Below are 144,179 nucleotides of genomic sequence, written 5' to 3' on the forward strand. Positions count from 1 at the left end.
CCTCGAGGTCCTCTGACCCTCAAACCTCTGTGGAGGAATCCGGTTCTGGAGACTGGAGCGATGACGAAGAAGAGGAGGGGGGGGGCAGGGATCACACAGAGCCTTGGGAGGACTGGTCGCAGAGACGAAGACTAATTCCAGAGGAGAGGGTGCCTCCTCGTGCAGAGTCCGCCTCCCCGCCTCCGTCTTCCCATAGCAGTGGGAGATCCAGAATGCCTGATGGTCAGTGTACAGTGACTGAAGTGTGAATCCATTCAATTTAATTTATGCTTTTGTTTGCTCAGACCCAGATCTGAGGTGGTTTAGGGTTGTTTGGTACAAGAGAAATAAGGCGTGTCACGCTCATACATAAAGAGCACCGCATTTCATTTTTAATGCTTGGCCCTTGGTTTGCAAGGATTTGGATTTGTCTTCTCAGCGTCTTTATAGGTGCACCCAGCCAGGCAGCAGCCGTTTGCTGTCCTGCTCTTAAACTGAGTGTTTTGGTACCCAATTAAAAACATGCGGTCAGGCTCTGCACAGTCTCAGAAGTTTATATTTAACGCATCCTGTGAGAGAGGTTTAACAGACTTCCTGTAATGTCAGTTGTCTGCATACTTTAAATGCATATAGATTGTATTGTTTTTAGGTTTTAAAAAAAGTCTAAGCTACACTGTGAACTTTACCCGCCAACCAGTTTCTCCCAAATCCAAGCCTTGTTTACATTGGTTGTCCAGAACCCTGAAGGCGTCTGTCGATCCAAGTCACATTATTTGACACTGAGTGAAAAAAGCATGGTGGTAATGAAACAGTCCTTATGATTGGCAGCATTGTGATAATTAATGCAGAAATGTCCTCCTGACTAGTCCTCCATTGCACTGAATTAGATCAACAACTTGATCCTAGTTTCTCATCCAATCAACTGCTCTCTCTGGGAAAACAATTAAATATTTAATTCAAAATTATCAGTTAACTGAGCTAGTGTTATTTTAAGTGTTATTTTTTTAAACTTAAAAAAAAACAACTCCATGTTTCTAAAGCTACCTTGATGTTTAAATTACATGCTTCATATCTAGCAACATGCTCATTTAGAACCCCGCTAAATATGTGGCTGCTTGCAGTTGATTTTATTTCAGATTAGTTTATTGAAACCTAAGTTATCGTAGAGATTTATAACTGTATTTGAAATGAATGTAAGCTTTAGAATTCCATGTGATTTATTTTATTGGTGCCCAGCCTTAAGGAATTGGCATTTTAATGTGAATATTGGTGTTTTTCTTTTTTATTGTAAAGCAGCTTCATTATTATTCATAATGTCCCTGACTGAACAGTTGCCCAAAGTTTTGTTATTTGTCCTTATATGAAGGGAGATTTATTCAAACATTACTGTCTGGTTGGGATGTGGAGAATAATTTTCTTATTTTATGTTTATTTCTCCTATGGCATTTAAATGTATGATATCTAAGGCTGTAAAAAAAAAAAAAAAAGTTCTTGCTGTTGGCCATCCTGGAGAAATTTCTGTCATTTTTCTATTAAATCTTTTTTTTTTTTTTTTACTTTCCATTCTTAAGAATAAAGTTTGTGTAACTGTTTCGGCTTCAACCTTTTGTTTCATGGTTTGTAATTTAAGAATAAATTATTTCATGCTAGAATATATTTGTGATAATTTCTCAAGTATCTAATTAGAAGCAGTATGAATCTATGTAGAGACCACAGCAGTCCTGATATGACACTTCACCCACATTTCACCCCCTTGACCAGGATCTTGACCATGACTTTAGATTGAGTTTAAAATAAACTCTTATACTTCAGTTGATGTTCAAAATAGGCTACGTTTGTATGACCCTGAAGTGTTCTGAGATCATTTAACATGTCATAGTGCCCTTTAAGGGAATCATCTTATTCTTCTCGTTTAGCTCAGTAAGCCTTTGAAATGATTCATAACTAATGGATGATTAAAGTGCCTGTGATACTTTTCCCTCAAATGCAGATATTGAAAGGAAATATCTCAAAATGTAAGAAATTGGGGAGCAACTGAGATCATATTACCATTAAAGACAATTGTGTGACAAAATAGGCATATTTCGTTGTAAAATTTTGCAAGTCCAAAGTTGCCAAGTAGTGACATCTCCGGTCATTCACTGTGTGAAGAAAACTGTTCAGATAGAAGCCAGTTGTGTTAAAAACAGCGTTAATATGGTGAAACAGTGCATTGCTGGTGGTTGCAGTAACGCTCGACAGCAGCCATTAGTCTGCACTTCCTGAAATTGAAGAGGATCAGAGCCGCCTGGATCAAAGCTGGAAAACTGATGAGGGACAGATGGGCTGGTCCCACCAAACACAGCCAGTTGTGATTGGAGGACTTTTCGTCAAACTGCTTTAAACACAAAACCTCTGAATTCACAAGATAAATGATGTCAGAGTTTGGGATATCTTCTAGATGAAGGAGAATGTTGAAGCAGAGCCTATAGCCACGCTGTTCAGAGCATCTGATGGGAAAAGATCGCTAAAGAAAAGGTCTGTGTTGTTGCTAAATGGATCAAGGCTCAGCAGGTAAGAACACTACTTTGTTGCAAAAGTACATTTAGATATTGGCAGTTATTGTTAATATTTGAGAATCTGAAATTCTTATTTTTATTAATAATGTGAAATTATATAATAATATAAATTACACACGCATATGTTATATTTAAATAAATATTTCTCTGAAGAATCTAATATAAAGTTAAAAAATGACCCACCAGGTAGTGTCTATAGATCTTGAATCATCCCTTGCTGCTGCTGCTCATTTCCCCTCTGGTTGTTTCACTCAGTGCCGTATATACAGGTCCTTCTCAAAATATTAGCATATTGTGATAAAGTTCATTATTTTCCATAATGTCATGATGAAAATTTAACATTCATATATTTTAGATTCATTGCACACTAACTGAAATATTGCAGGTCTTTTATTGTCTTAATACGGATGATTGTGGCATACAGCTCATGAAAACCCAAAATTCCTATCTCACAAAATTAGCATATCATTTAAAGGGTCTCTAAACGAGCTATGAACCTAATCATCTGAATCAACGAGTTAACTCTAAACACCTGCAAAAGATTCCTGAGGCCTTTAAAACTCCCAGCCTGGTTCATCACTCAAAACCCCAATCATGGGTAAGACTGCCGACCTGACTGCTGTCCAGAAGGCCACTATTGACACCCTCAAGCAAGAGGGTAAGACACAGAAAGAAATTTCTGAACGAATAGGCTGTTCCCAGAGTGCTGTATCAAGGCACCTCAGTGGGAAGTCTGTGGGAAGGAAAAAGTGTGGCAGAAAACGCTGCACAATGAGAAGAGGTGACCGGACCCTGAGGAAGATTGGGGAGAAGGGCCGATTCCAGACCTTGGGGGACCTGCGGAAGCAGTGGACTGAGTCTGGAGTAGAAACATCCAGAGCCACCGTGTACAGGCGTGTGCAGGAAATGGGCTACAGGTGCCGCATTCCCCAGGACAAGCCACTTTTGAACCAGAAACAGCGGCAGAAGCGCCTGACCTGGGCTACAGAGAAGCAGCACTGGACTGTTGCTCAGTGGTCCAAAGTACTTTTTTCGAATGAAAGCAAATTCTGCATGTCATTCGGAAATCAAGGTGCCAGAGTCTGGAGGAAGACTGGGGAGAAGGAAATGCCAAAATGCCAGAAGTCCAGTGTCAAGTACCCACAGTCAGTGATGGTCTGGGGTACCGTGTCAGCTGCTGGTGTTGGTCCACTGTGTTTTATCAAGGGCAGGGTCAATGCAGCTAGCTATCAGGAGATTTTGGAGCACTTCATGCTTCCATCTGCTGAAAAGCTTTATGGAGATGAAGATTTCATTTTTCAGCACGACCTGGCACCTGCTCACAGTGTCAAAACCACTGGTAAATGGTTTACTGACCATGGTATCACTGTGCTCAATTGGCCTGCCAACTCTCCTGACCTGAACCCCATAGAGAATCTGTGGGATATTGTGAAGAGAACGTTGAGAGACTCAAGACCCAACACTCTGGATGAGCTAAAGGCCGCTATCGAAGCATCCTGGGCCTCCATAAGACCTCAGCAGTGCCACAGGCTGATTGCCTCCATGTCACGCCGCATTGAAGCAGTCATTTCTGCCAAAGGATTCCCGACCAAGTATTGAGGGCATAACTGTACATGATTATTTGAAGGTTGATGTTGTTTGTATTAAAAACACTTTTCTTTTATTGGTCGGATGAAATATGCTAATTTTGTGAGATAGGAATTTTGGGTTTTCATGAGCTGTATGCCAAAATCATCCGTATTAAGACAATAAAAGACCTGAAATATTTCAGTTAGTGTGCAATGAATCTAAAATATATGAATGTTAAATTTTCATCATTACATTATAGAAAATAATGAACTTTATCACAATATGCTAATATTTTGAGAAGGACCTGTATCAGTGGTGATTGCTCTAAGACTGCAAGGGAAGCTCAGCTTCCCCTAAAATGTCAAAAAAGAAGTGATCAAATATATACTGTTGTGTGTACATGTCATTGACTAAACTTTTGTTCTGAATCAGCTTCTTATCTCTGGTAACAACGCAGATTTCCTCTCACTCATTCCCGCAGCTTCACATTACTTTAAACTGATTCAATAGCGAAGCAAAGATGCAGCGAAACGAGACGAGTCATTGGATAAATGCTGAGCTTTGTCCCGCCCATCGGACGCTCAGCTTCTGCGTGATGATTGGATGATCTGTCTGAGGCCGAATCCCTTTTTGATTGACAGCGAAATGAGCGAATCAGCGATCTTGAAATTGAGCTTCCCCTCCTTGAAAGACCAGCATCCGCCACTGATACGCGTGTATAAATATATGGGTGCATTTATTAATATAGCGAGATCCGTATAGTGAATTATTTTCAAAATCCGGATGTTGTGCTTGTTCCGTTTCCTGGGGGTGCGGTATGATCCATGCATATTGGCTCCGGCATCCAGTAGACTGGTTGAATTAGATGGCTGTCCTATCTGATGACAGATGGATTTCTTCTCCTAACTCTGCTGCATTTCTCTGTGATATTTACTCAAATATATCTAAAGAAACATCCGATTCATCGTGTTACACGCGGGGTTCCCCTTTGACGTCATAAAAGAGTGAAACAAAATCGCAAAGGAGTGGTCTGGAAATGCCTTTTTAGTGAAATTTATGACCATATATCTTAACCGTTCATTTCAGTGGCATGAATTTACTTTTTAAAATATTGTATCAATGTTTCCTTTCCATAAATGTAATTGGATTTATCATGAAAATTTGATGTCACAGGCACTTTAAATAGAGAATACTGTGTTCAACACTAAAATGCAAACTTGACCCGTCAGTTGTGAAAAATAGTTTTGCTACTTTAATCTTTAAATGAATAGCTCCAGCCAGGTTTCCTCTTTTCCTTGATGTCTTGACATGCTTGCTCAACAACCCTCACCAAGTTTACCCCTTAAGCTCTTGGCAACTTGAATCCAAATTCAATAAGAGGAACCACCAAACATCCAACAAACCGAATACCAAACAAGAAGCTTCCAGGATCAGGGATGCCTCAGGGCAGTCAGAACAACTGCTGAGGCTGAAAATCCTTGTAGCTGAAAGATGAACAGAGCTGATGGTATTCAAAGCAGAAAACCAAGCTGGTTCTGAGGAAATTAACAGTGTTCTACCCAAGTAGGCCCTCCTAAACTTTCCACTCTGGTCTAAATCTGCCCATTATACTTTAGATGGATTGATCGACTCTTGATGAAGTGGGACTTAATCATGCAGCTGTCCAGCCTCTGATTAAGAAACCCAATCTTGAACCCTCTGTTCTCGCTGATTACAGACCAATTTCTAAACTGGCATTTCTTTTGAAAATCCTTGAGAAGATAGTCCACAACAAATTAAACGCATACTTGACAGAACAGCACCTTTTAGAAGTTTTACAGATTGGTGTTAAGTACAGTACAAAATCCAAATGTAAAAGTTTTTAACGATATATTTGTAGCAACTGACTCAGGTGGTTGTGTTTTCCTTGTGCATCAGTGGTAAAGGTCTAGACTGGTTTAGGTCCTACTTGGCTGACAACAACTTCCTCATAAAGCCCAAAATTGTAACTTCTTTAGGCAAAGTTAGGAGCTTCACCAGTCCAGACAGCAGTGTCTCTTCTCACTGATTCTCCTGCCACAACCTCCTCACATCAAAACTGTTGGAATAATTGAATATAGACTTATCTTATATTTTCTCCTATTCTTTAACTTGACTATTTGATTTTATAACCTTTCATGATGTTTGTGTGAGTAAAGGATGTATGAGTTTGTCTGCAGGCAACCATCAAAAGTGGAGCTGAGGAGGAAGCAGTCCGCAGTTGAGGAGGTCATAAAAGATGAAGGCTGATTGTGCTGAACGGACAACACACTGATCTTAGGATTGGAGGAGACTGTGGAAGTGTGTTGTTAAAAGATAATGGTGTTTATGACCTGTTTACGATGCAGCTGTTTTTCCCATCCCTAGAGAGTAACGTTCTTTGTAACTAGGGACCCCCGAAAAGATAATAAAAAGAGAGAGTCGGACAGATGGTTTTCAGAGCGGTAGAGAGATTTGTAACTGAAAACACATCTCTGTCCGTGCTCCTCGCTGCGAGTGAAATAACTAATTCTTTGTCTTTCTCTTCTTTTTGTGATGTTATAAGTATTGTAGGTTGTTTAAACCTGACAAAAACCCCTATGTTTTGTTTCTTTCTTTTATTAGAAAATTTAAATAAAGCATTATGCTAACTAATAAGTTATCTCTGTGTTTAGCAACAAACTCAATCATTCAGTTTCGGTTTAAGTGTAAATACAGTAATTTTTAATACAACCATGTTTTGATAAATGAATCAAACTCAACAGCTTCTTTATGTTTCGCATAACGATACGATGGATTTGTTATAGCTAATAAGACTGATTAATGTTAGTCATGATACTGAACATTTCTTCATACACTGCCTGGCCAAAAAAAAAGTCACCACCAAAAAAAAGTGTCACATACTAATATTTCGTTGAAGCGACTTTAGCTCTGATTACGGCACACTTTCGCTGTGGCATTGTTTCGATACGCTTCTATAATGTCACAAGATTTATTTCCACCCAGTGTTGCATTCATTTTTCACCAAGATCTTGCATTGATGATGGTAGAGTCTAACCGCTGCGCAAAGCCTTCTCCAATACATCCCAAAGATTCTCAACGGGGTTAAGGTCTGGACTCTGTGATGGCCAATCCATGTGTGAGAATGATGTCTCATGATACCTGAACCACTCTTTCACAATTCGAGCCCAATGAATCCTGGCATTGTCATCTTGGAGTATGCCCGTGCCATCAGGGAAGAAAAAAATCCATTGATGGAATAACCTGGTAATTCAGTATATTCAGGTAGTCAGCTGACCTCATTCTTTGAACACATACTGTTGCTGAACCCAGACCTGAACAACTGCAGCAACCCCAGATCATAGCACTGCCCCCACAGGCATGTACAGTAGGTACTAGGCATGATCAGTTCACCTGCTTTTCTTCTTACCCTGATGCGCCCGTCACTCTGGAACAGGTTAAATCTGGACTCATCAGACCATATGACCTTCTTCCATTGCTCCAGAGTCCAATCTTTATGATCCCTAGCAAATTGAAGCCTTTTTTTCCAGTTAGGCTCACTGATTAGTGGTTTTCTTAAGGCTACACAGCTGATCAGTCCCAATTCCTTGAGTTTCCTTTACATTGTGTGTGTGGAAATGCTCTTACTTTCACTATTAGACATAGCCCTACTGTTGTTTTTCTTCGATTTGATTTCACCAAACGTTTAAGTGATCACTGATTACGATCATTCAGGATTTTTTCTCAGCCACATTTCTTCCTCAAAGACAACGGGTCCCCACTATCCTTCCAGTTTTTAATAATGTGTTGGTCAGTTCTTAACCCAATTTTGGTAGTTTCTACAATCTCCTTAGATGTTTTCTCTGCTTGATGCATGCCAATGATTTGACCCTTCTGAAACAGACTGACATCTTTTCCATGACCAGGATATGTCTTTCGACATGGTTGTTTAAGATATGAGAAGCAACTCATTGCACCAGTTGGGGTTAAATAACTTGTTGCCAGCTAAAAAATAATCGCCCATGCAGTAATTATCCAATAGGAGGCTCGTACCTATTTGCTTAGTTAAATCCAGGTGGCGACTTTTTTTTTTTGGCCAGACAGTGTGCATTTCTAATACTGTAGCCTTTATCATTGCTACTTAATTTTGCATTTCTGATGAATAGCAGAGATCTCCTAACGTAGCCCAAAAATTATTAGCAAGGACTCCAAGCTGAAGAGTGGTTCAGCTCGCTGCTGAGAGCGACTGAGTGAGGAGACAACAGAATTTCCTGTTTTAGTGAGGAGGTGTGGTTGACCCCATTGCTAGGTGTAACTTTTTATTTTTTGAAAGCATTTTACAGTCTGTAAACATTTAAATATGTACTATGTTGTTTGTAATTTTGTTCACTTTTTATTCATGTTTATTTATTATTGTTTCTATTATTAATTTATCTTCCCTAATATTACCTTAGTAGAGCTGCACCTTTAATCTGTCCTGCTGCTGAAACTATTTACTTCGCCCTATGAGGGGATGATAAGGTTAATCTTATCTCTATGTTAATAATTGTATGATTGTTAAGGAAGTTTATGCGTTCATTTACTTCACTATCCCTGTGCAATCGAGCAGGAAGAGTTTTATTAATTCTCTGTCATTCATTGTACAGAAAATATCTCTCCTTTCTCTTTGTCTTTCTGTCATCTTCTCTGCTAAAGACACCTCCAGGCTCACGTAAAGTCCTCCTCTCTACTCTTAACATTTCCTCACTTTAGGAGCTCTCTTAGGGCCTAAGGTGCTTCGTGAATCACTTTTATCTTACTGAGGGAAAATTCTAAGAAAAATCCCAGAATTCGAGAAATTCCAAGATTTTTCTTAGATTGACGTCACAGGAGCTAGGATCAAGATTCTTTATAAATACTGGCCCAGGTGTTTATGTTTACCTTGTAGCTGTTTGGTATTCTGCTCACAGCAGGTTTAACATGACCTCTGGAACAATAACATGAGATAAAGTGTCTGCCAGCTTCCAGGGTCCTGTCCTGTTACTGCAGTTTGAGCACATTTGTAGTTTTTGAACACTGCTTGGATAGATCCGCAAATAAAATGATTTCCAGACCACATCTTATATTTGTATTTGAGTTTGGCTCATTGCAGGCTCCCAACTCTGAATATTGGAAATCAGGTGATGCTCTTAGCATTAAGAATGTCCCAATCCACCTTAAACCCAGTAAGTTAAAGCTTGTGCTGGTCAAATACATGTAGGAGGAGCTACATGCAGATGTCTGTGCTCCTGGTTGTTTCCCCACAGTGTGTAATCTTCAGTTTAACTCAGCCTGGAGTGATTAAATCAGCACCATTATAGGTTCTATAGGTACATTGTTGGGACAGAAGCGTCACTGTTGTTTACTGATGGGTGTATCTCTCTCTCAGTCACAGACAGCTAATAATCATAACTGCTAGATTATGTGACGGCAAATGATTATTTTACCCTCTGTGATGCGGGTACACCAACAGAAAAAGCAAACTTATAAAAAAAAACAGAAAAAGTCCACACTTGTCATTCTATTATCTATTTAAACATGAAAACAGTGGTTTCAGACCACCAAAGTTTAGAAATATAAAACCTCAGTCAGGCTCTCTTCTAACTAAAGACAGTACTTCTGTGTATAATCTCACCAATTCTGACCCAGGACAGCACATCTCTCAGCTAATATTTGCTTAACTGAAAAAAATCTCACGACACTGGGGCCAAGTCATTTATGTTTGGACTTGCTGGCCAGGGCTTGCAGATTAGCTGGAGCACCCCACACTGTTCCAAACACTTCCTTTTCTGTCCTCAGAGCCTCAGACAGGGGGAGCTCTCTTCCTGCCAGCACTACTTTTTTTACCGCGTGGATCACAGGGACAGGTCCTTTGGTGTAGCGACTTAACCAGTTTTCAGCCTGCTGCAGGGCAGTGGCCGCACCCTGGTCGGCCTCCAGGACCTCATCTGCAAGTCCAATGTCCAGGCCGAGTTCAGGGTCCACTTTCAAAGCGCCGCCAAGCAGCTTTAATGCCTTCTGGCTTCCAACAATGCGGACGAGTCGCGCAGCACCACCCCAGCCAGGAACCAGGCCCATGTGTTTATGGACAAACTGGATCACACTGCCTGATGTCATTAATCTGTTAGAGAGAGATGGTTGTCACAACGTTGGGTAAAGCTATTAGAGAACATGTTGGGATACATTTCCATGAAAAAAAAAACAAATTTTTTAAACTGATCAGAAACATTCAAATTTCAGGTGAGTGAACTAAATTTAATCAATCAAAAACTGAAAAAATTAAACAGCTGTTTGCAAATAATGATTTAATTTATTAAGGGATAAAAGCTGTCCAAACCAACCTGGCCCTATGTGAACAATGTTATTAACCACTATTTTTTTTAATTCATCAGCCAAATCCAGGTCCAATTACCGCCAAACCTGTGGAACCAAGAAATCATATAAACAGAACCTGCCCGACCACATGAAATAGGCCTTAAGATTTAAAAAACCAGAACATCATCCCCTGTCCTAACTACATGCAAGAACAGATGAGAAGTGAAGTCACTGGTATCTATCAATCTGGGAAAGGTTAGAAAACTATTTCTAATGCTGTGGGACTCCAGTGAACCACAGTGAGAGACATTATCCACAAATGCACAAAACATGAAACAGTGGTGAACCTTCACAGAAGTGACCGACCAACCAAAATGACTCCAAGAACACATTACTGGAAACTGGAAACCTCTGGACCTGGAGATCTTTCTGTAGCTGATGGAACAACCTCTTAATTGCTATAAAGGGTAAGGGTTTTGGAGTGGTCTAGTCAAAGTCTGGACTTCAAACTGAGATGCTGTGGCATGACCTTAAAAAACCTGTTCAGGATTTCAGGTCAAACTTCCTTCACAGCGATTCAAAAGACTCAAAGCCAGCTATCACACACAAAGCAAAGGATGAGCACAAAATAGCTTCAGGAGGCAGTTACTTTTTCACATAGTGACAGTTTAGTATGGGTAGCTTCTTTCCCTTAATAAATAAAAACCATCATTTAAAAACTGTATTACGTATTTACTCAGGTCATCTTGGAATGTTATTCGAATATGTTTGATGATCTGAAATATTTAAAATTGTGAAAAAACAGAAGAAATCTGTTAGAGGACGCATTATTTACACAAGAATTTAATATCTCTAATGTAATTAATACGCATGTTTATTTTATTTATTTGTCTATTCATGTCCATTCAAGTGAGAATGTATTTTCTCTAATATGCCCTGCGATGGACTGGCGACCTGTCCAGGGTGTACCCCGCCTCCCGCCCATAGACTGCTGGAGATAGGCACCAGCTCCCCCCGTGACCCACTATGGAATAAACGGTAGAAAATGACTGACTGACTGACTGTCTGAAATGAACAAAGTAAAACCTCATTACCTAAAATCACAGGCAGTGGTGAGTTCTGCACCTCCTCCCAGTGCCCTCCCCTCAACGAGAGCAACGGAGATCAGAGGCAGCCTGCATTGAGAACACCACTCTGTCAGCGCACAAATTATTTAGTGCCTTGCAAAAAGTATTCATTTCCCTTGAACCTTTTTCACATTTTGTCACTTCACCTTTTAATGTATTTTACAGGATTTTATGCCACAGACCAACACAAGGCTTTACATCATGGTGATGTGGAAGTATAAACATTCAAGGTTTGCAATTTATACAAATAAAAACATGAAAGATCTGGCCTGGTATTCAGTGCTGTGTCAGGATTGTCCTGTATTTAGCTCCATCCACATTCCCATGAATCCTGACCAGCCTCCCTGTGCCTGCTGAAGAAATGCATCGCCACAGCATGATGCACCACAATGTATCGATGTTTGAGGTTGTAATGTGACGAAATGTTTAGAAACTTGACGGGTATAAATGCTTTTGCAAGGCACTGTAATACTGTAAAACGTATATTTGCCTGTACCTCCTTGAGATGCTTATGGCTTCATTTGAAGTTTGCCAAACATCTAAGAGGAAAACGTGAGCGTTTACCTGAGCAGTCTTGTCAGAGCGTCCTGCATGAACATACACATTTTCATCCCATCCTAAGAGAAAAGAAACGGCTCATTTAGATACGTCCAGTGAGCCCAAACAGAGAAGCCGGTGAAGACCAGAATGACACAGGCAGCCAGCTGTCAAAAATACCTGAGGGTTGGATATTGCTCGGACTGCGTTGAGGTCAGATCCAGAGCAGAATGTCTCAGCAGCACCATGAACAATGAGGCCTTTGCCTTCTGACCAGTTCTCCAACTGGCTCACCCTCTCTTTTAGATCCACCATCATGCTGCCTGGCAGGAGGGGAAACAAACTCATAAACACCAGACTGGACTGTAAGACTACAATTTGCACCAGTGCACAAAACATCCAGTGATCATACCAGAGAAAGCGTTCATGCGAGTCGGGTTGTTGATGGTCAGCACAGCGATACCAGAGTCGTGCTTCAGCAGATCGACGGAGCCTCCAGGAAAGGCCTGCAGCTTCTCTCTGATCTCCTCGTGGCTGAAGCCATGGATGCTGGAGTAAACACAGCCACGGCTCTGTCTCTGCAGCCTGCAAGGATACGGCAGCATATTTTAAACCCTTATTTTTTCCTACTAGAAAGATACTTTAAAGCTACGGTTAATGACGCAAACTAATATGACATGAGTTATGATACGCATAACAGTTTTCAGAATCACTAAATTGCAGCTTTTTCTGCAGTCTCTAAAGAAACAGGCTGAATGCATGCCTAATGGAACCCTGTGTTGCTTGAGAAGGGAAGAGCTTGCACTCAGACCAGAGACAGGTGAAGACTTTAATGCACTCAGTTTCTTCACTTTAAATTAGAATGAGGGCTGCCTCTCCCAGTTATTGTCCTAGTGGGCTTTCCAACTAAACTTATACGACATTTTCACATCCTGATTATGTGTTTATCCTCAGAAACAAACTTTAGCCCCTCAGGAAGCATTTGGTTTCTGGGCTGTGTACAAATGTGGGTAATTAGGATGAATTGCTGAATTTGTTTATTTCATTACTACTGCAATGATAAGTCATGTTGTCTGGAGATCATTACCTGCCCATGAAAGCACAGCCGCTGCTCCTCAGGAGCCGTCTCTTCAGGACACAGAGGACCATCCTGCTGCTGCATGATAGTCGAGGGGGGGAAAAAAAAAAAAGCTATTTACCTCCGGCTCATCGCCTTGATAACACGAGTAGAGAGAAAAAACATGTTGATACAAAACACGTTAGTTTTATTTCGGTTCTATATTACAATTTTTTCCAATGTAGAGTATATAGGTCTGTGTTGCCCTGCAATGGACTGGCGACCTGTCCAGGGTGTACCCCGTCTCCTGCCCATAGACTGCTGGGACCAGCTTCCCTGCGAGCCACTATGGAAGAAGCGGTAGAAAATGACTGACTGACTGACTGACTGACTGACTGACTGTATATAGGTTGTACATGCAGCAACTTGCAACACGTTTGTTTTATTTTTTTATTACTAATGAAATCTGAAGAGTGGAATGCATTTGTAATCAGCCCCTTTTACTGTGATACACTACATAAAATCCAGAACCACGAAGAACAATGGACAAAGTAGGACAGGATAAAGTGTTGGAGGAGCCTAGAGCAAGAAAATGGAAACAGTAGGGTACAACAACAAAACTAATTAGACGTGCCTGTCTACCTAAACTGACAGGCTGGAAAGATAGAGAAGCAGCTAAGGACTCTTCAGCAAGGACTGAGAATCTGGTTTGTGTTGATGGTAAGATGGAAGAAGTTAAACACAGACCTCTCCTGAAGGAATACCTGTTAGAGGTTGCAAAATACTAAGACTGTGACACAACAGCCCAACACATACAGCCAGAGCTACGACAGAAAGGTTTTGACCAAAGCATAGTCATGTGTTAAAAGGGCCTAATCAAGGTTCAGACCTAAATCCAGTGGAGAATCTGTCAAGATATTCACAGACAATCTTCATCTAATCTGAGTGAATTTAAACTATTTTGAAAAAAAAACAGGCAAAACTTTAGTCTCTAGATGTGTAAAGCTGGTAGAGTAACACCACAGAAGACTTGCAGTGAGACATGACACTATTTAAATTATACATTTTTTAAAATGTTACAAACCGTCCTCACTTTTCTTTACACTTCATATATTACGCCATTTTCATTCACATTAAATACCCACATATATTTTTTATCTAAATCTAATAAATTCATCGCATAGAGATCCACAACTTTTTTCAAACTGAAACGATGAGCAGAGCTGAAAACACATGCCACGCAAATAACAATTACGTACATTTTGTTCACCTTGCTTATTGACAGCAGTGCGGTGTCGCCGCTAAATCTGCTCCACTAGGAACTACCAGCTGAAGAGAAAAGGGCCCGCTGAGGCATCGAGCTATGTAGTTTCTAAACACTGCCGCACGATGGCGCCAAACACAAGGGATTTTAAATTACCCTTGAGGAAGACATTGTAGGGCTGTGCACGCACAGATCTGCTTTATGTCTGACACCAAGGGCGTAACTTTAGGTCTAGCATTGAACCATTTACTTTTGTAAAAGGAGTAAGGCTAATTTTGCGGCATCTGGCGGCATCTAGAGGCTAAACAGAGTAATCAGCAGGCAAAAAACACAAAGCAAAATCCCAGGCTCTGACACTAATGGGGTGGGCATTGAGAAAGTTATATTTCTCTCTCTTTCTCTCTCTCTATCTTGTGGTGCCCTTGTCAGTCAGAAGCCCTTGGAATTGTCCAAATGTTTCCCCCCATACGGCGCCCCTGATTAATGGAATTCTTCTACCGCAGCAATGCGGCTATGGGGGGCAAGTAAAGCAGTGGTCTTTTGGCCATTGTAAACATAAATATTCAAAATGCCTATAAATCATAGGAAACAAAAATCATAGGTAACAAAAAAACACATGACGAATGACAGACCAGTAGAATCGAATTTAAACGTTACACATCAAAGCCAAGCACGTCATAATGAGGTTTTATGACGTCCACACATATATAAGCCACGTCTTTAAGATTTCTGCATTTCAGGGACTATTCTTTTGCTTTGCAATTTCATATCTTGAAAAATGTCTCAACAGGAACAGAGCCATATGAACCATCTCAAAGAGATTTTGAAGGTAAAGACGCATGAAATACTAAGGACTCCTGAGAAACAAGATGTTTACATTCTTCGTTTTCTAGCATGTGGCAAGTCAAGCCTTGTAGCTAAGTGCAAACAAATCAAGTGTAATGATGACAGAAAATTTGCTGTCAAAATCAGGTGACCAATTAAAAATTGTGAACAGACTGATACTCTGGAATCTATCAACAGATCAGGCTCACAAAGATTTCACGTCTTAGAAATGGGCAGTCATTTCATCGATTTACATAGAAAGGGCCTTGTTTTTGAGAGACTTGAAGTCGATTTAAAACTTATTTGAATGGGAAAACGATGGATCTGCCGAGAATCATGGGAAGACAAGTTCTCAATGCGCTGTATTTTCTTAAGAGAAAGACTTTTGTCCATACAAATGTCAATCCCAGCAATATAATGTTTGTAAACCGCAAATATTGGCCATATTACGTTAAATTAGTTGGGTTTGGCAAAACTGTGGGGAAATCCTATCTCATGACATGTTACCAGGACCGATCATATGAGAAGTATGAATACAGAGCCCCAGAAATCATTTTGGGATTGGAGTTAGACTCAAAGCTGGATATTTGGTCATTTGGATGTACTCTCTTTCACTTATATACGGGGAAGGACCTATTTTAACTGTGACAAATGCTTTCTCAATTCTGTTTTTTGAAACTCTAAAACAGAATGACACATCTCACATCGACTTCTAAACAATGACTACATGCATACATACATTTTTTACAGAAAGCAAAACATCTGAATGCACGCTCGAAAAGCATGACTCCAGAGATGAGAACCATATGAAAATAACAAATATCAACATTTCTAAAAACATACAGTACAGACCAAAAGTTTGGACACACCTTCTCATTCAGAGAGTTGTCTTTATTTTCATGACTATGAATATTGTAGCTTCACACTGAAGGCATCAAAACTATGAATTAACACATGTGGAATTATATACTGAACAAAAAAATGTGAAACAACTGAAAATATTTCTTATATTCTAGGTTCTTCAAAGTAGCCACCATTTGCTTTGATTACTGCTCCTCACACTCTTGGCATTCTGTTGATGAGCTTCAAGAGGTAGTCACCTGAAATGGTTTTCACTTCACAGGTGTGCCCTGTCAGGTTTAATAAGTGGGATTTCAAGCCTTATAAATGGGGTTGGGACCATCAGTTGTGTTGTGCAGGAGGTGGATACAGTACACAGCTGATAGTCCTACTGAATAGACTGTTAGAATTTGTATTATGGCAAGAAAAAAGCAGCTAAGTAAAGAAAAACGAGTGGCCATCATTACTTTAAGAAAAGAAGGTCAGTCAGTCCGAACAATTGGGAAAACTTTGAAAGTGTCCCCAAGTGCAGTCGCAAAAACCATCAAGCGCTACAAAGAAACTGGCTCACATGAGGACCGCCCCAGGAAAGGAAGACCAAGAGTCACCTCTGCTGCGGACGATAAGTTCATCCGAGTCACCAGCCTCAGAAATCGCAGTTTAACAGCAGCTCAGATTAGAAAACAGGTCAATGCCACACAGAGTTCTAGCAGCAGACACATCTCTAGAACAACTGTTAAGAGGAGACTGTGTTTGGGCTAAAGAACACAAGGAATGGACATTAGACCAGTGGAAATCTGTGTTTTGGTCTGATGAGTCCAAATTTGAGATCTGTGGTTCCAACCACCGTGTCTTTGTGCGGCGCAGAAGAGGTGAACGGATGGACTCTACATGCCTGGTTCCCACCGTGAAGCATGGAGGAGGAGGTGTGATGGTGTGGGGGTGCTTTGCTGGTGACACTGTTGGGGATTTATTCAAAATTGAAGTCATACTGAACCAGCATGGCTACCACAGCATCTTGCAGCGGCATGCTATTCCTTCTGGTTTGCGTTTAGTTGCACCATCATTTATTTTTCAACAGGACAATGACCCCAAACACACCTCCAGGCTGTGTAAGGGCTATTTGACCAAGAAGGAGAGTGATGGGGTGCTGCGCCAGATGACCTGGCCTCCACAGCCACCGGACCTGAACCCATTCGAGATGGTTTGGGGTGAGCTGGACCGCAGAGTGAAGGCAAAAGGGCCAACAAGTGCTAAGCATCTCTGGGAACTCCTTCAAGACTGTTGGAAAACCATTTCAGATGACTACATCTTGAAGCTCATCAACAGAATGCCAAGAGTGTGTGGAGCAGTAATCAAAGTAAAAGGTGGCTACTTTGAAGAACCTAGAATATAAGACATATTTTCAGTTGTTTCACACTTTTTTGTTCAGTATATAATTCCACATGTTTTAATTCATAGTTTTGATGCCTTCAGTGTGGAGATACAATATTCATAGTCAAGAAATAAAGAAAACTCTTTGAATGAAAAGGTGTGTCCAAACTTTTGGTCTGAACTGTACATGTGCAACATACGTCTTGATGATCTGAAAAAATATCCTAAGCCTGCAGAAGTGATTTCTGAGAAAGCCTACATCGAAGCTTTCATTGATCTGTTGTATCAATTGCTTAAATGTAACCCTGCAAATTACTACTGAAAAAGCATTGGGTCATACTTTTTTTCCACACTAAACACCTTATTGAAGAACAAAGCCCATTTGAATCTCGGAAAAAAAATGAATGCAGTAAGCAAAGTAAATCTCCCCGTGTTTTCAACCATACTGGAATCAGGAGTTAGGCCATTGGATTCATAACTGATAAGTGATTTACATGTGAGAAGAACTGACTGAAATCTTTAAATCTTTAAAATGAAGTGGTCTCTCCCTACTCTCCTGTGTCTCTTTCTCATCTATGTCTTTCTGTCTTTCACACCTCTCTCTCTCTCTTTCTCTCCTCTCTGTCTGTCTCCTTTGTCTCTTGTCTCTCTGTCTCTGTATTTCTGCCTCCTTTATATCTTTTTCTCTTGCCCCTCTCCGTCTGCCTGTCCCTTCTGTGTCTCTTTCTCTTCTCTTTCTGTCTGTCCTTAACTCATCTCTAACTCTTCTCTGTCCAGCTGTCCTCTCTTTCTCTCCTCTAATTTTCTGCCAGTTACTTACATTTCTACAACTGTGCTTACACAGACTTCTGCCATTTTTAGGCAATTTGTAATTTGTTTTTGACAGGGTCAAAGGTTCTCCTGCCAACAGGACAATCTTAAACATAGTCAGAGCTACAAGGGTTTAACAGGATATCCAGGAGTGCCCCAGTCAAAGTCTAGCAATTTCAATTTACAGATACTCTCCATTTAGAGTTTGAACTATTTTGCAAAGAGAAAGCAAACATTTCAGTCACTAGATGTACAAATGTGGTAGAGACTCCAAAAGACTTGCAGCTGTCATTGCAATGAAAGGTGGGTCTACATTTATTGATACAATATTGAGCCAAATTTTTCAGATATTAATTTGTAAATTAAGAAAAATTAGAACCATGTATCAGTTTATTTCAAGTTCCAAGATAGAATAACTTTTTATCCAATTTGAATAAATAACTGAATCTGACTGCACTGTTCAATGGTTAGGATTAATTGGAATATATGTACCTGACTTTTGTGAAGTGCCTTGAGACAACATGTGTTGACAACATGCACTATATAAATAAACTGAAATAAAACTGAAACTGTTCTGTCTGCATCCAAGCTGACACACTCAGATGACTAACATTGTGTCACGTGTTCCACCTGTTGTCTTCTTGAGCCTGGGGAAAATAATGGGCATATTTCAAACAGGAACTCTAAACACTTCAGCGTGCTCCTGTAAAAAGCACAAGCAGCTCTGATTGATTTTAGCCTAGAGAAAAGCGTTTGAAGTCTGACAGCTCACATGAGGCATTTCTTCCACTCGCCAATCCTTTTGAATCACTAACATTTCATCTCTGACAGTTCAACTAATGTAGTCCTCCCTATTACATTCTTTTCATGAGATTCCCAAAACGGTCCTCATAATGACTCCCACAATATCTTTAGGATTAGCACGACTTTAAAGCCACGTAATTACTTAAGCGTTTCATTTCTGTGGTCTGCCAAGGCCAGTTGGTCAGCTGGCTTCTTGCAGATACCTCAGTATTTACAACACAACGGCCAGAAAACACAAGGTAAGGTAAGGGAAGTTTATTTATATAGCGCCTTTCAGCAATGAGACACTCAAAGCGCTGTACATACAATTACAATACAATCACAAAGCAAATAAACACAGATACAGACACAGAAAAAAAAATCAAATGATAAAATCAAACAACAGAGGTGATTTAAAAAAAATAAAATAAAATAAAGAAAATAGAATGATGGACAAGAAAATGAAAGGAAAATTGGACTGAAAACTCAACTAATCATGCCTAAATGGAACAGTCAAAGGCCACTCTAAACAAATAAGTTTTTTATCTTGATTTAAAGCAACTTAGGGTTTTGGCACTTTTACAGTTTTCTGGCAGTTTATTCCAGATTAGTGGAGCATAAGAACTAAAAGCTGCTTCTCCATGTTTAGTTCTGGTTCTGGTTCTGCAGAGTAGATTTGAACGAGATGACCTGAGAGATCTGGGTGGTTGATACACTGACAAGTCTGTAATGTGTTTTGGTGCTAAGCCATTCAGTGATTTATAGACTAACAGAAGTATTTTAAACTATTCTCTGAGCTACAGGGAGCCAGTGTAAGGACTTTAGAACCAGGGTGATGTGCTCCACTTTCTTAGTTCTAGTGAGGACGCGGGCAGCAGCGTTCTGGATCAACTGCAGCTGTCTGATCCACTTTTAGGCAGACCTGTGAAGACACCATTGCAGTAATCAATTCTACTAAATATGAACGCATGAATTAGTTTTTCAAGGTCCTGTTGAGACATTAGTCCTTTAATCCTGGAGATGTTCTTTAGGTGATAGAAGGCCGACCTAGTTACTACCTATATGTGCCTCTGAAGGTTCAGGTCTGAGTCCATCACTACACCCAGGTTTCGGGCCTGACTGGTGGTTTCTAGCTGTATTAAATGAAGCTGTGTGCTAACTTTAAAACGCTCTTCCTTTGGTCCAAAGATTATTACTTCAGTTTTGTTTTGATTCAGCTGAAGAAAATTTAGCCCCATCCATGCATTGATTTCTTCTAAGCATTTACCCAGCGCTTGAATGGGTTCATAGTCACCTGGTGACATGGTAACGTATAGCTGTGTGTCGTCTGCATAGTTATGATAACTTATGTTATTGTTTATTAAAATCTGAGTTAGGGGGAGCATGTAGATATTGAATAGGAGGGGCCCTAAGATGGACCCTTGGGGAACGCCACATGTGATTTTTGTGGTCTCTGATGTAAAGTTATCTACTGACACAAAAAAGTCCCTGTCCTTCAAGTAGGATTTAAACCAGTTGAGTGCTGTTCCAGAAAGGCTGACCCAGTTTTCCAGGCGCTCTAATAAAATGGAGTGATCAACAGTGTCGAATGCTGCACTAAGGTCCAATAATACCAGCACTGTGGTTCTTCCACAGTCTGCATTTATACAGATGTCATTGAACACCTTGACAAGAGCAGTCTCTGTACTGTGGTGAGCAGGAAGTCTGACTGGAAGACATTGAAGCGGTTGGTCGTTGTTAGGAAGTTGTTTAACTGCTGAAACACAGCTTTTTCAATAATCTTACTGATGAAGGGGAGGTTTGATATAGGCCTGTAGTTCTATAGTAGCAGCTTGTCCAAGTTGCTCTTTTTCAATAGAGGTTTGATAATTGCTGTTTTCAGGGCCTGGGGGAAAACACCTGACAAAAGGGATGTGTTTATTATTTGAGTTAAATCAAATGTTATTACAGGCAAAGCTTTCTTAAGGAAAGCTGTGGGTAAAAGATCGAGACAGCAGGAAGAAGAGCTTAGCTGGTGTACGATTTCTTCTAAGATTTTGCAGTTTATTTGGTGAAATTGGGAAATTCTGTCAAAGTCAGTTCTAGTTGGAGACAACATTGGTACTGGAGTTGATGTGGATGTGCTGACTGCCACTCTGATCTTTTGGGTTTTTTCAGTAAAGAATTTAGCAAATTCATTGCAGGCCCTGGTAGAGTGGAGTTCAGATGCTACAGTTACAGGAGGGTTTGTTAACCTGTCGACTGTGGCAAATAATGTACGAGCATTATTAATGTTTTTGCTGATGATCTCAGAAGAGAAGGATTCCCTTGCATTTTTCAGTTGTAGGTTATATCTGTATAGTCTCTCTTTGTAGATATTAAAGTGAACCTGGAGTCCAGTCTTTCGCCACCTGCGTTCAGCTTTTCGACACTCCTTTTTTTCACTTATGACTGGTGGAGCACTTCTCCACGGAGACATTTTCCTCCCAGAAACGACTTTCACTTTAATTGGAGCAACTGAATCAATGATGTCCGAGATTTTAGAATGAAAGTTTTCTACCAGCTCATCTACAGTGTTACAGGGCAAAGTGGAGGTAGAAGAGTAAATCTGGTTAAAGGTTTCAGCAGCACTGTCCTTAAAGATGCGTTTTCTTATCATGTCTCTTTGGCAAACTGAGTCATTGCAGATGACGCTTTCAAAAATAACAGAAAAGTGGTCAGATAGAGCAACATCAGTTATAGACACCTTGGAAATGTTTAGACCCTTAGTGATAATCAAGTCCAAAATATGTCCCTGTTTGTGCGTTTGCTGTTTAACATGTTGAGTCAAACCAAGAGTTCTAAGAGTGTCACATAGATCTATGGCACTTCTGTCTTCAGGATTGTCCATGTGAATGTTGAAGTCTCCCACAATAATTAAACAGTCATAATAAACACATATCTCAGATAAAAGCTCACTAAAATCACTGAAAAAGTTTGTTTTGGACTTAGGAGGCCTGTAAATATTCAAGAACATGGTTCGGACTGGGCTCTTTACCTGGAGAGCCAAATATTCAAAAGAGCCAAATTTGCCCAGAAATACTTTTTTACACTCTAGTAAATCTTTAAACAAAGTGGCCGCCCTCCACCTTTTCTTTGCTGTCTGCTGTCACAAAGAAAATTGCTTCTATCAGAATGGGAGCTTCTGGAAGGACTTCGAGACAAACAGCAGGCTGGTACAGGCTACTGGCCCCTGCCTAGTCCTACGTTAAACTGTCAGCTCCTCAGGAGCCTTTTAGCAACGAGGTGTTGCTACAATGATGTGTAGGAACAAAAAGCGTCGGACCATCTAAAACATGAAGTTCACATGTTTTTTTTTATATGTTTCTCACAGTATTTGAATCATGCTTCTGTTTATTATTTTCCTGGTCATGCTTTAGTTTTTGTCTTCTAGTTCATGTTTTGTCAAGTTTGGCTTTTGAATCTGGTTATGCTTTAGTTTCATGTTGTTCTAGTTTCTATTAGTTTGTGTTCAAGAGTCTGTTTTTGCTCCAGCCACGTTTTGTTCTGTCTGTCAATTACCTTTATTCGATTCACCTGCTCCAAGCTAATCTGTCTCCTTGCTCCACCTGGTTAACACTCCATATATACACACCTGTTCAGTTATTCATCGCAAAAACATTTTCAGATCATGTCACCTGTGTCCTGTTGTTTATGCCAAGCCTGTCTTGCCAGCCTGCCCATGTCTGTTTTTGCCTGTCTTGCCTGCCCGTTTATTGTTTTGGTTCCTGCCTCTTCTTTTGAGTGAGTTTATTGTTTATTAAATCATTTCTTCACTTACCGTCATGCTGCCTGCTCATCTGCATTCTGGGGTCCTCCATTTCGCAAGTCCCAACAGATTACATTCAGAAATTGTCTCCTCGCTGCAAATGAGGGCCACAGTTTAGGAGAACTTTATACATCAGAGCAACATATGGATGAAGCCGTATGGCTGGCATGGCCCAGCTCAGGGATGACCATTAAATACCTGACCTGTCAGTCAGCTCCCTTTGAAAGCTTCAGTTGAAAGGACCGCAGCATAGTGAGAAGTGAAACTGGTACTGGAGACATACGATTCCTCCTGGTTTCCCTCTGTAACACTGAGGCCAGCTACATGCAGAGCTCCAAAATAATTGCCCTGGGCAATCTAAATCGGCTGATAAGCCATGCATCATCATGTGCCAGCAGATTAATAGGATCTCTAAAAAAACGCTCCCTCCGAGCCAAAGCTCCCATCGTTCCACAATAACGCGCAACTTTACGCAGCTATTTATGGACATGTGATTGTCTACAGCTTGTCCACCTTAGGAATCCTCACCTACTGGGGTTTCTTTTTCAGAGAATGAAAGTACCCCTTAGATGATTCACATGCATTTTAAGCTCCTCGGCGCACAGATCGATGAACATTTCCATCAACAGATGACCAAAGCAGAGGAAGTTTCACAGTTTACGGCCGACTGAGGTTGTTCCCATAATTTTCTGGGATGTGATATGTCATTGTATGACGAGGAATGTGATTCAGTTTCAGCACTCTGGTTTAAACCATAAAAGCTCAAACTCATGAAAAAACAACGTCTGATGCTCTATGAATTAAATAAAACTGAATGGAGTCATATTTCAGTGTATTAAGGTGAGTTGTAGTTTTCCGTAGTTAATTATTGTCGACTGAAAAGGTTTCCGCACATTTTCACGGCAGGTCAAAAGTTTGCGTGGATTTAAGCACACTTTCACGCAACGTTCATTTAAGACATGCCAAGTTGTACCTATAACATTGTGCTGCAAGATTTTTTTTTGCATATGTACGCTTAGTACATGAGGCCCCAGATACATACCCCCGAGCATCCCGGTACCGGGATGGTTAAGCCTCTTTCACTTTTCTCCAGCCGTAAAACTGGTTAAAACACGGTTACGTTTTTATTTCTCTAAATATCTCGGAAGATGAGGCTTAAATATTGATAAATCAAGTCATCAAATTTGTTTTACACAAATTCTTTTGTTTTTACAGCACTTTAAAAACACAGGAAGATGTTTTAAGGTCCTACCGGAAGTGGTGTTTCTTTCGGGAAAATGCTTCCGTACACAGACATAGTAGGGGAGGTCCCAAGATGGCAAAGTGAGAGGTGTTGTTTTTGCAGGCTCTCGCATGCAGTTAATGTTTAGCCTATTAAATCCAATGTGTGTGCTTTAGCCCCGTTTTAAAGCGTCTTAGGCTTTTTGTTCTTAGTTTAATAACTTTTTAAAACTTTTTCAGCCTTTTTGTTCTTATTGCCATCTGGGAGTTTATCTACTGAGGCTAGCATGTCAGACCACGATTACAATCAGCTGGCTCTTCAAGAGGCTTGCGATGAAGATATTATTGAAGAAATTGAGTTGGTTGGGGTCACGTCTGATCCTTCTTGTAAAGAACACAAAGTGAACTGGGATCACACACCTATTAAGAACAAAGGCAAGAAGAAAATGAAGCTACAGGAGCCTGAATGTAAGGAGGACACAGCTAATGCCATTCTTCGTGCGATAGGAGAACTTAACACAAAGATGGATAATCAGACTGTAATTTTGAAAAGCATTGAAAAATGTATCGAAGCTAATACTGTCGCCATTGAGGTTAAAAAGATAGCCATTTCAGAGCTTCAAACTTCAGTTAAGCTTCTCAAAAAAGAAAACACAGCGCTGTACTTCCGAGCAAGAACCCTGCAAGGGTCTATTGTAATCGTAGGATTTCTTCTTTCTTTCTTTCTTTTTTCCGTTGCATTTTTGGGGGCAATTTGGGGACTTTGCCATGCACGAAAACACGATTTTACCCAAAATTGTCCCCCGCGTAAAATTCTTGTTCCTTAATGTCGTTGTCAGTGGGCGTATTCAAACGGCTCTACAGTGCCCCCTAAAGTGAGATAGGCCGAACCGTAAGTCGTAGAGATTTGAAATTTGGCTCACAGGTAGAGCTCCTCAAACCAAGAAAAAAAGTATTTTGGGGGTATGCCCTAAAACGCACGGGAAGTTGCCCATTTTGGGTCAAAGGCCAATTTTTGGCCGTTTTTCACTTTTACTCACCTTGAACTTTAACGAACTCCTCCTAGGGATTTTGAGCTATCGGCTTCATATTTGGTCAATATGCATTTAAGGCATGGAGGATTAAAAGTTATAAAAATCATGAGTTTTCGGCCATGTTTAGGGGGCGTCGCCGGGGCACGAAAATGGCGTTCGCGCCCAAAGTAAAAAAATTGCAATAACTTTCCCAAAGAAACGCCAAATCACACCAAAGTCAGCATGAAGGAGGACCTTCGGGTTCCCGACGATCCTATGTTGTCATATGCTGACATCATCAAAGCCACGCTCCCTGAGAACAGGGATCTGATCTGCACCAAATTCAACACGATTGATCCTAGTCCAGTCCCCAACAGAGATCTGATGACATATTTGATGGGCGTGGCCTAATTCGTCCACAGCGCCCCCTAGAAAATTTTAAAAAATCAGCCCCGAGCCATGCTTTGACCGAGGATTGTGAAATTTGGTACACATATGTAACTTCTCAAGACCTACAGAAAAGTCTCATGGAGCATTGGTCCAAACCCAACAGGAAGTCGGCCATTTTGGATTGAAGTTGCCATTTTGACCCTGGATTTGCTCTTTCTAGTCCGCATATCTGAGCAAACTCCTCCTAAAGCTTTTGACTTAAAGACTTGAAAATCACTCAGTATACTCTTATGGCATTGGGGATCAAAAGATATCAAAGGCTTTTTGATACATGAAAGCATGTGGGCGTGGCCACCCCTCAAAATATGACTTCTCACCATAAAACACGAAATTCATATAGCTCCTACAAGGAAAGTCATAGACATCTGAAACCTACTGAGATTGATTTGCCTCTGACCCTGAACAATATTCACTGATCAGATGCTGACATCATCAAAGTCCCGCCCCCTCAGAACAGGAAGTGCCATGTTTCCCTTTTGATGGTGCATATTTGGTGTCCTTCACCTAATCAATGTGAAACTGTCCCAATTAACAAATAACATGATGGTCTAAGACAGTCGCCAGTATTTACTGGCTCTGCCAGGGGGGTGTGGCTGTGGCGACGCAGCGAATTCTGATGTCCCGCCACGGCCATACGTTTGGCTCTAGATTACACATGCATGGTCCGATTTATTCCAAACTGAATATGGTTCATCTTTGTCAGCCCCCAAACAGCTCTATTGGATTACATTGGAATTTGGACCTACAGCCTTTGCTGTTTATAGATTGATTTTAATTAGGAGTTTTAGTTATGCTTTTGATAGTTAGAAAAAAACCTTAACAGTAGCCCCTAGTATTATAACACAATGAGTGTCCATTATTCAAGGTTAAGGCTTGCAGGTGTTTTCTGTCCGTATCGTGAGGAGCAGTGTATGTGGGGAGGCATGCTACTCCTCTTTGTGCTGGTAGGAACTTCTGATAACTATTCCACCCTGAAGCTTCCTGAAGACGTGTGGGAAACAATTCTTTGATTAAATAATGAAATGTATCTCTGTTTCTTTGATACTGTTGCTGGGGAGACATCCACAGATAGTGATTGTGTATGTAACTGAAAAAAAGGTGCTGGACAGCAACTTGGGGTATATGATGGAGTGGAGAGCAGCCCCAGTCAGACAGCACACAGACGTTTCCAGGTAGCAGTGTAAGTGTGATGTCTCCCTCTCTGAATTCAGATTGGTTTTAATAAACTTGTGGAAACGTACAACTGATCTCTGACTGAGGATTGTCCTTTGGGGTGCCAAATAAAAGAGTTGATGAGAGGTGATGAGTAATGTAAGAGTTAACGGACGGCCAGTGAAGTTTTCCTACCTGGACAGTAGCCTCACAGGACACAGCAACTGGGGGTCTAAGCAGAAATTGTATTACAAGAATAATGACAGCAAGATGAAATGCTAGCTAGAATATTGGGCACTTCTCTGTTGTTACTTGGCCAGAAATATACAGAAAACCACTAGTTTTGGCAACAATAAAAAAAAAAGAAGATCAATAAGAAATATCCAGGAAAAATAAGGCAGTGGGCTTGTCTACTCATAAAAAAAATGAACAAATCATTAGAACAAACCCACAAAGTATTTTGACATACAACAATCTTAATCCTACACTCAATGTCTTTCTTGTGTTACGTGTCCTGTTTAACATGTTTCCTGTTCTTACATTTTTATTTTGGTAACAGGTGTATTTCCATTTCCTTTGCATATGCTGCTGTTCTAACTTGTTTTCAGTTCACCGGAGAACAGAGCCGGGAAGTTCAACAATAAAATATGGCGACAATTGCCTAAAGAGAGTCCGAGTGATCCGTTTATTATCCACACGTGGAGAGCTGAAAATCTCCAATCCTTAATAGGTTGTGGGCCCAGGTGAGATGGAAATAAGTGAGTATCAGTTACTCAGAACCAGTTTAACGCGAAGAAGCAACACGATAAACTTATGCGTGGGAAATTAGCGCATCGAAGCCAATAAGCTAGTTTAGCAATGAAATAAGTATAGCAGGCTAGTGCTTCAGACAAAATGGTGAACAGAGGAACGAATATCTCTGTATCCCCGCTTTTATTCAATGGATGTGAAGAGAAATATGACTTATGGGAGACAAGATTTCTCGCCTATCTGCTCACACTGAAGCTAAAAGAAACTATTCTGCACAAACCCGTCACTGAGGAATGACGGACAGCTGGCTGAAGACAGACGAAAATATGTGGACTGTTTTGCAGAGTAGGTGAAAGTGCTGGGTGATAAAAGCCTGTCGTTAATAAAACATGAAGCCAGAGATAACGGTAGGAATGCTCTGAAAATTCTAAGAGAACATTATTGTGGGAAAAGCAAGCCCATAATAATAAATCTGTATACATCACTGACGAAGCTACACGTGGCAAGCACAGAGAGTGTTACAGACTATATTATAAGAGCTGAGAACCTCATTACAGCTTTAAGAAGCGCAGGCGAGAGCATGAGTGATGGACTGATAGTTGCTATGGTGTTAAATGAACTACCAGAATCCTTCAAATTGCTTGCTGTCCACATAACACAAGACAGGGATGATATTACATTTGCAGACTTTAAGAGAAAGCTAAGAGTTTATGAAGAAACTGAAAGAATGAAAACAGCTGAATCTACTGACAATGTCATGAAAACATGTACAAGGCAAAATAGAACTTACACTAAACAGCATACAAGCAATAAGAAAAATGAAGACACCAGCAGGACATTTTACCAATATGGAACGAAAGGACACATATCAAGAAAATGTCTACAGTGTCAGGATCTGTGCTTTGTGTGTCTGTTGGTGCTTTTACTGTGCTCACTCCCTAGATGGCGTGGAATCTGGAGGAGAGGTGACAGGTGTTCGCTATTCCCCTGAATATTCTGCAGAGGACTATTTAAGGAGGAGGCTGCCAGCAACTCACTGCCAGAGTGTTGCCCTTAGTGGTTTCCTGAACCTGATTTTGCCTTGCATTGAATCCTGCCTGGATAAACGGTCTTCTGGAAGGAAGCAATCCAGTTCCATGAACAAAGACCCAAGTCTCTCATGACTTCGTTGGATCATGCCAGCTGGCAGCCTCCTAATTCTTGCATACTTTGGACCTCCATCTGCAAACCCTGTCCACCCTCCTCCCTCCATCGCACCTTGTGGATTACAAACTTTCCTGTCTTACCATATCCACCAACTTCAGTCTCACTGGCAAACAACCACTTGGTTTCTCCACTCCCCCTCTGGCGGATCCCTCCACCATTCTTTGTAAGACAGATTGATTATTTTCATGAGTTTGCCCCAGAGTTATCCCTGCTTACCTTCTTGTTTATTTCTACAGTTTGCATCCTGGTTCCAGTTCCCTGCATTATTCACCCAGTTGTAAATAAACGCTTTACCGAACAATACCATCTCCTGAATTGCTTTCTGCATGTGGGCCAAATCCTTTAAACTCAATATGACATACAGAAGGTGTGTTGTAATTATTGCAGAAGTAACACACACAAGGAATCGCTGTGTAAGAAAAAGGGGAATCAAGTTGGAGTTAGACAAGTAGCAGAAAAACAACAAGAAGACCAAGACCATTTCACGTTTAAAACTGAGGACAGCGATATGACCACCAAAGATTTAAACAGGTTTGACATTCACGAAAGTGGAAATCTTTATTATTTACCAACTGTTGAGTTTCCCGACGATCAGTGTAAAGTGTGTCATGACACGCAAACTTAGCATGAAATATTGGGTCACTGCAACTACGAAGATGTACGAAAGCTTCAAAATGTAGTAAAAGGCATAGAGATAAAAGGAGGTGTGATACAGTCAGAAAAGCTATGTGAGGTGTGTACACAAGGAAAGTTCATACAGAATAGGAATAGGGAACCAGCCAGAAAGGCAGAGAAACCCTTAGAGCTGGTACATACTGACTTAAATGGTCCAATTAAAAATACAAGTCTAGAAGGACACAAATATGTTCAGTCTTTTACAGATGACTACTCGGGCACAATTTCTTTGTACTGTCCTAAAAACAAGAGTGATGTGATCCAAGCTACAGAAAGGTTCATAGCTGATTCAGTGCCTTATGGTGAGATCAGATGCATTTGTTCAGACAACGGCACTGAATTTACAAACCGAGATTTTCAAACACTGTTAACCAAGAATAGACATGAAACTTCAGCACCTTACTCACCTCACCAGAATGGCATAGCCAAGTGAGGGTGAACTCTTTTTGACTTGAGTAGGTATTTGGTGATAGAAAGTAACATACCTGTTAATCTATTGAACTATGCAGTACAGACTGCAGCTTATGTGAGAAACAGGTGCTATAGCAGGAACACAAAGAAGACTCCGCATGAGCTGTTCACAAGTAGACAACCTAACATATCAAAACTGCAAAAGTTTGGCTCAACTTGCTTTGGTTACGAACAAGAAAAAGGAAAACTGGATCCCAGATGTGAGCAAGGTGTTTTTGTGGGTTATGATAAAAACAGCCCTGCTTATGTGATATATTACCCAGACAAAGACAAGGTCCTAAAACACAGACTGGTAAAGTTCAAAGTCAAAACAGTTCTAGAAAAACAGACTCAAACCTCTGAATTCCAGGGAGGGTACTATGATGTTAATGTTAACACCAGAGATGATAACAAGGATGAAAATGTTGTTGATGTTGAGATACATACTCATTTTGAAGCAAGCTCCTCTCAGCAGCTTTCTGTTCAGAATGCTTTAGCTTTAGCTCGCTCATGTGCTTGCCGGAGCCTTTCCTTGTGCACTGATAACCAGTCCTGTCTGTTGTCTGACACATCATCACAACCTATGAGTGTGTCTACAGGAAGGTGGGGGTCTACACCAAAAAGCAAAAAATATGGTGAGTACCGTGTAGTCAAATGAGGCAGGTAATCTGGCCATTGCCTTTTCCTTTCTGGTGAGAGGGTTCTGAGAAAATCATAAAGGGTTCTGTTATACCTTTCGCACTGAGCATTTCCCTGTGGCCTGTAAGCATTTGTCCTTGTCTTTTTAATTCCATACAATTTGCACAGTTTGGATATAACCTCCCTTTCAAAATTCATCCCTAGGTCTGAATGCAATCTTTGAGTACCCCATATTTCATGAATCACTCTTTTAACAAATCTTTAGCTGCTGTAACTGTTTTCTGGTCTTTGGTAGGAAAACCTTGTGTAACATTTGTGAAAACGTCTGTGACCACCAGGACATTTTCACGACCATTTGATGCTGGCTCCAGAACTGTGAAATCAACCGCAATGACCTCTAGTGGTCGAGATGCCAGAAATGCCTGCACTGGAGGATTAACCTTTGGCTAAGGCATCTTAGACAAAATACACCTCCCACGGTTTTTTATCCAGTGTTCCACATCTTCATAAAGACCTGGCCAAAAACACCTCTTTCTCAACTAATTTACAGTTTGCTCTATTCCTTTGAGTCCCATGTTATTGTGAACACTCAAGAACTTGATTTTGGAGAGAAACAGGAAGTAGTAACTGCCATACTTGGTCCTGTTAGGGTTCAGAAACCACAACCCTATATGGCAAACCATCTCTCTATTGCATAAACCTCCACTGTTTTAACAGTTTTTTCACCTGCAAAGACATAGCTGTTCTTTCTCTAAAGTTTGTTTTTTTCCCCCTATACCAAAAAGTTTTAAACTGTTTAAGGAAAGGGTCACTGGTCTAAACACTTATCAACTCATCACTAGAATTGCCTCGGAGAGTAGGAGTGTTACCTTGTTCATGTGTCCCACCTGACTCTGACCCCACAGCACGGATCTGCCTCACTTTGCAACACTTGAGACCTGTAGCAACTTAATCTGGTTCCAGGGCAGTCCCCTTTGTCAACAAGTTACAAAGTCAGAATCTGGATGTGTTTCAGGCTCCCCTGAGAAAACCTTCCTTGACAGGACATCTGCTGCTGTGTTGTTACACCTGAGGCGATACTTCACTTCAAAGTCAAAAACTGAACCTTTGCACCTAAAAAAGATGGACCGGCCATCAGATGTGGACTTGGCTGCCTTGAACCTCGCCTTGGGTGCCTGCAAACTCAGTTCCGTAGGTTTATGCATTTCATTTATAGCAGTAGTTAATGCACCTATTGTCTTCCCTAATTCTGCCAGCTGCTATCCTTGATGAGAGACAGTTGCCGAATATCATTTAATGCCACATGATGAATGTTTTTGTGAGGTGCCTGGACATGAGAAGTCTGGGTTTCTAATGTTTCAGACTTAACCTGAAAGTGCTTTACAACCTTGGAACGGTGAGATATTTCACCTTCCATCTCCCACAGAAGTGCTTCATTTCTCACCTCTGGATGGAGTCTGTTTTTTCTCTTACCATTTTCTTAAGATTACGTCCCAGGTTTACATATCTCAAACCTTCAACAAATTAATCTCTTAAAATAGTTTTATCTTCTGAAATTCCACATCTGGACTGTTTCACTATGGAACTCAAAATATGGGATAATGCATGAGATAAATCATGAAGATCTTCTCCATCTGCCTGCTTACGATTGTAAAAATTCTGTAGAGGCTGAGATATACTGCGTCTTTCCCCAAATGCATTCCTTAGGAAAGAAAACTGATCATTGCGCACTGCTTGCCGATCCTTCATACATAAATTCACTTCCTCTAAGGCAGCACCACATAGCAGGGAGAGTGTGAAATCACACTGTTCCTCAACTGTTTGCTCCCTTGACCTTGCAACACTTTCAACATCTTCAATAAACTCTTCTACAGACCTTCCATCCCTAATCCCTTCTCCAGTGAAAACTTGAATCTGTCATTCTCGGGGAACATAAATATATGACCGTGTTGAAAAACTGTTTCCCCTCTGGGTTCTGGTTTCATAATTTAACCTGATGAAATCATGTCTTAGTTTGGTTAGTTCCTGTATCTGACTTCGAATGTCTTCATTTGGGTCTCTAGCACATGACACACGCATTTTCTCTCCCTCCCTGCTGATCCCTGCTTCTGTTTTTGCCTGTGTTTTTTTCAGAGCCTCGCTTTGCATATCCTCCAAACTTGTAAATTATGGATTTGGTCAGCTGGTCTCTCAACGTAATTGATCAAATTTTTTCGATGGGAAGACATGGTAAAGGAGAACTCTCTTGTCCAGACGGGATGTTCTTCTCTGGATACACAATGGATTATTGGCAGCAGTGGAAGATTGTGTGCCTAACTACGTTGTCGGTGGAGGATGTAATAGATGTGTACATATTTGGACTTTTGATAACAGGATTTCTGCATGTTGGAGTTGGTGGTTACCTGGCTTATCGAGTGATTCGCAAAACATGGGCAGCTGTTCCAAGCATTCCAAACCTGCCTGCCATGTTGGATGGAGTCTGTAGAGCGATCAACACTCAGACTGAAATGTTAACAGAGCAGAATCACAAGCTGGACACGATTCTTGAACAGAATCGCAGCCTGGCAGCGGTTGGACTCAGAGGTTAAAGGATATAATCTTGGAGAAGTTGTATGCTTGAAATCTGCGGAAAGTATCAGGAATTTGGCTATTTGGATTCGCAATTGAGACATACCTGTAAAACTCTTAAGGCAGTTGGAAATTCACAACAAATATTATTAGTATTTGAAAATTTGGACTAAAGCTGTTTTTACACCAATGACCATCGATTTTTAGATTTCTTAGAAGGATTGTATTACAACTATTTCATACCAGTTTGGACCTTTCTTCTAGCACAGGATGAATTCCTTACCATAGAGGACTTAACAATCTAACTACCTCTCTTACAAAGATTGGATTAGAACCAGCTCTTATCAGTAAACTCCCAAGGATTTTTAATGTCATTTGACTTGTTTTTCTGTGTTTGATTTTCTGTATCATTGTTATGTTTTTCCTCATGTACAGCACTTTGAGTGCCTTGTTGCTGAAAAGCGCTATATAAATAAACTTGACTTGACTTGACTACAGAAAGCCACTAGTTTTGGCAACAGTAAAAAAAAGAAGATTAATAAGAAATATCCAGGAAAAATATGGCAGTTGGCTTGGCTACACATAAAAAAACAAACAAAAAATGAACAAATCATTAAAAGAAACCTACAAAGTATTTGACATACAACAATCTTAAACTTACACTCAATGTCTTCCTTGCACTGGATATCAAAGAACACTGCGCTCGATTCTATTGGTTCTACGTGACAATGTGTCTGCATGCAACACATACATGGCTGACACCATCCACAACACACACAAAACATCTCATTAGAATACATTAATAAGATCTCATACTCGTCGTCTTCCACTTCATCTGGGACCGGGTCGCGGGGGCAGCAGACTCAATAGAGACACTCAGACCTCCCTCTCCCCAGACACCTCCTCCAGCTCCTCCAGGGGGAGCCCAAGGTGTTCCCAGGCCAGCCAAGAGACATAATCCCTCCAGCATGTCCTGGGCCGTCCCTGGACCTGCTCCTTGTGGGACGTGCCTGGAACATCTCCCGAGTAAGGCGTCCAGGACGCATTTGGTATAGATGCCCGAGCCACCTCAACTGGCTCCTCTCGACGTGGAAGAGCAGTGGCTCTGCTCCGAGCTCTCACCCTATCTCTAAGGGAGGGCCACCCTACGGAGGAAGCTCATTTCAGCCACTTGTATTCAGGATCTCATTCTTTTGGTCATGACCCAAGGTTTATTGCCATAGGTGGGGGTAGGAACGTAGACTGACCAGTAAATCGAGAGGTTCGCTTTTTGGCTCAGCTCTCTCTTCACCACAACGGAGAGGCACAGCGTCCCCATTACTGCGGCAGCTGCACCAATCCGTCTGTCAATCTCCCGCTCCATTCTCCCCTCACTTGTGAGCAAGACTCCAAGATACTTGAACTCCTCCACTTGAGGCAGGAACTCCCATCCCACCTGAAGAGGACAAGCCACCCTTTTCTGGTCAAGAACCCTGGCCTCGTACTTGGAGGAGCCGATCTTCATCCCAGCCGCTTCACACTCAGCTGCGAACTGCCCCAGTGCGTGCTGTAGGTCTTGGCTAGAGGGGGCCAGCAGGACCACGTCATCTGCAAACAGAAGAGACGAAATCCACTGATCCCAAAACCATACCCCTTCTGGCCCTTGGCTGCGCCTAGAAATCCTGTCCATAAAAGTTATGAACAGGACCCGTGACAAAGGGCAGCCCTGCCAGAGTCCATCATGCACCGGGAACAGGTCCGACTTAGTGCCATGTGGACCAAACTCCTGCTCCGCTTGTACAGAGACCAGATGGCCCCTAATAAAGGGCCCCCAACTCCTTACCCCTGGAGCACTCCCCACAGGGCACCACGAGGGACACAGTCGATTGCCTTCTTCAGGTCCACAAAACACGTGGACCGGTTTAGCAACCTCCCATGAACCCTCGAGTACCCTGCAGAGGGTGTAGAGCTGGTCCAGTGTTCCATGGCCGGGACCAAAACCACACTACTCCTCCTGAAGGCGAAGTTGGACTATCGGCCAGACTCTCCTCTCCAATACCCTGGCGTAGGCCTTACCAGGGAGGCTGAGGAGTGTGATCCCCCTGTAGTTGGAACACACCCTCCGGTCACCCTTCTTATGAAGGGGGACCACCACCCCAGTCTGCCAGTCCAGAGGCACTGTCCCCAACCGCCACGCCATATTGAAGAGGCATGTCAACCATGACAGCCCCACAACATCCAGAGACTTGAGACAATCAGGGTTGATCTGATCCACCCTCAAAGCCCCACCACCGTGGAGCTTTTTAACCACCTCATTGACTTCAGCCTGGTTGATGAGAGTCCAACCCCGAGTCCCCAAGTAAAATCTAGCAGAAAAATGTTATATTAAAATTTGACCTGCTTTATTTTCCACAGTAAAACCATTTATTGTTTTCTTTGTGAAATTGATTAATTTTACTCAGAAAATTTGTTATAGTAATTAAATCTTCTTTTATTATTCAGTCATTATTTCTAAAGTTTAATTGGAAAATTTGTAAATATAGAGTTTTACCTAAAAAACTATAAAATGTTATCTCTATGAAATTGATTTTAAGTCATTTTTACTGAACTTTTCTCTGAATCTTTTCAGATTAAAATCTACCTAATTATATTAAGTGTCACTTTGTTGCCATAATTTTATTAAGTAACCTCTATTCACAGTTTTTACAATGTATGTCTGATGCCTTACTATCTTGGGCCATGAAAGCATGTGGTGGAACATTCAGAATATGACCAGTCCACCAATGCAGGTGGAAATGGGTGATGTACCACTAAGAAGATCTGAAATGATGCTGACAGACTGGGCCAGTCTCCAGTGGCATGTGGTGATGCATCTTGCAGCTGCCATCTTAAATGACTGCTGGCAGCCTAGGAGTTGATCATTCACAATATAGCTCTAGAGCTCCACGCTCTTCCATCGCTCCCTGGGTTTTTCCACTACTACATGTAGGCTTTCATATCCGGGAACTGGAGTCAGATGATCCACTGTGGGGACCCCTTAGGGGAAAGTCAAAGAAGGAGAAGAATAGAGGACAGGTAAATCTTGAAAGTTGTGTGAAGAGTGGTCTAAAATATTTTCATGAATTTGTGCAGGAACCCTGATTCCACTTCTAAACCTTATAAAGTTGACTAAAGTGTTAAAACAATCTTTGTTCTATACCAAATAAGATCCTCGCTGATTAGGCAGTAGGCTACTGCTATAAATATTCATAACACTGTCACCATTGAACCTCTAATTTAAATGTATTTTAATATGAATTTCTTAGACAGGCCAACACAAAGTAACGCTTAATTGTAATGTGGAAAGAAAAAGATGTGTGGTCTTCAGCTGACAGGCAAGACAAGGAGGCCCAGGGTGGGAAAATCTGATGACAGGACAACCATAAGCTGTCTACTCCACAAGTCTGGCCTTGATGAAGAGTGGCAAGAAGAAAGGTAAAAGAATTATAGTTGGCAGTAAGATACAAGCTATGTAAGAGACACATATGGTACTAAACACAGAGAAATACTGAAAGAAAATGTGTTAGAGGCTGCAAAAGTCTTGATACTGGGGTAGAAGTTTACCGTTATTTCACAATTCTGATTGAACGAACCAAAAGTTTATTGTCATACGTTTTAAAATAAATACAGAAAACGCAAATGGAACTTATCATGGCTTATTGGATACGTGTCACAGTACAAAACCCTACTCAGCCAGCAGCGACTATTGTTCTGAATCGAAGTCGATACAAAGTGTATTCTGAGTTAGAATGGCTCAGTCAAAGTCCAGAAATAAATCAAATTCAGAAACACAGAATTTTCAGTGGATCAAAAAACGATGCACTGGGATTTTTAGTATTTTAAATGGTTATAAAGGAAGAGTATTGTTGTTTTTTTCTTTTTACCAAAATTGTAAGCAAAAGACAAAAATAGAATTAATTCAATAAAGATTGAGTAACACTGCATCTCACAGCAAAAATGAGTGTAACCTGCCCAGTGGCATCAACAAAGACAACACACATAAATAATATAAAAAAAATATATAAAAAAATATAAATATAGCCTGATTACAATGTATATTCAAAAATCCCAGTTTTTTTGCACGAATGTGTCATTTTCCTCCAATCTGTGGTTTGCTTGGGTCTGAACGCAGACACCACCTCCTTTTTAGACCAATCACACCTGTCTCTGCTCTCATATTATGACGTCACGAAGAAAGAAAAAGAGTTCCCACTCTTCCACTTTTCTAGAAATGTCTTTGCTTGTAAAACTGTGTAAGAGATCCTAACTTTTTTGATTAAAAACATCTTTTTTCTTGATCCGAAGCCGGCTATTCGTTTTCATTTTACTGACGACCATGGTAGTTTAACCGAAATAGGCATGACAACATGACTCCCATTTCACCTCACGAAGTGAAGGCCCCGTTTTTCATAAGACGATCTTCGTCCTTCGATTCCTCTTGCCCTCCAGCTCTCTGATAATAACAGTGATGGCGGCTGCTGCACGGCTTTTTATTCGAGGTGCCCACTCAACGCTTTCCATCTACGGTGTTGGCATCTGGAAGCAAAGTTCTTTTGGAAACGCTTTACCGAAACTGTCGGCGGGTTGCAGCTCCCGTTTAAAATCCCAACGAAGACATGCAGCTCACTTTACTTTCCAGCCCGACCCCGTTCCGACGCAATATGGTGAGTTGCTTGTTAACTGGTTAGTGTTAGCTTCGTTCGGTGATTCCAAACGGGTCAGATGTGAACAGTTTTATACTGAAAGCTTCGATATGTAAACAGTGGAAATGTGGTGTTCTAAATGTTAGCACAACCATGGCCCGTAATTCAGTCGGTCTTGTTTTAGCGCCATCAGAACTGCCCCGTTTGAAAATGAAGACATCCCTTCAAAAATTTACGAACACTTTCATCAGTTGCTTGTAGACTTGTTGAAGCAACACTTGGCATAAATATGTATTACGCCTTTGAAGTCCTCCTTGTTAAACAAGAGCTACTTTATATGAGGGTAATTTCACAGCTAAAACTGCTGCAGTCATATAACAGTTCATTTCTAAAGTTTTTAGCACATTCATCTCAGCTACTAACTGGTTCATTTTGAGACTGCATGCTGGTTTGATTCAGCTGTTTGGTGAAGGGACGATCTCAGCAAGAAATGATCTGATCTGAGATGACTTTCTGAACAATCGACCTGATCTAAGCTTTGAGGCGCATGTTTACATGAGTTAAAGCAGTACTGGATTAGGCCTTTATGATTTCAAGCATGCACTTGTAATGAAAGGCAAGCCACACAAAAATGCTTTGAAAGCATAAATTAAAACGAAAAGATCGCAAAACACACACTTGTTATTGTATGCCTTTTTAAAGTGGCTTTATCACACAACAAAATATATCAGCATGGTGTTTCTTCCACTTCTCTGACGGATGGTTTGTACGGTTTCTCTCGAATTTCCCACCTTTATGTAGTCTTATTTGTACTGTTACTCTAACAATGGAGGTCAGTTGCATTGTTTCAGGCTAAACTTTGCTGTTTGTTACTAATTTGTCTTGCTCTGACAGCTGATGAGCACCTAGATGTGTTGAACACTGACACATGTGCTTTATTTGGCTTCCAATGGTTAGGTCCCACACAGAAGATGAACTTGTTCCAGTCGGTTACAAGTGCCTTGGACAACACGCTTGCTAGTGATCCGACAGCAGGTAGGACTTGCAGTTAACCTGTTAAAATGCCCTTTGTAGGAAATTCTGATCAATTGAGTGGCTCACATCTGCACTAAAGGTCAATGCTAAAGTAGTGTTGAACTTATTTTCTACAGCTGGAGTTTTTTAGTACACACATTTTGTGTTTTGGAAACTGAGTGGCTTTAGGTTTTTGATGACAGTTCATACTGTTTTAAGAGATCAGACAAACTTTACTTCATAGCACGCAATTTCATTAGCTTTTTGTATCTCAAAGGTCGATCTGGGTTACACATGACTTGTTTGACTCTTTTATTGTTTTTGCAATGGTTAGCTCCGGTTTTTAGGCTTCATCACTTTACATCAGGAGGGCCTCACTTGTAAGGAGGTTGCTGCTAGTCATTTACACCTCAAAAAAACTGTCTTCTAATGGAGAAATTCACATTGAGAGGTTTGGTTGCAGCAGGGAGGTCTGGACAATCACATTTTCAGACTCCCAAAGACATTTGTCACAGAATTATAATGCTCAATGCCAGCAGCAGGAGGGTTGAAGCATCTGAATGAAGTATATTTATTTAGTTGTTCCTCATCTATGGGAGTGGGTTTCCTCAGAGATTTGACGAAAAACATGGCCATTAAAGGTGAGTGGGATAAAAATTCGGTGAGCATTAGAGGTTCTTGCATGAAGGGAACGGAGTTGATCAAAGGCAGTACAGAAAACCTGATAGGACATGATCTGGAACGATAGGGGATGATACCCTTCAATGGGTATGGACTATACGCGGCAGCTAAATTGTATTCACATGTTATGTCCTTTACTATAATATGTACAATATGTTGGAATTAATGTGAATTACCCTGTGCTGACCAGATAAGTTTGTGTTTACATGTTTGTTTGTTTGTTTGTTTTTGTTTGTTTTGTTTTATAAGAGAAAAAAATTATAAAAATTTGAATTCTAAATAATAAAAAAAAGGCAGTACAGATATTTGAGAAAAGGGATCTAGCTTCAGCACTTACGGTAATTAAAAGCATTAAAACAGACCGCAGACTGGTGGTGTATGACCATGCTTTGTTACTGTGTACACCCTGTCAGGGTGTGGGGAAGCCTTCACCATTGACTGCTGTAGTTGAGCAATGGAGACCTTTTTTGGGATATAGCTGATTGATACTTTTTTTGTGCCCTGCTGCCATGCAGGAAGTCATATTGCCCATATTCAAAAAATTGCACCAATATAAAAATTTGGCCCGATAACAATATCTGATATTAATATTGTTGTTATGGCCGATAACTAATATTTAGCTACAGTGGCTTGAAAAAGTATTCATGCCCTTTGAACTTTTCAACATATTGTCACATTGCAACCACAAACAAATATATTTTATTGGAATTTTATGTCACAGCCCAACACAAAGTGGTATATAATTGTGATGTGGAACGAAAATTATACAGGATTTCATTTTTGTTTTACAAATAAAAAACTGAAAAGGGCATTGTGCAAAAGTATTCAGTCCCCCTGAGACAATACTTTGTCGAAGCAAGTCCTTTAGTGTGTGTCTCTACCAGCTTTGCACATCTACTGACTGAAGTTTTTGCCCATTCTACTTTGCAAAACAGCTCAAGCTCAGTCAGATTACATGGAGAGCTTTTGTGAACAGCAGTTTTCAGATCTTGCCACAGATTCTCGACTGGGACTTTGACTGGGCCATTCTAACACATGAATATGTTTAGTTTTAAACCATTCTATTGTAGCCCTGGCTTTATGTTTAGGGTTATCCTGCTGGAAGGTGAACCTCTGCCCTAGTTTCAAGTCTTTTGCAGACTCCAACAGGTTTTCTTCCATGATTCCCCTGTATTTGGCTCCATCCATCTTCCATCAACTCTGAGCACCTTTCCTGTCCCTGCTGAAGAGAAGCACCCCCAGAGCATGATGCTGCCACCACCATATTAGACAGTGGGCATGGTGTGTTCAGAGTGATGTGCAGTGTCAGTTCTCCGCCACACATAGTGTTTTGCATTTTTGGTCTTGTCTGACCAAAGCACCTTCTTCCACAACATGGCTTCTGACAAATTGCAAACAGGACTTCTTATGGTTTTCTTTTAACAATGGCTTTCTTTTTGCCACTCTTCCATAAAGACCCAAATTTGTACAGTACACGACTAATAGTTGTCCCGTGGACAGATTCCTCCACCTGAGTTGTGGATCTCTGCAGTTCATCCAGAGTCACCATAGGCTTCTTGGCTGCATCTGTGATCAGTGCTCTCCTTGTTCGGCCTGTAAGTTTAGGTCCTTGTCTTGGTAGGTTCACAGTTAGGCCATACTCTTTCCATTTCCGGATGATGGATTGAACAGAGCTCCGTGAGATGTTCAAAGCTTGGGAAATCTTTTTATAGCCTGAGCCTGTTTTAAACTTCTCCACAACTTTATCCCTGACCTGTCTGATGTTCCTTGGATTTCATGATGCTGTTTGGTCCTCAGTATTCTCTTAACCAACCTCTGAGGCCATCACAGATCAGCTGTATTTTACTGAGATTAGATTACACACAGATGGACTCTATCTAGTCAGCAAACATCAGGCAACTTCTGGAGGCAATTGGTTGCACTAGAGTAAAGGGGGCTGAAAACCTTTGCACACCGCAATTTTCAGTTTTTTTATTTGTAAAAAATGTTTTAATTATGTATAATTTTCATTCCACTTTACAATTGTATACCACTTTGTGTAGGTCTTTCAAATAAAATTTCAATAAAATATATTTAAGTTTGTGTTGTAATGTGAGAATATGTGGAAATGTTCACGGGGTATGAATACTTTTACAAGCCACTGTATATTAAATATTTATTTCAAGATTGTTTAAAAAAAACGACCACACCGCTGATGTTGCTTCTCTGCTTCAGTTAAACGCCTCTCAACCCTGCGCTGCATCACCATTACTGTCACATCCCACACAAACCCCACATGGCCAACTCCCTTCCACCCCCGAAAACACATTATTATCGGCTCACTTTTACTTATGTGACTGACATGGTCCGAAACTGATGGCGATATATTGTGCGTCCCTTAAAGAAATGGATGCTATCATGTTGTAGATCTTACGACTGAAATTTTCCATCTTGATTCCTGTGTTAAATTTTCAAAAAGCAGTTTGATAAACGGACACCAACATATTCGGATCAACTCCAAACACTAACGGGACAAGAATGGATCACTGTGAGTCAGGGTTTGCCCCTAATGGGGCATCTACAGCATATCCAGCGAATTGCAGAATTTATGATGTTGTTGCAACAAACAGACATGGGCCTATAATGTGAGTTCCAATAAATGAAAACTGAGTGGTTCTAAATAATTTATTGCACAAAATAAAATTTTCAACTACAAAACAGTTATGTAACTTAAGCTCTGACTGTATAGCTGAAACAATTCCCCAGAGCAATTATGCGGATTAATCATGATTAATCGATAATTGAAATAATCGTCAACTAATTTAGTAATCAAATTATCGTTAATTGGAGAATACAGACTCTAAAACATGACATTTGCTGAAAGAACAACCCTCTCAGAGCAGTTTTTAGGCCAAAATTGTTCAAGAAATATACACAGCTCAAAAAAATAAAGGGAACACTTAAACAACACAATATAACTCCAAGTAAATCAAACTTCTGTGAAATCAAACTGTCCACTTAGGAAGAACACTGATTGACAATCAACTTCACATGTTGTTGTTCAAATGGAAAAGACAACAGGGGGAAATCTTTGGTGATTATCAAGACACACTCAATAAAGGAGTGGTTCTGCAGGTGGGGACCACAGACCACTTCTCAGTATCTATGCTTTCTGGCTGATGTTTTGGTCACTTTTGAATGTTGGTGGTGCTTTCACACTCGTGGTAGCATGAGACGGACTCTACAACCCACACAAGTGGCTCAGGTAGTGCAGCTCATCCAGGATGGCACATCAATGTGAGCTGTGGCAAGAAGGTTTGCTGTGTCTGTCAGCGTAGTGTCCAGAGCCTGGAGGCGCAACCAGGAGACAGGCCAGTACACCAGGAGACATGGAGGAGGCCGTAGGAGGGCAACAACCCAGCAGCAGGACCGCTACCTCCGCCTTTATGCAAGGAGGAACGGGATGAGCACTACCAGAGCCCTGCAAAATTACCTCCAGCAGGCCACAAATGTGCATGTGTCTGCACAAACGGTTAGAAACCGACTCAATGAGGATGGTATGAGGGCCTGACGTCCACAAATGGAGGTTGTGCTCACAGCCCAACACCGTGCAGGACGCTTGGCATTTGCCAGAGAACACCAGGATTGGCAAATTCACCACTGGCGCCCTGTGCTCTTCACAGATGAAAGCAGGTTCACACTGAGCACATGTGACAGATGTGAGAGTCTGGAGACACCGTGGAGAACGATCTGCTGCCTGCAACATCCTTCAGCATGACCGCTTTGGCAGTGGGTCAGTAATGATGTGGGGTGGCATTTCTTTGGAGGGACTTATGTCCCTCCATGTGCTCACCAGAGGTAGCCTGACTGCCATTGGGTACCAAAATGAGATCCTCTGACCCCTTGTGAGACCATATGCTGGTGCGGTTGGCCCTGGGTTCCTAATGCAGGACAATGCTACAGGTCCTTCTCAAAATATTAGCATATTGTGATAAAGTTCATTATTTTCCATAATGTCATGATGAAAATTTAACATTCATATATTTTAGATTCATTGCACACTAACTGAAATATTTCAGGTCTTTTATTGTCTTAATACAGATGATTTTGGCATACAGCTCATGAAAACCCAAAATTCCTATCTCACAAAATTAGCATATCATTAAAAGGGTCTCTAAACGAGCTATGAACCTAATCATCTGAATCAATGAGTTAACTCTAAACACCTGCAAAAGATTCCTGAGGCCTTTAAAACTCCCAGCCTGGTTCATCACTCAAAACCCCAATCATGGGTAAGACTGCCGACCTGACTGCTGTCCAGAAGGCCACTATTGACACCCTCAAGCAAGAGGGTAAGACACAGAAAGACATTTCTGAACGAATAGCCTGTTCCCAGAGTGCTGTATCAAGGCACCTCAGTGGGAAGTCTGTGGGAAGGAAAAAGTGTGGCAGAAAACGCTGCACAACAAGAAGAGGTGACCGGACCGGACCCTGAGGAAGATTGTGGAGAAGGGCCGATTCCAGACCTTGGGGGACCTGCGGAAGCAGTGGACTGAGTCTGGAGTAGAAACATCCAGAGCCACCGTGCACAGGCGTGTGCAGGAAATGGGCTACAGGTGCCGCATTCCCCAGGTCAAGCCACTTTTGAACCAGAAACAGCGGCAGAAGCGCCTGACCTGGGCTACAGAGAAGCAGCACTGGACTGTTGCTCAGTGGTCCAAAGTACTTTTTTTGGATGAAAGCAAATTCTGCATGTTATTCGGAAATCAAGGTGCCAGAGTCTGGAGGAAGACTGGGGAGAAGGAAATGCCAAAATGCCAGAAGTCCAGTGTCAAGTACCCACAGTCAGTGATGGTCTGGGTTGCCATGTCAGCTGCTGGTGTTGGTCCACTGTGTTTTATCAAGGGCAGGGTCAATGCAGCTAGCTATCAGGAGATTTTGGAGCACTTCATGCTTCCATCTGCTGAAAAGCTTTATGGAGATGAAGATTTCATTTTTCAGCATGACCTGGCACCTGCTCACAGTGCCAAAACCACTGGTAAATGGTTTACTGACCATGGTATCACTGTGCTCAATTGGCCTGCCAACTCTCCTGACCTGAACCCCATAGAGAATCTGTGGGATATTGTGAAGAGAACGTTGAGAGACTCAAGACCCAACACTCTGGATGAGCTAAAGGCTGCTATCGAAGCATCCTGGGCCTCCATAAGACCTCAGCAGTGCCACAGGCTGATTGCCTCCATGCCACGCCACATTGAAGCAGTCATTTCTGCAAAAGGATTCCCGACCAAGTATTGAGTGCATAACTGTACATGATTATTTGAAGGTTGACGTTTTTTGTATTAAAAACACTTTTCTTTTATTGGTTGGATGAAATATGCTAATTTTGTGAGAAAGGAATTTTGGGTTTTCATGAGCTGTATGCCAAAATCATCCATATTAAGACAATAAAAGACCTGAAATATTTCAGTTAGTGTGCAATGAATCTAAAATATATGAATGTTAAATTTTCATCATTACATTATAGAAAATAATGAACTTTATCACAATATGCAAATTTTTTGAGAAGGACCTGTAGACCTCATGTGGCTGGAGTGTGTCAGCACTTCCTGCAAGATGAAGATATTGAAGCTATGGACTGACCCGCCCGTTCCCCAGACCTGAATCTGATTGAGTACATCTGGGACATCATGTCTCGCTCCATCCACCAACATCACGTTGCACCACAGAATGTCCAGATGTTGGTGGATGCTTTAGTCCAGGTCTGGGAGGAGATCCCTCAGAAAACCATCCTGCGTCTCATCAGGAGCATGCCCAGGCGTTGTAGGGAGGTCATACAGACACGTGGAGGCCACACACAATACTGAGCCTCATTTTGACTTGTTTTAAGGACATTACATCAAAGTTGGATCAGCCTGTAGTGTGTTTTTCCACTTTAATTTTGTGTGTGACACCAAATCCAGGCCTCCATTGGTTAATAAATTTGATTTCCATTGATGATTTTTGTGTGATTTTGTTGTCAGCATTTTCAACTTTGTACAGAACAAAGTATTGAATGAGAATATTTCATTCATTCAGATCTAGGATGTGTTATTTGAGTGTTACCTTTATTTTTTTGAGCAGTGTACATGTTTTGTATTTAAGATGAAAAACCTTGTTTGTCTATAAATATGGTCTATCCAGAACTCCTCAAGTGGCATAGTTTTAACTTTACCTGGTTCAGATTCTGTAAAAAATCTCCTATTAAGCACATTTTGCTACCCGATTATTAATCGAAAAGTACTCGACAGATTAATCCATTAGCACAATAATCATTAGTTGTAGCCCCATCTTGCTGTTCTATGCCAAATGTCTCTTAAATGTCCTTACCCAGATTTATGAAAGCAAAGAGTTAAGGGTTGAAATGTCCCACACATTGCTTGTATGTTGGTGCAGAAGCAATTAAAAATGTTGTTTGATATATTATACTTTTTAAAATAAGTAAAAATCTATCAAGATAAGATATCAAGATATTTTAGTTCAGTAGCTGTTCTTTTTTTACTTGATGGCATTTGAATATAATTAATAAAACACCTCCCTCATGCTTCTGAACACTAAAAAGTGTTACTTGAAATTACTTTGAAATATTTAACCTCTTGAATCTTTTATGTTATGTATCTGCAGTCATCTTCGGGGAAGACGTTGCCTTTGGAGGAGTATTCCGATGCACAGTTGGCTTGAGAGACAAATATGGTAATATACAATACTGAGCATTTGTGAGCTGTTTGTGTAATATTGTTTAACCACTAGGTGGAAGCAGAGCATAGAATAGAAATCTAACCACTCACTGCATATGCTGGTCAGATTATCACTGTGCACCTGAGGGACCAGAAGGATCCACCTGCACATGTGTGTGTTGTTGGAGGGGAGCTGTTCACACTTGATGCAATAAACTGATGCAGTATAACCAGCTGCCCTGTGTTTTAGAAATATCCTCAATAGATTCTACCTGGTATCTTAATCCCAATTACTCCTTTCAAATGGATTTTGTGTCACAACACAGCTTCAGATTTATGTGCTGAACTATTAATAAATGAGAGCCCATCTCAATGTGAACCCTTGTTGTAGTGCTGTCTATCAGACAGCAATTATTAGTACCTTAATTTGGAGGCTTCCGACTTTGCATTGTAATGCTTAATTAGGGTGAGATCAGTGTTTTTTGGTCCGTGGAAGTAAAATCTTGGAAAAGGATGTTCGCTCTGTTTTACTTGTGATGCATAATCTTAAATCCACATTGACAGAGAGTGCTGAACCTGTTGCTGCTGTATTGTGAAAATCCTGATGAACATCTGATTTTCTGACGTGTCCAAATAAAACAAAAGAAAGATGTTTTTACTCAGATAATCAATAAAGGGGTAATAAAGACCTTTATGTCATATGCCTTTATGGGGTTTGAAAATGCCTCTTTCAAGTTTTCTACTGATAAAATGTATGGATGGAAGACGTGAACTTGAAATTGTTTTATAATATTTTATGTTTTACAGTGCCTTGCGAAAGTATTCGGCCCCCTTGAACTTTTCAACCTCTTGCCACATTTCAGGCTTCAAACATAAAAATATAAAATTCAAATTTTTTGTGAAGAATCAACAAATGGGACACAATCGTGAAGTGGAATGAAATTTAATGGATGTGCCAAACTTTTTTAACAAATAAAAAACTGAAAAGTGGGGCGTGCAATATTATTTGGCCCCCTTGAGTTAATACGTTGTAGCGCCACCCTTTGCTACAATTACAGCTGCAAGTCTCTTGGGGTTTGTCTCTATCAGTTTTGCACATCGAGAGACTGAAATTCTTGCTCATTCTTCCTTACAAAACAGCTCGAGCTCAGTGAGGTTGGATGGAGAGCGTTCGTGAACAGCAGTCTTCAGCTCTTTCCACAGATTCTCGATTGGATTCAGGTCTGGACTTTGACTTGGCCATTCCAAAACCTGGATACGTTTATTTGTGAACCATTCCATTGTAGATTTGGCTTTATGCTTTGGATCATTGTCTTGTTCGAAGATAAATCTCAGTCTCAGGTCTCTTGCAGACTCCAACAGGTTTTCTTCCAGAATGGTCCTGTATTTGGCCCCATCCATCTTCCCATCAATTTTGACCATCTTCCCTGTCCCTGCTGACGAAAAGCAGGCCCAGACCATGATGCTGCCACCACCATGTTTGACAGTGGGGATGGTGTGTTCAGGGTGATGTACAGTGTCGGTTCTCCGCCACACATAGCGTTTTGCATTTTTGGTCTCGTCTGACCAAAGCACCTTCTTCCACAACATGGCTTCTGGCAAATTGCAAACAGGATTTCTTATGGTTTTCTTTCAATAATGGCATTCTTTTTGCCACTCTTCCATAAAGACCCAAATTTGTACAATACACGACTAATAGTTGTCCTGTGGACAGATTCCCCCACCTGAGCTGCCTGGGCTCTGCTGCCAGCAGGCTGACTATCTCGGCATACCGTGACTTTACTGTCCAACGGGGAGCTACCAAAATTAGGGACAGACCCTGCTTGTGCACCCTCTCCAGTACAGCTAGTAGTACAGGGGTTGGACAATGAAACTGAAACACCTGGTTTTAGACCACAATAATTTATTAGTATGGTGTAGGGCCTCCTTTTGTGGCCAATACAGCGTCAATTCATCTTGGGAATGACATATACAAGTCCTGCTCAGTGGTCAGAGGGATTTTAAGCCATTCTTCTTGCAGGATAGTGGCCAGGTCACTATGTGATACTGGTGGAGGAAAACGTTTCCTGACTCGCTCCTCCAAAACACCCCAAAGTGGCTCAATAATATTTAGATCTGGTGACTGTGCAGGCCATGGGAGATGTTCAACTTCACTTTCATGTTCATCAAACCAATCTTTCACCAGTCTTGCTGTGTGTATTGGTGCATTGTCATCCTGATACACGGCACCGCCTTCAGGATAAAATGTTTGAACCATTGGATGCACATGGTCCTCAAGAATGGTTCGGTAGTCCTTGGCAGTGACGCGCCCATCTAGCACAAGTATTGGGCCAAGGGAATACCATGATATAGCAGCCCAAACCATCACTGATCCACCACCATGCTTCACTCTGGGCATGCAACAGTCTGGGTGGTACGCTTCTTTGGGGCTTCTGCATACCATATCTCTCCCGGATGTGGGGAAAACAGTAAAGGTGGACTCATCAGAGAACAATACATGTTTCACATTGTCCACAGCCCAAGATTTGCGCTCCTTGCACCATTGAAACCGACGTTTGGCATTGGCATGAGTGACCAAAGGTTTGGCTATAGCAGCCCGGCCGTGTATATTGACCCTGTGGAGCTCCTGACGGACAGTTCTGGTGGAAACAGGAGAGTTGAGGTGCACATTTAATCCTGCCGTGATTTGGGCAGCCGTGGTTTTATGTTTTTTGGATACAATCCGGGTTAGCACCCGAACATCCCTTTCAGACAGCTTCCTCTTGCGTCCACAGTTAATCCTGTTGGATGTGGTTCGTCCTTCTTGGTGGTATGCTGACATTACCCTGGATACCGTGGCTCTTGATACATCACAAAGACTTGCTGTCTTGGTCACAGATGCGCCAGCAAGACGTGCACCAACAATTTGTCCTCTTCTGAACTCTGGTATGTCACACATAATGTTGTGTGCATTTCAATATTTTGAGCAAAACTGTGCTCTTACCCTGCTAATTGAACCTTCACACTCTGCTCTTACTGGTGCAATGTGCAATCAATGAAGACTGGCTACCAGGCTGGTCCTATTTAGCCATGAAACCTCCCACACTAAAATGACAGGTGTTTCAATTTTCATTGTCCAACCCCTGGATATCTACATTACCATCAATATCGGCCGATGCTAATAATTGTTTTCAGCATTTCTGTATCGGCCCCATGAGAAATAACCAGTGTTTATTTCCATCCAGTTACGGTTTGTGTATGTGATCCAGGAGCTGTAGGGGGTTAGCCATGTGACATTTGTTTAGGCATATGATGGGGGTTGGATTAGGGTTGGGGGGTGTTTAACTGTCAGCAGTGTGGTTGTTTTGGCACGGTGTTGAAAGGGTAAAGAACTATAAGTAATATATAGAATATCAGTAAATATCGATTGTTGGCCATAACAGCAATATTATTATTGGATGTCATTATTGGGCCAAATGTTCATATTTACTACACGTGTTTAGTAAATATGGTATCTCAGAGTTGCTATTCGACACAATTTTGTGACATGCACAAAAATAACTGTCAGCTTAGCTTAGATGGAGATTAAATCTCGTATGCAATAATATCTGTTGTAAATAAAGCCAATGCTGGAGCATTATTTATTAAGGCATCGTATCTTCCTGTACCATTGAAACGCAAGATGTGCAATAGTGTGATGCCATTATTAAACTAATAGAAATAATGGATCAGATTGCTAATCAGCAAATCTGCATTCTTTGGACGTTTAGAAAAAAGTTCAGATGCATGCTTGTGTTTAGTTTCTTCAAAGTGAGCCCCTGCTCAGAGGCGTGTCAGTAGGCGTTTAAGACGTTATGAAACATTTTGTGGCATCATATCTTAGCTTGTTTAAGTTTCTCTCCACAAACAGATTTAAAGAGTCTTTGTTTAGTGTATGATTTTTCTTTGATCATGTCTTGAAATGGAAACATACTGGTCACAAATGTCTCGGTCCTGAACCTCAGTTGGAAACATTTCTGTTAATGTCATTTCTTTTTTTGAATTGTTGCTTATGTTTGACAAATCTGGTTATTCTGGTCTACTGTGCTCCTATAACCTAAATATATATTTCCACATTACACAACAAAGGTGACTGTGAGAAGACACAACTAAATTGGTCGTGGTAACATTCAGTTCTTTCAGTACCATCCAACTGAGTCAGGAAACAATGCCATCAAAGTTGTTAATCAGGGAAATAAATAGTCACTAGTTCCCTGGTTTAAATGTATTTTCTCTTTATTTCATTAACAGATTTAAAAGCCAGAAGTCTGAGATCCTGCTGAATGTAGCTGGCCCGTCTTTGTTTTTATTGACGTCAGAAGTGCTGACCTTTGGAGAGGGATCATTATTTTCCATCTCATCCTTGTGTACTGTGACGAGCGCAAAGCTGTTTTTATCCCTCTCACTACAGAAAGGGATGATGCACACACCTCGACCACCGGCGGTGATTACACAGAGCAGAGGTTAAGACAGGGCAGATACTATATGAATGGCTTTTTACAACAGTGCCTCACTTGTGATTAGGCTTTACAGCACCTGGTTGCTCGCTGCTCGCCGGCCACCCCTGAGTATGGTCTCCCTGAGCACAACAAAAACACACTGAGTCCTCTGTTCAGCTTGACTCCCCTCTGTTGTTTAGACAGTTGAGCATAAATTTAACTGCTACATTTGATGTATTTTTAACATTGTAACAGCTAAAGCAAAAACGTCAGGTTTGCAAATGTCTGTATCTGTCCTGTTCCTGAATACATTTAAAGCACCAAAGCGTGTGTAATTTACTTTTACATGAAGCTGCCCATTTGGGTCTGACTTAAGACTCTAAAGTTTTGATAACATTTGATTTCTGGCTCATTCCTCTGGAGGATTTGTGGCGCTCGCTGACGTTTTAAGCTCAGAGGGCACATAAGGGCAGAATTTCACTGCTCAGCAGCTCACTCTCCAGCACAACAGAAATAAAGGATTGGCAAATACACAAAGATGACAAAAATAACACTCGCAACCCAAATTTAGTTTCCCACTCTTGTGGTTCTTTTTCAGATTATAGGGTGGAGAATGGAAATATATATTTTTTCTTTCTGTTTTTTGCTCCACACGGGGGTTGCGTGAGTAGATCGCTGGATTGGTTTAATGCAGTTAAGGGAGACTCACTTCATTGACGTTTAGGATCACATGACATAAAGGTAAAGGGAATGATTTCAAGATACCATCAGTTAAAATCAAATGTGTCTCAGAAGGGTTACTATTTATTCCACATGGTCATCCAGCAGGCTAAACTGAAATCATTGTCATCATAGCTAAGGCAAGGATGTTTTCTACAAAATAGTAGTTACCCCTGCTTTCTTATTTGTCCTTATTAATGACACCATCCTTTTCTGATTCCCCTCTTGGTTCTGCTTGATTCCCAGGTAAGGACAGAGTCTTCAACACTCCACTTTGTGAGCAGGGGATTGTGGGATTTGGCATCGGTGCCGCTGTTGCTGGTGCCACAGCCATTGCTGAGATCCAATTTGCAGACTATATCTTTCCAGCATTTGACCAGGTAAGACACTTTCCCACTGCTCTGGCAAAATCTACTAATGATGATGTAGGATGGTGTTGCTTGGAAGACGTGGGAGCAAGAGACAAAATATTTTGAGCAGACAATTTATTGAAAACAACTACTTATCTATAATTAGCTGTTCATCAGCTGATCTAAAGTTTTACACCATAGTTCAAAAAAACCCAAAACGGAAATCAAAGTGTGACACAAGGACCCAGTAAAGAGTACCGCCACCATTCTTCAGTTGTTTAGGCGTACTTGATGCATGTGTTTCCAGGTAGCTACTGGAAATGTTGGGAAGACTTTTTGTGTTATTTGTTGTTTTTTTTTTTTTTTTTTGAAAAACTTTCCTTACAGATGCTGTCTGATGGCTATTGGGCTGCAGTCAGCTCCAGGTATGGCCTTAATTTGGGCCAATGATCATCCTGCGTCATGACGGACAGCCAATCGGATCCTGCTACTCATTTTTAATTTTTTTGGGTCTACCACTAGACTGTTGTTCCATAACCCTCAGGATCTTTTAAGAAACTCAAAATTAGTTTTATTGCATCCAACGTCAGTAGGCCTTGCTTAAGCAGCTCAACAGAACCTCTACGTTCAAAGCTTTGGCCATCAGGAGGTTTTGACATTGTGAATAATGAATACACGAACTGCCCTGTGCTTTTTTTTCCTGTTAAGTGTAAAGTGATCCCACGCTTATGACACTTTCTGTTGTTTTCTCTGTGCTTCTTTTTGCCCCTCGCCATCTCCCTTTACATATCTACTGGCAGGATGGTGGGGTGATCTGTGCACGCATGTGTTTGTGCAATGGGGTGCAGCTCCGCTGCGAGCGACACATAGAGCACAACCTTGTTGAGGCAGAAATGACAGTGTTATGAAAATAACATAAATAATACCACTGTTTTACCTTGCATCAAGGTGACACTTTTGTCATTCTGTCTATTCCTGTCCTCCCCATGATGAATGTAATCCCTCTCTCCTTTGTCAAGGCAAAAATAAAGCAGAACATATGATAATGTAAGCTGTTTGACAGAATATGTTGCCTGTTTGGTGTATCCAGAAGAAAAAGCTAGCAAAAGACCACGAGTGGGCTGTTTTTTCCTTCTGTGTTCCTCCTTAAAATGATACAGACCTTGGAGGAATAAAACTCAAAGTGATATCCCACCTGAGTTTCAGAAAGAAAAACCTGATGCCCAGTATAACAAACTGTAGACATAAGGAGAATACACATGGGCTCAAAAAGCTTGTTAAAAGAATAAAGTAGTTTGTCAGTGTCTTTGATAGCAAAGACGATGCCTCTTCTCATGAAATTAGATCCTGTCCACCGCTGTGGTCTTTAGCCACTTTTCACACACTAAAAACTTCAAAATCTAAATCCCAGATCCATTTCTGATGGATCTGGGATTTAGATTTTGAAGTTTTACACTATACTGTATTGTACCCCCCCCCCCCCCCTCCCCGCAATTACACTCTAGTCAAAATTGAACCATAAATATACAAAAATCCATGAGTAAAAAGGGAGCTGCTCGACACTTAAACATCTTATTTAACTGGCACCTCTTGTGTTAAAACAGAATAAACACAGATGCTTATCCAATTTAAATATATACAGAACCAACCCTTTTATCTTTCTCAAACAATAGAATAGTATACGTTAGATTAAAATTGTTTTATTTGACAGGGTCTTTGTACATTAATGGCATTGCTGCAATTTTTCCAGAATTAGCCAAAAGGCTATTTTCCATCTGTAGTTGCTGGACAGAAAAGATGTTCATGATGGTTCATTATTTTTTCTTTGTTGGATTTCCTAAATTGGATACAATTTAAAAAGGATATGTCGTTGATGCTGCTGTTAAAAATTATTTTCCCCAGTAGTCCTTATAATTGGATAATACAAAGCCTTCTCCGTTTGTAGCAATAATTTCTTTCATCTTTTGTTCATAACTAACACATTTATCAAATGTCTTAAATCTGTAAATTTCAACATTTACCTTTTAGAACAGACTTATCCTCTCTTAAAATCTACAGAACAAAGGTTTAGTGTGACTCACATAGGTGTTAATCCCAAACAGTAAATCAAATACAAAAGAATAAAGAAACAATGCCAAATATTAAATGTTGATGACAGCAAAACAAGCATTGCCTTGTTCAAAATTGCAATGCTTTTGCATGTTTTTGTTTTATGTAGACTATATGAGATCACCAATTTCCAATCCCAAATTACTCCCAATAACAATTTTTTTTATGCAACTTAAAAAAAAAATCATAAAACTACTTCTTGAGATTAACAATTTCCCTAACTGTCTTTTTTACAATTAGTCTTTGTCATTCCCAGAACAAAACATATTTGTCTCATCTGCAAACAAAATAAATTGCAGTTCACTAGAAATGTCACAAATGTCTAATAATTAAACTAAGATTCTTTTGAATTTCTTTGGAAATTCAATGGTGTAGAGTAACTTGGATGCTAAACTTGAGACCATACATTGTAAAATCAAGAATAGTATAGAACAATTTTTTCTTAAAACTTATAATAGTACTTGTCATAATTAATAACTCAAACAGCAAAAAATACAAATGGAAAACATAATTGTTGCTAAAACTGAAACAAAATAATAAACTGAGTTAAAATTGGAACAATCAGACCTTTTTGATAAAGAAACTAAACATTTCACTTTACAGTCATGTTTTTGGACTGTGAAGAGAACACATTCACGGGGACAACATTCCACCTCCAAGGCCATGCCTGCTATGCCTGTTACTTCATGTTTATACAATCTTACTTCTCTGTCGAATGACTCTTTCTGTCAACATGACTTATTATTTTGGAAAAATATTACAATGGGAATTTACGACTTAAATGATGGACATGTTTACAGAACACTAGATACTTTAGGGCCTAAAGTATTTGATTTGCCAAAGTCAAATGCTGCATTGCAACATTGTGGTATTAAATGTTGTTTAGAACTGACCCAACTGCTGCTTCTTTTTGTTCTCTCTGGTTTTCTTGATGTCGTACTTCATAGTCTATTAGTGGCAATAAGAACAGCTCTGCACATGTGCAAACACTTCTACTTGAACTCTTCATGAGGTGAAACATAAACCCTTTGACAGAAAAAAAAAACACTTTTGGTTTAGTGTTACTTTACATGCAAATACATGGTTGGTTAAACTTTTAGATCTGGTACAGACTGATTGAACTTGCCCATATGTTGTACACATTGTTAACATGACATGCATACTGTATTTTTGTCTAAAGATTTACAGTCATTGTTACTGATTGTAGGTTAATTTGTTTGCAGATTGTGAATGAAGCTGCTAAGTACCGCTACCGTTCTGGAAACCTGTTTGACTGCGGGAACCTCACCATTCGGGCTCCATGGGGTTGTGTTGGCCACGGATCCTTGTATCACTCTCAAAGCCCTGAAGCCTTTTTCGCCCACTGCCCTGGTATTAAGGTGAATTCTACAAAAGTAAAATTAAAAATATAAATAGCATAGAGTCCTCTTTGAATAATATCCTGGTGTTGGAATTGTGCCATTGGAACAGCATCATAAAATGTTTTCAAAAAACGTTTCCCAGAAAGTAGCATTAAGCGTAAACTATTCATACCCCCGGCTAGAGCTGCACAATATATTGAATCACAGTTGTCAACACGATATCAATGTGTACAGAATCGCAAATACTGCTTCATTGCTAGGTCAATGAACTCATACGTACTGTATTTAGACTCTGCAACTACTAAAAGTTTTATTTCCAGTTGGATGATGTTTCTCTGCCCACATCTGATGTCGAGTTTAGTGACTGAGATGTTCAGGGAGAGTAGAGTTTGTGGGTTTTCGTTCTTTTCTCTTGTTATGATGCAAGAGTGAGGAAAACATAAGTTAAGCCCAATTGATGTCATCATATAAATATTCGTCGTCTTCCGCTTTATCCGGGACCGGGTCGCGGGGGCAGCAGACTCAGCAGAAACGCCCAGACGTCCCTCTCCCCAGACACCTCCTCCAGCTCCTCCAGGGGGAGCCCAAGGCGTTCCCAGGCCAGCCGAGAGACATAGTCCCTCCAGCGTGTCCTGGGCCGTCCCTGGACCTGCTCCCAGTGGGACGAGCCTGGAACACCTCCCGAGGAAGGCGTCCAGGAGGCATCCGGTATAGATGCCCGAGCCACCTCAACTGGCTCCTCTCGATGTGGAGGAGCAGCGTCTCTACTCTGAGCCCCTCCCGGATGGCCGAGCTCCTCACCCTATCTCTAAGGGAGTGCCCGGCCACCCTACGGAGGAAACTCATTTCAGCCGCTTGTATCCGGGATCTCGTTCTTTCGGTCATGACCCAAAGTTCATGGCCATAGGTGAGGGTAGGAACGTAGACCGACCAGTAAATCGAGAGCTTCGCTTTTCGGCTCAGCTCTCTCTTCACCACAACGGACCGGCACAGCGCCCCCATTACTGTGACAGCTGCACTGATCCGTCTGTCGATCATTCTTCCCTCACTCGTGAACAAGACCCCGAGATACTTAAACTCCTCCACTTGAGGCAGGAACTCCCCTCCAACCTGAAGAGGACAAGGAGTGTGATCCCCTGTAGTTGGAACACACCCTCCGGTCACCCTTCTTATGAAGGGGGACCACCACCCCAGTCTGCCAATCCAAAGGCACTGTCCCCGTCCGCCATGCAATGTTGAAGAGGCGTGTCAACCATGACAGCCCCACAACATCCAGAGACTTGAGGTACTCAGGGCGGCTCTCATCCAACCCCGAAGCCCTGCCACCGCGGAGCTTTTTAACCACCTCGTGACTTCAGCCTGGGTGATGAAAGAGTCCAACCCCGAGTCCCCAGCCGCTGTTTCCACCAGGGAATACGTGATGGCAGGATTGAGGAGATCCTTGAAGTACTCCTTTCACCGGCCGATAATGTCCTCAGTCGAGGTCAGCCGCTCCCCACCCCCACAGTAAACAGTGTTGGTGAAGCACTGCTTCCCCCTCCTGAGGCGGGGGACAGTTTGCCAGAATCGCTTCAAGGCCAACCGGTAGTCCTTCTCCGTGGCCTCACCGAACTACTCCCAGGTCCGAGTTTTTGCCTCTGCCACCGCCTGGGCCGCGGCACGCTTGGCCCCACGGTACCCATCAGCCGCCTCAGGAGTCCCACAAGCCAACCACAGCCGTTAGGATTCCTTCTTCAGCTTGACAGCGTCCCTTACTGCCGGTGTCCACCACCGGGTTCGGGGATTGCCGCCGCGACAGGCACCGCAGACCTTACGGCTGTAGCTACGGGCAGCAGCATCGACAATAGATGTGGAGAACATGGTCCACTCGGACTCTATGTCTCCAACATCACTCGGAATCTGGTCAAAGCTCTCCCGGAGGTGAGAGTTGAATACATCCCTGGCCGAGGGCCCTGCCAGACGTTCCCAGCAGACCCTCACTATGCGCTTGGGACTGCCAAGTCTGTCCGGCTTTCTCCTCCTCCAGCGGATCCAACTCACCACCAGGTGGTGATCAGTGGACAGCTCAGCCCCTCTCTTCACCCGAGTGTCCAAAACATGCGGCCGAAGGTCTGATGATACGACAACAAAGTCGATCATTGACCTCCTGCCTAGGGTGTCCTGGTGCCAAGTGCACTGATGGACACCCTTATGTTTGAACATGGTGTTCATTATAGACAATCCGTGACTAGCACAGAAGTCCAATAACAAAACACCGCTCGTATTCAGATCGGGGAGGCCATTCCTCCCGATCACGCCTCTCCAGGTGTCACTGTCGTTTCCCACGTGGGCGTTGAAGTCCCCCAGCAGAATAATGGAGTCCCCAGGAAGGGCACTATCCAGCACCCCCGACAGGGACGCCAAGAGTTCTCTGCACTACCACTCGGCCCGTAGGCTGAAATGATAGTCAGAGACCTCTCCCCAACCCAAAGGCGCAGGGATGTGACTCTCTCATCCACTGGGGTAAACCCCAACACGAGACGGCTGAGCTGGGGGGCGACAAGCAAACCCACCCCGCCGCCTCTCCCCGTGGGCCACTCCAGAGTAGAAGAGAGTCCAGCCCCTCTCAAGGAGATGGGTTTTAGAGCCCACGCTGTGTGTGGAGGCGAGCCCGACTATTTCTAGTTGATATCTCTCGACCTCCCGCACAAGCTCAGGCTCCTTGCCCCCCAGCGAGGTGACATTCCACGTCCCTAGAGCCAGCCTAAGCATCCGGGGATCGGGCCGTCAAGGTCTTCACCTTCGTCCGCCGCCCAATCCTCTTTGCACCGGTCCCTCACGGTTCCCCCTGCAGGTGGTGGGCCCACTGGGGGAGGGTCTCGCGTTTCTCGTTTGGGCTTGGCCCGGCCGGGTCCCGCGAGGAGCAACCCAGCCACCAGGCGCTCTCCGACGAGTCCCGACCCCAGGCCTGGCTCCAGGGTAGGACCCCGGCTCCGCCGTACCGGGCGACGTCACGTGCCTCGATTTTGTAGTCGTCATGAGGGGTTCTTGACGACTACAAATTTGTATGTATGATGACATGCATGTTGTCTTACAATCAAAATGTCATGCACCTGGCAGATTTAGGTTTAAAGTAGTCTTTTAACGTTTTTTTAATGGCCCATCCAGGGTCCTCTCTTGAATTCGATATAAAATTTGTGGAGGAGGCTAAAGAAGAGAGTGACAGTGAGGGGGCTTCCATCCTCAAAGACTCGGTGCTCATCACCCAAGTCAAATCATCAAAATACCAGTAAAAACGTGCAAAATGCTGGTCAGCTGTTCTAAGAAAGACTAGATTGCAGTAATGTTAATACAGAGTTTTCCTTTGGTCATTAAGAAGAAATAATTCGACATAAATTGTAAGCAAAAACAGATAACTATTTTATTTCAAAGTTATTGGCTAAATGAAAATATTTATAAATCTAAATCTGCTGGGGGTATAAATTTGGCCTTGTATGTCATTAATATGCCATTACAGTGCAATGCGCCATGTTTTGAGACTTTAACATACAATAGTGGTGAGAAAATCTCCCATTTTAAAAAAATATCATTGAGGTCCGAAATATTTCCATTCAGTTCCAGTTAATAAGAATGGCAAAGAGAATGGATTATACAATTTAACTGTTACTATGAGAGCACCAGCCATGATGTTTTTCTGCAAAGGTCATACAGCTGAATGCTAATCCTTCTGCACGCTATCATTACTGGTTCCTCCATTTGACACAAAGCCTCTCAAGAATAAATTAGTTTCCCCTCTGTTTTCATTATAGGGTTTTTTTATCTGAATATTAGCTCATAATTGTAGTAGAGAGAAAAGATGATGATAAATGTATAACTTCAGGATAATGAGGCAGCTTATTTGTAGGTTTATGAAGGTTTTAGCACAAGAGTTAAAGGGAGAGTTTTTGAAGTAAGGTTTTGGTAGAAACTTGTGACCAATAAATATTAAAAATGCCAAATACACACTGAGACTGCAGTTTAAAATTAATTTATAAATGCAGTTACATTTGCTAACTGCGCTTCTCATACTAACCGCTACTATTAGAAGCTAAAGACAGTTTAAGGTGTGAAAATGTATCATTTTCACACCTTAAAATGAGCAAAATCTTGTTGAACTGCAGAGCCGTGCAACGTCAACTCATTTTTCTCACCCAGTGTGACGTCGCCTCTGGTCTCAGTGTTACATATTTTTGAGTTGAATATTAAAGATCGTATAAAGACTTCTTAAAGTCTGCACTATAATTACAATGAAAGTTTTACACTAACAACAGCTTTTTTATTATCTTTCAAACAACTTAAACAAAACTGTTATTTAGGTTGAATTGATCTGCCCATTTCAAGGTGTGCAAAAATGTTTATTGATCCTAACATCTGTGTTGAGTAAAGTTCATAACTGCAGGATTTTACTAAAAATGACACAGAGAAACAGCTCCCAAACGTTGAGCTCTTTTTGAACAAATCATTTTGTTTACTATAAACCTTTGTTATGGTTTGGAAAATATTTTGTTTTTGAGATTTTTAAGAGAGATCGGTATCTGTGGGTCAGAGCTCTGTTTTTAATGAGAAGCGCTTATTCAGTAAGGGTACATTTGGGTTGATTTAAACTTAGAAATCTTCAAGTGACGTAAACCAAAAGATAAATTGTTCTTTAGTATTTCAGTTTTAGAGAAGATTTAGAAATGTCATTTTTTCTTTTGTGTTCCTCAGATTGTAATACCTCGTAGTCCACTGCAGGCCAAAGGGCTGCTGCTTTCATGCATTGCTGACAACAACCCATGTATATTCTTTGAACCCAAGATTCTTTACAGAGCAGCAGGTAAGTCAGTTGACATCTCATTTTAAATTCAAATCAAAATGTTGACTTTGATTTGTTTTGATTGAACCTCGTTTATCACTTTGCTTTGATGCTGGCTGCTTACGAGGTATGCACAACAGAATTCCATACCACCATATCAGACATTAACTTTACGTGTTTTTGCAAATAACAAAGTTTCCTGAAGGATCAGATAAACAGTTCTTTTTTATTGGGAACTATGGGCATGTAAAATGCTATCTCACCGTCACATATTGCAGTAAACCCTTGTTTGTTTTCAGCTGATGGAAAAACTGTTGCCACGGCTACGTGATAATTGCTTGTAATGCATAATTTAGGGCAGCAATTGGAGCTTCATTCTTTTTTTTTTCCATGGTATTTGAGGCATACTATAAAGAGAAGCTGGTTGCCTTCATGTGCCAGGGTAGATTTGCTGTGCAGAAATAATATCTCAGAACAGAATCCTAATTGCGTGATTGACTGTATTAAGTCAAGACGGCATCCAGCATCAAAGTATGATCTTCAACCATTTAAATTATTTGTGTGGGATGTATGTGTAGAAATTTGTAGTAAGTGTGTATGTGAGTGAGTTTGTCACCTTGAGGTTAACAGTTATAGTGGCGAGAACAGTAGAAAGCCAGCAACACTCCACATCCAAGAGACATTCAATTCAATAAAAAAAATTATCCCAAAGGGAAATTAAATGTTGTTGTAGCTCATTATGAGGGTTTCTTCAAAGAGCCGTTGTAGATGCTGATGGCTGTGGGCAGGAAGGATCTCCTGTAGCGCTCCGTCTTACAGCAGATCTGAAGAAGCCTCTGACTGAAGACACTCTGTTGTTGTAGGACAGTCTCATGAAGAGGATGCTCAGGGTTCTCCATAATGTTCTTCATTTTATGAAGAATCTGTCTTTCCACAATGATCTCCAGAGGTTCCAGAGGAGTCCCCAGAACAGAGCCAGCCTTTTTTATCAGCTTGTTGAGCTTTTTTAAGTCCCTGGCTCTGGTGCTGCTTCCCCAGCAGATGATGGCAGAAGAGATCACACTTTCCAAAACAGACTTATAGAAGATATGCAGCATCTTGCTGCAAAGCCTGTAGGAACATGATCCTCACAGTGCTGCTGGCTTTGTCCAGATGACAGTGGGTTTGTTGAAGCAGGTGTATGATGGCATCTTCAACTCCACAGCGATAAGCAAACTGAAGAGGGTCCTGATGGTTTACTGTTTGCTTACTCAGGTGGGCCAACAGGAGTCTCTCTAGGACCTTCATGATGTGAGATGTCAGGGCAACAGGTCTATAGACATTGAGGACTGATGGGTGAGTTTTCTTTGGTACCGGAACAAGACAGGAGGTCTTCCACAACACCGGAACCTTGTTCTGGGCCAGGCTAAGGTTGAAGAGGTGCTACAGAATCCCACAGAGCTGCTCTGCACAGGCCTTCAGGACTCTAGGGCTGACATGATCTGGACCTGCAGCCTTATTCCTATTCAGTCTCTCCAGTTGTCTCTTCACTTGACTTCTTGAGACACACAGGTGGAAGGGGGAAGCAAAGGGAGTGTTGCCTCGCAATAGGTAGGTCATCAGTGAAGTACAGACGCAGCAGCCCCCAGACCAAAGAGGCACAGGGTGAAACATTGGTCACAGAGCGAATCATGACACTTTTATATGTGCTACGAAATGGGATATGTAGCCGATAGTTTTTTTAAAGCGTACAGTCAGAATGGTCATGTTACATTTCATCCGACCTTTACGTCGTCATTCTGGCTTAGACTACGCAACCACACAGACATCTCTACAGTAGTAGCAGTTACTGCTGGCCCATACATCAATGAACTTCATCATTGTAATTAAAGACCCTCTTTGACCCGACTTAGGTGCCAAAGAGATTTTGAATAAAGGGCTCAAGCAAATGGAGATCACAGCAAATCTGTGGAAGATTCACTTGGACAAATCTTTTTGACTTATTACCACAAAGGCAGACAAGAACCCAGGGGGATGGGGTAGGTTACTATCTAACATGTCTAGGTCTGTCTCTCTACCATCATCACCTGGTGCTTAATTTTCAGCCTGATAGGCCTGGACTGATGATCAGCTAGTCAGACACTCAAAAATTCAAAATTCTGATTGTTACATCTTTCCTTCTTACTAATTATAGTTTACATTAATATGCTAGTTGTAAGGGCTCGTGTGTGTTGGCTGTTTGAAACTAAGCAAAATAGAGGAAAAACAAAACATTGCATCAAAAGTCCCCTTAGCACTGAAAGGGTATTGCCATGGCCAACATGTGTGTGGAATGATTAGAAGGGAGACAGATAATTATTATTGTAGATGATAGCAGGAGCGGGGACAGCTGAAGGTAATTTGTACGGGGGTGACAGTGTCATACTCAAACAGATGTTTTAACCGACACTAGACGTTTTTCCTCTCTTGTCTAGTTCAGGCTGTATAGTTGCGTGACAGAATATGTGGCAGAACATCAAGCTAGATGCAAACTTGACTCTTGGTTTTCACTATTGATGTCCTTAATATTTTATAATATAAAGGTGGAATTATCTTTGACTTTTGAAAGCTTTGTAGGATTTAGTAGCTGGGAGAGTGCTGACAGGGGATGTAGTATTGTAATGTAAGCAGCCTCGTCTTACAGATGGATGTGGGTAACCAGGGCAACCGGGAGCAGGTGTCTGAATTATCGGCAGTGGCTTTATTTGCGTCGTTTCTCATTTAAGTTTAATATCCTCTTTGGGAGTTGCAGCATAGTACAGCAAGAATAATGTGTTTCCTCTCTTCCTCATAGAATGCTGCAATTTTTATTATATTTCTGCAAGTTTGTGAAAAGGTACTTGTCAAACAAGTTTCACATTCTGGAATTAGTGATTTCCAGACCTGGCGTATTTACATTATGACATCAAGAAACTTGTTTTAAAATAATGGTTCAGTTTGGTATTAATAATTGTCAGACATTTAGGAGCACGGTTCATAGCCTAAATGTCATATTTGGAGTCTAATATGCATATACAGGTCCTTCTCAAAATATTAGCATATTGTGATTAAGTTCATTATTTTCCATAATGTAATGATAAAAATTTAACATTCATATATTTTAGATTCATTGCACACTAACTGAAATATTTCAGGTCTTTTATTGTCTTAATACGGATGATTGCGGCATACAGCTCATGAAAACCCAAAATTCCTATCTCACAAAATTAGCATATTATTAAAAGGGTCTCTAAACGAGCTATGAACCTAATCATCTGAATCAACGAGTTAACTCTAAACACCTGCAAAAGATTCCTGAGGCCTTTAAAACTCCCAGCCTGGTTCATCACTCAAAACCCCAATCATGGGTAAGACTGCCGACCTGACTGCTGTCCAGAAGGCCACTATTGACACCCTCAAGCATGAGGGTAAGACACAGAAAGAAATTTCTGAATGAATAGGCTGTTCCCAGAGTGCTGTATCAAGGCACCTCAGTGGGAAGTCTGTGGGAAGGAAAAAGTGTGGCAGAAAACGCTGCACAACGAGAAGAGGTGACCGGACCCTGAGGAAGATTGTGGAGAAGGGCCGATTCCAGACCTTGGGGGACCTGCGGAAGCAGTGGACTGAGTCTGGAGTAGAAACATCCAGAGCCACCGTGCACAGGCGTGTGCAGGAAATGGGCTACAGGTGCCGCATTCCCCAGGTCAAGCCACTTTTGAACCAGAAACAGCGGCAGAAGCGCCTGACCTGGGCTACAGAGAAGCAGCACTGGACTGTTGCTCAGTGGTCCAAAGTACTTTTTTCGGATGAAAGCAAATTCTCCATGTCATTCAGAAATCAAGGTGCCAGAGTCTGGAGGAAGACTGGGGAGAAGGAAATGCCAAAATGCCAGAAGTCCAGTGTCAAGTACCCACAGTCAGTGATGGTCTGGGGTACCGTGTCAGCTGCTGGTGTTGGTCCACTGTGTTTTATCAAGGGCAGGGTCAATGCAGCTAGCTATCAGGAGATTTTGGAGCACTTCATGCTTCCATCTGCTGAAAAGCTTAATGGAGATGAAGATTTCATTTTTCAGCACGACCTGGCACCTGCTCACAGTGCCAAAACCACTGGTAAATGGTTTACTGACCATGGTATCACTGTGCTCAATTGGCCTGTCATCTCTCCTGACCTGAACCCCATAGATAATCTGTGGGATATTGTGAAGAGAACGTTGAGAGACTCAAGACCCAACACTCTGGATGAGCTAAAGGCCGCTATCGAAGCATCCTGGGCCTCCATAAGACCTCAGCAGTGCCACAGGCTGATTGCCTCCATGCCACGCCGCATTGAAGCAGTCATTTCTGCAAAAGGATTCCCGACCCAGTATTGAGTGCATAACTGTACATGATTATTTGAAGGTTGACGTTTTTTGTATTAAAAACACTTTTCTTTTATTGGTCGGATGAAATATGCTAATTTTGTGAGATAGGAATTTTGGGTTTTCATGAGCTGTATTCCACAATTATCCGTATTAAGACAATAAAAGACCTGAAATATTTCAGTTAGTGTGCAATGAATCTAAAATATATGAATGATACATTTTCATCATTACATTATGGAAAATAATGAACTTTATCACAATATGCTAATATTTTGAGAAGGACCTGTAGTATGTAGCTGCTAATCTTCAGTCACATAACAATTCTGATTCCAAAGGCTATGATGCAGTTATTAATTACTCAGTTATTGATGTCACGCGACATCTCCATTTAGGGACTGCTTTTATTCGTGTCAGACTGGCTTACTATTTTCTCTGCAGGTTGCTGTTTTTTCTCTGGTTTTCTTAAACAAGTTAGAAGTGTTGAGGTTTAGCCTATGATGGGGTTTATGATTTGAAGTTAAGTGAACATCCGTCTTAAAACCTATTTCTAAAGACAACTTTTTACTGAAAATAGTGCATGGAAATTTTTATTTCCATATTTAATTCCCCATCGCTTAGTCTAAAAGCTGTCTGTCTGTCTTCCAACGTGGTTTTAGTTTTTGCTCATTGTAGGTTGGATATTTAAAGCCTGTCCATTGTAGAAGTATCTGGCATAAACCATAATGAACTTTTTGCCATGTAAAACAGACTGGCAACACTCCTTATGCACTTAGACCTATTAAATGGTTTTAAAGCATCAGGTTACAAGGTTTCCAGAAAGGTCTCAGTCTAATTGTCTGTTTATGTGGCCTCTCTGTAATATTTTTCAGATTGAACTCTTTAGAAATCCAATGAAATGCCAAGATTGTGGCGAAAGTCACAATGTTAAATGTGCCTATCAATAATACAATTAGGAATATTGTTTAAAATGGTTTGCAGCAGCAAACTTTAAGGCAAGGAATTTGTTCCTTGCCTTAAAGTTTCCAAGAAGTTTAGTTTGATTTAAACCAAACACTCACATGTACTTTGTGTTGGTTTTAGTTCAAAGAGAGACTTACCGCGAGGCTTTCCCTTTTGGACTGATACTTTGTTTTTCTGTGGGTCTCGTTTTCTTTACCTCATCCCATTAATGTGTTGTAGGGAAGATTAATCAGTTATAGGCCTGAAGCTGGAAGCAGATCTGATTGGATCATGTATTCGATTGTGCTCATAAAAGCTCTCAGCCTGTCATGAGAGAAGGGATTCTGGTAAATGCTTCAAGCAGCATTTGAAACTATCCAGCTAAAATGTTGAAGAGTAAGACTTTTTTCATTTGTTTGATGGTCTCGTCTTTCACCACTTTGTCATCTGGTCTATTATTTAGGGATACTGCTGGTTTAGGGTTCAAAGTATTTTGCATAAAAATCACAGAGTACATAGTGGAATGATGAATGAGTGTGTTGAGCCACAGCCATAGTGTCTTTTGAATGTGAGCTTGCATATAATGTCTGAGTGTGTATGTGTGTTTCCTCAGTGGAGCAGGTTCCAGTCGACTCCTACACCATCCCTCTCTCGCAAGCTGAGATCCTACAGGAAGGAAGTGATGTCACGCTGGTTGCCTGGGGGACACAGGTACGTGATGTGGTCAATGACACCTTCAAAATGTATCACCTGAACAGTTTTGAGTTCTAATTCAATTTCAGTAATGTTTTTATGACCATTGGAGCCATGTCCCTTCTTCATTAAATGGCATTTAATGCCACAAAGGCCAGCCGTGGATTAACTGTAAGTCCATCACAAAGCCCCGTTGTCACAGCAAGGTTTCACAGCCGGTAGTCTTGGACTGGGTTCACAGAGTCATCCACAAAGCATCAAGGCTTTTCTCGGATGCTGATGTTTAACGCTGTGGGTTCTGCTGTGCGCCTTCTATTGTTGCCTTTCTTTTTACCAGAGAGGTTTCATTTTCTGCAGCCTGTTATAAAACGACCCGTAGCTCACCAGGAATCATTCATGCATTCAAATGTAGCCGGACTCCTTATTGTTGCTAATCCAGGGTGTTATGTACCTGCAGGGTAGCAGAAGGTCCGAGGGCTTTCAGCTGCAACATCTCCATTAAAGCCTGTTTTTTTTTTGTTTTTTTCTTGCTCAAATGTTGGCAGTTTCTTCTTGCTGCCCCTCTGTATAATTTTGTTGTATTTATTGTTTTTCATATTTTACAAAATAGTGTGAGGATGATAACCTTGCTACATACATGTTGCAGGAGTAAATCAGTTTACCTGTAATGTTTTTAAACAGGGCTCATATACTTTCACCTGGTTTGTCCTTCGCATATTTGACAATTTCTTTAATTTTATTTCTGAAATAATGAATGATGACCACAGAAGATGTATATGTTTTGTGTGGTATTGTTGGGTAAAAGCCAAAGACATATATCCACACAAGTGGACAATATAAAGTTTTCATATTTTTATTCATAAAACAAGGTAACAGGTAAGGTTTAAAAGTGAGGATGGAGAAACATTGGCTTATCCCATCCTGCCCCTAAATTTTTAAAATCAGACAAATTTCACTTGATTGAGTTTAGATTGATTCACAATAAGCTCCTAAATCTAGTCTTTTCTGCATCAAATAGATATGTTTCCAAACCTGCTTCTGAATTGCTTTACAAAATAAAACTATATAATACGAATTGATTACTTGTAAGGATCGTCTATGTGTCAGACAAAGCTGTGTAGAATGTTGAGTTAAAGCTCAGAACAAAACCACTGATTTTGAGTAAGACAGGTTCGATTTGGTTTCTTGACATGAATCCAACAATGATTTAAGCCATTCATGGGTCTGAATAGATTGGCTAACTGGTCCATGAATCAAACCAGTGCCAGATGAGAGGACACTGAAAGAAGACATGAACTCACCCATTCAGTTAATAAACATTTGTCAGGACAGGGAAAAATGTAAATATCTCGGTGATAATCGTAATTTTTTTTGTTTTTGTAGTATTCTGGGAATTGAACTGAACCAGACTGACCATGTAGTCAAGCCAAAGTGTAAACAACAATACATGTCTTCCCTTTCATCTCCTATTTAGATCCATGTGTTGAGGGAGGTGGCCAACATGGCTCAAGAGAAACTAGGGGTGTCCTGTGAGGTCATCGATCTAAGGACCATCCTGCCCTGGGACTCTGAAACTGTTTGCAAGGTAACTGGTACACCCACAGTCACCAGCATAAAGTCAGCTACAGTCATGTGACAAAATTAGGACACCATTCCCCAGTCTGTGTTTTGGACACAAGGATATCGAATTAAATTTTAACAATACTGATAAAAATCAAGCAGTGCAATAAGCAAAAAAATGAAGAAAAGATCTTTACATATTTTCTGTAAAATGTAATAAAGATGCAATTTCTGGTAAGGAATTAATTGGAACACTTACAAATTTCTAAGGTTTGTTCTGTTTCAACCTTAGACATTTAGTTTTGTGTCCTCACTGTGGAAGTGAGACTAAACACCATGGTGAGATTGAAGGAGCTGTCTGAGTCCCTCAGAAAGAAGATTGTGGCAACTTATGAATCTAGAAAGAGGTGTAAAAATAATTTGAAGCCATTTCACAAAAATCCACCAGTGGAGGACATTTAAAACATCTGCCTTCATGCCCTGGTTGGGTCGTTCAAACCAATTCATCCTGAGAGCAGAGTGCAAGATTCTGAAAGAAGTCTCTAAAATCCCAAAAGTTCATCATGAAACGGACAGTTGCTGCTTTTGATTTAAAAGTTCATGCCTCTACAGTCAGGAAGAGACTGCACACGTTTTGTGGAAGTTGTGCATCTGGAATAATATTCTTAGGACAGATGAGTCTAAAATTAAGGTATTTGGACACAAGAGCAGAGGACGTGTGGCATAACCCAGATGCAGCATTCCAGGAATGCAACCACATAACAACTGTGAAGCAAAGAGTTGGATGTTCCATGGTTTGGGGAATCTCTGCTGCAGCAGCGCTTGGCCGCCTGAGCGAATCCACCAAGGACTGTCTGAGAATTAGGAAATGTAAACTCCTGGGCCGTGTCAAAGCCCAGATCTCGATCTTATTAAGATACTGTTGGGTGACTGGAAATGGGTTGGACTTGAAAGAAACCAGTCAGACATCTCAGTTGAAAGAGAAGAGTTGGGTAAACCTTCCTCAGACTGTTGTCAGAGCCAGATAGGGTGTATTCACACCAGAAAGTCCTTTGGTCCGCTTGTTTGGTCTGGACCATAAGCGAATTTAATTTTTTTCATTTGGTGCAGTTTGTTTTCACATTGTACTTTTTGCAAGTGAACCATTACTTGTAAACAAAGCCACACGGGTGACTATCATTGTTCCCATTGGACAGAAATGACAGGGGCGGGACAGAGGACACACCCAGAAATGTAGGAAAACATCTGTAGACGTGCTGCATGCAGCACCTCTGTTCTGCATATTTGTGGCGTTATTACAGCTGTAATATTATTGTGAGGGTGAAGAGCAGCTCATTCAACACAGACTTTAAGACGTTCCATTTATAATGTTGGAACCCCGTCGGAGAATGCATGCTGAACGCCGACGTTCTCCACGTAACTTGTCCCACAACAAGCCGGTAGCGTTGCTAAGCAACACACAGTTTATCAGGTATGATTACCTTTACAACACACACCTTTGCTACCGGCTACGGTGGCTTTTTATGTCCAAAGAGACGTACGCTTTTTGTAGTTGGTTCGGATCAGTGCCGGTTAGTATTCAGACCATAAGCGAACCGCACCAGAGTCCATTTGGAAGCGGACCGAGACCACCTTAAAAAGTGGGTCTCGGTCCGGTTGTTTGGTCCAGACCAGGGTTCGCTTGAGTGTATTCACACCCGCACAAAAGGTCCGGACCAAGGGGGGAAACGAACTCTGGTCCGTTTAAAGTGGACCAAAAGTGGTAAGTGTGAATCCACCCATAGATTTCTGCAAGAAGTGTTCCGCTGATTTTAATGGAGACCAGGAGTTTTATTACTCCATGAAATGTGATCATGGATGTTGTGTGATGTATGGTTTAGTTACCGACCAAATAGTAGTAGTTTTTTGAGTTCTTTATGGTACTCTGTTCAGACATTTTTAGACACGTTCTGGAGAAGCATTCGTGCCATCCTTTCTGTATAAAGAGTTCAGATACAAATGTCAATTTGTGCTTCCTTAGTTTTCTGATTGTTCTGGTGTGAGTTTTGTGTAAAAACTGTTTCTGTTGTGTTTTCTGATTATTCCCTTTTATGGTTTCTCCCTGTGAATCACTCAGGGTAGACTGGTTATACAAGGCAGCTAGTTGCTTTCAGTGTCGAGTTGTTGGTGTAGACATGACCTGCAGTTTGACAATAAATACATGTCAAACATAATTTTATCCTCATGCGTCTCCATTAAACGTGGAGACTCCGTCAGTCAAAACTGATAACGACCATATTTCAACCAAACATAGGGTAACTCTCTATTAGGAGGTAGGATGTTCTGCTTTTTCCTCAGCTAGAAGATGCATTTTTGTTCTTTTGTTTATTAAATACAACAAGGTCACTTGGTTTTGTAAGTTGCTATTAAATCTTTCTTTTGCAGGAAGAAAAAATTATATTAGTCGATGAAAATTCATTTTTAAAGGACTCATATTAAAATTGTTTTATATGACTTCGAAAGTAAAAATGTACAAAATAAAGATGTCTCATTTTAACATTTTGTATTATTTTGAAGTTTAATTTCATTTCCTGTTTGCAGTTTTAGGAAGAACCGGGTTTCACAGTCAAAAATACTTTTGCATTGCTTTTTGCTCTTCTTTTAATCTTTAGATTTAATTTTGTTTGCTGCATCACTACGAGCAAGTTAGGTTATGTTATCCCACCAAAATAAAATAATAACTGCGGCTGCAACCTGAAAGCAAGGCTTGTTTTTTGTTTTAACATAAAATAAAAAGCAGTTTTGGAACCTTTGCCTTAAAAAGAGATTCTTTCTTTTGCAGCCTAGCCAGGTATCGGTACACTAAATCACAGCGAGCCAGACTGGAGAGTGTGATGGTTTAAAGAGCTCTTTGGAAACATAAACTAAAGTTGTGTGTTACGGCAGAGCTGGGAGAGCTTCACTATAGGAAATTGATCATGAATATTCCGACATGGGCTGCTGCTTTTAAATAACTGTACAATATATTTCAGTTTCTCTTATAGTGTCAAAAGGATGGCTTGTTTTACAGCTGAATAAGAACATTTGATTAAATTTAGCTGTTTATATTTTATCATCCAAGTCCAATTCTCCACACACACACAGCGTTACTCAGTGAGCACCGGGCTCCTTGTGCTACCAGCTTTTAGAGCTTTTAACTTCCAGTTAAACTGCAAATGGAAGAGGAATGGAAGGGAAGTCGTTTAAGAAGAAGACAATTGGGAATGGTGGTTGAAGGCGGTATTGTGCTGTGAACTACAAAAAACCGAGAGTGATCATTGATCCACTGCAGACACTCTTCTCACAATTGGCTTCAAAGTGAATATAGCCTAGTTTCTATGGCAGTCCCATTAAAACAACTGCCATGAAATTGAATAGCTTGTTTATGAGTTTAGCAGGTCTAATGCCAGACTCTAAGCACATCAACAGTGTTATTCCTCATAATTTCTTTCAACCACAAGCCTCTTAAACATCTGCCAAACACAATGTTCATTCACAGAGACGTGTTGTGGTTCATAAAATCATCACTGCTGCAATAAACTTCTATTCATCCATTTTCACCCCTTTTTGTTTGAGTGTCCCTATTAAAAGCTTTTTCTCTTACTATTTTTTCCGTCCGCCTGAGCCTCAAAACAGCCAAATTTTACTGAAAGGGCAGAATAAATTTTTGGCTAAACTGTAATTATTATCGCCCAGACTAATGCACAGCCAGTTATTCAAAGCTTTTATGTTTTACTTAGTCAGAAGCTGATCCAACTATTCTGCATCAAAATAGCTTGCATAAGATTTGTCATCTGAGATTTACTGGCATAAATTCAAAACTCATTAAATACCCAAATGTAGTGCATTTGTTTGATGCATGAAAGGAACTGAAGAGACAGTAAAGAGTTGACCTTTGGCTGTCTGAAGGTGGACTTGTCTCCTTTAGTTGATTTTTAATCCCTGGCAGGAAATTTGCATCTCTTACTGTGTTTTCTATAACATAAAACATGCAGACATTTTATGTTTAATTCATAGCCAATAAGGAGCCGTACAATTTTCTAAAATCACTTACCAGATAAAAAGAAAACAATTCCCCATGTGGCAGACATATTAAAATTTTCAAGCATCTTTAAACGTGAAGATTTTCCATCTTCTTTGTTTTCTATCTTTGTAAAATGACTGACCTTTCATTCTTGATCTTCTGGTTGAGCCAAACAACACATATAACTCTTGACCTTTTAGATCTTTGGAAAGTGTGATGAGGAATGGAGATTATATAATCGAAGAGAAGCAATGGCAGTCTTGTGTAAATTCTTTAAAAACTATTGACGTTCAGTGCCTTTCTGAATTTGGGTAGTAACTACACTGCACATACAGTAAATAGCAGTCTAAAATAAATCTCCCAGAAATTGAAATCCCCTCTTTAAAATCCACAAAGCAAGCCAAAAACAAAAGTCAGAAACTTAATGTCCTCTTGCAATGAGAGTAGACACAAAAGGATGTAATGAGAAGCGGGACCCTTTATGTCCGCAGTGACCTTCTACAGTGTTGCCCTAACTACTGGGTGCTGCTTTGGGCTGGCATGACTTCAGATGACTGAGAAACGGCATTCACTGCAGATGGTTTCTTTTTGTTTTTTTGAGTCTGACCAGTATATAACTGATCTAGATGGAATACAATAGCAGTTCTGGAGCCCTTTACAATCCAGGTTGTTTAAAAGTTTGTGACATCATGGTAATTAGTTGGCTGTAAAAGTTGCAAACTTGCATCAGAAAGAGCCACTGGGGTCAGTGTTCTTTAGATAGATGAGACAGTACTAGGGTGCTGCTTGCTAAAAAACAAACAAAGCATATAATCAAAATCAGCTCCTATTAACTAACACGCATGGTCGTGCTGGGCTGATGATTTGGGCTTATACTGCAGCTACAACAGTATACATTGCATTCTTTGAGACCACCATGAACTCCTTTTCTATAATCAGCCCTAGGGCCCTCTCTGTGACAGAAAGGGATTGGCCAAACTAGACTATGCAACATCACAATATTCCCGATAAAGCACCATATTCACAGAAAGCCTTAAGAAAGACAAAGAATCAAAGTGTTTCAACTTCCAAATTAAAGTCCAGACACTGACCTGAATGAAATGCACAGCAATGTTAGAGACTGATGGAAAAATGACTTCTTCTATTCATGTTTACAATCTGCTAAATTTATAAAGAATGGACACATTAGCCCCTTTTCCATGGGCTCCCCTTTGGCTGGCTCCACTTCACTTCACTCAGCCTGTTATGCAACCAGTTTCCATTACTGCATTTTTCAGCCTAGTTCTGGGTTTTTTTGGTACCCGCTCGGCAGCAGGGCCGAAATGTCATATGAATAGACTGTTGTTCAGTGATTGGCCGTGGGTGTAGTTAGCTGTATGAGTCCATGAGCAGAAAATAAGGTGCCCTTTTCCAAACTTGCTACACTACAGGCAACCCATGGAATCCTCACAAGCAACCAGCAAGTCTACCCCTTGGTGCAACGATGAGGTGCAGGCATTTCTGTGCATCATGGAAGACTACAGTATTCAGCAGCAGCTCGATGGTGTGTGATGGAAAAATGACGACACACGTTTTGGTCGCACTGCTATGAAGCATAGCACAAGACGTTGACACAGTCAGTGAGTCAGTGGAAACACAAGAGGTTTCATACCGAGTAGAGCAAAGTCGAGTGGAGTGGAGCTGTGCAGTGCTGGAGCCGTGAATGGAAAAAAGGCTGTTCTGTCCATTGCTGTTTGATGTTTTATTTTCTTCCTTTTCATTTTGCTTCATAAACTCTTTTGTAATAAAAGTGCTATTGCTATGCCTCACAAAAGTATATATACCTTTTTAAGCTTGCAGTAGGTTCTAATGTAGTGCATGACTCAAGGGACTGGATACAAATGTTACTCTGTTGTCTATCGTATAAAATCCAAATAGAAATATGTAGTTTATGGTTGGAATGTGACGAAATATGGAAATGTTCAAGGGGAGTGACTAATTTTGCAAGTCACTTTGAATGAGTGTTGTTTTTATCTTTTCTAAATTAATATAAAGGTTTAGATTGGTTCATGACTCTAGAACCAAGTGTTCTTGAAGTCTTAAGTTTAGTTAATGCTGCTTGATACAAGTTGGCAAACTCTGTTAAAAGATTTATTTCTTTGGAAAATTGTCATTAAATTGTGATAACTTAAAAATTTATATATTTTAATTCTCATGTATCCCATTCTTCTTAAAGTTAATGCTGCTAAAGGTGGTCCCCTTGAGCTGTGGCGCCCAAAACTCTATTATAATTATTTGACTTTTTATTGATTTCTTACCAAAATTGTGAATGAAATAAAATAAGAAATGGTCTTTTGTGTCAAAATGTCCTGTACGTACAACTGTGTGCGTCTGTAAGGGTGGGGGTACGTGCGTCCTAAACTAAAATTTAATTGGTTAGTTTACTTTTGTTTATCTGGCTGCTGGTGCCTTTTCTTCCCAAATGTACATAAAATAGTAAAAGTTCTTCTGATTATGCCAGTGTCCACTGCCTCAGCAGAGCGGACCTTCAGCATGCTGAGGCGCCTCAAAACATATCCACGCAACACGTCGGACACCAGGCTCACTGCTCTGGCCCTGATGAGCATCCACCCCAGTATCAGCATCGGCAGTGAGGAGGTGCTAAGGTAGTTTGATGTGATAAACAGGAGGAGAGTTCACTTTGAATGGAAAGACTTGGTTTTCTTCTAATTAGAAAGAAATAGGCTATATAGGCATATGGGTGTTTGTGTGTGCGTTGGGCCATGTATTATTCAAATGCGCCATGCTCGTCGCGCTCCTGTGGCATGTTTGTGTGGGTCAGGACCTGACCGTGAGGTGCATGGTGCATTGTTTCTGTTTTTGGGTGCCACGCGCAGTTGGCTTGTATTTGTGTGGGTCAGGTGCAATGTTTGGTTTTGTGCACCAATCACATGATGTGTATCGGGGTTGTTTGTGTGGGTCAGGTGCAGTGATGGTTTTGTGCGTACCCCTCTGATAAAATCCTGCTGGCGCCCGTGCTCTTATTTTTCTTTTTTCATTCCCAAACTTGAAGTTAGATTTAAAAGGCGTGGTAAAGCGCAGATCATTTTATTCTGTTCTGATGGATAAAACCATTGAATTAATAGCTTGTGCTTTCTTTTTCCCATGAGTGTAGAGTTGCCTTTAAATAAAGCATGGGCGTGGTCCTTGATTGCTCTGGGTCTTAGCTGTGTGTATCAAATCATTTTGCTGTCCATATTCGTGAACAATGGACAGCACCCATAATTGTGAGTGGATAGGGATAAACTGGCATTTTAATACAAATTTTCAGGCTAGATGCTATTCTTGGACTTGAAGCTGCAGTAACAAAGCCAGTGTATCAACTTCCTAATTCAAAAGCTTGTGCACCTGGTGTTAAGCTTTTCCGGCATGCACATATCTCTTTAAAGCTCAGCTTTTGTGTTTCTTATTAACTGGCTGTCAGATTCGGAGTGCGCGGAGACTGCAGGATGGTCTGCAGATCTGGCTCCTGGCAGCCAATTAAATTTTTCATATTCTGTGAGTCACACTTACCTTGTGTATTATTCAGACTAGGCTGTGTGGCAAGTTGACTTACACGTGACCTGAGCGCTGTTTTTCTGTGCGGACGTATGAAGCAAATGAAGACTGATGTGGCTTTCCATAAGAGATCATTAAAGCTGCACTATGCAGGAACTCCCCTTTTTTCCCAGACCACCACCAGGTCAGCATTGATCTAAGTAAAATCAGCCGTTTGCTTGATAAAGGTTGTCATGGACATAAACAGGTGTGAAAGTCCAGAAAAAGATATAAAAAATTGTTCCCATTGTTTAGAGCATTCTAGTAAATGTAATCAGTTAAAACCATTCTTAAAGCAGTAAAATAGTGTCTGTTTTTTTTTTTGTTTTTTTTGATGAAAAGTCGCTTTGCATTCCAGGCTTTGCTGGGGCACATGAGGAGTTGTGCAAAGATGCACTTCCTACATATGAGGTATTTAATTCCTCACCAAGAGGCTGTATTACTCTCTCCAGTTTAATGGACTTTATAGTTTTTCACATGAGAATTTCAGTCATTATTTCCTTGCATTCTTACATGACTACACATTAGCTTTACTTGTCAGAAGTGTAGAATATTTTCCGTAGCTCCCATTAATTTCAGTTTTCCCTGTCCAGATCTGGCCAACTAGGAATCTGAATATCTTGCCCAAACCAGTCGTAATACAGTCATCAGTTCATTGACTCTTCACAGGAGACACGTTTTGACCGGTAGAAGCTCGTCCACCTGGTACTAGTTTTTTCCACAACTCTAAAATTAATCAAGTGTGTGCTCATTCCATAAGAGGGTTGTCTGCAACAAAACTATTGTTTCACTGATGTGGTCAAAACATAGTGTTGCGTTGTTTGGGGAAGCCACTACAGGTCATTTTCAACATTCCCTGCCACTAGATACCAAAGGGAAGCATTGATTTTATGTGAACGTTTGTGTTTTCAAAATGGTTTAAGCAAGAAGATATTTTGGGAATTATTAAGCCTTGTCATGTTTATAAAGCATGTGTTTCGTGTTTTTTAATGTACTTGTGTTTTGTACAGTGCGTATATAGTGGGATGAAAGGATAAATTTCAGGTTTCTTTTACTGCATCAGGACAGGGTACTTTACTTTTGCTGTGAAATCAACACTTCTGTATTTAATACTTAATGTTCTCCTGACCATCTTGGGATAAAGGTTACTCCACTCCCTGTCTGTGAGTGTCCCCAAGTGGTTAAATAATTATTAGCTGAATTAATCAGAAACCAGGTCAGGAGCTGGAGCCACTCCAAGCATTTGGCACACTGAGGTGAGTGCGTCTTTATCAGTGTCAGCGGTATCAGCAGTACACACCTATATATTATAACCTGAGTTTAAGTAACATTATTATCGGGTTATATTACCTATCAGTGGTCCATATGCGGGATATATGGCATCTTAGAGGTGTTTTTTTTTTGTTCTTTTTAACCATGTCCAAACATAATTGATAGTCTATATAAGCTAGTTATAACATTACCTACAGTATAAAATCAGCTGTGTAGGATGGGGACTCTGAAGAGGTATTTACCTATGCCAACATATCTTCTTGCACAATTAAAACTTAAGGCAAATTAATGTTGAAATGAACATTTTTGTTACATTGATGTATGCATGAATTACCTTTTGGATTAAGATTTTATTTGGCAGTTCCTGGGTTTGCTAGATACATTTAAGAGTGGCTTTTCATTTCACTCTTTGTTGTCTTTGCCAGTAATATTGGACTCATCCAACTTCAGATTCAGATTAAGATTCAGGGAGTCTTCCCTCCAAACAAGTCTGTGTTTGTCCCATTTCTTCTGAAAAAAAAACCCTCAGTTGTTCTGGATCTAGTTTCTGACAGCATCCAACATGTTTTTTTTTTTTAATGAACATTAATATTTTAGGCGTAAATGTTTTGTTTTTTTTTTCTTTTGAAACATCCTCTATATTGGGGGGGGGGTCTGTAACCCCTGTGAATACATTCAGCCTGCCTGATTCATCCTATTCTCTGAAGCAAAGGAAACCATTTTATGTAAACAGCATTGCAATTTGAGTTTTAAAGTTATCAACACAGCAAATGTCCTTCAAGCAGTTCAAAGCCACACACTGACTATATTTTAGCAGGTTTAAGGCTCTGTGACTTATACACACTATGCATATATCACAGTGTACTCACAAACATGTCCTCTGCAAACGCAAGAAGAGGCATGTTTGCATAAAGACACTGAGTTTGAGTTCCCCTAATTCTTCAGGACTAGTTTTCTGGCGTGGTTTGTGATGCTTTTCTCCAGCTCGTTCCTTTTTTCTGAAATGAATGTGAAGCTTCTCTTCAGGAGAGGGATCTTGGCTTCCACTTCAGCTGAAGTCTCTGTGATAGCAGCATTGCTTGGATCTCATCCTTTGTGATGCAACTGGTTTGGATGAACCTGTTCAACCCTAGAAACACATGCAAAAGGGAGTCACTTAAGGACAGTGCACAAGTGTTCCAATGTCTTTGGTCTTGCAAAAGAAAAATTGGTATTGTACAATACCCGAACAAAAGACATGATTTACTGGATGGTTAATGGAATTGGAGGAGATGCAGGGAGAGGCTCTTAAGGAGCAATGTGGCTTAGCATCTACTTGGCTTCTTGGAAGCGATGCAGGTTATGATGTGTGCTCTGTGCACTCTTAAAGCTTTACTGATAAGACCATCTTATCGTGACCTCAGTCCCCCATGGCTTTCTCTCCTAATGGTTTTAAGCTGTAACATGTGTCCCGAGTCGGTGGATGGCAGGTAAACATAGTGTACGGATGCAGCCGGGAGCCAGGCAGGACAGAATGCGCACGGCTGTGTTTGTCAATCGCTCAGGTAGAAAGAAAACATGAAAGCAAATGGACTCAGGGGGATCACCAGTGTTTTTGTTTGAGCATCTAGTTCATTGTGTTATCAGCTAGATGGCTCTGGTTATTGGCTTTTATACCACCCACAATAATTACATGAGAGGTTTTGAAGTTGCCTTAAAGAGTATTTGGAAATATTATTAAATTGCAGCCACATATTAAAGAGGTGTTATGTTGAAAATATATTACTATGTATGCTGCAGAAAACTTGATTGTGGCTTCTTCAGATGGGAATTGTTTTGTGATAGACTCTCAGATGTAACATAACACGTATTACCTATAAAATCAGGCTTTAAAAAAGATGCTGCCTTTAGAAGGAAAACTAAGCAATCAACATTGCCAAGTGTTGACAAATGCAGTCTAATACCTAAATGTCTAAGTGCTAGGATTAGAAGGTTAAAGAAGCCTTAGGATTTGCTAGAATTATACATGGAAGGATGAAGGCATTTTTGCAGAAAATTATTCCGCCTCATCCAGCAGCAGTATTTTTGTGGTCCATAATAAACATCAGTTTGCTTCATTCAGATAAGACTGCCTAATGATCCAACTTAACATTATGTATTTGTTAGCTTGTTTTTTCCTCAAGGAAGATTTATCTGCTTGAATTGTAAAGAATATTATAGTTACTAAACTTGATGTAAGTAGCAGTTTTAAAAGAACTGGAACTATTAGGCTTAATACTTTCTTCTCCTACTTTGGAACATTGCCATTTCCAGAACAAAGCTATACAACATATAACTTCAGTGATATTTAGACACAAATCTAAATAAAAAGCAGCATATAAAAAAAACTGCCAACACAATTAGAGTAGAATAGAATTGAATTGGAGCAACTGTGGCTCAGGTGGTAGGTGTTCATTCTGTGACCGATGGGTTGCAGGTTCGAACCCCTGCTCCGTCTGTCTCAGTTGTTGGGGTCCTTGAGCAAGACACTTCACCCTCCTTGCCTGCTGATGGTGGACATAGGGCCCGGTGGCGCCGACTTTGATGGCAGCCTCACTTTTGTCAGTCTGCCAAAGGCAAGCTGTTGTTCATTCACTGACAGCCTACCATTATTTTTTCCAAAGCTACAAGGCAAATTAGCTATTATTCCTTGTCCAATGGCATCCTGGCAGAAAGTGTGGGAAATGTAAATGGGAAATGTTCACGCAAAATGTAAGAAATGTGGTACGGATGGACAATGTGCGCAGAGTACGTGCTGCTTGCAGTATACCCACTATTTCCGGTTTGAGAGTGAATGCTGGCGCGTTTTGTAGCCGCTGCTCTCCGGCCTTATTTTATTTTAGGCATTTCTGCTCTGCCCTGCCTGAACGAAAACCATCAGCCTATCTGCTGACACGCCTTCGACTATTATTTGGACCTGCTATTTGTGGCTATTACTTGTCTGGATTATCCTGTTCCTGGTCTATCATCCAACGACAGCATTACACCAGTACTCTGCCGCTGAGCTTCATAAGCTCCGGTTACATCTGCATGGACCACCACCATCACCTCTGTTCCTGCACCAAGATATCTTCTATCTGCCCCGTCGAAAATACACTCTCCGAGGCTCTCGCCGGATCTTCTGCTGTGATGGACTGAACTCCATTACTTCTACCTGGTCTACTGTGCGTCGTCTTCCAAGGATAACTGGTCGCCGTATTGATCACAGCGTGTTGGCCCGCCTGGCTCGGTCAGCTAACACGGCTGTCAGTTACAACAAAACCATCAACTTTGGCCTCTTCAATATCCGCTCACTTACGAGTAAGGGGGATCTTGTGTAGGAAATTATCTCTGACCGTAAGTTACATTTTCTGTGCCTTAATGAAACCTGGCGACAGCCAAATGATTTTGCTGCACTCAATGATGCTACTCCTCCGGGGTTTGTTTACATCACTCTACCTCGTGATTCTGGCCAATGGGGAGATCTTGCAATAATCTACGGTGAGAATTGGAGGGTAGTGCCTGTAACTGTTCCTGTCTGTCACTCGTTTGAAGCAACTGTATGTCAGCTTTCTGGATCAACTCCCACTATTATTGCTGCCTTGTACTGTCCCCCGAAGTACAACAAAGACTTTATTTCTGAGTTTACAGGCTTTGTGATGCAACTTTTCATGGTATCATCAAACATAATACTCCTGGGGGATTTTAACATTGATGTGGATAAAGATAATAATCATTTTACCAAAGATTTTATATCCTGCTTGGACAGTTTTGGACTACAGCAGTATACTAATTTCCCCACACATATTAAAGGTCATATTTTGGATTTAATCTGCTGTTCTGGTGTTAAACCTGTTGGCTGTAAAGCTGACTCTTCCCATTTTCAGATCAAATGTTTTTATCATTTGGAGTTAATATTTCTAATTCTAACCCTCCACGTAATATAACCTTTCGTAAAATTAAGGACATTAACTTAGATAACTTATATTCTTCCATCAATAGTATTCCCAGAGTTGAGCGGTCTTCTACCATAGATGAACTGATATCACATTACAACAAATACCTGCAGTACCTTCTAAACAATCTTGTTCCACTTAAAACCAAATCTGTTTCATTCACTCATACAGCACCTTGGTTTACTTCCACCCTTAGACAGTTAAAAGCAAATGGACATCAACTTGAAAGACTCTACAGGAAAACTGGTCTCACTGTACACAGAGATATGTATTCAAACCACATTTTTCACTATAAAGATGCCATTTCTACAGCTAAATCCATATATTATTCAAATCTAATCAGTTCTAATGAGGGTAATTCCATGGCCCTCTTCTCCCTGCTGGCAAATATTACAAAACCACTAGATCCACTTCCTCTGCATTTATATTCTTCTGATTTTTGTAATACTATGGTATCTTTTTTTCTCTTCAAAAATATCACATATTCGTCAACAACTGTTACCCTTTGTGGCTCTAATGTCATCAGTTTCAGTTTCAACTGCTTCTACTAATTTATTCTCAGTCTTTACTCTTCCCTCAATTAATGACATCTCCTAATTCATTCAAAAATCTAAATCTTCAACCTGCCAATTAGATCCTCTTCCAACAATTCTTGTTAAAGTTACCCTTCCCTCTTTATCCCCTTTGATTACAGACATTATACATTCTTCTCTTACCACTGGTGTTGTTCCTTCTGCCCGCAAAACAGCTGCTGTAACCCCAATACTAAAAACACCTGGCTTACATTCCAATAATCTCAATAATTTTTGCCTCATCTCAAATCTTCCATTCATTTCCAAAATTCTTGAAAAAATTGTTTCTGCTCAACTTCATGCTCATCTGTCTTGCAATAATTTGTATGAACAATTCCACTCTGGCTTTTGTCCGCTTCACAGTACTGAAACAGCACTCCTTAAAATCACTAATGACCTCCTTCTTGCTGCTGATTCTGGTTTATTATCCATATTTGTTCTGCTTGATCTGACTGCAGCGTTTGATACCATTTCTCATAACATCCTTTTGGACAGACTTTCCTTTTTTGGCATTGTAAATACACCTCTCAATTGGTTTCATTCTGACCTTTCAGGCCACACTCAGTTTGTCCAGTTAAAATCATTGACATCTCATTGGGTTTCCGTTGCCTGAGGTGTTCTCCAGGGCTCTGTCCTGGGGCCCCTGTTGTTTATTGTTTACCTTCTCCCCCTTGGTTATATTTTTCGTAAATATAATATTCAGTTGAACTGCGGATGACACCCTCGTCCCTCACTAATTGTCTCATTGAAATAAAACACTGGTTTACCCAAAACGTTCTGAAATTAAATTGCAATAAAACAGAACTTCTTCTAATTGGCACTAAATCAATATTAAACAACCACCATAATTTGATAACTTGTTCAACTTTCCTTCTCCTCAAGTTAAGAGTCTCGGTGTCATCCACTTCCCATGTCAATAATATTACTCGATCAGCCTACTTCCATCTTCGTAATATTCAACATCTCTGTCCTTTTCTCACTAAACTCACATAAACTACAGTTGGTTCAAAACTCAGCAGCTCGTATCATTACACGGACTTCTTTAATCCATCACATCACACCTGTTCTACAACACCTTCATTGGCTTCATATTTCATATCGTATAAACTACAAAATACTCCTTCTTACTTTTTAAAGCTATTCACAACCTCGTTCCTTTATATCTTTCAAACCTTCTTCACATTATTTTACCTGTCCGTACCCTTAGATCCTCCTCCTATCTCACTGTCCCCCCCCCGCCCGTCTTAAATTCCGTACCTCAGTGTCCGTCATCCCCATTTTTTATACTTTTCCATCTCGCGAAATATTCATCATTGCACCAGCATATCAGGGGTCTGATTTGTGCTGCATAGAAATATTCCCTGAGGCTTGGCAAGCCAGACCTCCTTTATCTCTTGGGAGCTTGTATCTAGTCCTAGATTTCTTTCTTCCCCATATAAACCTTGATATCCACTTATCCCATTCCATGAACTGTCTATGAGGAATTGCCACTGGCAGGGACTGAAACAAGTGTAGAAGTCTTAGAAGAACATTCATCTTGACTACCTCTATCCTTGAGCTAAAGTCCAAAATAACAGCCAACCATACCTCCAAGTCTTTCCTAATTTCCTGGTTGCTTTTTATATAATTTACATAAAATAACTTATCTTTTTTTTTTTACATTTACTCCTAAGTATTTTATTGATTTTGCTTTCCAGTTGAGCTTATATGCATCCTTTATTTCCTGTAATGGAGAATAAATAATTGAAAAAAACTTGTGTTTTTGCACTGCCTAATAATTTTACCTATTGGAAGCTTATATATTGTAAAGAGAATTGTCCCAAGCACTGAACCTTGTGATACTCTACAAGTAACCCTGAAGTTTGAAGATTTTTCATTTAGACAAACAAATGGGGTTCCATCAGATAAATATGATTTAAACCAGCATAGTGCTGTTCCCCTGATCCCTACAGCATGTTCATGCCTTTCTTAGAGAATATTGTGATCATCTGTATCAAATGCAGCACTAAATATATAACTGGGCAATTACAGATACAAATCCTTTATCCGAGGCCATGGGAATATCATTAGTGACTTTTACCATAGCTGTTTCAGTTCTATGAGCTCTGAAACCTGACTAAAACTCTTCAAACAAATCATTAATGTGTAAATGTTCACACAATTGTTTAGAAACTATTTCCACAAGACAAGAACGAACGATTTCACACCGGTCTGTAATTTCTTACGTCATGTTGATCAAAAAAGGTTTCTTAAGTAAACGTTTATTTACAGCAACCTTAAAAGCCTGTGGTACATATCCATTTACTAAGGATAGATTTTATTTTATTTTTTTCCTGCTCTCGGTGGAGGTGGACGCTTTTTCTCTGTTTCCCGCACCCCTCCCATATCTGCCTTGCTTCAGCTCTGTGTCTTGTCTTTTTTGGAGCCTCTTTTTGCACATCTTCCAAATTCTTCCAAAATATGGATTTTGTCAGCTGGTCTCTCAATGCAATTGATCAAATTTTCTCGACGAGGAGACGGGTCGGGAGAGCCCACTTGCCCGGACGGGACATTTTTCTCCGGATACACGATGGACTCCTGGCAGAAGTGGAAGATTTTGTGTCTGTCGATAATGTCAGTCGAGGATGTGGAAGATGTGTATATAATTGGATGTTTGATATCAGGATTTCTGCTTTTTGGAGTCAGCGGTTACCTGGTATATCGAGAAATTCGGAGAATGTCAGCAGCTGTTCTGGCCATTGTAAGGCTGCCTGGCATGTGTGATGGGATCTTCAGAGCGATCAACACTCAGACTGAGATGTTACGTGAGCCGAATCGCAGACTGACAAATTGGATCGAAATCTCGCCGTGTCCTCAAGATTATTTTCTTGTCCACTCTAAAAACCTGACCTAAAGATAAGGTCATACATGTTTATATTCATTACTTTCTATTCTTAGATGCATCAATAAAGATTCAAAATCAACATATCTATTGAATTTCACCTTGTTTATAAGTCTTCAGTCAGTCAAATCTCTTTTTTAGTTGTACAACATTCAACATTTCAAAACTAATCAACCATGAGAACTAAATATTAAAGTACTCACATTACTTACTGTTTGTGTAAACAATGTTCTACTAAATTAAATTTCAAATAAATCTTATGAAAAGTTATAATAACCTGAATAATCAAACAATTTTAAACAAAATGAATCCACATACAAAGTTGGTTTAGAAATATCAAAGAAGTGTGCTTAATTTCTTCCCTTGCACTACAGGCCTACTAATACAATAGAGGAGCTGCACCAAACATTTTCCTCTAATCTGCTTTAATTTACAAAGGAAGAATAAAGTTAACACGCAGTAAACAATGCGATTAAATGTTTAGGATAAGAAGAACCGTTCAAATCACGATAAAAACAAAAACACTAATAGCGTACAAATAAAGTACACATCATGCAGCAGTAATAAGTAAAGTGTCACAGATGTGGTTTCGTGCAGTATTATTGTTCAGTAGTTTGTTTGACAGCTTGTGGATAAAAACTCTTTTAGTCTGATTTGAAGATAATTTTATTTAAGGCTGATTTCAAAATAAAACTCAATAAATCTCAAAACGGGTGTAGTGTTTGTTTCATTTTTGCAGTCAAGTTTGGAAACTATCCCACAAACTATTGCGAAATAACGCAAAGACTATTGCTTGGGGACAAAAAAGAGAAAGAAATCCCCCCTTGTCCCCTCGCGGGCTCCGTATAAAAAGGCTTCATCAAGGGAAGATATTAAATAAATATGTTGTGAAATAGAAAAAAATTGAATGTACCATTAAATGTACAATTTATTTAATACATCATTAAATATTAAATGTACCACTAATTACGTCATGTCGTCTTTAAAATTATACTTAATTATTCAGTGGCACATTTAATTGCATAATAGTCCGTTTCATGATATAATAGTACATTTATTGTTTCTAATGATGTATTAAATAAATAAATGGTACCTTTAATTTAATGGCACATTTAATGTTACATTTCTTTCATGTTACATTTACTTCACTTATGGGACATTCACAACATTTATTTATTTAATGATGATTTTATTGTATTAATTTTGTCCAGTTTGACCCTCTATTCTTGTTGCCTGTATAGGAGGTCATGTTAGAATTTGAATCAGGTGTTCTGGAGCAGACACACATCTAAAACTTGCAGGGAAGGGGTCCCTGAGGACCAGGGCTGTGAACCATTGAGGTACAGTTTCTAAATTGTGAAGGTAATGCCTTTTTGTCCTTTTGTTCAACAAGTACGGTTCTCTTACAAGGTGCATTTTTCTTTCGTTCCAGCAATTTGAAACATAAATGTCATTGTTTAAAGGAAACAATCACTTAATAAATTCGTAAAATACAACTAGGTACATTTTGTTTATTCAACTAAGATAGGCATGGTCTGTTTCCTTGTTTGATATTTTATTATTTCTTCATTATTATTCTTTTTACTTTAATTGGCCTTTACTACAGCTAAAAACAGGGACCTAACTGGTCCTTCAAACAAAGAAATTACCAAAAACTAAATGAAGAAAACAAAAATGGGAGTGGCACAGGAGTGGGAGTCGTTCTAAATGGGAGCGGGATGGGAGTGGGAGTCAATTTACCAGGAGTGGGACGGGACAGGATTTTTTTCGTTATGCTGGCCTGGGATTGGGATGGGACAAGACATTTTTCTGTGGGAGCGGGATGGGACAGGAGAGAAAATCCACTCCCGTGTCACCCTCTAGTATCCACCTGCAGAACCACTCCTTTATTGAGTGTGTCTTGCTAATCGCCAAAGATTTCCCCCTGTTGTCTATTCCATTTCCACAACAGCATGTGAAATTGATTGTCAATTAGTCTTGCTTCCTAAGTGGACAGTTTGATTTACTTGGAGTTATATTGTGTTGTTTAAGTGTTTCCTTTATTTATTTTTTTTTGACAATGAAACTGAAACACCTGGTTTTAGACCACAATAATATATTAGTATGGTGTAGGGCCTCCTTTTGCAGCCAATACAGCGTCAATTCGTCTTGGGAATGACATATACAAGTCCTGCACAGTGGTCAGAGGGATTTTAAGCCATTCTTCTTGCAGGATAGTGGCCAGGTCACTACGTGATACTGGTGGAGGAAAACGTTTCCTGACTCGCTCCTCCAAAACACACCAAAGTGGCTCAATAATATTTAGATCTGGTGACTGTGCAGGCCATGGGAGATGTTCAACTTCACTTTCATGTTCATCAAACCAATCTTTCACCAGTCTTGCTGTGTGTATTGGTGCAATGTCATCCTGATACACGGCACCGCCTTCGGGATACAATGTTTGAACCATTGGATGCACATGGTCCTCAAGAATGGTTCGGTAGTCCTTGGCAATGACACGCCCATCTAGCACAAGTATTGGGCCAAGGGAATGCCATGATATGGTAGCCCAAACCATCACTGATCCACCACCATGCTTCACTCTGGGCATGCAACAGTCTGGGTGGTACGCTTCTTTGGGGCTTCTCCACACCGTAACTCTCCCGGATGTGGGGAAAACAGTAAAGGTGGACTCATCAGAGAACAATACATGTTTCACATAGTCCACAGTCCAAGATTTGCGCTCCTTGCACCATTGAAACCGACGTTTGGCAATGGCATGAGTGACCAAAGGTTTGGCTATAGCAGCCCGGCCGTGTATATTGACCCTGTGGAGCTCCTGATGGACAGTTCTGGTGGAAACAGGAGAGTTGAGGTGCACATTTAATTCTGCCGTGATTTGTGCAGCCGTGGTTTTATGTTTTTTGGATACAATCCGGATTAGCACCCGAACATCCCTTTCAGACAGCTTCCTCTTGCATCCACAGTTAATCCTGTTGGATGTGGTTCGTCCTTCTTGGTGGTATGCTGACATTACCCTGGATACCGTGGCTCTTGATACATCACAAAGACTTGCTGTCTTGGTCATAGATGCGCCAGCAAGACGTGCACCAACAATTTGTCCTCTTTTGAACTCTGGTATGTCACCCATAATGTTGTGTCCATTTCAATATTTTGAGCAAGACTGTGCTCTTACCCTGCTAATTGAACCTTCAGTGCTCTTACTGGTGCAATGTGCAATCAATGAAGACTGGCTACCAGGCCGGTCCAATTTGGCCATGAAACCTCCCACACTAAAATGACTGGTGTTTCAGTTTCATTGTCCAACCCCTGTATATGTATGTATGTGTGTGTGTGTGAGCTACCCTCGATGGTTCTGCGCTGGCTAAGGGGCCTTGGCTATCTGCTGGTTTTTCAACAGTGTGGAGTTCCGACACCCTCGCTTCCAAAGCTACAAAAATGCTAAATTTATTACGCGTCTCATTATTACTAAAGGAGGCAGAGGAGTAACTGACCCATAGACCAGGAGAGAGGAGGAGACTCAGAGAGTAGGAGAAACAACAGGAGATACTGAATGGTTGGCCATAGTAGTGCTAAAGCTAATGCTAAGTTAGCAAATACTTTATCATAATTTCAAGACAAAGGTAAAGCAAGCCAAAACATTTCCTATTTTTTGTAAACCACATAAAATGTAAATGCTGTCTTCGTAACAAATCAGCATCCAAATAACAGTTTATTCCCTGATTTTATTTAAATGCATTCTCTTTCACAACATTCCCCACCAGGAGATTGAAAAATAATAAAGTTGCTTTATATTCAGTCTCCCTTGTGTGATTATATTTAGCATGCTTTGTAATTTATCAATCTTTTCTCAATTGTGACAGTTTGTCGTATTATCGTTGAGAAAATATTATAAACTAATATATAGTTTGCCTTCACTGCTGGATTACTTGTATTACCTCAGTGCCCAGATTTGACACCAAGCTCCACTGCAGGCAGAGGCTAACCTTATGTGACTCTGTGGCCTGGATGCGAGCTGCAGATGGGGGAGACTGCCAGTTGATGATTAGCTCACAGACAGATCAGACACATGCTTCTGTTTCCCTTTCAGCTGTGGGGTCTTGGGGGCCAATATCTGCTCTTTGGCTCACTGCAAAACCATTAATATCTTTGGCCTGCTGTAGCACATGCAAACCGACTGGAAACAATCAAAGTAGAGAATAATGACAGCCACAGTGGCCAGAGTTTTGGGCCCTAAGTTCTTATTTATTCATCCCAAGTCTGTAATTACAACGTTAACACTGTGCCTCATGGACACAACCAGCAGGACTGGTGGAGTTGGGGGAGTGAGGTTCATATGGTATTTGTTAGCTTGCGTGTGTCATTATGCTGTCATGAGTAAAGCAAGCATTTTGGTAGTTATATTGGTGGAAAATCACTCACTAGTTCAGAGATTCAGCTTTTGATTCTCTCTCTGGGCGACACTCAAAGTGTTCTGTAATGCCACACATAAAACAAACCTACTGGCAGAACAACACTATATTTTAACTGTTTATCCTAGTTCTGTTTATTAAGAAGACACAAGAAGCCTCATTGTGGAATGTAAAAAAACAAAACATTGTATATTAATCTTTCCTCTTGTCTTCTGCAGTCTCCCCACTTGTGTGCGTCTTTAGCTGATAATTTTTCCATTCCTCATCTTGGCAGTAGCTTCGGCTCACATACCGCACGCAGCTAGGCACTGGGGATTTCTTAAATTCTTCAAAGGTTTTCTCATTGGTAAAATGTGACCTTTAAATTAGGTGGCTCTACTAAACAGAGAATTGAAAAATTATACACATAAACTAGGGTTGCAAATTGTGGATATTGACTGTCGTTCAGTATGTCACCACGGGCATACTAACTATACTGTACAGCATGCTATCAAAAACATGGAGCTAATTATCCCAAGGTTGACAGTAGGTGCAAAAAGCAAAACCAAGCTGGAGAAATAACACAATTTCTGCTCTATGTTCCCTGTGCTCTCACATTCTGGCTTAATGTGACATTGGTACCTGATAATCACTGTAATAATTGTGAAGGCAGTGACAGTTTTAGATTTGCTGCCATCTTTTGCAAAAGCAAGCATCACTTAAATTGGACACACTGTAGTTCCTGATGGCTAGGTCATTGTGTTATATTGTTTTTCCACTGTAGAAATGGTTTTGATGAGAAACCTTGGTCTGAGATGTGGACAAATTGAGATCATTGAGGTCAGCCTGCAGGCTGATAACACAACCAAATGGAAAACACAGAAGGGCTGAATTCACAAGGACAGATGGACATTTAGGAGGTCTTGTTTGATACCACACACCACCAGATGATATCTTGCCCAAGATTTTTCCACATCTTTTTTCCATAAAAGTCAACTGTAAATCATAGTCAGTTACATAAATGTATACCAAACCAAAAAATTATTTTTCATGAGCCTTTAAGCCATTTTTTTCCATCATTTTTGGAGATGGTTAGAATTTATTTTGTAGTATTTTGCCTTAAATTCTTTACATCTGTTCATTACATTCTCCATTCAGTCATCTATCTGTACTGTATCCTTTATCCTAGTTAGGGTTGTGGGGCCTGTATAGGGATCAAGCTGCATAACTGTTTAGGTGCAAAAATGATGTAAATTTGCATGCCATTTTATTTCCCTGGAAAATTGCATTTTAACGACGTAAGCATTATTGTCAGTGGTCATAATGTAATGACTGATTGGTGCCTTTCTGTCTTGGCGTTTTTTAATTCCATTGGCATACAGAATATTTTGCCTTGAAGGATTAAAGGAGGCCGGGGTAGAACAGACCAGGATTTTTTTGAAAAGACTCTGTGGATCAGCTTTTGGTTAGCCCTTTTTCTGGCTCATTTTTGTAACTGATCTGTGTTAGTTATTTAAATGTCTACTATAGTATGGCCATAATTGACAACTGATTAAATACTTCTGTATTATGGCAGCACCATTAGATTCTTTTTGTATGAGAGTTCATTTCTAAATTGTTGTGACATGAATACGGAATGCTTGTGTTGTACAGGACCTCTGGGTAACCTTTTGCATTGGTGTGCCTATTTTATTAAGTTAGGATCAGTGCCACAAAATATACAATTTTAACAGAGCTCTAAATGCACAGATTATCAATATTTATTTAAATTGTTAAACAAATGTCTCAAAAGTTCCTATAGTCACTATCAACATGAACAAAATTTATGATGGATTTGTCATTTTTTTAAATTCTAATGAGTGATTTTATTGTCATTTTATTTACTTAGAAAAACCAAACTCCTCAGTGTTCAGATCAGTCAGTCAGCAGTTGACCATTTAGCTTCTCCTCCGCAACAAACTGTCCACTATCCTTCATATGTCATACATAATTTCCACGTAGAAGCACAAAAACCCCTCAAAGTTAAAGGGAGCTTTAAAAATGTGAAAATCAGTGATCCTCAACCAGGGATGCTTTTACACACGTCTTCCTTTATCTGTGTATGTTAAAGGAATTAAAATGTCATAAATTAATAAATAGAAGTACAATGCCATAAGTATATCGTTTCACATGCATTTAGGATTAACCCATTGATCGTAGTTAGAAAAACCTAGTAGACTGACACCAACATATAGATACAATGTCCTAAATAAAACACTAGGTGTAAACTACAATAAAAAGTTAGAAATTGTCATTTGGGCAGCAACATGAGGGAATATAAACCTGGGGTGTAGTATGTATATGTGTGCGCGTTCTGCACACGGCCAGCGGTGTGTATGCGTGCTTCTTGGTGCAAAGATTTTCATCATCTGTTTCAGTCAAATAAGCGACAGGTGGGCAAAGTCCTTAACAAGTGTTGCCACAAAGATTTGCATCATAATTTAGGAAATTAATTAATTGATTATTGAACTGTCTCTAATTTTACTGACATTTACATAGAATCTGCTTATCAAAAAGGGTGTCCCAGTAACAACGGGCTGACACTGAACATGGTGCAGCTGTGGTGCAGGCGCCACAAGGAACCCAAATCATTAAAATCAGTGTGTACCCCCACATTAGCCACAGTGCAGTGCGATTGCAGTTACTGAGGCCGTGCGGCTCAACAAACTGTTTCCGCAAGAAGGAAGTTTGGCCAGACGCCGCAGCGGCTTCTGTATCAAGTTCCTGAATTTTTCCAGCCAAACAGGAAGCCAGACAGGAGAGAGTTCCGGTGAATTTCATAATAAAATCAACCCACCAGCATACTCTAATTTGACTAGTGTAAACAAAACGATGAAAAACGAGAAACAAGGCACTATTTGAGGATGAAAAAGGATAGTTATGCGCACGGATAACTGGTTTTGCCATAGAAAATGAAATCCATAGCTGTTTTTACTCATTTAGAGGGACAGCAACAGAAAGGAGCAGACAGTGATTTTCCTCTCTTGTTTGGCCTGCATGCTGCAGAAAACTACAAGGCCAAATACGGGCTTTGTTTGTGAGAGACTTGCTAATTGTGAGTGGCCGTGGCAAAACCAGGAACAAGTCTACCTGGGGTCGTTTTGAGTTATTTACAGATCCTGAAAGAGTGGAGTCTAAGCTTTCCAATTATGTCAAACTTGTGGAAATCGAAAAAGAATTGAAGAAGATATGACCATCTGAATGTCTGCACTCGCCAGACTACTTTTCTGAGAAATCAGCCCTGAAAGATTCGTTGTTTTCTCTCCCTGAAAGGCGGTGACGAAAGCTGCTAATTTGAATAGCTTTTAATAGCCCACCTCCCCCAACTGTTTGTCAACAGAAGTTCCAACTGACTACAACAGACTTCTGTCACTGAACTCATAGTAGTATTTTTCTATGTAAAGATAATTTACAGCACTGCATTACAATTTATTATTATATTATTTATGTCTGCAAATTGCATCATGACTGCAACCTAATGTCTGCATCCTGGTGATTGATTTGGTTTCCTCTTGTTTTTAGGTAAGTCTCATTTAAAGTTCCAGTCTATTAAATGTTCTGCCACAGGCAGTCTGAAATCCTATCTCACAGCAATTAGCAAAATATAAGGGTAATATGGATGTGTTCTTAATATCAGTCAGTCAGTCATTTCCTACCGCTTATTCCATAGTGGGTCGCCGGGGAGCTGGTGCCTATCTCCAGCAGTCTATGGGCAAGAGTCGGGGTACACCCTGGACAAGTCGCCAGTCCATCGCAGGGCAACACACAAACAACCATGCACACACTCATTCATACACCTAAGGGCAATTTAGAGTGACCAATTAACCTAACAGGCATATCTTTGAACTGTGGGAGGAAGCTGGAGTACCTGGTGAGAACCCACGCATGCACGGGGAGAACATGCAAACTCCATGCAGAAAGACCCCTGGCCAGGAATCGAACCCAGGACTTTCTTGCTGCAAGGCAACAGTGCTTGTGAGAAAGTGTGCAATAGTCAAATAAAACGCAACTTGAACCTTAAGCCAAGGTAATTTCCAAAAGGTAAGTTTGGCCTAAAAACAACATTGACCATTACCAAAACAGAACCATAAAAAACAGGGAAATATGGTGGACCTTCTTGCTGCAAGGCAACAGTGCTACCAACTGCGCCACCGTGCAGCCCGTGTTCTTAATATGTAATATGAAATGTCCAAAGATTATTATAGCATGCAGAAATATTGTTTATCAGTCTTCATTTTATGTGTGCAGGTATGAATAGAGCTACGGGCTAATAGCTTACACCTTTTGAATACGTGTTAATCTAGAAGAGGCTGGTGCTGCGGCTACTTAATCTGCACCCATCAAATTTTATGTCTGTAAACCTCTAGACTTTAATGGACCCAGGAAGAGAAATGGGCAATAACTTGACTTTGATCATGTCACAAATGTGATTTTTATTTACAACTCTATACACATTACAAATTGCCAAAACGCCAATGTCACAGTGTCACGCCATCATCCTCTTCTGTGTTGTGCTTTGTGGTGCTGGCCATATAATGTCCTTCGCTTCATTGGAACAGAAATGCCTGATCTTTGAATAAAGATAAGTCTGCCTTTCCGTGGCCGGTCCAGGTGCAGGCAGGGAAGGAACACAGACGACAGGGGGTAGAACTTCCGGGTCACACAACAGCTGAAAGTGAACAGTCGCTGCGTCGCTGTGAGTCCTAGCTAGGACCATACCAGGTCTTTTTGCATCAAAGCTGTTAATAAAAGTACACAAAAGACAATTAAAAACAGGGATTAGATTAAACAAAAGCTGTGGATCGTTAAAGCCGTCTTATGTTTATACTTTATAAGAAAAAAAAGTACAATATGGAACAAATACCTGCTGTGCAAAGTCAAAGCTGTAGTGCATTCTGATCTTCTTACTTGAAGGTGGGGAGGGGCTGATGGACAACTGATAAGTCGCCACAGGTCTTTTTGCAGGCAGCAGTCATCTCGCTGTCGCCCTCTCTTTTTGAACAAGCTGAAGATGATCCTGTTGCTTCTTGATTGCTGCAGTCTTCCTCTCCTCTGGAAGGTTTGCACTTCTTATAAGCTGGTCATTATTCTGTTGGCACTGCCAGCAGAGGTCGGTGCGGGGCCTACAGCTTCTTATGTGTGGGAATAGCTGGGTCCAAAGCGCCTTGAAGCTTGATTTGCAAATTGCACGCTCACTTGAAAGAGAAATATCACAGGGTTATTAATTTTTTGATGAAGTTTTACATCACTGGTCATTGGAAGAATTTCACTGTTCTATAGAAATATTTTTTTCATACATACCAAGCTCATTAGCAGACTTCATATAGAGACACCACACTGAGGCCTTTGACACATGTGTTAGCAGTAGCTTCACATGCCAATCCTTGTGACCAGGATGTCGACCAGGCAGCATGATGGCGTGATCTACTGCGTAGTTCTTTATGAACTCCAAAACTCTGCGGAGTTGGTCTCTGCTGATAAAATGGGGATCCTGTGGCCGCTGGCTGTTTTTCCTCAAGCGGAGTCTTGCACCGTTCTCATCAAAGTGTCTGATGATGTCAGTCAACGTGGCTTTACAGATTCTGAGCAGGGGAAACAAAGGAAATATTCAACTTATGGTTTACATCGACGAGTGTTGACAAAATTGGTATGACAACACACCATGTTTTTTCTGCATATAGGTGTGTTTATAGGAATAAACATTAACACAAAACATACAAACACACACACACACTCAAGTCGATTTTCACATTGTGAATTGGATACTGTAGATGCTAGCCTCGTGTAGCTACGCTAGCCAAAAAACTGTTGTTTCCACCGATAACCCAGTGTAGGAGGAAAAAAAAAACACAACCTCAAGCTTAGATTAAAAATACAAACACAAACCCACTCAAGTTGATTTTGATATGTGACTGGTCAGGTTTATGTGATTTGTCTGCTTCAGTACATTATTTATTTACATTATGATGCATGATAATAGTTTTTTAAAAAGTTATCAAACTCACCCCATGAGAAACTGAAAGGTATTCAGGAAAAAGTTGTCCTGGCGTGTTTTCTTTTCCTTGGTGTCTTCTTGGTGGATGTGGTCATTGCTGAAGTTTATACTGTATGGCGGTTTGCTTCAAGATGTCCGATTATTCTCATGTCCTGCCACTCCCTTTCTGCTGTTAAACAATCCATCTGTATATTGTACGTGAGCTCTGGGGAAAGTTTGCGGCTACAGGACTGTGTCCCAAGTGAAGAGTTCTCCTTTCTTCTTCCGTAACATTTACAGTCAAAATTACGTATCTTCTCCATATCACTGTCTCTGTTTTCCTCAAATGTTGTGATAGCAATAGCTTCTGATATCTTACGTTCTAGCTCCTCAGCCGCCAGTCCAAAGCTTACTTTGTCATCCTCGTCTTGGGTTGAAGACAGCTGCAAACTAGGAATGTTCTCCAAAGTAATGCAGTCGCTATCATCTTCCGCTTCATCTCCTACTGATTCAGAATCTGAAGAGAGTCCAGCAGCGGTGGTACTGCTGAACATGTTCTCCCACAGCGAAACGCTGTAACAGCCACGATTCGGTTTGTTTTTAACTCGTTGAGCTTGGTCCATCGTGAAGAAATACATTGTTTTTCATAGGAGCTGTTAAGTAGCCACGAGGTTTCTTGAAGCACGCTGGTTATTGGTTGACAAGCAGAACAAAAGCCAGTGCGGAGCCAAACAAAGCCGCTACAGAAATGAGCTGAGACTTTTCCCCTCCCCAAAATGTAAATTTGAACTGGCTGAGTTTTCGATTGAAAACAAGCCAAGTTTAAATATAAAATTTACCATTTTAAAACCTCCAAAACTGTCATTTAAAGAACTGAGTGGATACTTCGTAATTTCAATTTGCACATTTTGCAATAAAACAAAAATCACTATTTTCTCAGAAATTGACGGTTTTTCGTCATTTTCTCCACTTGTGTTCTGCCGACTTGTTCCTGGTTTTGCCGTGGCGTGTCACAATTGTTTGGAGTAGTTCACACGTTCACTCCAGAAACGCGTGAACCCACATGAACTTCTGCTCTCGGGAGCGCCGTTTCCACAGCCAGAGCCGTAGCTGGGGCAGGCTGGCCGCTTTCTGTAGCACAACCGCGCCGCGTTCAGTGTGAACCCGGCATGAGGACATCCAAGAAATCGGTGATGGACCTGGTTTCAGACTAATTTAAAGTAAGACAAAAATTTAGAGGAGGACGATGACAAAACAAAAAAACATGAGCTCAAACTGATAGATTTCAGATTATTATCTCATTCATTACTGAAGAAACTTAATCTCGTTACAAATCTAAAACGTCTTTAACAGTTGCTGCATCCTGGCACGTGATCCGTAGACTGAGGTAGGTAACACAGAAGAGGCTTAGTTTTTCAAGGGCAATTAAAGATCTAGACTAATTAACTGAATAAAGAAAATTAAATAGGTTTTCTTTTTGGTGTTTGTGTGCTTGCATTTTACGCATGACTCCAGATCTGTTGGTATGCACGTGTGTGCACATGCATGTGTTTTGGGGCACATTTTGAGGCTCTAAAGAAGAAAGGCTGGGAACCACTGCTCTACAGGTTTGTCCTGACAATAAAAGAAAAAGTCTAGTTTTCTTCAAAGTTGTATGACATCCCTTTATGCAAGTTATTCCACTGAGTCAGAAAATCTCCTTATAAGACCATTACATCTGAAGAAACCCTGTATTGTCTTACATGACTTTATTAAGCCTTTAAAATTGTTTCATGATTTTTACTGCCATACATTCTGCTTGTATAGCCTGTGAGATGCTCACTAAAAGTTGTCATCAAGTTGGCTATCACTTTCCCATACATGTGTGCTCAGTGATAGACTCTTAGTGATGCAGTAAGGCGTGGAGTGTGGATCTTTATGGTAGGTTTATATTTCTGTCTGAGGTCTCCTGTTGTCCTGCTGCCCAGTGCTACTTTTTTGCTTTCCCAGACGCAACCTATCTCCCTCACTTTCTGTAGTGAGACAGGAAAGTTTTGTATGGCACATGAAGAATAGTCTTTGATTCCTCCCTCAATGCTGCTTGCTCCCTTGGCACATTGGCCACACAGTCGCTGCTCTCCCACTATATGCAAAGGGCCACTTTCAGGGGCCCAGCAAGTAGTTGAGCATCATTGTTGCTCTCATTTGTCATGGAGGATGCACAATGGCACATGAGTTAGGGCGCTGTTGTGGCCGCGCAATTACAGGGTCGACGGAAGGCAAACAGAGCCAAGCGGATCCAGCGGCAAGGACGACTCCTCTGTGGCGGCGCTGAACTAAACATTCTGTTACTGTCACGTTTTGATGAACGGCCTGAGGGAAGAAAAGGAGCATTATATGGGAAGGCCGAAAGTCAATTGCTGCCTCTTTATTGCTTATGGGTAGAAACATACAGTACAAGTACAGCAGACTTTGTTTTTCCTTTTTCGTCACCACTATTTCAGGGCTGTCGTGGATGAATTTAACATTGTACAAATACAGACCCAACAAATAGGTGCCAGCAGCCTCTTTTCAAAATATATTTATGCATATGTTGAAAATATTAAAAGCACATGAAGCGACTCTGGCACTGTCAAAGCACATCTCAGTTTACCTTTCACTATGAAATGTTTTTATAAATCTTTTTATGCACAGTTTACCACAGGATGAATTTCAGACGGCTTTGATTTTGAATATACAGTGCCTTAGAGAAGTTTTTAAACCCCTTAAACCTTTCCACATTTTCTCATTTTACCTCCATAAACTTGAATGAATTTACTGGGATGTTTAGATACATATTTCTCTTGCATTTGTATTTGGTCCCTTTTACTCTGATACCCTCAAATAAAATCCAATGCAGCCAATTACTCAAGTCACCTAATTAGTAAATAGGGTTCACCTGTGTGTAATTTAATCTCAGTATAAATTCATCTGTTATGTGAAGGCCTCAGAGGATTTTTGGAGAACATTAGACCAACAAAAAAATCACTTGGGTCAGAGATAAAGTTATGGTAAAGTAGCTGGGTTAGGTTAAACTACTTCCCATGCTTTGAACTTCTCATTGGGCACTAATTCATCCATCATCTGATAATGGAAAGAGTATGGTACAACAGCAAACCCAGAATCTCTTGACAGGAGAACTATTTGTTGTGTCTGTAAAGATCTGGTCTTTATGAAAGGTGGCAAGAAGAAAGCCAAAGGAAGCCCATTTTGCAGTTTGCTAGACCCTGTTGGGGACGCAGCAAATGTGTGAAAAATGTTGCTCTGATCAGATAAAACCGAAATTAAAAGTTTTGCCCCACATGCAAAACGCTATATGTGGCAGAAAACATAACATTACAAATAAATGCATCATTGCCACTATAAAATCCACTACTGGTACCATAATTGTGTTGAGATCTTGTGAGGGACCAGGGAAGCTGGTCAGAGTAAATGAGGAGCTAGATACGGGGGGAAATACTTAATAGAGGCAGTGGAACACTTGAGCCTGGCTTGGAAGTTTACCTTCCAGTGTGACACAGACCCTTAACATGCAGCCAGAGGATCAATGAATGGATTAGATCAGAGCTGTACATTGTATCCAATTCAGTGTAATTTCAGAAACGAACGCTGAATCTCAATAAGTATGAGGCCTTTGTAAAGACTGCAAAGAGATTAATTATATTGATATTACAATATTCAATAATGCTACTATTTCATGTTTTCCTATTGCCATGCAGCCCTAGTTCAGATCTAAATCTATTCATGTTTAAAATGGCTCAGTCAAAGTCCATGTTTGAATCTAGCTGAGAACTTGCAATCAATACATGACACAGTTTTCAGATTTTTATTTTTAAGCATTTTACAATCCTTTAAACTTCACAATTAAGCTCTGCTTTGTGTTTGTACATAACATAAAAATTCCAAAGAAATCCATTAAATCTTGTTTTTAAAACATGGAAAAAGCTCAAATGGAGTGCAAAAACGTTTGCATGGCTCTGTTTATAGTTCCAGATGCAATGTGTGTGTTCTTATGTCTCTGTGGGGGCCAATCATTGGTCATCATGTTTGGGAGAGACACTGACTTTAAATGCAGAGGTAGAGTGATGGTGCGGATCTCATTCTGTGAGGCCATGCCAGGCCAACCTCCAAGTGGCGAGGCCACATTGTGGGATGAGTATTGCGGCTGGGAAAACAGGCTCCATAAAAACCGAGTGGTTTAAATCGATGGAAGTCAGCGATTCACAGAGGGGCCAGGAGGAAAAAAATGGGGTGACAGAGATGAGACGGGACGCAGCGGGAAGGAACGGTACAAAGGAGAGACAAATCCAGAGAGCAATACCAGAGCTCCACGCTGCTCATTAGGTTTGGGTGTGTATGGGAACGGCAGTAAACATGACATTTCTTCTGCAGCCAGTGGAACGACTTCGGCATCAAATAACAACCCTGCAGTACAATGAGTAGTAAAGCTGTGGCCACCAGAGCTTTCACCCTGCCCAACTACCATCAGCTGCCACCAACCAGGAGTCCAGCATTTGACTCTGAGCCACCTCAGGACCAAAGAGCAGGATGTCTTAAATTGTTGGTTTCTGCACTGAATAAGCATTAAAATATTTTTCCAATTAAAAAAGGCTTTAAACGGCTCTTCACTTTGTTATTAAACTCAAGTCATGTGTGAAACTTAGCTGGTTTATCTACCCAGCCACAGTTTCCTTGCTGGCACTTAAATCAGGCAAGGCTTCGGGTGTTTATCCTTGTTTTATCGTATAATTATTGTCTGGGAAAGCTCTTCTAGTAAAATAACTTTACTCATTTATAGACTGGCTCTTTTAGAGATAGTTGGGTTGACCCTGTTTGAAAAAGGGCTTTTTATACACTTCATAAAGGTTTGTTTTTAATGTTGAGCAAAATGTGTAAAATAAAACAACTTCAGAGACACTTAGCTCATATAGTTTTTTGTTTTTTTTCTGTAAACCCTCTATCATTTACCACAGACACCATATTTTAATTTTGCTGCACTGCTTTTTAATTTTGGTAGGAGAGATCTTTGTGGTTGCCTGGACATTTCCCTGATTTAACCATAAGAAAAAGATGCTCCTTGCAAGCACATCTCCCCGAGGTTATATCAGAAGAATCGTGATATGTTTAACTATTCTCCCCTCAATAAAGGCATATAATTTCTCCCCTTGGATGTTTCCAACGTATCATTTTCTTACACTGTTTTATGCTTCCTATGGCTCCACAGCAATCGTAAATGTCTTGGCTTTACCCCTGCTTTGAGTTTGTTTTGTCATGAAAAGTGCCTGTCATGGGCAAGTAAAAGGACTGTATGATTTAGTGGGAGAAAATGGATCACATTTTGGAATGTGTGAACTTTACTGTCTCTTAGAAGTCCATCCAGCGACCGGAAGCAAACGGGTAAGCACAAACTTACTCTGCTGAAGTTTTGTCACAGTCTGTTGTCAGATGTAAAAACAAAATCATCCATCTGTACATCGTCTTGGTGTGTTTTTAAATTGAATTTGGATTTACGGAGAAGGGAAATTTAATAAGATGAACAGGTAACATGTAGGTTAAGATTATAGTGCCTTGCGAAACTATTTATACTCCTTGAACCTTTACACATTTTACCACAAACAGTGTATTAATGTGCAAGACCAACACAAAGTTCTGCATACTGCAAAGTAGAAGAAAGTTATATGTCTTGGGTTACGATACAAAAATATATATAATTTAAAATTTGAGACTATATAATTAATTAATTTCAGTCTATTTATTTGTATTTTTTTGTTGTTAAATAGCAGTATTAGATGCATTAAGTTAAGTTTTCCCATTCAAATAAACTTTAAGTTCATGAATTTTTCTATTTATTCATTTTTGTCATCTACCAGTCATGTCAGATGTAAACTGACTTATTTGGGTGTGAACAACAGCGTCTGGTGTATTGTGGCTTTACAAGAGTTTTTACAAAAATGGCAGGTCAGTAGGTGTAGATAGGATCAATTAGAAATGCTCTGACCTAGGTTTTTTAGTTTGTGGTCTGATGCTAATAAATACAGTTCCTTTGCGAAAGTATTTGGCCCCCTTGAACCTTTCAACCTTTTGCCACATTTCAGGCTTCAAACATAAAGATATAACATTCTAATTTTTTGTGAAGAATCAACAACAAGTGGGACACAATCGTGAAGTGGAATGAAATTTATTGGATGTGTCAAACGTTTTTAACAAATAAAAAACTGAAAAGTGGGGCGTGCAATATTATTCGGCCCCCTAGCGCCACCCTTTGCTGCAATTACAGCTGCAAGTCTCTTGGGGTATGTCTCTATCAGTTTTGCACATCGAGAGACTGAAATTCTTGCCCATTCTTGCAGCTGGAGCTCAGTGAAGTTGGATGGAGAGCGTTCATGAACAGCAGTTTTCAGCTCTTTCCACAGATTCTCGATTGGATTCAGGTCTGGACTTTGACTTGGCCATTCCAACACCTGGATTCGTTTATTTGTGAACCATTCCATTGTAGATTTGGCTTTATGTTTTGGATCATTGTCTTGTTGGAAGATAAATCTCCGTCCCAGTCTCAGGTCTCTTGCAGACTCCAACAGGTTTTCTTCCAGAATGGTCCTGTATTTGGCCCCATCCATCTTCCCATCAATTTTGACCATCTTCTCTGTCCCTGCTGACAAAAAGCAGGCCCAAACCATGATGCTGCCACCACCATGTTTGACAGTGGGGATGGTGTGTTCAGGGTGATGAGCTGTGTTGCTTTTACGCCTAACATATCATTTTGCATTGTGGCCAAACAGTTTGATTTTGGTTTCATCTGACCAGAGCACCTTCTTCCACATGTTTGGTGTGTCTCCCAGGTGGCTTGTGGCAAACTTTAAACGAGACTTTTTATGGATATCTTTGAGAAATGGCTTTCTTCTTGCCACTCTTCCATAAAGGCCAGATTTGTGCAGTGTACGACTGATTGTTGTCCTATGGACAGACTCTCCCACCTCAGCTGTAGATCTCTGCAGTTCATCCAGAGTGATCATGGGCCTCTTGGCTGCATCTCTGATCAGTCTTCTCCTTGTTCAAGATGAAAGTTTAGAGGAACGGCCGGGTCTTGGTAGATTTGCAGTGGTCTGATACTTCTTCCATTTCAATATGATTGCTTGCACAGTGCTCCTTGGGATGTTTAAAGCTTGGGAAATCTTTTTGTATCCAAATCCGGCTTTAAACTTCTCCACAACAGTATCTCGGACCTGGCTGGTGTGTTCCTTGGTCTTCATGATGCTCTCTGTGCTTTGAACAGAACCCTGAGACTATCACAGAGCAGGTGCATTTATGCGGAGACTTGATTACACACAGGTGGATTCTATTTATTATCATCAGTCATTTGGGACAACATTGGATCATTCAGAGATCCTCACTGAACCTCTGGAGAGAGTTTGCTGCACTGAAAGTAAAGGGGCCGAATAATATTGCACGCCCCACTTTTCAGTTTTTTATTTGTTCAAAGAGTTTGACACATCCAATAAATTTCATTCCACTTCACGATTGTGTCCCACTTGTTGTTGATTCTTCACAAAAAAAATTAGAATTTCATATCTTTATGTTTGAAGCCTGAAATGTGGCAAGAGGTTGAAAAGTTCAAGGGGGCCGAGTACTTTCGCAAGGCACTGTAGATGACACAGATGGATAGAGTTTGTTTTTTAACAGAAAGGTGTTGCAGTCGACTTTGTGTGGAACATAGATAAAATGGTAAGAAAGGGTGCTTCATTGAGCAACAACATGACTTACAGGCAAAATAAAATAAGAAGCATTTCTGCTGTTAGCTGTAATAAATAATCAGCAGAGGCAACTGGGGGAAGTATGTGAAAATGAAGCACAGTAACAACAAATAGCTCAACGCAACAGAGGGTTTGGTAAAGATTAATTAGAACACATGGTGGTGACATTTTTAACACCTTATATTAGCGTATATTGTGATTAGCATCACTTTAGTTAGCATGGAAAGGGGTTTATTCATCTTAAATTACTTAAAACATGTTAGTTTTAATTATCTTTCCTATATTTTATCTTTCCTATATTCCCATATTTCCCATATTCCCTGGCAGATTTAGATTTAGAAGTAATCTTTTGATTGTACCACCATGTTTCTATTGACTGGGAATTAATGCAAATATTTTGTAGTGGTCAAAATAGAATCCTTACTTGATTCTGATTAGGGTGATGTTAAGGAGGCCTTCTAGTCTCATAGACATGGAGCTCATCACCAAACATAAAGGGTCATAATACTTTGTTGACTATTGAGAGGGGTAAAGATAATTTTAAACATGCTGTGTTTTGATTTTATATATATATATATATATATATATTTTTTTTTTTTTCAAAAGTGATACTTTTACATAGATTTATTATCTTTTGAGAGATGCCGGTGTCATTTTCAATCAGAAATAAACATCTTGGTTGAATATAAATAACCGTATATCTAGATCTGTCAGAAGTATGAATAGTTTTGGGTCAAGGTGTTTGAAACTCAGCCCTGCAATACAAAATAACAGAGCATATATTGTACTTAAAGCATGTAAAGAATGCACCTTTGGTTCGGCAGTGATAGAAGTGCCCTCAGGGAATGAACCAGCTGGTAAATCTAGGCATTGATTGTGTCTCAGTGTAAACTTGACGTCAACAGCCTTTGTCTACAAGGTTGCCTAAAATGAGGATCGGGTTCAGCATTAGGGTGGAGTAATAGATTTGACAGCAGCTCTGTTTATTCACCTGACCCATATGAGTCATGGAACTGAGGCAAACGTTATAGCAACATGTCATATCAAGACATGGATCAACTCTCAGCTCCCCGCTGATTCCTCCTAACTGCGCAGATAGCCATTTGTTATTGTTGTCTGCAACTGTTATTAACTTGCACATTCCTGAAGATGGTGTCATATAATCAGTGTATTTGGCTGAACTCATTCACCTCATATCGGGATGAGTTGTTTAATATGCTGCCTTGGCAGTGTAATGAGTTTGGTTTATATCAGTTTTACTATCAAGGATCTTCCTGCTCCTCTAAATACCCCAAATTAATGATTAAATGTTATGCACTAAGGATGTTAGCAGTAGTAACCTAGTACTGACTCTTCTACTTTTCGCTCAATTGAGTGATTGTGGCACCATAACAGACAGTTGTTTAAAGTTCACTGCCAAACTGGTGACCTCAGCATTAAAAAACAATGTGCCAGTTTGGCATCAGAAAGAAGAACCAGCATCCCTGTGTGTGTGGAAGTCTCAATTTCCATTTCCATATGTGACACCTATTTTAAGCAGGTTATACAGCTACATTAGCAGTTTGGTTTGTGGCTTTGAGGGGTGGAGAAGCATGCAGTAGTCGCCCATCTTAGTTTAAATGAATCTGCATTGTTTGTTTTTATTTTGATATAAAATGCACTTAATCCAAAAATGTTGACCAGCTACACTCATCAGTTTCCAATTTAATCTCACTGGCCATTCTCAAAGTAGCACACCATGTTACGATCAACATGGTAATATTGTGTTGTTTTAAAGGTGTTTGCACAGGATATTGCTGAAATAAATTAAGCTAGTCCAGCTGGGTAGAGGAGAGAAAAAGTTTGCTGAAGCTGCAGAGAACAGACATAGCTTTGGTTTGGACTAGTGGCCACTGGATAAGATTATAGTATAGTATTGGTTTTATGCTGTGGTAGATAACGGGTTGGGTGGAGGCATCCCTCTGCAGTAATGTCAGGTTACAGAAAACCCATATACAAATGCCTGGGAGGTGGAGACCTCTTATGTCCATGATTGTCCAGTTGTCCCTGTGTACCAGCCTAAATCAGTCATTCGGCTCATTATGTTGTGTCATGTTCAGTTTCTGCATGCAATCACACAATGGGCACAACGCAAATACACCCTGAGGGAAATTGGCAGATATAGGATTGCCACAGAGAGAAGCGTGTGCACAATTTCATGGTAACATCCGTGAACTGTCTTAAGAGTGGCACATCCAACTATGAGGACCTCTACATGCACTCTGACTCAACAAATACTTTTATGATTGTAAATGTGTGTTTGACGTAGTTTTCTATCAACCCTTTATTAGAAAAGTGCCAATAAAGAGTTATACATAATATACTTACACAACATACTTACTTAAAATCCTTACCTTGATTCTAGGATTTACAAACATCTGCCAACATTTCCAAATCCAGGATGTTTAATGATAGACAGACATTAAAAGCTTAAAAGAATAGCACAGAGTGGCTTTGTTGTACTATGTTCTGCCTTTTCTCTTTTTTCCACAATGTGTAAAACACAGGAGACATTTCTTGATATGTGGTAGAGAATACAGTTTGACACTGAAAATAGCTAACTTGGAGTCTTCTTCACCCAGTAGTAGTGTCCTTACCAAAGTCATTCTCAGCATGAGCTGGTAGCTGTTGCATCCACTGACTGGAAAAAAAATCTGATTTTTAAAATTTTCGGCAGGCCAGTCACCGTCTGGGCCAATCAAACTGATAATCAGCCGCTACCCCTAAATCTTAGCTGTTATTATTACTTTGCCTTAATGCGGTGATGAGAAGATGAAATTTCCATTTTAGAAAGAGCTCTGTAATTAATTTCCACTTATTTATGTCTCTCTTGCTTTCAGTCGGTGGTGAAAACAGGGCGCTTGGTCGTCAGTCACGAGGCACCAGTAACAGGAGGATTTGCTGCTGAAATCAGCTCTACTGTACAGGTGAGTGCCTGCTGTCTGAGTGTGACTGCACCTCTGGTAAAGTGTATGAGTATGTTTGTGTTCAGAAGAGGAAATTTAATTGGCATCATAAGCTCTCAGGGGTAAAAGATGGCCTTCAAAGGAATACTGGTCTTGTTAATTGGCCATGGTTTTGCCCATAAAATTCCCACTTTCTAATAAAACTCAAATAGCCTCTGTTTGCCCAGAGCATTGATTTTACAGTTGTAAGACCTCTACCTCTAACCCCAGGAGGGGTTGGAGGTAGAGAGTCTAGGCAACATGACTACTAAGCCACACAATAAAAGCTTTAAACCTTTGTTTAGTGAGGTATAAGCTGTCACCGCCAAAAACAAAAAGAAACCTTAAATGAGAGAAATAAATAAATAAAATAGTGGCCTAAAACTTGTTGTTGCTCTGACAAAAACAATACAATGTTAATGTCACATTGTATACACAGATTCAAGTGACTGAAATTCATACTCTATTTGTTTTTTTTTTGCAATTTCTTTATCATGTCTCTTCATAAAGTTTAAAAATTACCATGTTGGTAAAGCATCAGCCGAACAGAACGTATTACTGCTGTTTGAGTACTTTAATTAACCACTCATGATTAAAATCTTAAGACTGGAGAAAACATTTCAAGTATTTGCATTTCAAGGTCTTGAATCATAACCAGGTTTTAAGGAGAGCTTCAAAATTTGAAAGAAGAAACAGAGGCAACAGGCAGAACGAACAGATTAAGTTCAAAGGCAAAAAATTACTAAAACAGGCTGTCAACTAATCCAAAGATTAGGATCATAGCCAATAAAAAAAAAAAACAAGAAACAAAAGCCCTAAAATTATTTTGATCACTTCAAGGTAAGGTAGGAACGTTATTCCATGTGATGAAGATGTTTTCAAAAAGAATCCACGATCTGAAACTGACATCTGTTTTACAAACCTTCCTTGACATCCACCCGCAGAAGGTTTTAAAGGAATTTAGATCAAGGGAACATGCAGGATGGTCCAAAAAAAGGACATTATTCTCTTGGAAGAGGCATTGCAGCAATGTCCTGTTAATAGATCAAATTATTATCCTCAGACAAGAGGAATACCAGCTGCCATATTTCCATATAGCCAGCCAGTTGGATGCCTCTGCACAACCAGTAGCACCGTTGTTCCATTGAAGGAAATGCCTACAAGATCATGATGGAGCATGCTCCACTCAGGAAATTGATGTAGAAAACGTCTCCAGTGGGATCTCCCTGTCACATTGGGTGCCATTAGAACTTGCCAGGATATTTCTTTCACTTTTTAAGTCCAATTGTGGGCTGATCCCTCACCTTCCTTATGATCATTGATGCCCCACAAGGTGAGATCTTGCATGGAGCCTCAGACTGAGGGCAATTGAACGTCATCTTGAACTTCTTCCATTTTCTTATAATTGCTCCGACAATTGTTGCCTTCTCATCAAGCTGCTTGGCTATTTTCCTGTAGCCCATCCCAGCCTTGTGCAGGGATGGTCCACTATTTTATCCCTAAGGTCCTTACACAGCTCTCTGGTCTTGGCCATTGTGGAGAGGTTGGAGTTTATTTGTGTGGACAGGTGTCTTTTATACAGATAACGAGTTCAAACAGGTGCAGTTAATGCAGGTAATGAGTGGAGAATAGGTCTGTGAGCCTGTTAGTTCCCCGGGAGCCGGGATTCCTACTGGTTGTTTGGTGATCAAATACTTTTGTCATGCAATAAAATGCTAATTAACTTCCTAAAAACACAATGTGATTTTTAGGTGCAATGTTCAAGTTAGCCTAAATAATCTAGGATCTGATTGACAGCAAAAACTCAAATATTTTTATATACCGTATTTTCCGCACTATAAGGCGCACTTAAAAACCATAAATTTTCTCAAAAAATGACAGTGCGCCTTGTAAACCGGAGCGCCTTATATATGGATCAATTGGTTAATTGGTTGATCCATACTGGTTGTACACGGCGCTCTGTCAAAATGTTTCAGTACGACTGGTAAACTACAAAGCCGCACCGCTTGCAGCATTACGGCTACCGTAGTCAGGGGTGTCGCCAAAGTAATAGCGGTAAACACCTGTACTGTGCTTACTCCTAGTCCAACATCACTTGTGTGTGTATAACGACCCCAAAATTGCACCTTTCAAGAGACACGCTTACGATGCTGAGTTCAAACTCAAGGCTGTCAGCTACGTAGTCGAACATGGGAATAGAGCAGCAGCGAGAGAATTCAACAGTTAACGCTACTATATTGTGAATGTACTAACGTTTGATTTAGTGCATCAAACTGTTTCTTTTACGTGTTTACTGAATCAGGGAAAAGTTCCCTTTCACGTTTTAACTAACGTTTGATTTCAACTTCAACTTCATAGACTCCAATGCATTCCTAACGTGCGGTTGGCTCTATTCAATAGAATTCTATGTAGAGGAGACCTTACCATGAGAGTGAATGGAGTTATCAGAACGCTGGTTTATAGTGTATTAATAAAGTTTGACTGACTGACTTATCTGACTGTTTTGTTGACATTCTCTTTAGCACAGCTCCGTCTAGTGGATGCATAACGCAACCCCAGTCAAACGTTTGACTGCAGTAGCTTCTATTCTATGCGCCTTATAATCCGGTGCGCCCTATATATGAAAACAGTTCTAAAATAGGCCATTCATTGAAGGTGCGCCTTATAATCCGGTGCACCTTATAGTGCGGAAAATACGGTAATTGAAAATAAAAGCAGGTATTAAGGGGTTTAAGAGCTTTAGCCTTTTCTATCAGAAGTAAATGTATGACAGAACATGATATTAAAGCACAGATTTGGACTTTTTAGACAATGTGTTTCAATAATGTACCTCTTATTTGTTTAATCTCTTCCTGCTGTTTCCTTTTTCTTTGCATTTTGAAGCTTTATTCTCAACGGCTTGCATGAAATACTTTCACCAGTCTTAACATGTTGTTCAGGAGTTTATAAACCCTGCATCATTCTTAATAAGCGTTTTTGCTATTAAGTATACCAGTGTTTCATTCCTGACTTGTGACATCACTGGGTAGCAGTTTTTTTCTACCTGTTTCTCTAATTCTTGTGCTCTCAATCAACAAAATCTGGCATGTCCTTAAATGAGGCAGCAGGACATGTTGCTGCTAGCAGGAGCCACAGGTAATGCTTAGTTCCTGCACACAGTCATAGATTTATCCTCCGTACGATTTCACGATTGTTAGCAATAAGATAAATAGACAAGCTTTAATATTGCTTTAAATATGTCATACTGCCAGAGACAACAACAAGGCACATGCTGGGTGTCTGGTCACTGTGCCAAGCAGTAGATGACGTACGGTAGCTTAAAAGGGACAATAGTGATATCATTAGTTGTGTCACAAGTCAGTGGTTGCATTGCTCAATCGAAGGATGCAAAAGTAGGAGTCCAGTGAAATGATGTTTATCAGCCTAAATCTATTGTTGCTGCCATTTGATTATATCGTTGTTTAACAAGCAATTTATGATTTCTTTTGTTGAAATTGGCATAAACACCCAATTGTCCATAATACCTGAAGAATTTACCTTTGGGAGTATTTTGAACTATGTTTGATTTCCAGTCTTCTGTCTGTGCTTCTCGATGATCAGCAGTGAGTTTGGCTGACAGTTGACCAGCGCACACAGGACGAGATTATGGTATATGTTTGACCACATGACATGCACCAGGTGTCTCCTGCCTTTTCATAAAATTAAGGACTTATTTGAAGACCGCCTTTGGAGGAACTTTCAAGTTGGGCCAGCATTTGTCAGGCTAATGTGACATAATCGACCTTTGAAGAATGGAGCCGATGAATTGAAATGCACCTACAGTATTTACTCCAGTGATGAACTTCAACCATTTTCAGACCGACATGATGTCGCTGCTGGTGTGTCCTCTTAACTCTAGGCCTGACAGCAGAATCAGAATCAGAAAAGCTTTATTGCCAAGTACGTTTTTGGACATACAAGGAATTTGTTTTGGCATAGTCAGTGCAATACAATACAAATTAAACAGTATAAACATATCTACAATATAATATAAATATATGTGCACAGTTTTAAGTGAGTGAGAGTAAGTATAGAGCAGTATAAGATGCAAGAGCAATACAACAGTGCAGGTGATCATTGTGCAAGTAAAGCAGGAGTCCAAGCTGAGCGTTAATGTAACGCATAGAGTTACAGGTTACAAGTGTCCTGTCAGCAAAAAAAAAAAAAAAGGGGGGGGGGGCAGGGAGAGTGTCAGGGTGGTTTCCGGGCTTTGTTAACAAGGCTGGTGGCAGATGGGAAAAAACTGATCTTGTGGCGTGAGGTTTTGGTCTGGATGGACCGCAGCCTCCTGCCAGAGGGGAGAGTCTCAAAGAGTCTGTGACCGGGGTGGGAGGGATCAGCCAGAATCTTCCCTGCCCGCTTCAGGGTCCTGGAGGTGTACAGTTCCTGGAGTGACAGTAGACTGCAGCCAATCACCTTCTCAGCAGACCGAATGACACGCTGCAGCCTGCCCTTATCCTTGGCTGTAGCAGCGGTGTACCAGATGGTGATGGAGGAGGTGAGGATGGACTCAATGATGGCTGTGTAGAAGTGCACCATCATAGTCTTTGGCAGGTTGAATTTCTTCAGCTGCCGCAGGAAGAACATCCTCTGCTGGGCTTTCTTGATGAGGGAGCTGATGTTTGGCTCCCACTTGAGATCCTGGGAAATGATGGTTCCCAGGAAGCGGAAAGATTCCACAGTGTCAATTGTGGAGTCACAGAGGGTGATGGGGGCAGGTGGGGCTGGGTTCTGCCTGAAGTCCACAACCATCTCCACTGTCTTTAGAGCGTTGAGCTCAAGGTTGTTCTGGCTGCACCAGTCCAACAGATGGTCCACCTCCCATCTGTACACGGACTGGTCACCATCAGAGATGAGTCCGATCAGGGTGGTGTCGTCCTCAAACTTCAGAAGCTTGACAGACTGGTGACTGGAGGTGCAGCTGTTGGTGTACAGGGAGAAGAGCAGAGGAGAGAGAACACAACCTTGGGGGGAACCGGTGCTGATGGTCAGGGAGTCAGAGACGTGCTTCCCCAGCCTCGCGCGCTGCTTCCTGTCAGACAGGAAGTCAGTGATCCACCTGCAGGTGGAGTCGGGCACACTCAGCTGGGAGAGCTTCTCCTGTAGCAGAACTGGGACAATGGTGTTGAAGGCAGAGCTGAAATCCACAAACAGGATCCTGGCGTAGGTTCCTGTGGAGTCCAGGTGCCGGAGGATGAAGTGAAGGGCTAGGTTGACTGCATCGTCTACAGACCTGTTGGCTCTGTAGGCAAACTGCAGGGGGTCAAGGAGGGGGTCAGTGATGTCTTTTAGGTGTGAGAGCACAAGGCGCTCAAAGGACTTCATCACCACAGAGGTCAGGGCGACGGGTCTGAAGCCATTAAGCCCTGTGGTTCTTGGGAACAGGGACGATGGTGGAGGACTTGAAGCAGGCAGGCACATGACATGTCTCCAGTGAGGTGTTAAAAATGTCTGTGAAGACTGGAGACAGCTGATCAGCGCAGTGCTTCAGGCTGGCTGGTGAGACAGAATCCGGACCAGCAGCTTTCCGGGGGTTCTGTCTCCTGAAGAGTTTGGTATAATTACCACATATTTTTAAAAAATCCAACTCTTTATTATTGTATACTTTTGCATTGTTCCCTTTAACAGGAGGGCTGATCGTATAGTGGCACTGGGAACAGTGGCAACTCTCCTTATACTATTGCAAGTTTTGCGAGCTGGACTAGTTTCAATAATAAAGTACATCATTTCTAGCTGTCAATAAATGAATCAGTTCTTCAGCTTGTGTAGCTTTATATTTGTTAATGTTTTAATGTTCCTAATTTCCATCTCATCTCCAGCTTGTTGAGTTGGAGCTGATGTATTGTTGGTGGAACTGCACAGATGTGTCGTTTTGACATTCCTTCAGTTAGTTTGGTTTGATGCTTTTAATTAGAATACGCAGTGTTCAGACTTATTGAGACTATGTTCAGACTATAATATTGAGAACTAACAAATATGTGACTTGGTGCCAGTTTGTGTCTAAGGTGAGCTACATGGACTCCCAGAAGTGGATATTGCAACCTTGCTGTCTCTTTCTAATTTCAACCCCTGATTCTGCGGGTGTTTCTGACAATCAAACACAATATGATCAGTGCAAATCCCCGCCCTCGCTGGAAAGTATTTTTATAAACCCCGGGGGATACTAACTTTTTGCTACTCCCATGTTAACATATTTTTATTCTGACATTTAACTATATTACATATAATGATGCACTTCCCCTAAAGTAAACAATCATTTGAATGAAATCTGAGTTGTGTGGCCGTTCCCTGTCCAGTTTTGGTGGCAGACAGTCAGGCTACTTTATTTTCCTCCTACTGTCAGTAAATTTATTTAGAGGAGATTACAGATCTCTTCCAGACTAAAGAGTAGAGTCTACAGTACAGTCTGACTGCTTGTCTGCATGCAGAGAATAGGTTGTTGACTCTTCATAGTCTAGGTGGACATAAGATGTCACAGCAGTACCTTCACCAGTAAAATAGGATGAGACAAACTTATTTTTCTTTTTGCTCTCCTGCTGAAATTTACCAAACAAACCCAACACAAAAGCTCATTCGTGCTCTTAAATTAATAATTTAGGAAAACAAGACTCTCCAGCTAAGTCTGGACTCAGGCTAATGTACAGAAAGTCTTGGATTTTGTTAAACAAGACCCAGCATGACAAAATCTTACAGTTCAACAAGTTTGCATCAACAAAAACCTCTTGGAAGTGTGTTCACTGCTGGCCAAGTTTGTTGGGTCCATGAGCATAGATGTTTGTCCAAAGAACACTTCCTGTACCACCGTATTAAATTATGTTTAATTTAGACATTAATTATGATTAAATCAGATCCATGAGCCTCAAAACCTAGTCTTTTTAGTTTTATTTCTGATATGATCTTGATAAGGTATTAAATCTAGAACATTGTCAGCATGTGTCTACTAATATTACCATGCAGAAGCTTTAGTAACGTTTTTTATTCATAAATCAAATGTCTTGAATACTTTTCCATCCGCTCAAACTCACTTGCCGCCTTTAAATACCCTTTATAAACCCTAAGGCCACAGGCATTTGTCAGCACATGAAAATAGTTCCCAGTCCAGGAGGAAAGCAAAAAAACAGCATTGAAGAGCAGAGCAGGGATTGATAAACTGGTATTGTCATGTTCTTTAAGGCTAGAGTAAATAAACTGGTCGGAGCATGCTGCATGTCCTGAGTTACTGGCTCCAGCATAAAGGCAAAGGAAAACCCTGCACACCAAATCAGATGAGATGAGATAGGATAAAACGATGATGGACCATTCAGGACAGAAATATCAATATGTCAATGTAATCAATACTAAAAAATCGATTATTCAAAGATTCTCATTTGTGTCAAAATTTATATAAACTGACCTATTCTGCTGCTGAAGTTTTAAACTCTGCCAGCATGGCGAGAACATCCAATAAATAAAACATATGTGACCCTCTTTAGCCAAGAAGACCAAGAAAACATGTTGTTTGAAGGTACTTTCCCTATGAAGCAGAGGGACAGGTTGAAAAATAAGAAATGTTGAAGGATGCCACATGCTAGCTATGGTAACGCTACAAGCTAATGTTACGACACTGATGTTTAAGAGCAACTCATAAAGGTCAGTAAAGCTCCTGTAGCAGTGAAGTGGTAAACCTTCTGGGTGACATAGCCAACGCTATCTGTGTAAATATTAGCTCTATGGACATGGACAGCCCAATGACCAAGTTCTACTGGTCTGTGCTCCTGTATCGAGATGCACTTTCCAGGTGCAGCGTTCGAACCATGCAATGCTCCAGTCTTTTTTCTTCTTCACATTTTATTTAGAACAATAAAACAGAACATGGCAAACATCAAGTTGACAAAAACACAAAGGAGTAGCAAGGAAGTAAACAAAAAGGATTTCACTTAAGAATACCATAAACACAAAATGCCAGGGGTTTTAAATCATTCTAACACAAAAAATTAAAGAAGTATATTAAAATGTTTAAAAAGATGACATGTTTTTAAGACATTTTTATTTGTACTGTATATTATTGAGAACATATAATGCTGTATATACAAAAGAAATCTAATTAAACTTGGCTTACGATTGGAGAACCTGGGTTTATGAATATAGAATTTGGACAGTAGAAGAAGCAGGTTAACAACATAAAAATGATAAATGAATTTGTGTAACCAAACAAAACATTCCTCCAACATAAATGAAAAAATAGGATAAACATGATCAGAAATAAAACGTGACAGCTTGTTCCTAAGATGTTTGGTAAACAAGCATTACCAGAATAAATGAACCTTTGTGTCCCCAATGATGTCACATAAAGTACAATTTTCATTTTTATCACCTGTAAGTCTCTAAATGTAGTGGTTAGTTGGATAGCACCTATTAAGCATTTTAAAAGGAAAAGTCTTTACTATGTTGGTCAAAAATAAGTTTTGAGATAAAAGCCTTGAGTTCTATTTAAATCATGCAATGCTCCTTTCTACGGCGGCTCTATTTATTCCAGGAAAATGTTAATCACCTGATGGCTCAGTTGGCTCCTAAATAGTGAGACAAGAAAACAAACCAGGGCGCCCCCCTTCATTACTCCTCGTTTAGGTATAAAGGCATTTGAGGCTATTGTGACTAATAAACACTCAGGTTATGGTGGAGCCAGAGTAAAACTGACAACTAGAGCAGAAAAAAGGAGGAACCCATAGTAACCTACTCTGCTGCTTTAGTTGGTTTTGAAACACAATTTATTTTAGTATAGAATGATCCTTTATTTGTCCCTCAGTAGTAAAATGTATTTGTATCAACATCAAATGGCAGCATGCAGTTGCACGCTAAATGGTAAATGACCTGCACTTGTATAGCGCTTTACACTACAATCAGTCATCCACCCATTCATATGCCATTCATATCTACCATACACTGACAGTGGTGCCATACAATCTGCACCACTGGGCCTCTGATCTGATCGGGCCTCTCATCAGCAGTCAAGGCAGGTGAAGTGACACAGAGACTGAGAAGGACAGAGGGGGTAGGTTCGAACCAGTAACCTACCGGTTTCAGGATGAACTCCTACCACTGTTGCCACCACCACCACCTAATTTATTTACTTACTTACTTACTTATTAGGTGTCAAGGCACAAAAAAGAATATAAATATTAGGCAAACATCTACATACAATATATGAAACAAAATATGTCCTTTGAAGCCAAGCGCTCAACAAAAATAGATCCTTGTAAACTAAGGATAAGCAATTAAAGTAAAATAATGGCACAACTAAATCAAAGGTACATATTGCCAGAAGTATTCGCTCACCCATCCAAATGATTGAAATCAGGTGTTCCAATTACTTTCTTGGCCCAGGTGTACAGCCTCAGGACTTTGGAAAAGAACGTGGGTAAAAAAAAACAGCATCATGAAGATCAAGAAACACCAGTATTACTACAGCATCATGCTGCATTTAGGCTTTTATTCAGAAGGAACAGGGAAGCTGGTCAGAGTGTTTAGAAGGTGGATTTAGCTAAATACATGGTACTTCTGGTAGAAAACCAGTTAGATGCTGCAGTAGATCGGAGAGTTGGCTGAAGGTTCCCCTTCCGGTATCACAATGACCCTAAAGACACAGCCTGGGCGACACGGGGTCGGTATGGATCAAAGCATATTTATGTGTTACAAAGGTCCAGTCAAAGTCCCTATCTAAAACCAATTTATAGTGTATGTCTACACATAAAAATTGATGTTCACAGATGCTGTCTATCCAGTCTGGTTTAGCTTGCGTTAACTTACAAAGAACAATGGTAAATTCAAATGGGCACCATATAAATCATTTCACATAAATTGTGTTCACTTGGCGCAGTTACCAGTGGTTTTAGAACACTAATGGAATTCAATCAGGCAAATAATGCAAGTTTGTTGTTCTCGTTTTTTTTTTTTTTTTTGTGATTTTTAGAAGAATTAAAAGCACCAAACTTGCCCTCATTAAATGTGACATTACTCAGTATTCTGTCAAATGTTTTATTAAAAATGAAAAGGTGTCAATAAAGTATACATGCGCTACCTTGTCAAATACCAACCACCTTGGCAGCCAGTTTGTGGATCTGTAGTTTGCCATTACGCTTGTAAGAATTATGATTATTGATTAATTAATATTTATCAAGAATTATAATTTAAAATCATAATTTGAAAAAAATTCATTTCTTAACCTAAAATCATTACTTATTAATAGAAATCAGAGATGTCCTCTGGTGTTGTAATTATGGCTCAAGGCCCTTGATAATTACAATCATTAAATTCTCAGTAATAATTGATAACTATTACTAGATGTCACTGTTTAATCAACCGCTTCGCTGAAGGTGGGGGAACTTTGACCTTATTTTGACAGACAAATCACTCTTGCTCAAAATAAACACAAACGCTCTCTCTTTCTCTATGTGTATATTTATTAAATCAACAGCCCTGATACACCTCGCTATTCTGATTCAATAATCTTCACCTAATCAAGCATGCACAAGTTCGACACAAAAGGGGTAAAATAACTAACTAAACAAGATAAAACAGCATTGAGTCTGTATGAAAGTCAAACAGTAGTTATGGCAAAAACAAGAGAAAGTATGGTAGTGGGCGAAGCTTTGGGAGCGACTTCCACCAGGCTGCAGTCATTAAACCACCAAAGTTGGAGCTCAGTGAAACACAAAGGGTCATAAAACTTTTAAAACGCAACCATTTCTAATAGAAATAAAAACAAAACGGGATTACTTGGTGTCGTCTTCTCTGGAGCAGAGGGAGAGGGGGGGGGTTTGTTACGCGTCCGTAACAAACTCGAAGACGGCCGGCCTTTCTGCTTTGGCAAAAGGGGAAAAATATGCAACCTGTCAGCAGTCGACTGAAACAAAAACAAAGAGGAAAATTAAGTCTCCTTGGAAAACCTCTGGGGGTTTTTTTTGGGTTACATGTTAAATCCACGCCTTCAATCGGTAAAGTAAAGTCCACTGGTCTTCTTATACCAGAAAACTCTTCTCATGAGTTTGGCCAGTGAGAAGAATTAATGAAAACCCACGTGTGGTTTCTTCACCAGAATGATGTGCCTCCGTTGCGTGGTAACCGCGTTTTGGTTTCCAGCAGGAAAAAAAGGAAAGGTGGGGCGTCTCCCGTGTCCTAATATAGCCCACTGTGACATCAGTGCTGCAACGCCCCTTCCTATCAGCTGCCATTCCTGCTGGGAGTTGTGGTTGCAGACCATCCTGGGGTATATAGTAGCAGATGACACTGGGAGGTATAGTAGCGAACAAATGTTCTAACACACAGATGGTTAAGTTTGTGATGCTGTCAGTCACTAGAATGCTTTTACCTGGATTCTTTGAGGTACTCACAGCTCAGTTGAATCTAAGCATCTTTAGGTTTATTTCCAAGTATGTTTACCTAAGTCATCAGGTGGTTTGTCCATTTACAATGTTCTGCTAGTGTCCATGGGAAGAGGTCAAAAAAGTTCATAGTTTGTTTTGCACTTTAGCCAGTCTGAAAATCGACCTGCTTTGAGGAGATGTGGTTTTGATCAGAAAAATTTCTGATCTTTGAAACAAACCATTTACACGTTTCCCAGATTTGAAGTGTGTCATGCCCCAAGTTGATAATGTACCAAAGCAAAACAAAGTGTCTATAGTTGCATAAATTGAAAGATGGGAAAGATTACCTGCCCCATATCCATAATTTGATGGTGATTTTTGGGAAAGTCCTGATCCAAATGACAAAATCAAGCGATAGGCTGTGGTACAGGTTGGTTACAGCTCTCTCTCACACTGTCAACTATTAAAATAAATCCGACTTTTATTCTGACAGAGCCGGCTGGGGAAACATCCAATTTGACAACAATCTTTGATTAAATCAAATGTCATTAGAGCTGTGTAAAAACTGATGCATTTCATATGCTGGGGATTACATTTCAATCCACAAGTTGGATAAACCATAGATAAGATGGTACTGTTAGATAAAAAAAAATGTCCCCGCAGCGTATTTCAGTATTTTATTTTGTTGTCTCTTCTGGTCCCAATCAAGCTTCTAGCACAACCATTACATCTTGGTCCAGACTACTGCGTTAAAATTTTATTGTTGTGATCAGCTTTCGCTCACTCTACTTGAACCTTGTGTGCAGGCATGTGTCTGCATTTAATTACCAACATTGTCAAAGCCTTTTTTTTGCTCTGTATGACTCGTCATCCTTTTTAATTTGCTTTCACAAACCAGTTCTAACATCCCATGTATTGATTGTATTAGTTAGAACTGTTGGATTATATCAGCTGGTTTGTTGTATTAAAGTAACAACAGCTGGGTTTTTTTCCCTTTACAGGAGGAGTGCTTCCTTAACCTGGAAGCTCCTATTGCCAGGGTCTGTGGTTACGACACCCCCTTCCCTCACATCTTTGAGCCCTTCTACATCCCAGACAAGTGGAAGTGCTTTGAGGCAATCAAGAGGATGATCAAATACTAAACCTGTCAGGTAAAAATCATCTGATAGTCGGACGTACTGTGAGTGGCGTGGACTATGCATGCACTGTCCGCGGATGTTTGAGGCTTCATAGTCAAGCGTACCAATTTCCTATATTTCTGGTAACGAATTCCTACATTTCCCACACTTTCTACCATAGCGTCATCGGACGGGGGCGCTGAGCTAATTTCCTGTTTAGCTTTAGAAAAACAAAAAGAAAAGAAGATAGGTTGTGTTAAAAGCCATTACACCACACTGGGGACCTGTCTTGCACCTCTCAGTGCAAGACAGATAATGGCCGTGACGCGGCGCATACTCGTGACCGGCTGCTCGGAGCAGAGTGTCATATATAAAACAGTTCGATACAGAGACGTTTTCCTGCCGTGCAGTTTATTGCGTGACACTGCGTACCAGGACGTCTGCTTTGAGTACCTGGTGAAGATAGGATTGTTTTACTATACCCTGATATGTACATGCCTAGGAGTTAATAGGGGTGTACTTTCTTTTGATCCTGACTCTGCAGTTGTTTCACAAGAATGGAATTTGTAGTGGCCACAAAATGATTGCATTTTATTTACTACCTAGAGTGTTGTCAGAAATACATTAATTCAAATATGCAGTTTCTATCCTTCCTGTTGCAAAGCTTGAGAGGTTTTTGGATTTCATAGAATCTTTTCCGTGACCGCCCATCTGCATTTTGACATCCAAAATGTGATCAACACACCCAGGGTGGAGTTAAGTGACATAATTACCAGCACATGCATTTCATTGGTATGCCCATTTAGTTCTGTAAAGTCATGATGTGTACGGAGAACTGTAGACCAGATTTGTCTGTTATCATTTACAGGAATATTAAACCCTTTAGCGTGGGACAGTCAGTGGATGAGATAGTTTCAGAATTCCTCTATAATTGTCACCGTCATGTTGACTTAGCTTTTAAGCTGTTGGCTCATGAGGAAGAATGACACTTTTATTAAACCCTTAATTGAATCCAACACATGTCATCTCTCATCCTCAGTGCTCTGCTCAATCCAATCCTACTTTTTGTCATCATCCACTTGGGAATGCCAAGTTCTTCACTTACTGAATCATCTCTCCATCTCCAGGGCCAACTTCTGGTGGACCTGAACTCTGAACTCTCCTTGCCTTTACTCTTCATTCATCCAACCAGGAAAGAGTGGCCAGAAAAACACTGTTGACCATCCAATGAATACAAACTATCCAGATGTCCTGCATGTCCTCCTGTGTCCTCAGTTTAAAAGTCAGTTACCTTTTCTCCGCATTGCAGAACGTGGCTCTTTTGCAAAGGATTGACTTGATAAACTTAATCAACAGTGAAATTTAGACCTTAGCTGTTATATAAAATAATAAATTTAATAGTAGGGGAAAACATATTTGGTTGAATATGTGACTGCCTTGCTTTGTGTGCTGATACTCTATAACATGTCCAACACTTGTCTTGTCTGATCTGTTTGTTTATACTGATACACCTCATTTCATGTGAAACTAGTCAGTGCTTTTTCAGCAAAATAAAGTTAAGAGATTTGTCCAGATTTCGTGTTCGTTGTTTGTATTTGAATGTATTGTTCTGTGTTACTTTTAAACCCACAAAGTACACCCTTTTTATGTGGTCACAAGATAAAAAAGTAATTGTAGATTATAACACGTAAGGAATAATGCAAACTGTTGATATGCACCTAAATAACTGATAATCAAGTGTGACCACCTCAATAAAAAAATGAAAGCAACAGTTTTGTAGTTTTTTTTACTCTGCAACTCTAATGCCTGGTTCACACGGCAGGATTTTTATTTATTTATTATGTTTTTTCCAGATCTTCCCCTTCCAACATGTCCCGATAATCATGATGGCTGTTAAGATAATCTTATGAAATATTCCTGCCATGTGTGGTGTGTTAAGAGTGATCTAGGTTGCTCGGAAGGACGTCAGGACCGCTCTGACCTTAAATCGGGGATATTCAACATGTTGGATAGTCTTGGCTCGATGTCCTACCATGTGGGGTGTTCCCCGAGGACAAACGTTGCCTGTTGAATGTGACGTGACAGAAACACGGAAGGGAATTACTTTAAACTCATGTTTGATCCTTTAGAGGTTTTACGAGATTGTCCGCCTGACATCTCAATATTTGTGACTGAAATATGTTTGTGTGTGGTGTGCTTGCCTTGTGGCTCGACACCACATACTGTAGGACCAAACTTGTTATATACACGATTTGTTTTATCGTCTCACTTGAGGGTTCTCAGGTTTTGAAAACCAATCGACAATATTAAAATCTTGCCGTGTGAACCAGGCATAAGGTGTGCATTAAAGCAATCCAAGTAATAAAAGTCACCAATCTGCACTAATTGTTTTACAACCATTCCGCATGCACGATTTGCTTAATTTCTGTATGGTTTCACAAAGCAGATTGCACCAAATACCTGCAGATGCAAACATGCATCGGGTGCAACAGGTGCAAGAATTTGCAACTACCTTTGTATCAGCCACTAACAATTCCCATCAGCTTTTAGCAGACCATATTTTGCTCTTTTTATGAGTCCCCACCAGCTGTTGTCCTTGAAAATTAACTGTTATTTGCTTTGTAATTTATATAAATAAACAAATATGGATGGACATCCCTCTATATCGTGCATAATACCTCTTACCCAGAGAAGTCCCCTTTTATGAAAATGTAGCATTGGTTTGGTTTGTAAAAGTTGAATGAACATAAAAATGTGTGAGGCACACACAAAAGTAATGATTTGGATTAGGGTGATATTATATAAGACATTCTTATACTAACCAATTTCTTAGTCTTTTCATGTAATGACCAATAAACACCGCTATGTTTGGTTTGATAATGATCATTTCTCAACTGTGCTGTGTTTTGTTATGCCCTTTCCAGACAGTTTATGCAAATCGTTCCTTTTAGATTTTGATAGTTATGGAAGCAATTAGACCTTCTGCTTAAACTCTGCACTCTAACCCCACATGATTTTAAAAATCCTAAACAATGTTTAAGCTATTAACAACAAGGCTAGTGAATGGTCTGTCAGATGAACTTCTGGTTCTGTTTCCATTAGAGGACATCAGTGTACAAGAAATCCCAATGTCCAAGAAAGTTTAAGCTCTCAAAGACACTGAGGCACAGATCTCAATGATAAAATAATTTTCCATGCCCACATTATACTGTTCAAGGTTGGGGAGAGCTAGCAACATCATCCTACCAGTTAACATAACATGCATGTTATTTGTAATGTGGGAGGAAGCCAGAATACCTGGAAAAACAACATCCACACACATGCAAAGAAAACATGCAAATAACAACATAAAAATTCCAGATTGTCTTTTCTTCGTGAGTGGTAACGGTATTTACTATGAAAAGAACTGTAAGATTTCTTAGCAAATTTAACTGAACAAACGTTTGTTTACAGGACGGATATGTAGTTGATAGATGATGCAAAAGTAACCTTTTTGGATTATGATCTGATTTGATTCCTGACCTTTATGCTACTGTCAGTCATACATTCATTATGTTGGGCTGATTTTAAACTGACTAAAGTTGAATGAAAACTGCAGGAAAGCTTGAAAAGTTTAAAGGAGAAGTCATTTGTAATCTATTCAGTAAATATACAGGCCACAACTATAGTAATAGGTAAGACCCATTCATAGTTCTGATAATAGGTTTACACACACATCATAGACATGACTGTCATTTTGATTATTTTAATATTTTATAAATGTATGTAAGTGTGTGTATATATATATATAGGTAGATAGATGGTTAGATATAGATATGTGTCTATATACACTGCTATAAAAAAATAAAGGGAACACTCAAAAAACATCCTAGATCTGAATGAATGAAATATTCTCATTGAATACTTTGTTCTGTACAAAGTTGAAAATGCTGACAACAAAATCACACAAAAATCATCAATGGAAATCAAATTTATTAATCAATGGAGGCCTGGATTTGGAGTCACAGACAAAATTAAAGTGGAAAAACACACTACAGGCTGATCCAACTTTGATTCAAATTCAAAAATACTTTATTAATCCCAAAGGGAAATTAAATTTGTTATAGCTCATATTATGAAGGTTTCCTCAAAGAGCCGTTGTAGATGCTGATGGCTTAATGATGTAATGTCCTTAAAACAAGTCAAAATTAGGCTCAGTATTGTGAGTGGCCTCCGTGTGCCTGTATGACCTCCTTACAACGCCTGGGCATGCTCCTGATGAGACGGCGGATTGTCTCCTGAGGGATCTTCTCCCAGACCTGGACTAAAGCGTCCGCCAACATCTGGACAGTCTGTGGTGCAACGTGACGTTGGTGGATGGAGCGAGACATGACATCCCAGATGTGCTCAATCAGATTCAGGTCTGGGGAACAGGCGGGCCAGTCCATAGCTTCAATGTCTTCATCTTGCAGGAACTGCTGACACACTCCAGCCACATGAGGTCTAGCATTGTCCTGCATTAGAAGGAGCCCTGGGCCAACCACACCAGCATATAGTCTCACAAGGGGTCTGAAGATCTCATCTCGGTACCTAATGGCAGTCAGGCTACCTCTGGTGAGCACATGGAGGCCATGTGGCCCTCCAAAGAAATGCCACCCCACACCATTACTGACCCACTGCCAAACCAGTCATGCTGAAGGATGTTGCAGGCAGCAGATCGTTCTCCATGGTGTTTCCAGACTCTGTCACATCTGTCACATGTGCTCAGTGTGAACCTGCTTTCATCTGTGAAGAGCACAGGGCGCCAGTGGCGAATTTGCCAATCCTGGTGTTCTCTGGCAAACGCCAAGCATCCTGCACGTTGTTGGGCTGTGAGCACAACCCCCATTTGTGGACGTCAGGCCCTCATACCATCCTCATGGAGTCGGTTTCTAACCGTTTGTGCAGACACATGCACATTTGTGGCCTGCTGGAGGTCATTTTGCAGGGCTCTGGCAGTGCTCCTCCTGTTCCTCCTTGCACAAAGGCAGAGGTAGCGGCCCTGCTGCTGTGTTGTTGCCCTCCTACAACCTCCTCCACGTCTCCTGGTGTACTGGCCTGTCTCCTGGTAGCGCCTCCAGACTCTGGACACTACGCTGACAGACACAGTAAACCTTCTTGCCACAGCTCGCATTGATGTGCCATCCTGGATGAGCTGCACTACCTGAGCCACTTGTGTGGGTTGTAGAGTCCGTCTCCTGCCACCACGAGTGTGAAAGCACCACCAACATTCAAAAGTGACCAAAACATCAGCCAGAAAGCATAGGTACTGAGAAGTGGTCTGAGGTCCCCACCTGCAGGACCACTCCTTTATTGAGTGTGTCTTGATAATCGCCAAAGATTTCCCCCTGTTGTCTATTTCATTTACACAACAGCATGTGAAGTTGATTGTCAATCAGTGTTGCTTCCTAAGTGGACAGTTTGATTTCACAGAAGTTTGATTTACTTGGAGTTATATTGTGTTAAGTGTTCCCTTTATTTTTTTAAGCAGTGTATTATATGCACATATATATAGATATATATCTATAGATAGATATAGATAAATATCTATATATAGATATTTATCTATATATAGATTTTCTTTTTCTTTTTGCATTAGAAGGAACATTCTGCGTAGCTCAGCAAGCTCCACTGTCTCGCTACCATGCTTGGTTCACAAAACTGGGGGAAATGCGGGTCAGTGCTCAACAAAGCACCAAAGTTTGAAGGCATGCGAACCGAAACGGTTCAAGAACGAGTTATTTCGGTGGAAAAAACGCTAGAAAACAATTTGAGTGACCCAGAAATGGACACTGGCAACAAATAACAGACATGTTCTTTGTAGATTTGTTGATTACGTTTTACTTTTTTTCAAATGAACAGGTGATTTTAAACAACACAGGCATTCTGTCTGTCGTTAGTGTAGAAATATCCTCAGGTGGAGCTTTTATATGACTTAAGGGGATTAGAATTAGCATCAAATGCTAGGATAACATGGTTTATTCTCTCATGAATACCAGTTATTGCTGTGTCTCAGATTACTCTCTATGGAGCAATTATATTACATCAGAGCTGCAAGGAGTCTTAAGCTTAGGAAGAATAAATGCTAAAGCTATTTCTTCCTAATATTTTATTGGTAGTTGTTTCCTTTTTTATTTATGAATTAGCCTGACAAGTATTCACTAATTTTGAAGTTACTTTCAAACTTTTACCTGCTTCTATGTCAGGGCTCGCAAGCCTTTTTATAATTCATATCTGTCATTTTCTGGTACACTTTAGGATGTTAAACTCAGACCCAGTCAACCATTCCTCTTTAAAATACCTCAGGGCTCTTCATGGCCTGCTTATAAGAATGCATAAATATGTGCAAAAAAATGTGAGATGGTAAAAGATATTCAGATACAAACTTCTTGTAGTGTTTTCAGTGTAAAACCTCTCGCACTCACCATTCAGTATTGATGCTGTTTGCTCATATACTACTCCTGCTACAAGAAAGGACTGACCACCATGAAAATTAAACGTGTTCAGCACAAGAACAAGAAATAAGATGGCCCCGTCCTTCATGATCTTTGCTTTTAAATGCTTTTTCAAAGCCATGAGGGATGTTTAAGTCAAAAGTGACACTACAAATTAACACCAGCACTGGCTTCCTGGTGGCACTGCCAGAAATTTTAAAGCTGGGAGCCTTGGACACAGATCTTGGGATGGATAGTTCAACTTTATATCTGCAAACCAGAAAGTCTCATGGTTTTAATATAAAACAGCCATCTGGAACTTCTTTCAGTATAAAGGTTTGACTACATCTTTGTGCTATTTGGACCCCTTTTACATCAAAGTGTGTGTGTGTGTGTTCCTTTTCTCTTGTGTCGGAGGGACAGCTCCTGAAATGTCATCGTAATCTACTCTGGAAGGTACACAAATGACTGGTGTACTACAGAGAACAGCATCACTGATGCCTGCTAGGTTTCCAAATATTGCACTGTACTTGTGATATAAATAACTATTTCAGATTGTGGCTCATAAAAAATAAATATATTTGACTTTTTCAAGGTAAAATAAATCTGATTCTATCTGTAAGCCATAAGGTCTATGAACTGTCAAAGGCAAACATTTGTAAATTTCTTTTAGGATTGTCTCAGAGCGTGATAACTGAACTTCTCGTAATCATAAAGAAATACTCCTTTTTGTGCTCTGCCAGGGTGACTACTATCAGACTGACATGTGCATGTGCAATGTTTGCAAAAGTAACAATAACCCTAAAATTTTAACACATTTTGTCCCATTAAAGACAAGAAACCTCACTGAAAAAGAATAGATGGTTTTAAAAAACTTTAGCTAATGAAAAGTCTAGCCTGCATTTGTGTTCAGCCTCCATTTCGGAATACTATATAGCAGCACCCTCATTGCAATCACAACTCCAAGACTTTTGGGATATTTCTCACGACTGAAGTTTTTGTCAATTGTTCTTAACAAAATAGCTCAAGCTAAGTCAGATTGAATGGAGAGCCACAGATTCTCAATTGGATTTAGATCTAGACATTGGCTATCCCATTGTAACACATGAACATGCTTTGGTCTAATTGTGATCTGACAGTATGTCCTGCTAAAAGGTGAACATCACCCCAGTCTCAAGTGGATTTTAGCATCTAACATGTTTTTTTTTTTTTTCAGGATTGCCCTGTATCAGCTCTGACCAAACTCTCTTAGCCATTTTCCACGGGCTCTGCTTAGGCCAGCTCCACTCCACTTAGCCCGTTTGGTGAGCATTTCCCTTACCTGTGATTCCAGCCCAGTCCCTGCGTTTTTTGGGACCCACTCAGTAGTGCCCCTTTTCCACTGGCTCGGTCTGGCCAGCCCGGAACAGCTCCGCACGGCTCTGCACGTTGTGTGTTGCATTTCCATAGACCCGCTTTTGCTCCGCTGAAGGGAACACCTCCTGGACGTACGGCTTTAAAGCATTATGTGTCGTGCTGCATAACCGCGAATGAAACATCCGACCGCCAAAAACAAGAAGTAACACGTCTATTGCCCGGGGCTTAAATCTGCTGACTGCATTGACAATCAGATTTGATGAGTAGGATTTTGACATCCGTTTAATTATTATTATTAAAGATTTCACTTTTCCTTTAAGAGACTTGGAAAGATTTGAATTAGAGCTCATTTTATTTCTAATAGTTGTTGCCTATATATTTATTCAGATGCCGCTGAATATTGCAGTTTCCTATGATCGCCAGAAAAGCTTGCAGCTCGTCGTTGCTCCAAGGGGTGACTTTTCCGGATAATTGTGCGGACTCCATCATATGTTTCACTCACTCGCTTGCATGTCGGTTGTTTTTTTTTTTACTCTAGTCGACTCTTACGGCTGGCTGCGCCCACGGCCAATTAGTGAACAGCCGTTTGTTTACGTCACGTACAGTACCGACTTAGGCCTCGCTTAGCCCTGCTAAGAAGGAGGTACCAAAAAGGTAGGTACCGGTACTAAAATAACAGTAATGGAAATGCTCGCGGATCGAGCCGAGTCGAGCCAGTGAAAAAGGGGCACAGCAGGTACCTTCGAGGCCGAGTAGGGACTACATGTGACGTAAACAGACAGCTGTTCACTGACCATGGGATTAGGAGGAATGAGAAGTTTTTCGTCGAAGTAGTGTGGTGAAAAGAATAAAATCCAAGATTGACTACAGTAAAATTAAGGACCAAGATGGCCGGAGCGAGTCATACTGAAAATAATGTTACTATTTACAAATCATCAACCATGCCTGAAGGCTGAAAAGAAAAAGGACACGATGTCAGGTTTCTGAATAACACGCATGCAGGGTGTTATATTTAATAACATCCTAAATCAGCTGATAATGCATAAAATCAGCTGTTCAGACACACAAACATTTCCCCAAAACATACAAAACATTAGCACCATGAAACGGCTTATACAACAACCAATATAGAAAAAAATGTCTCTGAAATAAATCCTGCTTTGATCTCACCAAAACAGATAAGTCAAAAATAATAAGAAAAGTCTGGCAAAAGTCCACGGTTTTGTGCTTTAAAGTCCTTGTCCTCGTTATTACCATGGCTGATTCCTCAGAAAGGGCAAAATTGTCACTTCTTCAGCTAAACTTTGGAGCATTACCAGTCGAAGCAGGGTTTCTTTCCTCTCCACTCCTCTCCACTTCTCCTGCATCAACCCTCACATTAAAAACCCCTGAGCCTTAGAATGAGTACAAGTGGAGTAGAGACATAAGGAGCTGCTGAGGAAACATATCCCCACAGCATGATGCTGCCACCAACATGCTTCTGGCCAGCTTAAATTTAGACTAATTGTTCTTTTAAAAAAGATTTAGTTTTTTTGCAGCTCCTACTGAGTTAACCTGTGTGTTGTTTATTTCATCAAGATTAATCTCTTTTGACTCTTTCCTTGCCATTTAAAGAGGACATGAATTTCTTTGTATTTTTATATAACTTGTCCTGTCTAGCAGAGTGGCACTGAGAATTGTTGTCTGCATGCATAGAAGAAGCCCAACAGATCTACTTTCACAAGTGGAGCATTACGGCTAACTCTATAATGTTCCACTTGATATATATATAAAACTTTATTAAAAACTGCTTTGGGCTTAAGGCTGTGGTGGTACAGTCGGTAGCACTGTTGCCTTGCTGCAAGAAGGTCCTGGGTTCAACTCCCGGCTGGGGGTCTTTCTGCATGGAGTTTGCATGTTCTCCTCGTGCATGCGTGGGTTCTCTCTGGCTACTCCGGCTTCCTCCCGCAGTCCAAAAACATGACTGTTAGGTTAATTGGTCCTGTGTGTGTCTGTGTTGCCCTGCGATGGACTGGCAACCTGCTCAGGGTGTACCCTGCCTCCCCCGTATAGAGTGCTTGAGATAGGCACCAGCTTTCCCGCAACCCACTATAGAAGAAGCGATAGAAAATGACTGACTGACTGGCTTTAGGATTATTTCACATGCAATGGGCACGGAGACAAAAACAAAAGGAAAAAAAATAAAGAGAGAGAGAGGTCGGGCAAAAAATTAAAAGTGAGAGGAGATGAGAATAGAGAGAAAGAAGGATAAAGAGAATACAAGGTAACACCCTATAAGACTGCTTCTACACCTGCAGAAGGTGGGAGAGATATATAGCAACAACAACGTAATTGAAAAGTATATGGTACTGAATTTGCGTACAAATACAAACACTCACACCCACACACCCAAAACGCAAAAGAACAGATGCAGTACTCTCACTCGCACTCTATACTCCCAGGTCCACTACTGATAACTCAGACCGAGAAACACCAACCAGTTCAGCTCCACCGTCATAGCCTGTCCAATCCAAATGGCGGCGATCCCACATCCCAAAGAGAATGCAAAGCATCCACCACACACACTGCATCCCCTCCGTGGCACCCCGCAGCCTGCCACATCAACACCCTCCCAGAAGCGACGACCAGCAAGCAGCACACCGTGGAGCCCTTTCAACCACCTGGCCAATGCCAGCAGCCCCTGCTGCCGTTCATGAGAGTGAAACAGAAAAAATAGATAACAGTAAACATGGGCCCACGCCAGCCGGGGACCTGCAGCCCTAGCCAACCAAACACCCCAGACTGAGCACAACCCGCCAGCCACCCTAGCGCAAGCACAAGACACACTCCACCGCCCCACCCACCCGATCGCAGCCGATCACCAGTCCAGGGACTAGAGACGCAGGAGGAAGCAGCAGAGGAAGGCCACCACACCGCACCAAGGACGCCCCAGAATTTCCTTGTTACTTTGGAGTTGTGCCATTCTCTCACTGTTTTTAGATGATGGATTAACCCATGCTTTGGGAAATGTTTAAAGCTTGGGAAATTAGTTCAATTGTAGCCTTGCTTTAAACTTCTATTTAACTTTATCCTTGACTTGTTTGGTGAGTTCTGGTCTATTTACTAATCAGGTGACTTCAGAAAGAAATTGGATTTACTGGATTTTATTAAGGGAAATGAGATAAATGGAAGTAAATTATATAAAGATATTTTCAGGTTATTATTTATAATTAAAAGTTTAAAAACTATAATTTGTTTATTGAGATATGTCTACAAGGTTTATATTTAGTGTATTATATGATCTGATTGTTCTGCTACTAATATAGTAATAAGCTTAAACCCCCATTTAATGCCCTCGCTTGTACAAATGCTTGTAAATATAAAAACTATATTGAATTCTAACTGTAATACTCACCACTGTAATTAGTTTGTGATTTGTTTGTCTCGGTTCTGTTTGAGCCCGTGTTGACGTCTGGAGGGACGACGCATCTGAAGATTTTTGTGCGCTTGCTTTATCTTTTAGTTTCCTGTGAATATTTCACAAGACGTCGTGCTCTCCAGATTAGATTGTTCAGACCTTCTGTGCCATTTGTTTTATTTATTGTGTTGCCTTCTTCTTGCAAACATGATTGAAGATGTTATTAATGTGTGGGAAACTGCCTTCGGTGAATTTGAAGTTTGTTGCTGGAAGTTTTTAAAAAATGGTCGTTTTCTTTGTTGCCTCTGTTGTACATATGGTCTGTGTTAAGTCCAGTTGAGGTGTTTAATTTTCAGTTATCATTTGAAACGTCACTCAGTGCTATCACTTTCAAAAATTAAATAGTTTCACTTGATAGTTTGTGATTTATTTTCAGATTGAAATGTAAAAATGTAGGTTTTTACAGTTGGCGGCCGTCTTTTAGTGACACACTGCAGCAAAACACAATTTTGATATTGTATAAATATTTGTGAAGTACCTCTTAATGCTTTTGAAAATTTACTTACTGCTGTAGTAAGAGGAACCAAACTTCAGATGATGGTTTAAAAGCTCTTACATGCAGTCTGTGCCCTTCGCTCTCTTCCTTGTTAATATTTTAATTTAGTCTGTAATGTACAGTGTTGTACAGTCAAGTAATAAAACTTTAAACCTCAAAAAAAGAAAAAAACTATCATTTTTATTCCACAGTCATGTATTGCCACAACAAATTCATTAAAGTTTGTGGTTATAATGATATAAATAACTTGAAGAGGTATGAATAGTTTTTTAAGGCTCTGTATGTTTGATTAACACTTTCTGTCTAAACGTAGGCCATTGGTAAATAAAATATCACTACAAACACTGAACTTTATTAGACAGAATTCTTGTGAAACTTCAAACTGGATATTTCACACTTTCCAACACAAACTCGAAATGTACAGATAAACAGCATATAATAATGGTCTTGGTTAAAAAAGGCCTTTTAACCATTATGGTGTGGTAGCCCCTCCTTTGGGTGTGGTGGCAAAGATGACCTCTGCTCGACAGGAGGGTCATAATGGCATCCCAGTGTGTCATTACATGCTATATTTACATAAAATGCGGAAGCCAGGGGTGGTAGGTCACGACGTGAAGCCACGGGAGGGTGAAGATGCTGTGGTCATGTCGACTCACACAACCAGACATTACTGAAGATTATAGGACTGTTTGGTCTGTAATGTGGTCTATTGTGCAATTTAATGGCCATTTGTACATGTTTCACAGCATCATTACACATTCATGGGATTGTTCTGATTGTGTTTGTCATTACATGCATTGATTTTCACCTTAATCTTTAATCATAAGATGCAAGTATATAGAATACAAACTGGTTTAGTCTGCATGAGGTTAAAATGCAAAATGACAACAAAAGTGTCGAAAAAAAGTCCTATTCAAAGCCAATTGATCATCATTTTTGCACAAAATGTCATGGTGTTAGATCTGTTTGCTCTACAGCTTTTTCTGTTTAAAATCTGCATATAATTTTCTTTGGATACTTCAGTTTTCTCCCATTTACAATTACGTCAGTTGTGATAGGTATACTGAGAGAGAGAAGTGAGTTGGTTGCTGCAGCTCTCAGTCTATCTGTGCCATACGACTTGCTCTGTGCTCAAATAACCCCAACTGACCTTTTAGAGTAGCTGCAACACTGGTCATTAAATTTATGACCCAGCAGAACGTTTTTCGTCCGTACAAAATTAACTTGAACTGCATTGAAATATGGTACAAGCTGAATAATCAACAAGTCATATCAAAATAAAGAGTAAACATGCTAGTATAAGTCTAGGGCTAAATGTAATTTAGTTTTTCGATGTATAAAATTAAATAGCTGAAATCAGAAGTTTTATATGAAGGTTACTGGATAAAAACATACCTTTTCTTTTCTAATTGTTTGACATTAAATAAGGCTTAAGTTTTTTTGTTTAGGTTAGTTAGGATTAATAAACTTATTTTTGTTTGCTAAAGGCCAGAATAATAAAAAAAGAGAATTTTGATAATTTTTTAAAACTTCTAATTTAGTCCTTATCTTTAATGTGGTGTTCATCTACAGGCTTCTCACAATAGTGTGCTGTATATTTGGCTCATTCCTCCTTACAGAACCTTTGTATCCATGTCCGGTTTGTAGGCAGCCTCGCTTGCACACATACTGTCTTTGAAACTGTCTTTCTCCCACAGTAATGTGTGGCCACCAGATCTTTGTCTGTTTTTCATGTTGCAGTTCAGATTGAAATAAATCAGCGAGTTTAGATGTTTATGGTTCACTCATGGTTCATGGTAATGCAAAACAGGGGGTAACTACCATTTTTATGTTTTCTTGGTAATAGGGAAGTATGCTGTTAAGCGTCTGCTGGTCTTTGATGCTGGGCCATTTTGATCTCATTTTCATATACTGCGACCAAATGTTTTTGCATGAAGAGTTTTTATGAGGAAGAACAAATGTTGGCCTTAAGGGTAGAATTACAGCATCTCAGAACCTTCATTGATGATTTAATCGTACACCACCTTCAGTTTACTGCATATAAATAATGCATCCTTTATATGTTTATATTTGCCTTTTAGCTTTTAACAGCTTTAGTGTTTGCCTGCTCCCATCACTGGGGATGTGATGGTGACTGTGAGCTGTTTCTGTTTCATTTATTCAAAGCTTCATTACCTAGTCAAACATTTACCTGCAACTAGTGTGCAAACAGTTCACACACAAACACACATAGAGTGGTCCTGCACTGTACATTAGACTGCTGATACAATTCAACATAGTGAGTAGACTACACAGCTAATACTGTTTGTGTTTCCAAGCTGCAGTTCACTGCCTGCTTTGAACCTGACCGAGCACTCACAACAGCTCTAAAACACAAAACACATGTACATTTGGATGTCTGCATACCAGTCCTTCCTCTATTCCTTTAAGGGGACATATGCTATTAAATCCTTCATTTTCACACTTAAATCATTCAGTTGTGGTCTATGCATGCTATTGATGTACTTCCCACCCTACCCCCTCAAGGTAGCTTCACTTTAACCCGTTCGGCCATTTTTGTAGTTTAATAACAATTATCTAGTGGCACAGAAACAAGACTAAAAGGGCAAAGACAATGTAAAACTGTTCATGTAATAATAATATTTAAAACACGCACTGCAATTATGTCCTCAAGGAGTTAAAAGCAGCACATAGCACTAACATAGGCAGAAGGCACGATGCTACTGCTATCAAAACAATGGCCAGGAAATCATATCAACACACAATAAATGAATGTCTAAAATAAAGTTTGTTGCTGGAGGCACTCATCCTTGAAATAGGAATTTCCCACACTAATATCGGGACATTTCCATGAAAAATTAAATTTAACTAGTTACTTCAAAGAGGTTTTAAAGCTGGGAGATGGTGTAATGAATTGTGTGGGTTAATACACCTTTCGTTGTTCGATGAGCTAACCCCTCCCTCCTACTTCCCTATTTCTAAAGGGATTGCTCAATGCAGCTCTCCATCCAATGGGTCTGGACTTTCCTAAACCTGGAAGGTCTTACTAAGCAGGTTTACTGGAAAATCTGTTTTAGCTGGTGCCGGGAATTGACACGCCTAACCTCTAACAGCCTATCTTTTCCAGAAGTCTCGCCCTTCTTCAACTGGTGGCTTGGACAACTTAGTAGCTCACAGCAGTCATCCACTCCTCGACAGCCACTTCTGTTAACGGCTGCTCATTCCCTATTTTACAACTTGCAGTTGGTATATGGGTTAGGTTGATTTTAGTAGCTCGGCACGAGCCCCAAGGGCGCTGTTTTAACAAGTTTGGCTTAAGGCAACCTATAAAAACCTCCTAAAATTACTTGGAACCAGGCAACAAGACTTTTTACCACCAACAAAAAACCCAAAAGTAAGGTGATTAAATAATTGACTGTCCACAATAAAGCTAGAATTTTATATGCTTTCTTTAATTAGTAATGCTTTTGCAGGGGTCAGTAACAGCTTAAAAATCAGCAAAATTTAATAATTTGAATAATAGAAATAAATCAATCAACTTAACCTATCTTTCCCTAATGCTGAAACTGGTAAGGCTGAAGAGGCTTTGGAGATGGAGGCTCACCATGGATCCGAATGGAATGATTTCTTCAGTAGGCAACTAGTGATTGTCTTCTTGGGTGAAAGGCAAATCGTCAGTTTTTTTCCTCTAAGTGGACAGGCGCTGATGCTCGGGGTTTCAATGGTCAAGTTGAAAAAAAAAATTTTTTATTTAAAAAACAGAAACTTAGTTGGCATATGTTTCAAAAGTCGGTAGCTTCCAGAGGCTGAATAGTTGAAGGAAACCTTTGAGGTGTAATTGAGGTTGGTTCAGGACTTCCAGGAGCCTGAAACTTAGAGCAATCAGTTGATCAAGTTCACTTCAGTTGTCTTGGTAAAAAATGCAACAGATGAAATTCAGATTCTCAATTTTGAGTTGCAGCTCTTCTCAGGGCATACGGGTTGATCCTCTTTATAATGCAGAATTGTCAGCGGGGCTGCCTCTCCAGTCTTCTGATTCATCTGTAGCTTCTTTATCTGATCTTGTTCGCTGGTCTTCTGCGAGGAAACAACCCCGTTTCTTTCTTTGACACAGTTTTTATAGTGCAGATAGCCTCACTGCTCATCCCCTGTTGCCGGGCAAGCTTTCCCATTATTGAGTTATGCGGTCGCCGTGTCTTTTTGGTGCTGTCTCCCAACCTCCGTAGACAGAGCCGTAAACAGCCCGCAGCTGGCTCCCTGTGTTATGACTTCTGTCTGTTTTTCGGCATTCACGACTCCCGCTCCCGTCCTGGTGCTATGACTTTTGCCTGTTTTTCGAACTTCAGACTGATGAAAAACAGCGTGCACCTGGCTTCTCGTTTCTCGCTCCCATGCTTGTTATGACTTGAGCTTGTTCGTTGACCTTCCATCCATGCCCAGTTCCCGTGAAGCTGGCTCTCCTCTGCCCCTCCCGTCCTGATGTTATAACTCTGCCGCCTGTGGCTCCCAGGCCATGGTGCCCTCCTTCTCTGCTCAGCCTCAAGCTTTCTAACACAGTATTTCTCTGCTTCTTGCTCTTACACCAGTTACAGCTAAACAAAAACATCACTTCATTCTTTTTATTCATACATCACAATTGATTAACATTACCCCTCTTCATTACATTTAATAACTGTAGAAAAATAGAAAAGACAGTCACAGTTAATATGTGACTCCATAAAGTCCTCTTCAGTCCTCAGTTCCAGAGTGCGAAGATATACTCATTTTACTGTTTCATGACATCTTATCCATGTAATATGATTATTATTTATTTGATACTTTAAAGATTAGGCTCTCGTTTCATCATATGTGATTGTTGTTAAACTCAATCATAGTGATACACCTCTGCAAAAGAAAGAAATTAAAACATACACCAAATGGGCCCCCAGACTTCATAGCTTTAAAATGTGAACATTTACTTCTGTATATTTAATTGATCTAATTATGAGGGTTTAATTAATTGCGGCATGGATGCATGGAGGGATCTCACCTCATTTTGACACACCCAACTCCTGAACCAAACTTATTCTTGTTCATCGTAGGCATACTTTAGCTTGGACTAAAAAATTACAGTGAGAAATAAAAATGGCGGATACGCGAAATTTAACAGTCGAAAGTCTATGACCTTATTTAGCTTTCCCACAGCAAATACTGTGATGTAACAGTTCAAAAAACGTAACGGATGATAAAGAAAACTGAAAGGTCTGAAAAATATGATCCAAACAGAATATAAAGATATCTCCGCAACACCTGGAAAGACTAAATCCAACTTTTCTGCACTCCTACAGTATACAACAAAATGTATTTAAAGGCTAAAAATGGGATTTTGCATATGTCCCCTTTAACTGAGGTGGATGCTATGCATTAACATTACATTTTCATTAATATTTTTGTTTAAATTAGAGAATAAGTATTACATTCTGGCTGTTGGGTCTGAGAAATGGCTGCTGGTGAGGGTTGTGAACAAGGACAAAAAATGTTCTCGTTGATCAGATATTTCTGCTTCCCTTTTTTTCTGACCAGATATGCTGATTACCAGTTCTATACCTTTAGACACAAAGTCTTATTTAAACATACATTGACAAGTCATTGCTTTCATACGTTTTGAGCTACAGTATTTACCTCACCCTACAGTATCTCGCTCATTACAACAACAAAAAAATCAATGTACATATCTTATAGCAATTGTAAGAGATTGGCAAACAGACGGGAGCCCATAATTGTGAAGTAGAAGGAAAAGGACACATGGTCTTCAAACTCTTTCACACATAAAATCTGAAAAGGGTGGTGTGCATTTCTATTCACCCTCCTTCGAATCAATCCTTTGTAAAACAACCACAATCTTTTAGTTAGTTTCCCTGTCTCTGTAAAACAAATGCATCCTCACGGCATGATGCTGCCAGCACATCTTCTGGAGCACCCCATCCATGGTGCTCTGGATGATGTGCTGTGTTAATGTTTTCTTCACACATAGGGCCTGATCTTCAAAACCACAAGCAAACCTGTTTGCGTCCGCCAAGCTGATCCACAAATGAGGTGATAATCGGATTGCATGTGTACAATCTAAACCTAATGTGCTTGCCAACATATGATAATGACCCAAAAGCGCAAATTTATGGGAGAGGGATATGCAAATATAATCCTTTACCAATGTGATTTATCAAAACTTAGATTGCACTTGCTGTTTTTGTGTCTAGATTTAGCATGTTGGAAATGCAGGTGCTAACTGGGATGCAAAAATAGAGGTATAGATAGAATGACAAAGAGAGAATCTTCTATACATGTGTCAAAAGATTTGGATTTTCAAAAATAAAAATAGATGAGAATAGAGAATTCTTTGTAGGATTTTCAAAGGTCGGATTTAGAGCCAATCACAAACAGAAGCCATGACATATCTCCTATGATAAAACTCCTTGCAACACTTTTTTCTTGCATCTGGATTATTCAAGCGCTGCATTGCTGTCAGTGAGATCATCTGCTGCTGAAGCACAAACCTGATCATGCAGAGGTGAGCACATATATGATCATCCGCCAGAGAAGCGTGCACAGCCCATGTGACTATAATTGCACATTATGAAAAGGACCCACTGCGCTTTGAGGTTATTATTATAATTAATCGTAAAGAAATAAAGACATTATAAGGCAGAATAAATCCTTCATTTGCAAACTGAATGTTAAAATAACATCTTAGCAAGTGAAAAATCTCTATTTTAAGCCGGCCTATTCCATGGGGTAACAAAGATACTGTATGCTTTTACCTTGTCACTAAACAAAACACATTGCCTTATTGACAGTAATATTGTGTCATTGCAGAGCAATCAGAGCTGGATCAGTTGGATAACATTTTTTGCAACTGAACATATACTATGGAAGGGGTTATACAGTAAAAATCGACTTCATGTCATCAAAAACCATTTCAACCATTAAAGACGTTGTATATCAAACAAACAAAATGAATTCAGTACAATCATTGGAAAAGAATTTATGGTTATGTACATACATTTTTTGTGTAAACAAATATACATTATTTGCAGGACAGTGATGTGACATTATGTTTTAAAATTAACATACAGATAATCAACTCTTACCACAAAATATTTTTATATTGTTAGTATTACGTTCAGCCTTAAATATTGCGACTGTTTATGATAAACTCCAAACTCTCCAAACAAAAAGTAAAAAAAAAAACATGGTGAATCTTGAAAATAATTAAAAGATCAAGGGAGACAAACCTCCACTAAATTAATTGACAGACATGTTTGTCTTTTTTATTGTTAATATTGACTGGCCAATTTCTAAGCTGCAACTGTTGCAAATTATGTCAAGGAACACGGTTAACAAGCTGTGCTCCTGTGGCGCAGACGCAGAACTGACCAGCACCCCGTGGGCACCGATGGCGGAGGGCGTGCACCCAGGTCTGCCCTCCTGTGCAATGGCATGTAATCCAATATTTTGATTCAAGTTAACAAACTGTACCAGTCCAGAAAAGCAAAACGGGACAGAAGGAATCAACAACCTCTACATGTTTCAAGCACCACAGCAGAGGATCTGTTTGCTTTTCCTCTTGTTCTGCTAGGAGCAGTAGCACCCAGCCACTAGCGCACGCAATTTCCTTAATTAAATAGGGTGGTCTACACCTCTTTTTTGCGCAAGAAATTTGGCGCCTCCCATTTATGATCATTGAAGACTAGGATTTTGCATGCAGGCCAAAAAGTTAACTTTCAGTCATCTGACTTTATATGTAAAAGAAAAAAAAAAAATCAAAAATCATATTTCCTTTTAATTTCACTTCAAAATGATGTGGTAATGTATGTTGGTCTGCCACATAAAATGCCAATAAAACACATTTGCCTCTTGCTGTCTGTCTGGCTGTATGTCATATTTAATGCATGCACTCAAATATCTTGAGTATGTCAAAAACGTTTGGCAAAAGTCACTCTGAATACAAAGACTTCTTGGTATGCTTGACAAACCTCACATTCTTTAAGCAAAGAACTAAAGTGCTTAGAATGCGTTAGGCTAAGTCTGTATTATAAATACAGGGGTTGGACAATGAAACTGAAACACCTGTCATTTTAGCGTGGGAGGTTTCATGGCTAAATTGGACCAGCCTGGTAGCCAGTCTTCATTGATTGCACATTGCACCAGTAAGAGCAGAGTGTGAAAGTTCAATTAGCAGGGTAAGAGCACAGTTTTGCTCAAAATATTGAAATGCACACAACATTATGTGTGACATACCAGAGTTCAAAAGAGGACAAATTGTTGGTGCACGTCTTGCTGGCGCATCTGTGACCAAGACAGCAAGTCTTTGTAATGTATCAAGAGCCACGGTATTCAGGGTAATGTCAGCATACCACCAAGAAGGACGAACCACATCCAACAGGATTAACTGTGGACGCAAGAGGAAGCTGTCTGAAAGGGATGTTCGGGTGCTAACCCGGATTGTATCCAAAAAACATAAAACCACGGCTGCCCAAATCATGGCAGAATTAAATGTCCACCTCAACTCTCCTGTTTCCACCAGAACTGTCCGTCGGGAGCCCCACACGGCCGGGCTACTATAGCCAAACCTTTGGTCACTCATGCCAATGCCAAACGTCGGTTTCAATGGTGCAAGGAGCGCAAATCTTGGGCTGTGGACAATGTGAAACATGTATTGTTCTCTGATGAGTCCACCTTTACTGTTTTCCCCACATCCGGGAGAGTTATGGTGTGTAGAACCCCCAAAGAAGTGTACCACCCAGACTGTTGCATGCCCAGAGTGAAACATGGGGGTGGATCAGTGATGGTTTGGGCTGCCATATCATGGCATTCCCTTGGCCCAATACTTGTGCTAGATGGGCGCGTCACTGCCAAGGACTACCGAACCATTCTTGAGGAACATGTGCATCCAATGGTTCAAACATTGTATCCTGAAGGCGGTTCCGTGTATCAGGATGACAATGCACCAATACACACAGCAAGACTGGTGAAAGATTGGTTTGATGAACATGAAAGTGAAGTTGAACATCTCCCATGGCCTGCACAGTCACCAGATCTAAATATTATTGAGCCACTTTGGGGTGTTTTGGAGGAGTGAGTCAGGAAACGTTTTCCTCCACCAGTATCACGTAGTGACCTGGCCACTACCCTGCAAGAAGAATGGCTTAAAATCCCTCTGACCACTGTGCAGGACTTGTATGTCATTCCCAAGACGAATTGACGCTGTATTGGCTGCAAAAGGAGGCCCTACACTATACTAATAAATTATTGTGGTCTAAAACTAGGTGTTTCCGTTTCATTGTCCAACCCCTGTATATTTTACCCAGTCTACACAGAATATGCAGCATGACCGAAACATTTAGAACGGCAGCAGCTGCAGCACTGTGGACTCCAAGTGGAAACACCCTAACTTCCATTACAGCTTAAAACGTCAAATTGTCAAGATAATCAGGCTTTAATGAGCATTTCTTAGTGTTAGTGTTATCTGCCCATTTACAGACCTGCACATAAGACTTGATCATATCTCATTTGTAAACTGGTGGAACCACTTGTCTTGCTTCAGACAAAAAATGCATTACTTTTTCAAATGTTTTAGACATTTATGACTTAGGGATCTGTTCAGAGATTATGATCAGTCAACTTTTTCACCTGCAGTTAATAACTACATTATCGCTTTTACCATGATGAAACACAGATTTTCCAGCAAACAGCTAGTGGGTTTTGGAACAAGAACAAAGGTGACCTCTAACTCCAATAACCTGCTAATGATTGTTTTATAACCTTTAAGCTTCCCACATTGATTCAGCTTGATTCGGAGATAATTGAGCTACTTAAAGTAAAAACACATTACATTGCATTATCTAGAGGATTATCATTGCCACAAAACTGTGGTGTGGTTGTTTTATGCAGATGGATTCTACCAAAAAGCATGGCAATGCACCTTCTCCTCCATAAATGGTCTGAACTGAAAATAATGGAGGGCCATAACAAACCCTCCATTATCTTCCATACACTCAGAAGCCACTTAATTTCTCGTGCCAGGTTGGGCTCCCATAGCCCATCAGAACTGCCTCAGTGTTTTTAGGATAGATTCAAAATGTTGTTGGAAACATTCCTAAGAGATTTTGGATAATATTAAATTCATCATGCAGTTGCTGTAGATTTCTTTACTGCACATGCAAGAGGTCAGTCTCCTATTTCACCACATCCCAAAGGTGATCTACTGGATCAAGATCTGGTGGCAGTGAAGAACACTGAAGTACAGTGAATTCATTTTCAGGTTCAAGAAACCAGTTTTCTTTAGCTTTGTCACAGCTCCTTATTTCTGCAGTAAATAACCATCAGTGAATTGGTACACTGTGGGTATAAAGGTATTGACATGTTCAGCAAAAATACTCAGGTAAGCTGTTGTGTGTAAATGATACCCTGTTGGTGTAGTGGGGGCCAACATTAGCCCAGAAAATGCCCCCTAAACAATTACACCACCACTAGCATCTTGAAGGGTGGATATATGGCTAGACGGATTAATGCCTTCATGTTGGTTAGGGAACATTCTGACCCTACCCATGTTGCTGCTAAAATTGGGACAGGCAACATTTTTACAATTTGTTATTGTCCAATTTTGGTGAACCTGTGCAAATTTTAGCCTCTGTTTCCTGTTCTGAGGTAACAGGATATGCACATGGTGTGGTCTTATCCTACTTCAAAGATCAAAGTGTTGTGGATTCATGCATGCTCAATTGAAGTTCAGCAAGTCATCTCCACCATTTCAAGATGTTCAAGTGCATTGAGTTACTGCCATGTGGTTGAGGTAATTTGCCATTTGTGGAAACAAGCAACTGAATAGATGCACCTAATAAAATGGCCTTCGAGTGTACATGACCAAAAGTTATTCTAATCTCTTTCACTCTCTTAAAACTCAAAAACACCTCAGCATTCTCTCTAACGGGAAAATTCTACTTTTTATTAATAAATAAGTACAAACATCAAACATTTTACTGAAGATTGTACTTTCTAGTTGTTGCTACCTAAGGAAATGTTTCCATCACTGCATTTAGTTCAGAGACATTTCCTTATTCTTTAATTAAGTTTTCAAATATGTGAATGCAATGCAAGGTGTTCTTTATCCATTACTCTGCGCTTGCAGTTTTATTTAGCATTTGACTACATTTAGTTTGCTGTTTCAGACTGCGTTGCAGTTGGTCAGGGGAAAGTTCAAGATAATTGAATGGATTTAGAAGTGCACACTCAGCTGTATTTACTGTGCTTTTTCTCCATCCAATATTTTCTTGTCCATCTGGAATAAACTCCCAACCAGGAAGGACAAACGTAAACCATTTGTGGCTCATAACAAAGATAGTTATGGTTATAGTTATGCTAGCTTAGCTCAGAGTCTGTATTAAATCAGTGCAGACATTATCAGCAACAGGAGAACACATGAGAAAGACAGCGAGGTCAGTTTACAGTAACATTTAAGACATCCGTTTTACTTCCTATATTCTGCTGGAATGCATGTGCAGCTGCAGTTTCCCCCTGCATTTTATTTCCTATGAAATAAGAGCTTGTTGTAAGCAGGTCAGTAGGTTTATATGCCATATTTACCAGGCTGATAACACTGCTTGATATGAGCACCGAATTTGTTTGCCTTTGTGTTCAGCTCATGCTGTTAAGATTCTTCTGCTGACATATTTCACCTGTTAGAGACTTCTGGCAAAGCCTGCATTCATCAGCCCTTCATGCACTTTCTAAAACCCCTTGTAAACACAGTGTTTACATACACATAATAATCCACATTTAGTTCCCAGGTGTGTCAGACATGTCACTGATCACACTAGCGGAGCTGAAGAATCTTGAAGAATCTTGCTGTTCTGCAGGAAGTGGAGAGGGGAGTCATCCAGGTTCAGCGAGGGGAAATGTGTGAGGAGTAAAACCTTTTTCCAGCCTGAAGGCTCTCATCTGGGTCGAGAGGGAAGCAGAAGTCTGGGGGTGAAATGACAGTTTAAGTAATGGCTATTAAATCACATGCTGACATTAGAAAAGTCATATTATTAACTGTCTCTCAGGTATCTCTTAGAAACTAAAATATGAAGAAAATATTTGTGTGGAGATTAACCAAAATATTACATAGAATATTTTTAAAATCTAAATCATACAAAAAGTTTTAAGCCTTACTTGAATAATGCTTGAATAGGAAAAAATGTATTTATAGAGAATTCGGACCCTGACAGACTTTGGTGTGCTCGTGATGAGAGTGTGTGGCCAACATTCCTCAACATTTTAATTGAACTTACACTTGGCACTGGGTTTCAAATATACATCCAGAATAAAGAAAATGCACATTTCTCTGATAATTTATGAAATTATAACAATGTATCGTGACAGATTTACCAAAGATATGGCTGTAAATCATTGATAAGGCTTTTTAGGTATACAAAAAATCAAAAAACAAAAGCAAACTATAAATGTCCTATGAGCCATGTGTATTGTCCATATTTACCAGATGTGGCTTGTTTGCTTGTTTTGGTAAGTTGTATCAAGTCTTACAATAGTTAGAACCAGCATCAGAACTCAAAAAGTGAACATATTTTGGCCCCATGACTCACAAAGACAGGGTTAACTTTTTTACATCTAAATTGAGATTAGGATAACCTTTGTAGATGTCTGGAAGAAAATTGATGGCTTGTTATGGAGGAGAACTTTAGAAGGCTGCCCCGCTGAGTAAGTTGACTGAGTATGCGGTGTCCTTGGAGACGAAGGCTGAGTGCAAGTTAAAACTGATGTGCATTTTACTATGGGTAAATTTAAAAAACAAATTACACACAGAGTGAACTATATCAAACCCTTATTTGTTGTTATTTTAATTATTATGCTTACAGATAACGGAAACCCAACATACTGTGACTCAGAAACTCGGGTATGACATCCTAATCTGCTAATTAACTCAAAATATCTGCAAAGGTTTCCTGAGCCTCTAAATGGTCTCAGGAAACCATTCTAGGTCAGAAGGCGGCAGAAGGCTGCTGACTGGACAGATGTCCAGAAGATACCTTCCACAATAAGGGTAAACCTCAAAAGGTCATTGCTAAAGAAGCTGGTTCTTCACAGAATGCTGTATCTTAGCATCATATTCAACATTTATTGAAACGAAAAATTGTGATAGGAGAAAAAAAACAGGCTGTTGCTCAGCGTAGGGTCTATGAAATGTTGTATTTTCCATATTCCATTTTATTTTTTTCTAGATTTCATTATTCCTCTTTTAATTTTTCTGAATTTCACCTTTTACATTGTGTTCCTACTTCCCAAAAAGTGTGTAATTATCAGAATCACTCAGTTTTATTGCCAAGTTTGTACAGATAAACAAGGAATTTAACTCCGGTACAATTTCAGTGAGGATTTTTATTTCTTTGTATATATCAGAGTGGAATTAAATAATATATTTTTAAATGTACATATATACAGAATTGGCTTTACAATAGAATATAAATTGAGGTCAGTCCAAGTATGCATGGTGTTATTCTGGAACTCTGTCAGGTGTTCATCGGAGAAACAGACTGGGGGAAAAAACTGTCTATGTGATGGCTGGTTTTAGCAGACAGCGCTCTGTAGCGCCGACCTGAAGGTAAAAGCCTTAACAGTTTGTGTGCAGGGTGTGTGGGGTCTGCAGAGATGTTTTCCTTTTCCTGACCCTAGACCTGTATAAGTCCTGTATGGAGAGGTCAGCCTTAATGATTCTCTCTGCAGACCTGATTGTTCATTGCAGTTTTGACCTGTCCTGTTTTGTGGATGACCCAACCACACTGAGATGGACAAAGACAGGACAGACTGAATTATGGCAGTGTAGAAGATGACCAGCAAGTACAGTTTCTGCTGGGCCTTCTTCCAAACATTGTCTATGTGTGAGGACCATCTCAGGTTTTGAGAAATGGTGGTTCCTAGGAACCGAAAGTGGTTCACAGCAGACACAGTGTTGTTGAGGATGGTGAGGGGGGTATGTGGAGGTGGTGTTCTAGTAAAGTACACCATCATCTCCACACTCTTGAGTGGGTTAAATTCCAGGTGGTTCTGACTACCCCAGTGTACCAACCAATCCACCTTGTCTGTATGCAGACTCCTCACTGTTCTGACCAATAACAGTGTTGTCATCTGCAGACCTCAGGACTTTCACAGACGGTCCGCTGAGGTGCAGTCATTTGTGTAGAGAGAGAAGAGGAGTGGAGAAAGAACAATCCCCTGGGGGGCGCCGGTGCTTGTAGAGTAATGGAAAACTAATTTAACAAATCAATGGCCAAAGAATTTCACATTTACTGTTATTCAGCTTTCACAGAAGTGCAGAAAATTTAGCAGAATGTTGTTGCAAGGTATTAAAAAAAAACATCCTTTTTAAAGAACAAAAATAATTTATGATTTATGTGCAGAACAAAGAATCTGATCTATTTTGCTTGTTAAAAGAAGGAAAGTTTTTCTGTTTGGGTGTGGCGCAAGGTGTTGTGGTAGCGCGTCCAACCCTTTTACAGAAGCCTAAGTCCTCGTCAGAGCCATCACGGGAATGAGTCCCAACCTAGGAGACTTACAATAAATCTCTTCCACCTCACTTCCTGTCTGCCTACTTTGTGAAAAAATAACACAAATAAAGGCTACTAGTGCCGCCAAAAATAGTACAAAAGAATGTTTTATTTTAAAAATGCTCTATAGTTGAACTCAACACCAAAATGTTTCCTATAGACCTGCAAACGTTAAAGCCTTGTGCATACATAATGAACAGGAGCTATGTTCAGTTATATTTCTTCCATTTGTCAAAGACATCCAGACCCTGATGTTTTGGACATCTGTGTTTCAGCAAGCCTTTCATCATGGCTTGACTGTTTTCAAGTGCTTATGTCGTTGTATAATCTATCTATACCCCAGCTCCTGTCCTTGAGGTCCTGCAACGTTTAGATGAGTATCTGCCTCAGCACACATGAATCAAACAATTAGGTTGTTAGTAGGACTCTGGGGAAATTGACTGCATGTGTAGGAGGCAGCTCAGACATTTGAGTGTGTTGAACCTAGTGTGTTGAACCTAGGAAACATCT

At 40.4% G+C, this 144,179-nt stretch overlaps 3 protein-coding genes and 1 long non-coding RNA gene across 10 annotated transcripts in view; 3 read left to right on the forward strand and 1 right to left on the reverse strand.

Moving 5' to 3' along the window:
- LOC124866408 (E3 ubiquitin-protein ligase rnf146-like) overlaps positions 1-1,631 on the forward strand; it is a 4,569-nt gene extending 2,938 nt beyond the window's left edge. Inside the window, exon 3 of the mRNA XM_047362185.1 lies at positions 1-1,631. This exon is cut by the window's left edge and continues 907 nt beyond it. Coding sequence (XP_047218141.1) covers positions 1-248 — 248 coding nt within the window. The 3' untranslated portion in view covers positions 249-1,631.
- An 8,003-nt stretch (positions 1,632-9,634) lies between these two features.
- On the reverse strand, positions 9,635-14,510 carry echdc1 (enoyl CoA hydratase domain containing 1). Of its 6 annotated transcripts, none has more exons than XM_047357936.1 (7): positions 14,428-14,510; positions 13,188-13,256; positions 12,513-12,685; positions 12,281-12,423; positions 12,128-12,180; positions 11,531-11,611; positions 9,635-10,242 (listed from the first exon to the last, which is right to left on the reverse strand). In XM_047357936.1, exons 2-7 carry the CDS (start codon positions 13,247-13,249, stop codon positions 9,834-9,836), a joined length of 921 nt encoding a protein of 306 aa, XP_047213892.1. In that variant the 5' UTR covers positions 13,250-13,256; positions 14,428-14,510; the 3' UTR covers positions 9,635-9,833. The 6 variants fall into 6 exon arrangements, with proteins under 6 accessions (XP_047213892.1, XP_047213887.1, XP_047213877.1 ...); XM_047357931.1 differs by having other exon boundaries at positions 14,417-14,493; XM_047357921.1 differs by lacking the exon at positions 14,428-14,510 and adding an exon at positions 14,251-14,381.
- Positions 14,511-28,531: 14,021 nt separating this feature from the next.
- Positions 28,532-28,933, forward strand: LOC124865465. The gene is made up of 2 exons (XR_007037606.1): positions 28,532-28,795; positions 28,869-28,933. It is a non-coding gene; the product is annotated as an uncharacterized LOC124865465 (long non-coding RNA).
- An 8,307-nt stretch (positions 28,934-37,240) lies between these two features.
- On the forward strand, positions 37,241-118,900 carry bckdhb (branched chain keto acid dehydrogenase E1 subunit beta). Of its 2 annotated transcripts, none has more exons than XM_047362116.1 (11): positions 37,241-37,646; positions 38,583-38,660; positions 45,963-46,031; positions 51,439-51,572; positions 54,875-55,030; positions 59,738-59,846; positions 65,735-65,832; positions 67,289-67,399; positions 104,723-104,809; positions 117,210-117,359; positions 118,366-118,900. In XM_047362116.1, the coding sequence occupies exons 1-10, from the start codon at positions 37,451-37,453 to the stop codon at positions 117,348-117,350; spliced, it is 1,179 nt and encodes a 392-aa protein (XP_047218072.1). In that variant the 5' UTR covers positions 37,241-37,450; the 3' UTR covers positions 117,351-117,359; positions 118,366-118,900. The 2 variants fall into 2 exon arrangements, with proteins under 2 accessions (XP_047218072.1, XP_047218071.1); XM_047362115.1 differs by having other exon boundaries at positions 37,245-37,646; positions 118,454-118,900.
- Positions 118,901-144,179: the final 25,279 nt, after the last annotated feature.

This window comes from Girardinichthys multiradiatus, chromosome 3 (genome assembly GCF_021462225.1).
Source record: "Girardinichthys multiradiatus isolate DD_20200921_A chromosome 3, DD_fGirMul_XY1, whole genome shotgun sequence".
Classification (NCBI taxonomy): domain Eukaryota; kingdom Metazoa; phylum Chordata; class Actinopteri; order Cyprinodontiformes; family Goodeidae; genus Girardinichthys; species Girardinichthys multiradiatus.

Excerpts from the sequence above, each read along its gene's own strand:
- echdc1 (XM_047357914.1), bottom strand. The coding sequence starts at position 13,472 with ATGGGCAGGAGACGGGGTACACCCTGGACAGGTCGCCAGTCCATTGCA. Across the intron at positions 12,181-12,280 it reads GAGCAATATCCAACCCTCAG|GATGGGATGAAAATGTGTAT; the intron begins GTATTTTTGACA and ends CTTTTCTCTTAG. Across the intron at positions 11,612-12,127 it reads GCTCTGACAAGACTGCTCAG|GCTGCCTCTGATCTCCGTTG; the intron begins GTAAACGCTCAC and ends TTCTCAATGCAG.
- bckdhb (XM_047362116.1), top strand. The coding sequence starts at position 37,451 with ATGGCGGCTGCTGCACGGCTTTTTATTCGAGGTGCCCACTCAACGCTT. Across the intron at positions 55,031-59,737 it reads CCCACTGCCCTGGTATTAAG|ATTGTAATACCTCGTAGTCC; the intron begins GTGAATTCTACA and ends TGTGTTCCTCAG. Across the intron at positions 67,400-104,722 it reads ACTCTGAAACTGTTTGCAAG|TCGGTGGTGAAAACAGGGCG; the intron begins GTAACTGGTACA and ends TCTTGCTTTCAG.